The 124,397-nt window shown below is 40.4% G+C and overlaps 2 protein-coding genes and 3 long non-coding RNA genes across 11 annotated transcripts; 2 read left to right on the top strand and 3 right to left on the bottom strand.

Moving 5' to 3' along the window:
- Positions 1 to 4,227: 4,227 nt before the first annotated feature.
- Positions 4,228 to 14,416, bottom strand: VMO1 (vitelline membrane outer layer 1 homolog). Of its 6 annotated transcripts, none has more exons than XM_084503083.1 (5): positions 14,235 to 14,416; positions 7,202 to 7,388; positions 6,499 to 6,593; positions 5,489 to 5,766; positions 4,228 to 5,326 (listed from the first exon to the last, which is right to left on the bottom strand). In XM_084503083.1, the coding sequence occupies exons 1-5, from the start codon at positions 14,261 to 14,263 to the stop codon at positions 5,316 to 5,318; spliced, it is 600 nt and encodes a 199-aa protein (XP_084359209.1). In that variant the 5' UTR covers positions 14,264 to 14,416; the 3' UTR covers positions 4,228 to 5,315. The 6 variants fall into 6 exon arrangements, with proteins under 6 accessions (XP_084359209.1, XP_084359211.1, XP_084359212.1 ...); XM_084503085.1 differs by having other exon boundaries at positions 7,202 to 7,402; XM_084503086.1 differs by having other exon boundaries at positions 7,202 to 7,402; positions 14,230 to 14,416.
- Positions 14,417 to 37,422: 23,006 nt separating this feature from the next.
- On the bottom strand, positions 37,423 to 45,892 carry LOC311430457. Its single transcript, XR_014688803.1, has 3 exons — positions 40,981 to 45,892; positions 38,768 to 38,963; positions 37,423 to 38,140 (listed from the first exon to the last, which is right to left on the bottom strand). It is a non-coding gene; the product is annotated as an uncharacterized lncRNA (long non-coding RNA).
- Positions 45,893 to 47,469: 1,577 nt separating this feature from the next.
- Positions 47,470 to 116,949, bottom strand: CWF19L2 (CWF19 like cell cycle control factor 2). The gene is made up of 18 exons (XM_084507037.1): positions 116,799 to 116,949; positions 107,332 to 107,442; positions 106,503 to 106,622; positions 104,993 to 105,100; positions 102,944 to 103,063; positions 101,366 to 101,459; positions 100,103 to 100,218; positions 97,869 to 98,566; positions 92,083 to 92,179; positions 89,099 to 89,188; positions 71,237 to 71,362; positions 69,874 to 70,011; positions 58,152 to 58,364; positions 56,490 to 56,606; positions 52,794 to 52,949; positions 51,335 to 51,415; positions 48,921 to 49,022; positions 47,470 to 48,028 (listed from the first exon to the last, which is right to left on the bottom strand). The coding sequence occupies exons 1-18, from the start codon at positions 116,880 to 116,882 to the stop codon at positions 47,888 to 47,890; spliced, it is 2,712 nt and encodes a 903-aa protein (XP_084363163.1). The 5' UTR covers positions 116,883 to 116,949; the 3' UTR covers positions 47,470 to 47,887.
- LOC311430461 lies at positions 48,921 to 68,530 on the top strand. Of its 2 annotated transcripts, XR_014688804.1 has the most exons (3): positions 48,921 to 49,330; positions 64,442 to 64,730; positions 67,482 to 68,530. It is a non-coding gene; the product is annotated as an uncharacterized lncRNA (long non-coding RNA). The 2 variants fall into 2 exon arrangements; XR_014688805.1 differs by lacking the exon at positions 67,482 to 68,530 and having other exon boundaries at positions 48,921 to 49,491; positions 64,442 to 64,980.
- Positions 92,190 to 94,685, top strand: LOC311430462. Its single transcript, XR_014688806.1, has 2 exons — positions 92,190 to 92,647; positions 93,582 to 94,685. It is a non-coding gene; the product is annotated as an uncharacterized lncRNA (long non-coding RNA).
- Positions 116,950 to 124,397: the final 7,448 nt, after the last annotated feature.

A 124,397-nucleotide genomic window follows, 5' to 3' on the forward strand; every position in this document is an offset into this window, starting at 1 on the left:
AGTTAATTAGGGTTGTCTTTAAGGGCTAGCAAAGGTAACCAGGACAAACAGCATGAGCTGCATGGTGCACATCTCTGTCAAGCAGAGCACATAAATTGTATGCAGCTAATGCATCTTCAGCTGTTTCCTCTGCATCTTGCAAAATCTAATAACTTAAGCTTCAGAACACCTCTGTGATGGTGTCGTGGTTCCGCTCGAGTGGGCAGCCGAGCTCCACCACAGCCGCTCTCTCACTCCCCCTCCTCAAAAAGGAATGGGGAGAAAATATGTGAAAAGGGCTCAAGGATTGAGATAAGGACGAGAAAATCACGCAATAATTATTGTAACGGGCAAAACAGACTCGGCATAAGGAGATAGTAAGATTTATTGCCTACAACTAACAAGCGAGAGAAGTGAGAAAACAAAGGAAAAAAAAAAACAAAAGCACCTTCCCCCCCCATCCACCCTCTTCCACCTCCTCCCCCCGAGCGGCGCAGGGGAATGGGGAATGGGGGTTATGGTCAGTCTACAGCACTTCTTCTCTGCCGCTCCTTCTCGATCACTCTCGTCCCCTGTGCTGTGGGGTCCCACCCACGGGATGCAGTCCTTGATGAACTGATCCGGCGTGGGCTTCCCACAGGCAGCAGCTCTTCCAGAACTGCTCCAGATATGGGTCCGTACCACGGGGTCCATCCCTCAGGAGAAAACTGCTCCAACCTGGCTCCCCTACGGGCAGCAGCTCCTGCCAGATCACCTGGTCCTGCGTGGGCTCCTCTCCACGGGCTACAGGTCCGGCCCGGAATCTGCTCCGGCAGGGGTCTTCCACAGGCGGCAGCCTCCATCGGTGCAGGGCCACCTGCTCCACCGTGGTCTCCTCCACGGGCTGCAGCGTGGAACCCTGCTCCACCGTGGTACTCCATGGGCTGCAGGGGGACATCCTGCTTCACCATGGTCCTCACCACAGGCCGCAGGGGACTTCTGCTCCGGCGCCTGGAGCACCTCTCCCCCTCCTTCTACACTGACCTTGGTGCAAGGCTGTTCTCTCACTCCCTTGACTCTCCCGGCTGCTGTGTGGCGCAGCGTTTTTTCCCTGTCTTAAATATGCTCTCACAGAGGCGCAAACAACATCGCTTATTGGCTCAGATCTGGAAAACAATGGGGCCCTTCCCAAACATGGGGCAGCTTCTAGATCTTTCTCACAGAAACCACCCCTATAGCCCCCTGCTACCAAAACCTTGCCACGTAAACCCACTACAGATGGAAGGAATATTTATTTTCCTCATGCAGAGGGAACAATGCTGCCATACGGGCTAAGATTTCAACACTAAATTTCTAAGAGCAGTTTCAAAGCTTGGTTCAAATGAACACTACTGACAGCAGGTTTGTTCTGCACGTAACTACTCAGTCTTGTTCAATAGAAATAGCTTTTAGAAATCACTTCTGGAAAGCTCCAGACCTGCTGCTTCTTCTGGTCTCCCTGAGAGCTGTGCCACATGTGCATGGCTAGGAGATTCCTCCCACACCTACTCAGACTCCAGTCCCTAAATTAGAAGTGGAGATAATCCCTACTTAGTCCTTGGTCTGGCCACTGGCCCCATTGTCATCCCACAGGAGCTGGCTGGCAGTTCTTTGGCAACATGCTCCTCGCTCCTAGATGTGCCAGGGACACAGAATGAGTTTTGAAAGTCATGCAGCTGTAGCTACTCAGTTTTCAGCTATGCATGGTTTCAGCCACATCAGTTCCAGTGCACTTTGCATCAGCATCAGCAAAGTGCACTCTTAGTCCCTCATTTCAGTTGAAAGAATGTAATTCCTGATTCCTGTAAACCAAATGCCTCTCAAACTAGTGCAGTAAATAGCTGAGACCTGCTCAGCTCGAGCTTCTAAATTGCATTCCCACCCCATCTTTTGTGTAGATGATCTATGTTATGCAAGTGGACCATCAGAGGAGGTCTAACTGAAAGCATTCCACCAGTTTTCAGATGACAAAAGCCTCCCCACTTGATTTTTGAAGTTGCTGATAAATATACGAGAAAGTACATGAAGAGGAGGTAGCACTCTGTTTTCCAAACATTTCTTGGAACAGCTCTCATTTGGAGTGTCTATTCACACACTAATATGAGTCCATATTACATCAGGCATAATAGGGAAACATAAAAGGTCAGTTTAGCTGATGGTGTGAATAATTCTTCCCCAGTACAACCTCAAAATTTAACTGAATCATTCTTTTGCATAGAAGAAGCAGATGTTCAGAGCCTTCCAGCTTGGCCTACCCTCCTTAGAATAAATGTGAAATTTGAAGTTCAAATTGTTTCAATTATCTACATATGCACATGCATACACATAAGAAAACAGGCATCAGTTCTTGAACAAATTATTTAAAATAAAAGTAATTATTTCTTTCAGGCACTTCAGCTCAGCTCTAATGGCCATTCCAAGAATCAACTCTTTCAGAAACCAACTCTACCAGGGGAACAGAGAAGCTACCAAACCTCTCTCCCCACACGTATGCTTATTTGGGAAACTGGCTGCACACACAACTTGGATTCACAAATCATAACTTTCCAAGACACACAACTTACTGACATGCTGAGAAAAAAAACACTTGAAATGTCATGTTGCTGCATTCACTGGTGACGCTGAGCACATACCATAACATAAAATACATGGCAATTTTTACTTGTCCTACTTGCTCTGGTAGAAGGACACCAGTAGCTGGCCCTCTAAGACTTCTGTGAAGTCCATGGAGCTGCCACTGCTTGAGCAAAGGGACTCCTCAGATTCAGGAAGAAAACATAGACCATAGAACAGAATAGTTCATTTGGAAGGGACCTTCAAAGATAATCCAGTCTGTCTGCCTGACCACTTCAGGCAATTAAAGCATGTTAATGATGGCATTGTCCAAAAGTCTCTCGAACACTGACAGGCACGGGCATCAACTGCCTTTCTAGGAAGCTTGTTCCATTGTCTGACCACCCTCAGAGTAAATAAATTTTTCCTTATGTCCAGTCTGAACCTCCCCTGGTGCAGCTTTGTGCTGTTCCTGCGCATTCTGTCATTGGCTAAGTCAATATCAGTGTCACCACAATTCCTTCACTGAATTAAGCCTGTCTAGTTTAGATGAGTACAACTATTTTTATTCTTATGTCATCAAATCTCACCTCATTAATTATACAGATGGTCAGTTTGCAAGTTGAAATGTTCCTTATCTCATAAGAGATGAAAGAGAAACATCTAGAAACAAACTAATGTAATTTTGGAAGATATGTGTTTGTATGTCTTCAAATAAAGGGACAAGTCAACCCAGAACTCCCACTAAGTAATAGCATCAGAATCTAGTTTCAGTTTAATTTAGTTCAGCTTGCTAGAAAAAGGTTGTTACTTTGTTGGTTTTTTTTTTTTTTTTTTTTTTTTTTTTTTTTTTTTTGCTGCTAAGTACTAAAGATGAGGGATTTGAATGTTTATACAGAGCTAAATATATGACAAATAAGGGTTTTTTCAGCAAATCCCAAATGGAGATGGAAGTTACAAAATGTTGCCTTGAAGCTATGAATCCCTAGTATTTCAGATGTATTTCAAATGCTGACTGGGCTGGTTTTGCAAAATAAGCATTTAGCTAAAAAAAGAATTGTGTGCTTAATATGTCTTCAGTCAAGTGGAGGACAGAAAGCAGTTAAGGGATCACCTAGAAAATATCAAGTCATAAAAACATCTTAAGAGGTTAAGAAATAAATTGGATCCTCAGATTAAATAAATCAGAGCTATGCAAATTTAAACGAGAGAGTCAGACTGGAAAGGTGTTGACTTTTTTTTTTTTTTTAATGAAATTAAAATCCAGAAAAACATTAAAGATTTACTGCTGTATCACGGAGGCTTTGGGAAGTGCTTCAGCTGAAGTAACTTCGAATGATGGTGGTAGAGATCCACTCATTTACTCCAGCAGTCCCTCAGGAAGCAGATGATGGGAACCAACACCCTGTACAGTACAGACAGAGCCAAGAGAAATGTGTCTTGTTGCTGCAGATTTGATCAAGCCTGAATTCTGTATATCTGGCTTGCCCATTTGTCATCCACCACTTGGAAAAATCCCGTGTTGCCAAAAATGGGAACTGGGAAGCGAAACGACGCTAACACCATGAAAAATTACTATGAGCTCCAAAGGCCAGAACTAGAAAACACAACCAAACAACAAACCTCCAGTGTGCTGTGATTGCTGTTGTTTTCACCAATAAGATTCATAGTCATCACTTCCATGAGACAGAAACTTTTTATTGCAACAGGCATTAGATACGGAGCACTGCAACCAGAGACAGTACAGAGAGTTAGACAGATCTGCTCCAGAGTAGCCCCTTGATTTTGTTATCAAAACTCTTTCAACCAAAGAAAACATGAGGCTTTTTCTGTTCTTTAATCTGCTATATTCCACTGTTTTTAAAAGAAAATAGAGCTATTATCTGAGTGTATTTTGACGTAAGTGACAGGAAGAAAATTTAGCCTGGGTGAAGAGCTAGTGACAAAGGCTGTTGTGTATGTGCTGAGCACAGGATGTGAACTGGCAGAAGAAACAGCTAGATGAGCCAGTGGAGCACACTCCAAAGCATCAACAAGAGAGGTTTAGGGAGCTACAAACCACTCAGCTGGCACTAAAACCACACTAACGTGAATGCTCAGTGTAAGTACACCTAACCACATTCCCTAAGGCAGGATCTCAGGTATGAGCTAAAATAATACTTGTAAAAAGTGTCCACAGCTCCTGGGGCAATTAAAGACAAATATTTGATGCTGCTCATGAGCCCACCCATATTTCCATTTCCCCAGGTTAGCTCACATTGGTCATTTTGTGTTTGGTGAGAAACCTCAAGCTGACCCGTTATTACCCGTTCTTCTCTGTCTGTCACGTCAAGAGGTCAAATATTGTTTCAAACAAAGAGACAAACAGGCAGAGCAAACCTGAAAGAAACTCACTAGTCAGAGCAAAAGAAAGTGAGAAATCTGTTCCTCGCCTCTAAGCAATTGTCAGAGATTGGGTGTTTTAACAGTGATACACTAGTGGTTACATGATGTGATGACTGTATTAAATACAATGCGCTTGGGTAACTGCGAAGTTATTCTTAGCAGTGGTAGCTACAAAAGACATCACTATCTAAGGCATCATCTAAGCTTCATTTAAGGTGGTATGGCAAGACATAAGCAAAAACTAAGCCACAAGAGACAAAAGGTGCAAGAAGCTTATCCACAAGAAGCTAAGTCACTGAGTCTCTCCTCTCCATCTCATTCTCTTCTTGGAGTGGACCTTCCTTTGTCCTTCCTTGCTGCTTCAGTCATGGCTCTGTCTTTCACCCATTCCCTGCAGATATGGAGGCGATACATGATCATAAATTGCATTTTAGTCAAAAAGTCACAGGCATTTCCCAGGATAAAGTTAAAGCCAAGCTTTGATGATGTCTCATTTGATGTGGGATGTGAGATGAGTGGAACAGTGATGAAGATGGGGCAAGTGCTCACTTACAGCAGAAGAACTTCACATTGTTGAGTGCTGTATCATCCTGAAGCCCCTGTGGAGGTTCTACCTTTGTCTGGAGACCACATATTTTGCAGCTTTTACTCCATGGACCAAATCTTCCCCATGACAGCCCATCACCTAGTAGCACAGCTGCATCTGAGCATCTGAAGCGGATGTTGTTGGCTGCTGTGTCATCACCTCCTCCTTGAGACATCTCTGTTCTCAGTGAAAAGGAAACCAAGTAGCCTCTTGGACAAACTTGGAATTTGGTCCAGGTACCCCACCTGCCAAAAAAAAGCAGACGAAGGAATGTCTAGGCTCTGAAATCCCCTGGGAAGTGCCCCTTCTCCTTACAATTCTGTCCTCAAGCTTAAAGGCTCCCTTGCTCCCAGCAGTGACCAGCACAATGTCCTGCTGCAGTCTGTGATCCCTCACTTTGTCATTCTTTGTTTCCCTCTCTTCCAAGGATGTGCTTCTCTCCTTATTGGTATCTCATCAGAATAATACCAGAAAATCCCAGATTGGATAGTTACAGTTCTGGTGGAAACCTTAAAGACAGTGTGTTTTGTGATAAATCCCTGGCCTGTCTCATAAGTACACATTAGACAGCAATGAGAGCATGCTCTCTGACATCCCAATGTACAGTGGTTCACTTCTGCAGGGCCAGGACTTCATCCAAATGGTTTCTAAATATATGGTTAAAAATCCCTTTCCTCACATTTGCCCCACAATCTGCAGATTTCCAAGAGGGACTCGAGCCCAGGCACTGTAATTCAGTTGTTCGTAGCTTGCAGAGGAAATTTCAAGAGCAAACAGAAGGCAGTAATGTGAAGTACCCAAATTTAACCACCCTAAAAATGGATGAACAAAAAGCCCAGCCACCTGTTTCAGTTTACTTTATGTGCCAACTCTGTGTAGACAAAGCATGTCAGAGAAGAGACCCCTGCAAATGGTGATGCCTGTGGATGCTTTGTAAACTAGTGCTGACAAATGAGGGAGAAACCTGTGCTACTTACTTCCCCACCAAGGACTCGATGACTGAGTCATCCTGGCAACGCAGCCGAATGCCATTCAGGGCTGTGTCATCATTTCCAAACTGTGAGGGCTCAACCTGCAGTAGAAGACACACAAGGACTGAGGCAAGGTGGAGAAGGCCCAGGAAACACCCTTCAAGTCCTAAAGAGGGCAGTCCTTAAATCCTAAACAATGAAGTCCCAACTAATTTCTGTGCTGAAAAAGAGAAAACATCTTGGGAAGCATGAAGGAAAATAAAATATCTTGGGAAACATATAGGAAGCATGTCACACTGGGAATCAGCTATGTACCTACATAACACTTGCAACATGCTTTTCTTTGTGTTTTTTAACTCTTTCTGACCCAACAAGTAAGGCAGAGAGACTTCATCCCAGGAGACATGCTTGGAAAGGCTGCCACTCTCCCTGAGTCCTGATTTTTGGCACAGACGTGGCTTCCTCCAGCAACATCAGCCACATGCAGACCATGAATCTGCTAGCACTCCTCTATCCAGTTTGACAGCAAAACAATCCTGGCAGTAGATTTGTTTTTGCTCTAATCTAAAACTTCTTTGCCTAAAAAATAAAATAATAGTAATAAAAAAATTCTTTGCTGGACTAATTATGATGGCTAAATTTTCTAGGCTAAATTTTCCTAAAAACTCCAATTTGGGAGCGAGACAGTGGAAAATAAGGAGAGTTTTACCTTCAGTGCAAATCCCTTGGCATAGCCGTAGCGGCAGAACTGCCGGCTGCCCCAGTTGCCCCAGTGGCCTCCATTGGGCACAGTGATGACAGAGGTGTGTTCACGTGCCACTGTGCCCAGGGTGCAAAAGGAGAAGATCAGGATGAGGGTTGCTGGCATGAGGAGCTTCATCTCTTCCACTCCGCACCTGTTGAAGGAGGACTGATAGACAGACAGGGGAATTTATACCCTGCCAAGTCAGCCTGGGCTTCCCCATCAGTCTATTGACAAACACTGTAGGAACAATAGCTCCTGCCCTGGCAGTGACACAGCACTGCTGGCCTGCTTCTAGGAGGTGAGGAGCTCTCCCGGGAGCATGGAGAGTCTGACAACCAGCAGATGCTGTGGCTGCAGAGGCACTCTCCATCACTGATGGGTTATAGCAAGACCTACATTGTCCTTTCTGTGCCCATGGAGCTTGGCAGAGGCTGAGTGTTGATTCCCACTGCTGACTAGACAGAGAGTCTGTTTGCCTTTTTGAGTGGAACCAAGTCATAACCATTTTGACTGAAACCTCTTGAATGAAACCACCATAACTATTTTGTTTATTTCTGGATGTCTGGCAAGAAACTCTACGAAGTAACACAGGGGATCTGGTCTGGAACAAAGTGTAAGTAAACTCACATCCTGTGTCCCCCAGCACCCTCTGTTGAACAGGATTCCTGATAAGCTAGATATATATGTAGGTTATTTATGGTTTCAATGCATTTTTTTTCAACTAGTACTTTTATCTTGATAATAATAATAAAAAAATATGTGCTTTGTGACAAACTTAAGTCAGACATGCTGAAATGCCCACAGCACTTCTCAGGGAGACTGCAAAATAAGTGCCACCAGGAGTGGAGGTGTAAGGCAGTTTTTCCAGAAAGGTGATACCGAACTTGAGAGCACAGTCTCTGAGGATGGCACAATGCAGGGAGAGGTGAATTTGAAGCCCTGGTTTTGAGAGACTCTCTGAACACATCAATAACCGGTGCTCTCTGGGGCCCTCAGCCAGGCTTGGCAGGAGCTGCTTCTCTGTTCAAGAGGCAAAGAGGAGAACAGATTTCAGGAATTTATCCTAAGGCTTAGGATTTTACAGAAGAATAGGGTGCCAAACCTTGAATTACTGGTAAACAAAGATTTTCACTCTTCTAAACTTCTTCAATCTCTGCCCTGCTCCCTCTGTTCCTGTCCTATTTAGAGGTGATGTTGGCTTTCCCACCCTTCAGGCCTTAACCCCGTTCTGCTTGTCCATGCTTCTGTGTAGGTGACAATATCTACATGGACGTGGTGGGAATCTGGACAAGCCTTCTGGTGCAAGGCACCAAAAAAACACCACAAGTGGCGAAGGCACAGCCTGTTTTCCTTCTTAAACCAGTGCTTTCATCTTGCTTCTCCAAGGGGGGCATCAAAGCCCAGAGGGCAGGTGCTTTTCCTCCCAGGGACCATGCAACCATGGCTGGCAAGCCAGGTGTGTTTGCTCAGGCAGGGTCACACAGTGGCAGCCAGGGACACCCAGACCTGCTCTTGGCTGCACATGAACAGAAAGGAGCAGGAGGACTCAGAAAGAAACAGCTGAGACCTGGTGGTAACACTGCAAAGAAAAAGCAAGACCCCCATATCCATTTATTTTTTGCTTGCCCCAAAGCATCTCCCATGGCTGGTTTACCTCCACAGCCTGTCAGGGCCCAGAGCACCCCCTCACAGACTCTGCTCCCATTAGGAGATGCCAGTCTCTTGCCAGCAACAGAAGAAAAGGTCCCAGGGCACCAGGAGCCCATGGTGTGCATGGGGAGACATGAGAAATGACTCCTACACACACCTCAGGGGCCCCTAAGAAAGATCAAGCCCTGGACTAGCACTGTCACTGTGGGGTTTGGGAAGTATCACTTTCCCCGTTCATGGCCAATGAAACCACCCTGTAACCTGGGGTGCCAAGTGTGAGATGATTGATTCCTTTCTGATTTATAATTTTCTAAAATTATACATTTTTAAAACCTACCCATTAATCTTACTTCTCTGTCAGGCAGGGAAATTCTGCTCCTATCACATCCTCTACCATGCCCTTGGTAGAATTCCGTGTAAAAGATTAAATATACTCATCTAGAAAAAGTTTGAGGATTCTTTTAGCAGTGTGACTTAGAAGTGAGCATTGCATCATAACTCCCAGCCATGCATGTTACCCCCTATCTTGGGCACTTTTGCTGCTTTTTTCACAAGATACAGCTCACACCAGAAGTTTCCGGGAGCAGGGTGGGGCCTGCCATGGTGGTTTGCTAAGAGAGAGAGAAACAAAGGATGAGCAATGCATACTGATGTCCATAACTCAAATCAGCCAGTCAGATGCAAGCAAGAAATCCATTCCTGTCTGTGGAACTGTGGAATTAAAAAAAGAAAAAATAAATAAATAAAAAAGGTCTAAAAAAGGTCTTACAACCTCAGTCCATTTTTAGGCTTTAGTAGGCTAAAAACAGTGTTGCTGAATTACAATTATTTTTCAGCGGTATAGGCAAATGTTTAAGAGAACACTAATGAAAAAAAGGATGTTCTAGCTGGTCTTCTATTTCTCATTCATTAAATTGAATCATTAATAGCAAAAAAAATAGCAGGAAAAATGCAAGTGAGACTTCAAAAGTGAGACAAGAGACAGGATTTTGTAGACATATCAGCACAGAAAGCTTTACAGTGAACAACAGGCTAAATATAGCTGTTTCTCAGATGTAGGAGGAGATAGTTTTGCATCAGCAATGGAATATAACGAAGAGCTTCACTCTAAGGTGGTGCTCCTCTTGTGAACTTGTTCCAGGCAGTTTCCCATCTGTCCATGGCCTTCAGCTTTCATAAATAAATTTTCCTCAGAAACTTAGACAATTCAATTATCTGGTTTACTAGGCTGAGCACTCATTAGTATTTTTTAACAGAGAAATTAGAATTTTTACAATTTCTCACATTTCTTATTTCTGTATTATCAGTAAAACTAACTTTCCTTCATATATGAGTTACATTTGTCTTGTTCATATAGCCTTATCCTTTATTTCCTCACTGTAATATTGATTTATAATAACTAATATCATTTTAATACTTTCAAAAGAATACATAATTTCTACGTAGTGGGTGCCCTCAATTTCTTTTGCTTCTCAATTCCTGTTCAGGAACCAGCACATCATTACTGCTTCTTATTTTTGCCAGAAAGTGCCACAGAGCAATCAACTGTGAATGAACCTGTAAGACAGAGAACCTGAAAGAATGTAACAAGACACTTATTCCATGCCTGCAGCCTCAGGGCAGGACCAGTCCACACCTAAGTGTTCCTGAAGAATGAAGGATGTTCAACCTGTGCTTAAAAACTTCCAATGATAAACACATCAAAACCCTTAAACAAGACACTATAGTGCTCAGCTGTCCTTACTGTTGGAACAGTTCTCATGTCAGCTGAAATTTAGGACTACTGTTGTGGTTTTCTTTTTTCCTGTTCAGAGGCTCCCTGCCCTTTTCCTTCATACTAGATTAATTTCAGTTTTACTTGCTGTCTGTCATGCCCACACAAGGAATGAAAACACATACAGGGTCCACTTGTCATTGAGACCTCACTGTAATTTCTAGCTAGAAAATCAAACATCCTAAAGAAACCCTTTCAGCAGATAGAAAGCAGAGACCATGGCCAGTAACCAAGAAATTGTTTTGCTCATATCTCACAGTTGCTTACACTCTTTGCACTGAGACATCCACTTCTTTTCCTCAAGGCTGTGTTAGAGGTGAGAATCAGCAGGAAATGAAATATCCCTCCCATCTTCCCCTCATAATCCTTCTCATTCTTACAACTCATTTGAGTTGAGGTGCTATCTGGTTTTGATTTCTTCCTAACCCTTCAGCCGGCTCTCAGTGAGTGCACATATTTCTAGCAGTCATTAACAAGACAGTGAGTAGACAGCCTGGATAATATGAAGGGTTGCAAGATTCATCAGCAAATGAATGAAGAACTCTAGCAAAACTAGACTTTTGGGCCTGGATTTGTTCCTGGCAAGGCATCTGTGTCACAGCAGAAAGACACTGGAAAAGGAATGTGGGAAGAAACTACAGATGAAGGTACAATGGAGAAGCAAAGGACTTCAAGTGGATGAGTTAATCATTTCCAGTGGTGACTTGTTTATACAGCTGCAAGTGCATGAGATTATCCTGGTGTTGCTGTTTGAGATGTACTCTGTGTTTCCCACTGTCATCTCTTCCCTCAACTAAGAAGGCCCAATTTCTTTGGTTATCCTGCATATGTTTTCTCTCATCATTTTTCAGTCTCATCATTTTATCTGATCTCTTCTGGACTCTACCCAGATGGTTATACCAATTTTGAACACCCTTTTCTTAGACCTTGCCATTGCTGAATGGTAGTGGAAAGGTGGAAACTTTCCACTTGGCTACTTAGTTAAAATGCCTGGTTAGACAGCAAAAGCATTTTGTTCCATGTAGAACTTCTGCCTCACCAGTCATTCTCTTTGAAGGTGACTGCTCTCACATCAGTGTAATACTTTGTACTTGTGCTTGTTTTGAATTCTATCCCCATCTTCTAGTGGTGTCAGCATCTCCCAGGTTGGTGCCATCTATAAATTAATAAGCAAACTCTCTATTCTACCATGCAAGTCATTAATAAAAATATTGAATGATTCCAGACTCAGAACAATCTCCTGTGGAACATGGCTCAATATATGTTTCTACGATTGGATTAGTCTTTTGACGTTTTTTACCATTGATTCAAATTGCTAATTAACAAAAATAAAAGAGCCAGACCCTCCTGTAGTGCAGCTTTACTGACAGCCAGAGACCAAACGTCAATTTACACCCACTGCAGATCTATCACTACCTCTTCAGCTAAAGATCATTTTGCATAAGAAAACTCCAGCAACTTATTCTGAAAACATATTGGGACTTCTTCTCAGGGTTGGCCATAACCTCAGACACAAGGCTGCTCAGTCCCCTGAAGAGCAGTGCTGTGTCCTACCTCATGTGGCCAAAGTGCATCCTTTCAGGGGATGCTCCATGTCAGGGTCCTGCTCCCCTGACTGCATGCACTGTCTGCACCCTGTGCATACCTGAGCTTTCTTCTCCAGTAAGATCAGTGGTTCCCTTGGTGGGGACAGGCTGCCACTAGCTACAGGACATTCTGCATTGAGGCACAGGTTGATCAGCACTGCTTGGCCATGGAAAGCTGTGTGGTGCTAACAGCAGTGCCAGCAAGGAAATGATCCCCAAGCACTTCAATCCCATGGTCCCTGCAGCCACAGTGAAGCAGAGAGCTGGGACCAGGCAACTGCATGTCACTGACTTCACCTTCCCCACGTTACAACTGTTGGACATCAACCATCATCCCAGTTCCCTTCCTAGACCTTTACCTGCCCTGTGGAAAAAGCAGCACTGCTGTGGCTGGGTGCCAGCCATGCATGTGGTGGGGGGATGGATGTGTGCTAGCTCAGTTACACCAGGCCAAACAGAGCAGGCTGAGAGTCAGGGAGGGAGGGAGGAAAGGAAAGGGAAGAAAGGAACTGTGCACCAAGCTCTGAAAAGAAAATTAAATATTTTTAGATTATTTTGATAAATACCAGATCATTCAAAGTATATCGTCATTTTTTAAAAGGGACTTTATTAGCAGATCCTGAAGAGGAGAATGAAAAAAAGGAAGAGGGCATGTCCTCAGCATCTAGATGTCTAAAAGTGTTTAATATTTGTGAAGACTTGTTTACTTATAGCAAAAACTTGTTGGTAGTTCAGGTGTTGATTGGAAATACTTTAGCCACTACTCTGAGCCACATGCTCAAAAAAACGGAGATTGCACTCTGCCCAGAGGCAGGCAATGGGACAGTCTCCACTGTACCGCAGGTGTTGACAAAGTGTTTTGAACCCATCACTCTAAGATTCATGGGAGAAAGACCATCTTTTTGCAGGAAACCTACATGTGGAATTACAGTTCCTTTCTACTCTGAACCATAGCAGAAATACTTAATGGTCACCATGTACCATGGGGAATTACCACTGGCTGCTGTAGCCTGAGCATGTGCACAGATGGGACAGCTCAAGCCAAAGTCTTCTCGCTCCCAAGAGCTCTTCACAGGCCGTCATGCTGATCCAGAGAATTTACTGTGAAACAGAACCTGTCATCTGTAGTTAGCCACACACCTTTGGAATTGACACTGCAAGGTATATCGATCCAGCAAAGCTTTTAAGCACAAGATTAATCTTCTGGATTTCATTTACATCTTTAAAGTTCACCAAGTGCTAAAGGGCTTTGCTGTACTACAGACAGCTTGCAACACCTTAAAAGCGCAGCCCTTCAATTAGCAGTCTCCAAACCATGGCCCAAAAGCCCTCACCAATGACCAGCAAACCGCTGAGTTGTGAGGATCCTCACTGCTTCAGTTCTTGCTTGTCACCAAATGATGGGAACCACAGGGTCATGGATCTTACAGCTTTTCTTGGGGGTTTTCTTGTCTCACACAATGTGGAAGGCTCTGAACTAACAGGTCCTGCTTTGTCCCTTGCCCAAAGCCTCAGAAAGGACAGGAAGAGAGATGCTGCAGGCAGTAGGAAAGTCCCAAAGGGAGCAGAGTGAGTATGGGAGGTACCTTGCACCTAGGTGCTGACCATTAACATGGACAGAAGCAAGGAGAGGCCTGCACAGCTACAGGGAGAAGACGTGGGGGCCATTTCACCTGGCTGCAGAGCTCTGTCAGCCACAGGACCCTCTCCCACCTCCTTTCTAAGCCATGTGGAAACCCACCCGGAGAAGGTGACACCAGCTAGCACAGCAGGAACAAAGTGCTTGGTCACAGGAGGAAGCTTCTCTCCCAAACGTTTCCTAATCAGGTTTGCTCCTTTGGAGCCAACCACTGTGAGGATGACTGGGGAGGGAAGCAGAAGTGCTGTGGAGAAGATATTAGGCACCAAGAAAACTTGGATCTTAGGAAAAGCAATGGCATTTCCTCACCCCTCACCTCACCAGCAACTCATCACGTCCTCACCTTACCTCATCAGCGGCTTCCAGTGCCACAACATTTCTGCCGATTTTTTTCTTCTTTCTCCATATCTGGTTTCTGGTTCTGCTGTATCTGATTTGGGAACTTCTGGCCCTGTGCTGCCTGTGTACAACCCAGGCAGTGCCTTGGGAAAAGGGAGGGCTGCCCCTCTGCTTCCTGCCCTGCACCAAGGCAGGGTGTGCAAGGGGCCACAGCTGCTGCTGCTGCAGCAATAATCCTTCTCTGCTTGGGGGTGAAATATACCTGCTGAGATGGAATAAAGAGTCCATTTAGTGCAATTGCTGCCGAGACACCTGAATGGATGCAAAATGCACTTTTTTTGCTTACATTTAATGTTCACACTAATTAGGGAAGGTGAGATGTGGAGAGGGAATACAGATGATGGATAGTCTGTCAAACTTTGCACTGAGCCAGCACTACGTGTTGTTGAAATGTTGACTTTTTAAAACAAACCAAAAATATATATTTTCCCTAGCCTCCTTTTCAGAAACATCTGAACCTGAAATTCTGCAGAAAAGAATAAAACACAAGAAGTTTCACCACAAGCCTTTGTGATTTGGCAAAACAATCAAAATCATTAGGCAACCTGGTCAGGACACCTGTTCTTCCCCTCCTCCACAGCCTCCTGACTACTGCCTCTGTAAGTCTCAGGTGATTTTTTCAATTTATGTTTATTTTTTAAGAAGCCACATACTCACATCCCTACCTAATATGAGCTGCACTGACCCAGTGCTGGTTTATATCACTCTCCTCCTGGATGAAGCCTACAGGCACAAGCTTCAAATCCCCTCTGCTCTGGAGTCACTGTGAGCAGTGGGGTGTCCCACACTGATGGGGACTGCCAGTCTCTGAAAACAGCTAAAATATCCATGTAGGTATGACAGAAAATCACCTGCCCTGAGATTCTCTCACAGAGGGGCTAGGTGCATGTGCCTGACATCTTGTCTTTTTACGTGTTTCTAAAGTTAAATGTATGTACTGAAAATGATTAAATACTCTAACAAATGCAAGATTGCTTAGTTCCCCCTCCAAAATCTAATCCTCTAGCTGTCAAGGAATCATTAATGGTGAGCTGTTGATTTAAACAGGGACTTGCCCACAGCAGGTCTCCTTCAGCAGCACTACAGGAAGACCACTTAACACTTCCCATTTGCTGCCACATGCAGATTTTCAGTCATCCACTAGAGTTTCTTCACATGAAAGACTCCTTGTTGTGGTGCAAATCTCTGCCTATTTATCTCACTGCTCTAATCTGAAAGAGTCTGCATGTATGCACTTGCCAATCATCTTGCTCTTCATATATCCTTGAAACTTTGACACTGCTGCTCCATTTCTTTCCCCATGGCTCACCCCTCGTTAGACATGGGGAAGACATTCCTGTTCATGGTAAGGACTAGGACAGTGCCTGCATGTTGGTCTGTGGCTCCCTGCCACCATGCAGGAGCGACCATATAGATGATGGTGAAAAGTTCTGGGGAACAGCAAGGAGAGAGAAGAAAGCAGACACCTTTTTTCTTTCTGTGACATCACCTCTACGTCCCAGCCCTTTCTCATAGTCTCTCTTCATCCCTTTAGGTTCATGCAGGCTGCAGCCAAGATTAGGTCTGGGTGTCCCTGGCTGCCACTGTGTGACCCTGCCTGAGCAAACACACCTGGCCCAACTGCTACTGTTGCATTTTTTTTTTTTTTTTTTTTTTTTTTTGGCACTCAGCTAAAACTCCAATGTACCAGACCCTTCTGGACTGGGTCATTGTGTCCCAGCCTTACCACCCTTGGTCCCTTCAAAAACATCTTTCTGCATCACTCTGCCAAGACTTCTTTGTCTTCAATATTAAATTAATCACATAAAAATACTGAATTAAATGAGTAATTGATTACTCACAATACACTACTTCTTGAGTTTCCTATTTACCTCTTAGAGTGTAATTTTCTAAGTAATTTTAAGAAGCAGCTAAACCCCTCAAGCAATACAAGCAGTGGCATCAGTAGAATTGAAATTTGTAAATGCACTGTACTGACCTTCATCATCCGAGCAGGGATTGCTGTTGTAGGAGAAACGAGTTGCCGTTTTTAGTATGAGCTTTCCTCTGTTCATCTCCCTCACGCTTCATTATCACCCTTCCAGAAAACTTTCCAGAGCAACTTTTGCATTGAATCAGGCACTGAAAATTTCAGTACAAATGGTTAGAGTCTGGAGGCTACTAATGGAAAACAATCCTCTTCACCTTTCTTCTTGCCCTTAATTAAACTCAGTGTCCCAACTGGTCCCATAGTCCTCCTTCCTGCTTATCCTGTTGCTCAACACAAAGTCCCAGGTTTGCCCTGTGGCAGAGAAGGGATCTCTCCTTTTAGCCCCTGCTGCTCCAGAGGACTCTTTTGTGCTCCCTGGTACCTAATGGGGAGGTTCTTGGAGCAGCTAGGGGAATCCCCACTATCACTTTAATTGATATATCAATGGATTTACAAAAAAGGTAAAAGTCTTCTTCCCCTCCAACACTGTCTTCTTCCAGCTACCCACGTCATTAACCCCATCTGAAAATCGAAGCCAAGATTTTCCACAGGTATCACCATCTGGTGTGACAGCAGCAAGTCACAGTTCCCCAGATCTTATGCCAAAAATTATTTCATACCAGGATTTCCCCCTGCATGTCCAGATTTTCAGTAGTTTCATGCAGCTGGAATGTGGATTTTATCCATTTCTTAGAATCTTATGGATATTTCTCCAGAAAATCCTTTACAAAAAATAGGGAAACCCTATCAATGAAGGCATGAACCCTCTTAACTTCCCACACAAATGCCCCAGCCATCATCCCTCAAGTGCTCTATTTTCTCCATCTTTACAACATACCTTGCTTCTCAGAGTTGGATTACACCTGGTCTTTGAGGTGCTTCTAACATTACAAATGGTATCTGTACACTTCGGTTGAGTAGCACGTACTTTGGGGAATTTCTTCAGTGCTTTTCTCTTTTTGTCCTTTCCTCACCCATGGCAAGACAGAGAAGGACAAAGCCCTCAAGTTTCTTGACATACAGGTCCAAATGGCTTGGCCATAATAGCTTCACCAGTGAGACTGAGGTCTTCATCTTAACCTTATGCCTACATGAGGTGCAGATAAGCAAACCAAAAGAAGGAAGACAGTTTGTTTTTCTCCCCAAACTGGGACAAGCCACTGTGGAAAAATACTCTATTATCAGTGAGAGTCTTTTCTATGGCCACATCTGCACAATTTTATCATGTAATTAGACCTTGGCTCCTGCCAATGAGGGATCTATTAGTGAAAAGCTCCTCAGACAAAGGGAAGCCGTAATGCATAAATTAATGCAAATTGAGTGTGGGCTTTCCCCTCCCATGCTGCTTGGAGCTGTTGTGATTTCTGTGTTGCTGCAAGCAATTAATGTACTGCTGGAGCCCGGGGACAATGAGCTGCTGGTAGGGGGCAAGGCCACCCTCTCATTTTTTTTCTGAGAGAGGTCCAGGACCTCAGGTTTATAGCCTGGGTGAGAAGGAAATATGCAGGAAGCAGTCTGTTTACAGATTTTTATTGAAACCATGTGGTGAGTCATCTTCAGTCTGAAGTCCTTCAGACAAGGAAAGCACTTGCAGAGGGTGCTATAGGAGTGTCAGAGAGAGAAAAATGGGAAAATGTACCTGGTGCAGTTAACTCTGGCGTAAGTGCTGCCTCTCCTCTCTGTTTATACCTCTAGCCTGAGACAATTTGTGTGCAGCACCAGGATTTATCCATGGAGAAGAATGTTTTCACAGCAGGCAGAGCATGGCCTGGAGCCAGACAGACCTCAGGGAAGGCAGTGGCTGAAGAGGCTCCACAGAGCCTCAGAGCACCTCACTCAGAAGGTGAGTAACACCTGGCTGAGACCATCTCAGGATGGCCACAGTGCAGCTCCCCATGGGTTGGCAGAGGGAAGTCTGAGCCTTCAGGGATAAGCACAGCATACCCTGTGTGGCATATATAAAAATACACTTGTTTCACATATATAAAAATACACTCAGTTTCACTTGGAGATAACACAGAATTCTAATGCCTGCCCCTCAAAAATGCCATCTTCAGACAAGTGAGGAATAGGGAAAAAAAAAAGGGAAAAAAAAAAAACATTATTGTTATTGATAATAATTCTTAGTTCTTGTACTTTTTGAAGAAATTAATGTGTTGTCCCAGGGTGGGACAAGGCTGAGGCAGAGCACTTCTCCAGTTGCTGCCAGAGGAGATGGGGTAGGTAGAGGCCATGAAGGCAGGAAGACCTTACCCCAGGAACAGACACCATCAAGCCATCACATTCTTTGCAGTAACCATAGTGTTCCCTGTGATCTGTAGGTCCAGGCAGGTAGGCTGGGTACACAGCCTTTCCACTCCTCATGGCTCTAGATAATGGCTTATTTCACTCCTGCCTTTTTAACGTCCTACAACCAGTTTCGGTGCAGGTAGCTGTGGGTGGCCAACTATCCTGCAATGGCTAAAGGTCTATCAGACCCCTTGTTCTGCCCTACAAGATCTGAAGCAGCTTTTCCCCATTAGCTCTCTGGGTCTGGAACAAGCCTCCCAAAATGTACAAGTAATCTCTTGCAGATGGCAGCAGCAGGATTTTCCAGGAGGCTCGTTATTAGTTGGCACTTACCTCACACCGTCCTAACAAGAAAATACCTCCACAGAGGACAGCAGTGGTGATGAGCCGGCCAGATGCTGCCGGCTGCTGCCAATGCATCAGAAACTTGCTGCCCCTGCTCCTGCATCCGGTTTTCACTGCTGCACCACCTGGGACCCAAAGTGAGGAAACTTTGCACTAAAATTGCACAAAAGTGAACATTTTCTATCATGCACGAGCAAGTGTGAGTCCTGCTCCTTCTCTTAAATAACTACTGCAGCTCTTGGCAGAGAAACTCAACCCAAGGAAAACACTGTTCCTACTGTCTCTTTCCCCTGTTTGACCCAAAAGTGTCCTTTCACCTCCCACCCCTACTTTAGAAAAGAGCTGGCTGCCAGTCTGAGGGCGTGATTCCCAATCCCAACCCAACCCCGGTCTGTGCCAGCCCTCAGGCAGGCCCACACGGGCTCGCTCAGCTCAGCAAACAATGCTATAGCTGGAGGGAAGTGCCAAGTATCCCTGCAAAATTGCCTCTGTGCTATTTCTTGCATGGCACTGCTAGGCAGGATTTATGTCCGTGTTTGTTTTCTCCACTGCTGCTTGGGGGATATTTACCCTTTGCTAGGCTCACATTGCTGGTCAGGAAAAGGACTCCCTGGGCAGAAGGAATTTGATATTCAATGGTTTCCTATCTGCAATGCTAGTCCAGCTTGTATTAACAAAGTTTTGACATTAATTAGTACTTCCACTCTTCTGGCCAGTGGTACAGGAGCTGGGAAATTCAATCAGGCTTAGGATCAGAGTAAAACATACTCCATGCAATAATAGGTGATATAATAGGTATTTTTTAATATACTTAATCCAATAAATACAGCACTTGCTGTAATGATACACAACTTCGGTTACCTACATTCTCCATCAATGGTTTGGGTAAACAGACCCCAGCTGTCCAACAGCTTTTGCTAATATTCTCTCCTTTTTTTTTTTTTTTCCCTAATTTTACCATGAAAATAACAAAGGCGATAATCACATTGTAATGATGCTTTTGGCAGCAGCCTTCAACCATATGCTGGTTGGTGAAAAGCTCCCACAAATGCCCATCACCTCCGATTTCATCTCTCCTCCTTGTGGCACCCAACTGAGGCTTCGGTGTCTCCAAGTGCAGCAGTGATGGGGCCACAGCAGGAAGGCAGGTGAGACCCCAGGAAAGCTGTCCTCACAGTGAGCTTATGAGGAACCTGACACCATGGTGGGTGGCTAAGGGGGAGAAGTGGCACCTCCCTCCCGCTTCAGTCCATCCATTGATCACCAGCCAGCAACACTTCAGCAAAACTCCTCCTGCTACAGAGCCACTCCGTGTCCCAGAGTCCTGGGTGGTGAGGACTGGCAGCAGATAGGGTCCCAATGAGGCTCTTTTCTCATGTTGTTCCCACCAGGGCCTCCATCCATCCCAAGTACAGCCAAAAATCCTCCAGAGATGGAGGTCTCCCACCCTTCCTAGGCTTAACTACTCTTTTCACCACAGCACCAGCTGCAGACCCCCAGCTGAACTGCTCTTCCCATGGCTCCCTTTGCCCAGACCTCCCACCTCTCAGTTATGTGGTCCCAGCTCTCACGCTCATTCCTCGCAGGTCATGTTTTCCAGACCTCTGACAATTTGTGTTGCTTTACATTGAACTCCGTCCAACTGGGCCACGTCCTTCTGGAAGTTCAGAGCTGAACAGGACATCCCTGCCGAGGACTTGTAGGCCTTGAAAACAAAAGTCACTCCATTTGTCTTGCAGGCTGTAATTTGGTTCATATATCTCGCCATGGAGACGACCTCCCACCAGTGATTCATGCTTAGCCTTTGACTCGTTGTGACCCTCAGACCCTCCTCTGCAGAGCAGTGCTAAGGCAGGCATTTTTCCACATGCAGATGCTTGTTTTTGTGTAGGGTGGGAGCTTGCACTTGTCCCTGTAGAGCTGCCGTCCCCAGACTATTTCTCCAGTTTGACAAGATCAGTTGTCAAGCTCAAGCTGTGTCCTCCAAAGCATTGAGTCCTTTTCCAGCCTGTTGTGGTCTGCAAAGCTTATGACTTATTTTACAGACAACCATTAATAACAACATCGCCTGATGCTTCCCCGTTAATGACTCTATCTCCAGAAGCCAACTTGTTCATTCTTCACAAAGTTTTTATGTGGAAATTGGATTTGGTCACGGCAAGAGTATTTGTGACAAGAACAGAATATAAAAGCCTATTAAGAAACAAGACAAAGCAAGTGATAAGAGGTAACAAAGCTAAACTCAAGTTATTACCTGTCTCCCATCCGAGTACAAAAAATAACACATAATGCATGTCATCTGCATCACCTTGGAGCTCCTAGCCAGTGGCAAGTCAGAAACATGTCCATATTCCACTAGGATGCAACACAGCCGGGGCCAAGCTTCCAGCCCCAAAAGCCAGTGTGTCCCAGCGAGGACCTGAAAGATGGAAGGGGTTGGTGCCTGGGGCACAGCTTGTCAGGGAGCCCCAGGGAGCTTCAGCAGGAGCTATTGGTGATGTTGAGGGTCAATAGGAAGCAGCCATCACTCCTGTGAGAAGAGAAAAGCTCTCTGGCTGCACCTTACTTGGCCAGCAAAGGACCAGTTTTACACTGTCTAATGTCCCCGTCTAGCAATGAACTTTGAGCAGTTGCCCACCTGTCCAAGCTCATTCTCAACAAATGTGGCCAGTTTCCCAACACCTTGCTGTCGTACTCCTCTCACCCTGAAAGCCACTCTCAGAGGACACAGGAGGCAGCAGCAGTGGTTACAAAGGTTGGATCACCCCAAGCTGCTGGAATAGCAGTTCCTACATTTCCAAATCTGGGGGCTACCCAGCAACTGCTCTTCCAGGATACTCAAGACGAATGCTCATCCTGCAACTCTACTGCAGCTGCCCTCTGCCTGCCTGCTCTTTCCCTGCCATGCTCAGGTCCAAGGAGCATCACAGCTCTGTCCCACTGTGCCCATGAAGGCTTCTGCAGTAATGAAGGGATTACACATTTTTCCTCCTGTGGCTATACTAAGGGATTAGCACTGACAGTTAAAACCTTTTCTTTTCCGTGATCTCCTTCCTGCCTTTGTATTTTCAATATCCAGTCTCACAAGGAAAATTCATTTGTGCTTAAGGTATTTTCATTGGGTTTTTTAATTTCTTCCCTTTTTCCCCTTGGTTTGCAATCAGCAAACAGGCCCTTGGTGTGTATTAGATTAAAGAACACCTGAAACTCAGATTTGAGCCAGGAGGCTTGTTATTAAAGAATTTAGGACTTTGCAGACAGCATTTAGGAGGGTTTAACTCTTCAAATGTCCCAAGTTCCCGGACAACACAGAAAATATCAGAAGCAGGTGCAAAGAAAGAGCTCAAAAGACTAAACCTCCACGGCTTAGAAAACAGAAGGGATGAGATCGCATCTGGAAACTGATGAAAGTAGAAAAGAGACTCGGCATGCATAAACTGGAAGGGGGAGAATAAATCGGGAAGGAATTTAGAACTAACTCAAGGGACAAGTCTAGAGAAGAGTTTTGCCTTCACACTTCTGTCAGCAAACTACAATATACCCAGTCTTATACCAGTTCAGTCCTAGACAACATTTCAGCAGATATGGCTGTTTCATAGCACCTGAGCCTCCTGCTCAAAGAGCCAACATCAAAGTAAAATTGAGTTTCTCTTAGTGATGTCCAGTCAAGTTCTGAAGGTTTTTTACCCAGGAAATATTCTTTTGTCAAAGTTGCTTATCTTCTCTCTTCAAGGAAGAGCCTTCTCTGCACCACCTGCAGAGAATTCCTTACACATTTTTAAGAGTAGTTGCAAAGTGGTTTTATATATGTGATACCAAAGCTGAGTTCAACATAGGGAACAATATTTAAATTATTCTCAGACAGCTTCTCTGAGACAGGTGAAGGTGTGGGGACAAGTAAGGGATGTATGAAAGACAGAGCGGGGATATTCCAGACCCCTTCTCACCAAGAAGTTCAACCTCTGTCTTTCCAATCTAACATAATGAGAAATCCTCCCTTCGTGGGCTCACAGTCTGGTGCTGTCCCTGAGTGGAGGACTGAGTGTTGAAGAAAGAGAAAAGGAGGTAGAGGTTGAAGTGAAGGAGCTTGCCCAGCTGAGGAAATGTTTATTAGCAGGGATGTGGGAGTCATCGCCGATGCCCTGGATGCCTGGGAAAGTTCAGTGTATGAGCAGACACTTACCCAAATAATTCAGTGGCATTGTCCTCCAGCACCCCAGCATAACAAATGCAACTGCTGATTTTCCTACCCTTCCAGTCCACGCCTTACTCTTACAGCAGGGAGGGTTTTGACCTTGACTCTAGAAGGAGGCTCTTCACCTTGGAAGGGTTAAAAAGTAATGAGAGATGAGAGGGAAACATGAAACTAAGTTTAGTTCCTTGTTTGTTTTCTAGCTCCTCACTCAGCTTTCTTCCACAGGCAGAGCTAATTACTGGTGTGAATTGTTTTCACTGCTTCCTGCTGGAATATCCCAGAATCACTGACCCATGCCACTGCCTCTGGCTGCCTTCTCCCCAGGCAGCCAAAAGAGAGCAAAAAAATACAGCAGACATTGAGCAGAGACTTTTCTCAGTGAGGATCCCACTTCTGGGTGGTCCTGTGTGGACAAAGGAGTTGAACTCAGTGATCCCTGTGGGTCCATTCCAACTGAGACATTCTGTGACTCTAACTCCTATGGGGAGTGACAGGGGGACAGGGCTGCCAGGGTGGAAGCTCAGATTCACCAACAGAGAGGAAATGGGAAAAGTTATATGAAAGTGGAAGACAAAGAAAATAGACTCTACCAATAGAAATAATAGAAATAGAAATAAATAGAAAAAGAAAATAGACTCTACCAATGAGTGTGACTCAAAAAGAGCACAATTCAGCTCTGTGGATACAATGAGAAGCTGTAAAACATCTCTCCCTTTTTGGCCTCAGCCAGTTTAGGGCCTCTTCCCTCACCTCACTCCTCTTCAGTGCTTCTCCTTACCATCCTGGGTTCTTCTGCCACTGCTCCACCCTAAAGCTGCAACTCTCCTTGTATTCTGAAAGACTCACTTGTACCTGTCATTGTTTCATGAAAACACTTCACCCTTCCTCCATTATAACGCTTAGAAGAAGGGATGACTATCATGTGTCCATGAATATGTCCAAATCAACCATGCAGCTCCTGGCCTCAGCTCTGTTCCTTTCATTCCAGTCTTCTCAGCAGAGCATCTCAATATCTCCAATTACTTTGTGCAAAGGTGTCACCCTGAGTATTTTTGTTTTCCAGACTCCTGTAATCCATTTGCAATGAAGTCAGAAATGTGCCACCTTGTAGGTACCTTTCCTGACCCTTCATCACCTCCATCACACCTTTCCATCACCTCCTTCAGCATCAAGAGCTCCCACTCAGCTGTTCTCAGGAGTTCTTATTTTGTCCTGCTTGCTCAAGGTGCTGTAGACAAAATGACACACACAAGGACGCTGACTGCAATAATAAATATGGGGTAGGGAGCAGACACAATCTCACAGGGTACTAAGCAGGAACAAGTTGTTTGAAGAGTTTTATTTCCCACAAGCACAGGAAGGACTCAGGGTGGAAAGGAAGAAACAGGAGCAACTAGTTCCAAGGTGAATTGCAAAGATTTCAACAACAATAAATAAATAAATACATAAAACAAAACAAACAAGTAAATAATTTAAAAACCCTTTCCTTTGTACCAAGAGTACAAAGAGGAGGCAGAAATCTCAGAAGACAAAGGAGGGAGGAAGAACATCCTTAACACTTTCAAGTTCACAGCCTTTTTCTACACTCACACATTTGAAATTTGTTCATGTTCATATCCTCTCTGATAAGTAATTCTTTCTTAAGAAGTCTGTGAATGGTCCTCAGTAGCACCCATAGGCTGAAAGTTTCCACACACACATTGAATATCTGAACGCATGGACACAGCTGGTTCAGCCACACATTTGTTTAGTCCCAGCTGGGAGCTCAGGCATTCAAGCAGTGTCCAAAGAAATCACAGAGCCCTTATGCAGCAAAACGGACTGCCTGCCACTTGGCATGCACTCAGAAGCCTCACAACAGGGATATTTAACCCTTTCCACCTAGGCCTTGGAAACAGTTTTGATGTTTCAAGTGATTATGTTTTTATTGCCCTGTCAGTCCATCACCAGGTACTTCTCTTGCTCTATATCTATGCTGTTAAACTCCACAGATCCATCTATTAACGCAGGAGAGCACCAGACCTAAAATCAGAAGATAACCACTGCGTACATGAAAGGGCAGCAAGGTCACATATCTTCATGGGTGGGTATCCAATATTCAGAGATAAAGGCCCCTGAGGTAGTTCAGTTTTCTGGTATAGCAATTCCTGTTTACAATTAGATATACTAGGAAAATTCATAACTCATCTGTTCTCAAAGGAAGGAAGGACGTTAGGAGGGACAGAAGGACGGAAGGACGGAAGGAAGAGAGAAAGAAAGAGAGAAAGAGAGAAAGAGAAAGAAAGAGAGAAAGAGAGAAAGAGAGAAAGAGAGAAAGAGAGAAAGAGAGGAAGAGAGGAAGAGAGGAAGAGAGGAAGAGAGGAAGGAAGGAGGGAAGGAGGGAAGGAAGGAAGGAAGGAAGGAAGAAAGGAAGGAAGGAAGGAAGGAAGGAAGGAAGGAAGGAAGGAAGGAAGGAAGGAAGGAAGGAAGGAAGGAAGGAAGGAAGGAAGGAAGGAAGGAAGGAAGGAAGGAAGGAAGGAAGGAAGGAAGAGGGCACTCTGGAATACACTTAGACAAAATGGTGTCATTCTTGTCATGACTGCCCCCAAAGGATTTGCATTAGCTTTGCATTATTATATCACTTTCATATTCCTCGTTCAATTAAGTATGTTGCTGTACACATCACTGATCCTTTACATGGCATTAAATATAAAACAGATGCTATGTCTGCATGGCAGGTACCTAAAAAAGCACTAGTCTTAGAAGTTATTTCTTGGCCATTCTGACTAGCTTTTGGCCCTCCCCATTAATAAAGAAAACTCTTCAATTGGCTGAATCCAAATGCAACAGAATGTCTTCTTGAATAATAAATAACCCTGCTTCTGGGCTGTGAAGATCTAGCAGTGAAATCCTGGGAGAGAAATCCATGCCCATTACTCCTTCAAATTTATTATTTGACTAATGTAGGATTTTGTACTGTGTATGCCCCTATTCGACAACTCTGAACCTTAGGGCTTGTTGGGGTCCACCATATAGTGACAAGGCTCACATCAGCTTCTCACTTTCTATCCATTCACACACACCATCCCTTCAAAAAGCAGCTGTAATTCACAGCTGCATGTGGTTCTCTCTTCTTAGAAAAACATGAATTAGATACCAGATGGAAACCCAAGACTTTACAGTAATGGTTCTGTTTCTTGTGCAATCCTTTACCCTGTTGCACAACAAGAGCTTTTCAAAATGTTTAATCTTACATTCCTGAATTCATGCCTATTTTGCCTTTAAGTCACCTTTGAAGTCAAATAGTCAGCCCCATCCACTCTTTCCCCATACCATTGCCTCTGTGGCACCATGTGGAGGACAGGAGCATTGATGTGACAGCCACTTAGAGAAACATTCACACTATATGATTTACATCTGAGAGTCCTTGTATTGATGGAGGAGCTCTGTCTCATATTAACTGTCTATTCTGGTGACAGACCTAATAAGTAAAAACCCCTTTAGCAGACCAGGGTCCCCATGGTGCTTGGCTCTGTGCAGCCAAGGAGCAAATGGATATTCCATGTTCTAGTCTTTTTTGCAATCTGAACACATTCATATCCACATGTTTGCATGCATAGAATCACAGAATGGTTATCACCTAGTTCCAACCCCTTCAACACCCTGAGTTTTTGACACCTTCCACAAGATCAGGTTGCCCAAAGCAGGTTTTGTTTCATCAGTGCATTAAGCAGCCTTTGGACATCACTCCCAACTGAAAAAAAAAAGCAATACTAGCCATTTGCAAATTCTGAAAGGAGTGAATTTAAATCTGCCTATGGATCAAAGAAGCTTAAATAATTAATATTAAAGCTGAAAAATAGGTGCCTTCAACACCTTGCAAAATGCTCGTGTCATGCAGCATGACCTCACCTCTGGGCATTTCTAACAAACTACCTCCATGACAGCAGTTACCTCCAAAAATGCCCTAGAAAGTTTCTTGTTTCCTCCTTCAAATCAACAAGTGTTGGACTCTAATCTGAACTGGAAAATAAACTGCATCAGAAGACACTGCAGTCTAGCAGCTCCTCTATGATTAATGGCATTCTTCTTGCAACCCACCACATTCCCTTTAGAAACAATACAATGCATCTCCAGCACTGCAAAGTTTGAACTTGGATCCTCATTAAGCAAATGTCACCAAAGTTCAGAGCTCTTACAAGCCAGCTTATTTCCTCTGAGAACATTTTAATGAAGTACTTATTTATATTTTCCCTGTAGTAGAAATATTGTATCTGATATTATCTGTTATTTTTTATTTTAGTAGAAGTTTTGTTTTTGCTTCCACAAGTGTTTCTTTGACCTGTAATAAAATCCTTACTGAAGTAATGTCTAATTCTGAACAACCAAGTAATTATTCCAGTAAATCCAAAGGAGGGTACAAACAGCTACATCCCTCTGACCTCTTTGTGCCTTGTTTCAGAAACGAACATGTACTTAGCACGGTAGAACAAAATTTCTTGTGTTGTGTGGTTCTGCAGGGTCATAGCAGAGTGCTGCCTATATTCATGCAATTAAAAAGGAGGTTAATGAATTGCTAAAATGCATGTTTCTAGTGGGTAAAACAGATAGAAAACATATTTAAATGGGCTGAACGCTTTATTAAATGAAATTATAATAGATACTTGTCCATTGTCATTTCAAGATGAATTGCTGTAATTCCTCACCTCTGCAAAGTCCATTAGTTAAAAAAGGGCCATAGTCTCTGTGATGCAAATCAGTATCATCTCTCGTTTCTTTTGACCTAAACTATTTCTCTCTCTCTCTTTTTAATCCTTGTCCTTTGATGTTTCACATCCCCTTTCTGATTTTTCTAGCAGAAAAAACAATCGGCCTCAACCGTGATTTCATATATGTGCTTTCCAGTGCCCATTACTGCATCTGAGATTTCGTTGTTTTGCCCAGCTTCACTGCAGTGTTTGCACAGACATTTCCATGGAGTGCAGCTGCCTTCCCTAAGCAGGCTTCAGAAGCTGATTTAGGAAAAAGACAGTCTTTGGGGTAGCTTTCAAATGCTGCTATCCTGTTGGACAGAAGATTGGAGGGACATCATAACACCCCTGCCAATTTGCCATATCTGGAACAGGTTCTTTTGTACATCTGTGAAGGAGGCCTATCCTATGCCAAGGTCTGGAGCCCTTGCTGAACAGGACCAAGCAAACAGCATTTACTCCAGCACTGCTGCTCCTTACATCCGTGTGAAGCTTTCATAACATTTTCAACAATGCATTTTACCCAGGGCATTCTAGCAGTGGTGATTAGAGTTTTTCTCCTTAAGTTATGATGTCTGTATAACCGGATTTGTTGAGGGAGAATGAGGTTTCCTCTTCCCATTTCAGAGGATGAGGATATGTTTTGAAAGAACCAAGCTGCAGTGGTAATTCAGCTTGGGGAGAATCTAAACACAAGGAAAAAACAGCACCTAATCTTCTTTCTTCTCTAAAGCATGATTATGAAGGATATTTTAAAAAGAAAAAAAAAAAAAAAAAAGAAAAAGAAAAAGAAAATGGGTTGTATCCAGAAAGCAGATAGCACCATTCACTGTTCTCACAATACTTTCAAGCCTCAAGTATGTAGAAGTAACATCTGGTTTTACAAGAACAAGTCTCCAAAAAAGTGCTACAATTTTAACACTTTGGTAAAATCTGTGTCTTGATTGTAGTTGTAGTACATATACCAAAGCCTCATTATGCATCTATTTTTTTTCTTGGTTCATCACAAAGGCCTGTCAAAAAACAACTACTGCCTAAACACCCAGTTCCCCTTCTTCTCTAAATGTTGCTTGTCTGCTGTTTCAGTTGTCTAAATGCACCTCTGTCATCTGTAATAAGGTAATAGACCTAAAAATTACTTAGTGTCATCTTGTGTCTTCCACTTAGGTACAGAAGATGTTTTAAACCTAAATTGATGCCTTTATTACATCTTTTTCTTTCTGTTGCTTGTAGCACTTTTAGATATCAGCTCCCAAGGACTACAAGAGAGAGAAAGAACATAAAACCACTCTAACATTAGTGTTTATTTCTTGTGCTGAAAAATCGCAATACAGAGTTCAGGTTCAGCTTGTACTATTTCAGTTCTATTTCAGCCTAACTTGTCATTTGTGTTTGCTGTATTAATTAAACAACACACAGATATTCCACACGATGAGGTCCGGTAGGAGCTGGTGTCCAGACTACATTGCCCGGAGCCCAGATAATGAAGCAGCCTTGCTGGCATTACACGTTCATTAATAGCTTGTGTGCTGAAGTTAAGTGGAGGGGGGGGAGGCGTTGGGGGGGAGAGAAAAATAATATCATGGCCTGACAGGAAAGAAGAGCAGGACAAATTACCAGTATCCGTGTTATTAATTGCCCTCAGCAATAAAGACAAGGTACCCTGTGCTGCCCTGGCAGGAGTTACTGGCCAGCCAGGATCCTTTCTCGGCTGTCCAGTGCTGGCAGGCCTCTCTCCTCCAGCACTTCTCTGCTCATATGCATATGATGTTGTGGTGGTTTCACATCAAGGGCTGTCTAATCTCCCCCATACTGCTCTCTCATTCCCCCTCCACCAAAGGCCAGGGGGAGAAAATATAATGAAAAAAGTTTCAAAGGTTGAGATAAGGACAAGATCACTCACTAATTACTGTTACAGGCAAAACAGATTCAGGACAGGGAGACTGACAGAATTTATTGCCTGCTGCTAACAGACTGGAGCAGTGAGAACTAAAAGCAAACTAAAAACACCTTCTCCCTTGCACCTCCTTCTACTTCCTCACACCATGATACACAATGGAACAAGGAACAGGGGAATGGGAATGGATCAATCCATGGCATTTCATCTCCGCCGCTCTCTCATGGTCCCTCTCTGCCCCTTCTCCCCGTGGGGTACCTCCCATGGGATGCCATCCTTCCCGAACTGAGCCTGCGGGGGCTGTCCACAGGCTGCAGCTCTTCAGGAACTGCTCCCACACGGCTCCGTCCCACGGGGTCCATCCATCAGGATTAAGGGCCACAGGGGAACTTGTGCTGCCTTGTGCCTGGAGCGCCTCCTGCCCTCCTGCTGCACTCACCATGGGGTTGCAGGGCTGCTGCTCTCTCAGCTCTCACCCCTCTCTCCCAGCTGCTGTAGCACAGCAGATTTCCCCTTCCTTCAATCCACTCTCCCAGAGGCCCACCCAGTGTCACTCATGGCTCGGCTCTGACCAGCAGCAGGTCCCTTTTGGAGCCGTCTGGAGCTGGCTCTGATCTGACCTGAGGCAGCTGCTGGGCTCTGCTCACAGAGGCCACCCACGCAGCCCTCCTACTACCAAACCCTTGCCTCATAAACCCATTACCTATGTCCCCCAAATTATTTCCTTTTCATTGTCTAGAACAACTCCCTAGAAAATAGTAAAGTTTTAATTCCAATGCACTTATCTTCTATCCCCCTTACACCGTACTGCCAGTGTAAATGGACTTTTTTGTTTGTGTAAATGGACTTTCACTTAAGCCAGTTTTATATATATCCTAAGAGATGCAGGCTTATTTTGCTGTCCAGTAAACATAAAACACCAAGTCAGTTTACTGAGCACATTTTCTATGGATAAACTCAGTTAAAAAAAAAACACCTGTTTGCTATTCACCCCACTCAAACTATGCTTGTGTTGCTTAAACCTCTTAGGATCACTTACACAAGGCCTTTCTTGAAATAGGCACTACAGACCATTAGTTCACTATTTGTATACCAGCAGAATGATGGCAAAAAGATACAAGTACCTGAAATTTCTCCAGGTTGTCAAGAATGATTCTGCAGCTGGACTGGGAGGACTTGGTCTGGTACACACAAAGCTCATTTTTCCCCTGCCTTTTTCTTCATCCCTCTTTATGTCTGTAAGCTGTTTGGGCTAGGCTCCATATTATTACATATGTAGGGTGTCTTCTGTAAGAACTAGAGCTTCAAACTACCTCAAAGAGCTGTTGGGTTTCTGCTCTTGCTTCCCTCCCAGGACTTTTCACATGAACTTCAATAGCTCTGAAAAGAAGAGCTCTTTTGGGAGAGCTTATCTTTGAGTGAGATAACTGCACTAATACAAGGGTTTTTTTAGTTTGTTTGTTTGTTTGTTTTTAAATACTACTGAAAAAAAATTCTAACCAACATCCTGAATACTGAATGTTAGTTTGATGATGCTATTTTCAATGAGCGAGTTGAAAGTACCTTGAAAAGACAATACGAATAATGGGAGTGAGCCAAAGACTACAAAATGGCTATAGAGCAGTCATGTGCTTCCAGCAATATTTTTTCACATAAAGCGATTAATAAATTTTGTCAACCACAGCTACCAAAACCTGAGTCATAATTATATTAGAAATCAAAGTGTGCTGAGGCTCTTAATGTAGAAATGTAATTGATGATAGATTAACACAACTCCTCGTTAGATGATGCTGTCCTGAGCAGCACAGAAAGTTGAGAGCTAGTGTTGTCCATGGACTAACCAGAAAATCTTTATTGTTGAGTGGTAGCGTATGTGTAAAGTAACCCATACTGTTGGAAAACATGACATCTCCAGCTCCTAGGGCTGAATGTGCAGGAAGTTAGCTATTTCTTACTGCATTTTTCACTTAGGTGTCTAATGAAACTCCTCCCAGTAGTTTCACAAAGAACAATTTAAAGATCTTAGGAAAAGAAAATGGAATTTGATTTTCTTTAGGAAAATCACCTTAAAAGTAGCTAGAATATATCCTGTGCCAGGGAAACACAGCCTTTGTTGTTCCTAACCACAGTGTTTAAAGTACTAATTAACTGAGAAAAAGTTTCCAGAGACACTATGATCTGTAGGTTCAGATTAATTAGGATAACACTCTAATTATTCAGTGGTATGACGTGTCACCTTTGGAACCAAAATCAACAAAAGTGGGTGTTTGCAAGTTCAGCAACTACCCCAAACCCATTTCCTTCTGGCAGCACTTAATGCAATCACAATTTTCTCTGCAAAGCCTAAAACCACCTCAGTTAGGCAGACTAATTCCCAGACCCTGAAGCATACCCTCAAGAGGAGAGAAGACTTTGCAGAAAAATAATTCACCCCCACATTAGAAGAAATGACTCAGACTTGTTCAAAACTCTTTTCAGTCTCTCCTAATCTTCACACTGCGCAGGATTGAAAATAAGAGAGGAAAGCACTCAGTCTCAGCCTTTTCTCTCAATTGCTCTTCCATTTTTTCCCTTTCTTTCGTATTCCCAAACACCATTTGTGTACTTTCTCTAAGCAGCCTCAGCAGGTTGCCCAGTGTATTTTCAGGGCTGCCAGAGTCACTTTGTCATCCTCTCTGATCAGCTTTCTCAGCACTCCTAGACCAGCTTAGCCTTTTGTGCCGTGACTCTCTTTTGGGGTTAGCTTCTCCTCTGGCTGGCAGATCTCCTATCACACCATGACCAAAACCTATTAATTATGGCTCTGCCACAGGTAGGAGTGCACATTAGTCTAACTAGAGGCAGTCAGAAAAACAAGGTTATTTTATTAGCAAGATTCAGCTGAAGTTTGGACATCGCTCAACTGGATAATTACAACAATTCCTTCCGGCTTCCAAGATGCACAGAGTAAAACAACATTATTTTCAAGAGGCCATATCCCTGCAGCAAGTGAAGCAGAGGGGCAGGCGCTGAGCTCTGCTCTCTGGGGACAGTGACAGGACCCAAGGGAACGGCATGGAGCTGGGACAGGGGAGGGTCAGGCTGGAGGTTAGGGAAAGGTTCTGCACCAAGAGGGTGGCCAGGCACTTGGACAGGCTCCCCAGGGATGTGGTCACAGCACCAAGTTGACAAAGTTCAGAGAGTGTCTGGACACTGCTCTTAGAAATATGGTTTAATTTTTAGGTAGTTGTGCGTGGAGCCAGGAGCTGAACTTGATGATCCTTATGGGTCCTTTCCAGTTCAGGATATGCTAGGTTTCTATGAAACATGCCATGGAGCAAAGTCATTATGGAAGCGATGCCAGATAGATCTAGTGCCATAAAATCGAGAGAGTCACATACAAACTTTGTAATTAGGAAATAAAGAGAGGCAATGAGTCATTACATTCAAGGCTGTGAGAGTTTGAGGGAAGGTTGTTTTCTGTAACTCGTGGAAATAACACATGACCTTTGACCTAGCTAGGGTTTTTTTATTATTATTTTATTGTTAGCAGATGTCATTGCAGTCAAGGGAAGCAGGATACCATATGGACACAATTTTGTAAGAGTAATTCATTTAAGTCCATGTCCTTGATAACATATAATTAGAGTTTTCAGGAATGCCAGTCAACTACAAAGCAGACTTCAAATATCTCAGATGCAAAGATTCCCAAATTAGCTCAGATTTACTAAATGTATTTAGTATTGCTTACTGTGGTCTTACACTTAAGCAGATATCATCACCAAAGAAGGATTGAGACGGCTTGACTCAATGGAAAAATTGAATGAGAAAAATCACAGGAGCAGTCAGCAGTGGGACAGGTACTTTAATCAATGCTCTTTGACTCAACATCCTTGTATATTCTGACCTAGGTTTAGCCTAGGTCAAAAGTCAGTCCTTTGGGTACTGTGCAGGTAATGAAGAGAGGCGATACTTCCTGAGGGCAGTTCCTACAGCAGCCCTTGGTGCCTTTCAGGGTGGAATGAATCATTCCTGTGTTAAAGATGTTACCGACTGCCAAATCCAGCTAGCTCTGGTCTCAGAGGACACCTCCTGCCTGGCCACTGGATCTGGGGACCTGAAGTCAACCAGTGAGAATATGCAGGCCTTCAGCCTCCAGGTTCACAAGCACACCCACATTCACGGAGCCCTCAAATAGCACAGCTCCTAGGTCCACCTAACATCCATGCCTGTCCCCAGGACCCTTACCCACCCACTGTCCCAGACCTCAAGCCTTTGCAGGGGCAGGTCTCTTCCTGCAAGTCCAGCCAAAGTTAGCTGGCAGATGTGTACATATGCACAATGGATTAACCTAACTGGGGAAACGTTAACATAGGCAGTTTATTTCCAGTCACTGCTGTTTAGGCTTCTCACATACAAGCTGCTCTCTCCACTTGCTGACATCTAGACCTCCAGGCCCTGTGACCTGCAGCCCCTCCACCAGCTGCTGGCGCTTAGACAAGCAGCATTCACACACGGCACAGAGAGATGAAGGAAAGAATAGTCAAGAAAAGCCTTAAATAGGAAGATAGGATAGATTTGTCCATCAGGCACAGGGCTCAGCCAAGCGAGCACACTGACCAGCAGCTTTTTACAATTGACCCTTTTTATCCCTCCTTCTCTCGTGTTTGTTGCATGAGACAGAGATTTCCTATATCAAGTGTAATATAAGTCCACAAAGCCCTTCTGATAGCCCATGATAAGCTTCACAGAAACACACAATCTCCCTCAAATAACCAACAATATTCACAATAATCATGTTTTCCCTCTTTGACAAAGCTGAGGCTGACACCTTCAAGGAAGTGCTATAGTTTCTATACTGGCCCATTGATCACCCACCAGAGAGTTTGCATTCACTGTTGTCTCTGCTACCACCTGCTCATTAATGCTTGTGTGCCCTTGGGTTTAATTTATCATTTTCCTTAGATTATTTTTTTTTTCCAAACTGAATAATCCTTAAACAAATAAGTTAATGAACTAGATGTTCTTTTGTTCCACCTACTTTATGTTCTGTAAGTACCTTTCACTCATTGTTGGCTGTAGAAGCCTGAAGAGCTCTTTAAGCAAGACAAAGCAAGGCAGATTGCTGGAGCTCAGATAAGGTTAAAGGAACCCAATCTGCCAGCTGTTAGTGCACCAGCCAGGTCACAGGGTATTTTGAGTGTCCACCATTTAGAGCCACTGAAGAGTCTTTAGCACATTTCACAGGAGGTTTGATGTGAGCTTTAAATTCTACCCAAATAAGTCACCAAATGTAAAGTAGTAAAAGATACCACAGTGTTAGATAACCTCCAGTCCACCCTCCTGCCAGGGCAGGGACCCACCATTTTCTGAAGATTTTAGCCTTTATTAATCCAGCTTAGCCTAATTCTAATTGGCAATCGCATTTTGTCTAAAAAGCAGTCTGCAATGCTGGTACTGGTGATGACTCCAGTGGTGACTCCAGTTGAATCACTGTCCCTGGGGGTGTTCAAGGAAAGGTTGGACGTGATGCTTAGGGACATGGCTTAGTGGGTGATATTGGTGGTAGGGGGATGGTTGGACCAGGTGATCTTGGAGGTCTTCAACCTTAATGGTTCTGTGATGTTACGATACTGCCTCAATTGAAACAGCTGTTTGTCTTACCAAAGGAGGGACCTATAAAAGTCACTTTGTGTGACCATATTAGTTGCTTTGTGTGACCCTTTATGTGGGACCATAAATCCTTAAGTTTAGGAGTTGAACAAACCCAACAATCATGTTAAACACAACAAACATCTCTAATCACAGCTGCAATGTCACAGGAAATGTTATCTTTTTGTACCTCGATTTCCCATCTGCCAAAAAAAAGCTCACAGTCCTTCCTTTCCAATGGATGATGATTTTGGGGGGACAGAAACTATTCCGCTTCACTATACACATGATATTTCTGTTCTAGTATTTTTGGAGACCTAAGCAGCAATAAAATAAAAGTGTGGTTTTTTTTTCCTCAGTTCTTAAAAATGACTTTGGTTTCATCAAAAAAATTACTAGTAGATAATAAAGTCATCATACCTGTGAAAAATATGGATTAATAGGCTGAAATCTATCTATTCAGGAATGACGAAACTCAGACTGGAACATTGTCGTGGTTCCGCTCGAGTGGGTAGCCGAGCTCCACCACAGCCGCTCTCTCACTCCCCCTCCTCAAAGAGGAATGGGGAGAAAATATGTGAAAAGAGCTCAAGGATTGAGATAAGGACGAGAAAATCACGCAGTAACTATTGTAACGGGCAAAACAGACTCGGCATAAGGAGATAGTAAGATTTATTGCCTATTACTAACAAGCGAGAGAAGTGAGAAAACAAAGGAAAAAGCAAACCAAAAGCACCTTCCCCCCCATCCACCCTCTTCCACCTCCTCCCCCCGAGCGGCGCAGGGGAACGGGGGAATGGGGGTTATGGTCAGTCTACAGCACTTCTTCTCTGCCGCTCCTTCTCAGTCACTCTTGTCCCCTGTGCTGTGGGGTCCCACCCACGGGATGCAGTCCTTGATGAACTGATCCGGCGTGGGCTTCCCACAGGCAGCAGCTCTTCCAGAACTGCTCCAGATATGGGTCCGTACCACGGGGTCCATCCCTCAGGAGAAAACTGCTCCAACCTGGCTCCCCTACGGGCAGCAGCTCCTGCCAGATCACCTGCTCCTGCGTGGGCTCCTCTCCACGGGCTACAGGTCCGGCCCGGAATCTGCTCCGGCAGGGGTCTTCCACAGGCGGCAGCCTCCGTCGGTGCAGGGCCACCTGCTCCACCGTGGTCTCCTCCACGGGCTGCAGCGTGGAACCCTGCTCCACCGTGGTACTCCATGGGCTGCAGGGGGACATCCTGCTTCACCATGGTCCTCACCACAGGCCGCAGGGGACTTCTGCTCCGGCGCCTGGAGCACCTCTCCCCCTCCTTCTACACTGACCTTGGTGCAAGGCTGTTCTCTCACTCCCTTGACTCTCCCGGCTGCTGTGTGGCGCAGCGTTTTTTCCCTGTCTTAAATATGCTCTCACAGAGGCGCAAACAACATCGCTTATTGGCTCAGATCTGGAAAACAATGGGGCCCTTCCCAAACATGGGGCAGCTTTGATTCAAAGATCGAAGCCGAAATTCCTTTAAGTGGTATATTCTTTATTGCAGCGCTGGATGCACGGGGGATCTCTCCACCTATCGTGCATACCTAAAGCGGAAAGCAGTCTTGAATTTATACAATCAATCTATCAATATTCTACAAGCACCTATACATATGCATTACCTATCCCCGCCTTCCCTCGCTTCTTATGCTAATTAGCCTTTTGGCACCTTGCGCCTGCGTAGAGCCTTCCAAGAATTGTGGGCAGGGGTCTTTGGGACATGGGCAGGGGTCTTTGGGAGGAAGACCCCGAGTCTTCCTCACAGTGTACTTTTCACCTTTGGTCAGGAATTTGCTGAATTGGCAGGTTTCTTAATTGCGAGAGCTGGTTGTTGCCAATTCTTCCGTTTGTTGTATCTTTATAATGAATTCCAATGTCCAGTTTTGAGATTTATAGTCCTTACGTTTGTTTCTCTGTCCGTCTGCCGCTTCCTTATCATGAGTTTCAGTGTCTTGTTTCGAGATATACAGTCCATGTCTGGGGATTGTCCTTGCCTCCCCAATGCCTCCCCAATACCTCCTTAATCAGCTTCTAGATCTTTCTCACAGAAACCACCCCTATGGCTCCCTGCTACCAAAACCTTGCCACGTAAACCCACTACAAACATCACTGTGTATCATTTCCAAATGCCTGAACAGTTCTACCAGAATAAAGTTCTTTAAAAAAATAATACAAAAAATAAACCTAATTATACATAAACCTTCATTCTTCTGATACAGTTGTAATCACAAGTGAAGACAGAGGCCACATCCTGGGCTCCTCAGCCCAGAACCAGAGGTTCTTCTCATCTCTTTGACCAAAAGTTAAAAAGAAGAGAGTTTAGTTTTTTAAAAACGTAGGCAATTGTGATGCACAACCAAACTCCTGGTTTCTACAGCTGCATGTTATTATTTAAAATAATAATAATAATAATCTATTTCCTGCTGTATTTTTACATGGTATTAAACTGCTGAAATTGGTATACTAAAAACATCTTCTGCAAGAGTTTATTTTTGTTGTGGTTCTTGCAGTGCCTCCAGAAATACCAACCACAAGGAACACTAGATCCTTCAATGATATATTTCATATCTGAATTAAGGGGCCTGCTGTCAGCTAAAGCATCCGGAGCTCCACGCCTGCACGGCCTCTTCTTGGCTGTGTTCAGGACAGGAGTGGAGGATCGAGCTCTGCGCCTGAATGCCTGCCGGTACCTGATGACCCGATGGAAAACTCTGTCAGCATTCTCTGTGCAACCACAGTGGTATGAAGCGAGAGGATTTCACCTATCCCTGGGCAGAGACCTGTATCAGGAAGATAAAAAACGTCTAGATGATGTTGTTAAACTAAATGGTTTCTAAAAGCCTCCTCAACAGGAGGACTGAGTCAGTCAAACAAAGAGGCTATGGACATAACCTATGGAATAGCAGCACTGTTTGTGTAAGAAGGATGTGAGAAATGGAGCTCAGCAGAACACAATTATCATATAAAAAATAGGCCTAACTTAAGGGGAAAGACATAAAAATGTGAGCTGCTCTTCCCATGTTCTTTTCATTGGGGGTAGGAGAACAAGGACTGTGGGGAGGGACTGCTTTTTTTCATGAGTTAGCCCAGACGATGCATAAATATACGTGTAACCACAGCTTGTCTCATTCCCAAGGGGCATTTTCCTGTGGTGCTGAGAAAGTACTGTAGGAGTCCTGTCTGGTTACAGTAGCTCTTAAACACAAACTCTACAGACAAGATTGGTTTTCATTCCAGCAGTGGTAGAGGACTGTTGAAGGACAAAAGAAAGTTTTAATAAAAAGTTATAGTTTTTTTGAATATACCACTTCTGAAATGGATGTGTGTTCTTTGATTGTAGGGAAAGGGCACACGGGTGCCTTTTGGGATCGAAACATGTTGCTTCTAGCCGCGATGTGTTTACCTACTTCAGGGGATTTGGGACTGGAAAAGGAGCCTGATGGCCACAAGAGGGTGCAGAATAGCCCGGTAGAAAAAGATGTGCACTTCCAAACAACCTTTCTGCTGCACAAATCGTCAAGAGGAAAGTGATTTTCATACTCTCTTTCTTGGGCTGTAAAGCTCCATCTGAAAGAACTTTTTCACAGATGAACTTTAACGGGCCTGCAGAATTAAAAAAAAATAATAATTAAAAAAAATAGTAGAAATATTACAAGCTTTGCTTGGAGTGAAAGGTAAGGTCTTCCTTTGGCTTGAAGGAATGTGAAGACTCCCAGGAAAAGAACTTCAAAAATTCAATTCTTTTTGAAACCTTCCTTAATTTCTTTTTTAAAGCAGGTCTTTCACAAGAGGAACAAAGCTATGGGACATAATTGCAGGTAATTGTATGCACACTTTAACATTATACTGTAATTTATAGTCTCTTTGTAAATATTTAATAGTCTACTGTAACAGTATTTTTACATTCCCCAAAGTACTCCAAACCATCCAGATAGTTTATTGCCGATTTTTCAGAGATTGGCATGCATATAAGTTGTTTAACATTTTGTTCAACCTCTTCTTTCCTTACTCTTGACTTGACTATTATCTACTTGGTAAACTTAATTGTATTATGCATCTGGTCAAAACTAATCTTTTTTTTTTTTTTTTTTTTAAAGTTAAAAGCAAAACTTACTTCATCCATCCTTTGCACCATTGATTAATTGTTCTCCCTAACTCAGCAATGATCCCATGCTCCCATTGCCTTCTTCTTAGCGTGCACGTAGAAAACTCTTTCCTTATCTTTTACGACCTTACAAGTCATGAGGTCAGCGTTGCATCTTAAATCCTCTGATTTTGTCCCTACACATTCCTTCTATGTCCATGCATAGATCTCATGATTATTTTTCATTTCCATAAATTAGAAGTGGATTATCATCTTTCCAATTAAATGTTGCCCTGTGCTGACCTCCTCTGTGCAGGAGGGACTGCACTGTGTCAAGTGGCAATTCACACAAGCTCTCATCTTTCTGTGGGTCATTGCTCATTAGCAAAATGGGAGTGCAAAGTTTGACTTCTCTGCTCTGAGTTTTTTAGCCAGAGCTTAACCTCTTTATGACATGGCTGGCCTGGTTATGTGACTACGTAACAGCCAGCACAACAGCTGAGTTGGTCTGCAAGGATACCCGTGGCAATACAATATTAATAAATTCTAATTTATAATGTATTTGTTGTGTTTGAAAAACAGTTTCAAAATACTAATGCTAATACAATTCATTTCCTATTCTAATGACAGAAGTCATTAGCCATGACGGTATTTTTCTGTTAACAGCTCTAACTTTTCACTAGATGCTGTATATATGCAATTCTTCTAAGTACCCAGAATTTCAAATACTGTGTTGAATATTTGCTACTTCAAGAGGACCTTGTTCAATTCTAAAAGTTCATTTCCCATCTCCAAGCTCTGTCTCCACACCTTTGGAGCCCCTCTTCCAAAAACATCCATCAGGAAGACAGCCTTCAAGGGGGTCAAGCCCCTCTTTATGACTGCATTGGCCATTCATGGCTGTTACAGATCAATGCAGTCATCTTCTGGCCTTTAAGCAATGAACTGAGAGTAGATCTTCAAGCACAAGGAGACCAGGCATCTGCAGCCCAGCATGGCAGTAAGAATTATTTTGCCCAGAAGTGTGATGGCTTATTACATTTACCACAAAGGAAACCTATCCAGTTTCAATGGACTGGAGAAAGAATGAACCATGCTAGTGGCTGTCAGTGGGAGACAGACTTTAATAACTCTAAACAAAATAAAATTCTGTATTAATTAAATTCTTTAATCAAAGAATTAAAAGGAATCACATTTTTCTGTCAGGCGTGCTGTCAAACTGACAAAGTGACTCAGCAAGCAAAATAATCGGTCTGTAATGTGATTATATTTGGGGATTCAGGCTGGGGTTTAGACATGCTATTAAAGACTAAACTGAAATAACAGATTTAATGCAAAGTTGTCAGACCTGCAGTTTTAAAAGGTCCTGCTGTCTGTCATTAAACAAGTAGGAACATAGCACAAAAAAAAAATAATAATTAGCTGCTATGTCACCATGCTAGGGTTTCGTTAGTAAATATCATTAATGCTGATCCAGATGTGGAACATGCTCCCTGAGGAGTTGGGAGCGATCACATTTAGATTAGTCCCCAGTACCTGTCTTCTTGCATAATGCAAGAAGCTCTCCAGAGCTTGGTGAGAATCGGAACCGCACCCCATCTCCAATAAACAGATGCCATCTCCAAAAAAAACACCTGTCAGGAAAGGAAAAGGTAGAGGTCTTCAGGGACTCCCCAGGATCTGGATAGGCCAATCTACTTAACTAAGTGGAAGTCAGATACAGGTGATAAGCATTATACCACTCAGAAAACACTTTAACCAGATTAACCAAAGTGCTGGTGCTACTTGGACAAACCATAAGCATGTCTCTTTTTGTACCTTCGTTATTATGCAATAGTAGCAAACCCTCTTCACCACCCATGGGAGAGGTTGATTCAGGCAAAAATGCGGTGTGTTTGTGCAGACTGGGCAACCTTAGTGGCTCACTGGCAGGACTTGCCAGTGCTGGCAAATATTACTAAGCCTTACCAAGTATCACTAAATCAATATAATCAATTGAAGATTGGCTTGAATACAAAAATGAAATCCTACTTCATCTAATAGCAGCCAAGAGAGAAGAGAAAGGGAAAAAAGAAAACAGAGTCACCATTTCTGGTTGAATTTGTTCACGTTCATTCTAAACTCAGCCTATATAGTTCCAGTCAGAGATGCTATCATAGCCACTATTACTGACTGTTGCCTTCTTCCACCTCACGGGGAAGTTGTTGTGAGAACTTGGACCTGCTGCTGGGGTCACAGATTCAAAGAGCTGTTCTGCACTAAAGGGGAGAACTCTGAAAGAAATGGAGGCGTTATAATGGTCTCCAACAGCTACAAAGCATGGGCCTGGGTCTAGCTATGACAGGCACCTGGACATGAGAAATCAGTTGGCATCCCTGAATGAAATCTTGTAAACCTGTGACAACAGCAACGGAGAAGGCATACAGTGATAACTGCATTAATGCAACACTTAACATGCCAGCTTTGTTACGTGTTCATGTCTTGTCCTGCAAGTGTTGTTCTGAGCCATTTTAAAATCCAATACCAATATTGAAGAAGGTAATCTTAAAATCAACAAGGAAAGATCTGGGAGGGCCTTTGAGAAGTCATGTTGTCCTATCTCAAGACAGTACAAAGTATAACTTTATCATTCTAGATCGACTGGTGGTCAGTGGTTGAGCATCAGTGACCAAACAACACAAATCAAAAAATCTTGAATAAAAATATTGACCCCAAAGACACTGGTCTGTGGAGGATGCCTTCAACTTTAATCTAAATGGCTAATATTGTGAGTTCTTTTCTGAATTCCTATTTTACTGTGTACATGCTCTAAGATACTTTCATAAGAGTTTTAAATTGAAAAATAATGAATCGATGTATTTTCAGTTCTAAGAACGTAAAGCTGGTTCATGAGAGCCATTTCAGGCCACGAGTCTCAACCACTCATACAAAGGCACATGCAGCTTGGGCATTGCAAATGAACTTTTTACACTTACCCACACTGGAGGAGTTTGGGCTGTGCTTTCTCTCATGAAACCAACACCCTCGTTTTGTGTTACGTGATGTGCCTCTGAGCTCTCTGTGTGCAGTGCTCAGGTCACACCTAGGAGGCAGGACACCAGGGAGGGCAGAGATGCTTGTAGTTAAAGATGCCCTGCAGTTATGCAGTCCTTCCGAAATGTAACTCTACTACTTTACCGACCCGTTACTGTAAGCATCAGAACAAAGGCACAGGTGGGCAGTGGTGCAGGACTGACCATCTTAGCAAGATACAATGCTTAAAACAACAAATTAATGAATGTCTACAATCATAGATAACTATTTTCCAAAGATTTCCTAGGTCAATTCTGGGGCTGTTGTATTTCCTTTCAAGTGTGGGACCCAATGAAAGCTTAAATGTTCTCTTAGAACTAACTTGCAGTGGTTCTTAATTTGAGAGGTTAAATTTACACTGGTTTCCCTGTAAAGGTGTAGCAGCATGATTTTCTTGAACAGAAACATATTATCCTTCCTCCTCACTTTAACTACAGAACAAAATACATAAACTAGAAAAGTATTGTTTCTGCACAACTCTATCAATACGCCCATGAGAACTATGATGTTAGTTGGATTTGTAAAGTCTGCTCCTCTGTGCTGGATTAGGCTGTCTTGATTTGTAAGGGTTAACGAGTAAATAAATGAAGGGCACTTTTAGATAGGACATTAAGGGTCTTGCTTCCAACACAGCTATGCTTAAAAGCAGAGTACAGCAGCCTATGTGGTTCCAGCTGGAATTAGAGAGAGAAAACATGCTTTAACAACAAAAATACAGATGCAGAAGACAGGAAATACTGAAGAAATTTCGACCAAAGAGAATCCCTAAGGGTCACGTCAAATTGCTGCTTCTTTCAAAGATTTGTGATTTCTTGCTATGAGAGTTACCGTTTATTTTAACATTTTAATTTCCAGTCAGAACTTATATGAAATTTAAAACAAGTTGGTTGAGCTCAGTATGCAAAAACCCAGTAAATCTCATTTGATTATGACCCTGGGACTAATTCATTCTTTGGATTCATGAACAAAATGAAAAAAAAAAAAATCAGTCTAACCAGACCTGAGATTGAATGTTGCTATATTCACTTTCTTGCAAAGCAATAAAAATCCACATTGTATTCTTTCAGGTGTTCTAACAAGAGCAAAGCAGCGGTCCACCAGTGCTGCTTTAGACCAAAACTGCACAGAAGACAGCATCTCGTGGTCTTACCCTGGTGGAAAACCCAAGAAAAGAAGGGGAAAAACAAGTGGAATATGGATTCCACCTACCTGGAAGAATACCAGTACTTGGCAGAAAGCCTTGCTTTCCATTTTAGCCCAGTTTAACTACGCCTTCAGCAGATGACCTCAGGCAGTCACCTTGCTATCACCCACTGTGGTTATGGAGAAGGATGATGATACTGAGGTAGCTTTTGAGCTCCATTTTGTAGTTAATGGTGGTGTACAAATTCACAGTGCTTTCCTTCAACAACTTGAGCATAAGTAATAACCTCAAAACATGGGCTCTTAGTAAGCAGCCAACTGCCTCACGCTTCAGGCAGCCTTCTACAGCAACCACGTGGGCCCAGGGAATATTCAGGTTGAGAAAAAGAGATGGAGAGAACATCCCTCAGGAGCCTGTCAGCTCGTTTTCCCCAAGACAAGGCACTGAGGTCAGAGGCAGATGATCCCCTGGACTGTATCACCCGTGCTGGTTCTCTGTAGGAAGCTTAGCAGCAAACGTACCTGAACAAAATCTCTGGAGCCCAAGCTCCTGCTCAGATCTCACCTAGGGCACGAGCAAGCTGTAGCAACAGTGCTGTGCTGGTGCAGCACTCCTTCCCCGAATTGATGGAAAACCTGAAATGCCAGTGAGAGGATGCTATGCCTTTAGCACAGCAAGGAAATACAAATTCAGGGAAATGATCTCTTGTGCCCTCTCCCTCTCTCTCTCCCTTCACACAAGTCAAAGTGACACGGTAGCAGGGAAACGTTGCATTTTAGGCCAGGCACTGAGCAGAAAAGCAGGAGCACACAGCATATTGTAGGAGAATCTTCCTCTCTTACAGGGATAGACACAAATATGTTCCAACACCTGTTAGGATATACATATAGATTCACGTGGTGAGAGAAGTCCCTTTTTCTCCCTGGTTACACCAATAAGCACAGAGACACACTTTTATAGCAATGTTAAGAAATCCAGATTCAGATCCTTGTTCTCAAAAAACTTACATTTTCCACCTCAGCATCCCCAGACAATCCAGTTACTGGGTATTCTTCAGAACAGAGTCTACTTAAAATATTTTAATATTTTTAGGAGTAAGGACCAAAGTCTAAGTGTCCCGTTCCTTCCAAATAAACGTCTTAACAAGCTGTGCTCACTCTCACAACCTCATGAATATTTCAGAGGTATTTATGAAAAGGAACAGCCTATCCTGAAGCTGTCTGTGCCTGGTCTGTGACCAATTTCAACCAGATACTATTGGTGCGTGTGGTAAGCAATCTCCCATTCTCAGGACTTCTAACAGACTAAGACATGCATCTTCCAGCATTACTACATTAAGATAGTTACCCTTACTCACATATTTCAAAGTCCTTTCTGGTCACAAGAAGATTAGAAGCACTGCTGAAAACAGAATAATAAAATATGCACAGATGATGAGTCAGAGAGGAAGATGTTTCTATGTATGAGTTAGATATCCTTTGTGCAAACCATACAGCTTCCCTCGAGGAAGGCAGATTTTCAAGCAGAAGTGACGCTATTTAGAAAAATTGCATGTCAAACACAGCATTTGATAGACTTTTCTACAACCTTAAAATACAATCACCTCTGTTGCTTCATGGCTATCCTCCGTGGAGCAGATGAGACCAGAGGCAACATGTGCTTTCAGAGAAAACAATTTTTAGTCATGCTTCATACACCAAAGACTGTGATTTACCTAAATTTGCTTCAGCTTTACCACATTGTAAGCAACTTCTAGCAGCTACTATTTCACATCCTATTTGCTCCAGTAGCCTAAGGAAGATCAAAACTGACCGGAGAACAGTCGACATGGTTCTTTCATCCTGGCTTGCTAGTTCAAAAAAAATAATAAATCTCAGAATAAATCACTAAAATAATCAAGACAACTTATTTTTAAGCTATTTCTCTTATAGTAACACACATTTACAAAGATTTTACAGAAAATAATTTACAATGTAGTAGCTTTCTACCTCTACCAGACTTGCAGGGCAAAATGAAAAAAAAAAAAAAAAGCTTTGGGGTACGACAATAAAAAAGTATTAGTTCTTCAGAAAAGTTGCAAAAGACCACCAAAGGACTAGAAGTGAACAATCTTTCATCCCTGCAATATTTAGTGATCTGTTTCTTAATCCGAGCTCTACAGACAAGTAGTTAAACAGGAAAAGAGCAGCAGCAGGTTGGGACACCTGCACGCTGCTTTAGCCTCTGCTGTGCTAACGTCATAGAATCATAGAATCATAGAATATCCTGAGTTGGAAGGGACCCTTAAGGATCATCAAGTCCAACTCTCGACACCGCACAGGTCTACCCAAAAGTTCAGACCATGTGCCTAAGTTCACAGTCCAATCTCTTCTTAAATTCAGACAGGCTCGGTGCAGTGACCACTTCCCTGGGGAGCCTGTTCCAGTGTGCAACCACCCTCTCTGTGAAGAACCCCCTCCTGACGTCCAGCCTAAATTTCCCCTGCCTCAGCTTAACCCCGTTCCCGCGGGTCCTGTCACTAGTGTTAATGGAGAAAAGGTCTCCAGCCTCTTGACAACCCCTTACGAGGAAGTTGTAGACTGCGATGAGGTCTCCCCTCAGCCTCCTCTTCTCCAGGCTGAACAGGCCCAGTGACCTCAGCCGTTCCTCGTACGTCTTCCCCTCAAGGCCTTTCACCATCTTCGTAGCCCTCCTCTGGACACTTTCCAACAGTTTCATGTCCTTTTTATACTGTGGTGCCCAGAACTGCACACAGTACTCGAGGTGAGGCCGCACCAGCGCAGAGTAGAGCGGGACAATCACCTCCCTTGACCTACTAGCGATGCCGTTCTTGATGCACCCCAGGATACGATTGGCCCTCCTGGCTGCCAGGGCACACTGCTGGCTCATATTCAACTTGCTGTCTACCACGACCCCCAGATCCCTCTCTTCTAGGCTGCTCTCCAGCATCTCATCGCCCAGTCTGTACATGCAGCCAGGGTTTCCCCGTCCCAGGTGCAGGACCCGGCACTTGCTCTTATTGAGCAAGTGGAACGTCCTTCCACTTGCCTTTCTGGGGCTTTTCCATGCAACACTCAGTCTTTCATTTGCAAGTTGATTTCTTCTACCCATGCAGAGGATGCTGTGGCATCATCTTCATCTTTGTCCTTCTGTTTCTGTGCTGTTCCACTGGTCTGCAGCCTGAGACTGCTGCTCCAGCTTTCCCATGCACAGCGACTGATTGCTAGTGATGCGAGAATCTCCCCTTTCCCCCTTCACCTTTTCCTCACCTCCACTTTTGTAAAATTTTACCCAGGAAAAAACAAACACAAAACCTAGTGAAGAGTAGGCCTTTAAGCAACTGACAAGCAGTCCCCAATTACGTAAGCAGGAACAAGTGAAAACTATGTATTCTTTATCAGGAAAGTATAATAGCAGACCACCTGCCACCTGAGGATGCTCAGGGAGAAGAGTTATTCAGGGAGGTCCCTGTGATGATTTTCTTTCTGGCTGGCCATCAGAGGTGTGGGGTTTTTTTGTTTTGTTTTGCTTTGGTTTTTTACCCCTTATGTTTCTTTTATTGTCACCAAAATTAACTGTTACTATTAAAGCCAAAATTTGCTGCCTACTATGGACAATCTCATCATTCTCTGTGCAACAAGTCTGTTTAAAAATATTACTTCATTTTGAACGTACAGAAAATGACATTAATTCTTGTGCAGAGGGCCAACAGGAGGTTTATCACATCTTAACTGAACATTTATATTGCAATGGCTTCAAGCAATTTACAATGTAATTGCTTCAACCAACAGAATACAGACTCAAAGCAGTGCAACAATATGTTTGTTTTAATCATGTTCATAAAATTTACATCGTTTTCTATAAAAAGTTGCTGCAATAATTAACTACTGGTCCTACGCTACAAGATAAAATTTTTTGTCGTTTCCAGTATTATAAAAAGCCAAAAGTAAAAGGTATACCTTGAAGAATTCCAACAGCCACAGGGACATTATTATTTTGGCTCAGATAAAAAATGAAAAAACAGAAACACTGTGCAGATCTGGTTTGTTGGGCTTGCAGGTTCACATGATACACAAACTATCCAAACCAGAAAGAGACAATCGATAAACAATATCCCTGGGTTTAAAACATCCTAGCAAAATATAATATACTGGTGTCCTATTTAACATATGAAATATCCTTTAGTATAATTTATGGCTTATGTAGTCCTTGACCTCAAGGACGTATTCATTCTTTCTTTTTGGTGAAATCATACGGCTTCCACCACTGTGCAAACTGCAACACTTTCTTCCTCTGCTCCTCAAAGTTCTGCCTCACTCCTTTTCTCCAGAGCCGTGGTTCCAGGTCCAGCATGCCACCAATGATTTCCTTTGCAAGTAGAACAAAGATAGATAATGGTAAGTGCTAAAATACTGTATCACTTAATGCTATTTTAATACAAAATATAATAGTTTTTTTCCCCAATTATGAAATCACTTGTCAATGTTTTTTACTGAGAGCTAGTTATAAAAACTGGAAATTCTGAAAAATATACCAATTCCAAATTACAAATGTAGTTTGCTAGATGATTGCCTCAGCAAAATTCTTTTAAGTACAACAACACAGCAACACACAGCATAAATGTCCTAACATTGCAAAATTGTTGATGGAACATTTGTGACTAAAAGAGGGAAGTTGAGAAAAAAAGCTACCCATCTTAATTCAAGCAAGTTATATCATTCCCCAATCCCTCTTAATATTTTTGCACTATTGACTCTTTTAATAATTGATCACTGTGACAGAATAAGAAAAGGAAGATTTTATTGCAGCACTTCCTGCATATACCCTCTATTCCACATGGGGTAATTTAACCACACAGGTATTACCACAGGAGTTGTCTGCGAGCCTGTGTGTGTATGTGCCCTATTTTATTCAAGCAGGAGTCAGTGTACCTATATGAGGACACCACTGCCATTAAAAACCAATCTTTTTTCCTTCTTAAACAGCTGCAAGTATTTTCCATCTATCAGACTACATGTCAAATCTCCAGAGTCCCTATTGATTCAAAATAAAAATGGATCTATAAGTCTGAAGACCAACCAGTGAAGAAATCAACTATTTCTTTATTCACAAGCTGAGTTATAATGACTCACCATGAAGAGATAAGCAACGAACTGTGATAAGGTACATCAAAGTGACTGTTCTGGCAGCAACTGGTTTAATTACTTAAAATTTACACAACAGAGTGTAGTTGGTAAATCGATCTTTTACACAACAATACCTTTCCAAAGTAATGAGGGAACTTGTGTTGATCTTCAATGACATGAGCAAATCCTCCTTGAAGGCCAAAGTCCACTGAGAAGTATGGCAATCCTTTAGGAACCTATACACAAAAAAATGTATTTTTAGATGTTTAACAGACTGTAGGCATTTAATTCATCTCCCCACAACTTCCTGAATTTGAAAGTGGTTTTACAGTTGGCAGTATGACATTTTATTTAAAACTACTTCCGTAGTTTCTGTATACTACACGTATGTGTAGTATAAAACTGCTACCGAGTAACAGTAAAACCAACAGGTATGGGGAAAGAAAATACACGTTAACTTGATAAAAAGACACCAAAACCAGAAGTAACAGTTTGCCAGGTGGCAGAACAGAGGACATCTACAGAGGACACCTCTGAATATCAGGTAAGAGACTGTGAGGGACAGACACAAGAGAAGAGCCAGACAGCAGCATGCACACCAAGCAAATGTCATCCTGACTTCACAGCTCTGCATTATATGGGATGAGTAGAAATTTTAAGACCGTTACCAGCAAGCTACATTTATTAAAGATCAGGTGATTTATGGTAAGAATAAAAATTTACCCACAGGAAATATTGATACTCTGGGTGAAGGGGGAGGAAGGAAAACGCCTCTACAGAGAATAGGTTACTGGAAAATCCCACTATGTGACTATAAGTCATGATTAACCTGCCAAATTGGATAATTTCATAATTCGCTCGGTTATTTTCCACTCTTAATTGTTGGAGATGTTCCTGTATAGATAAGACTTAAAAAGCCTCAAACACAAGCACCTCCTCTGCTACAACCCAAATAACTGCAATTTCGACAAGCAACGTTCCTTATATTACTTGTGGATGGAGTTCATTTTCTTCTTCAGAGCAGCCCATCTGGAGCTGTGCTTTGGACTAGTGACTAGGAAAACACTGATAACAAACCAGCATTTTAGCTGTTGCTGAATAGTGCTTGCTGCCAGGTCAGCTGTCCCAGCTGTGTCCCTTCCCAGCCCAAGGAGGAGAGTAAGAAACAGAGCAGGGTTTGATGCTGTGCAAGGGTTGGCTGCTTAGGCTCATGTACTAGGGTTCTGCCTCTGGACACTAGTCCCAATTTCTGCACACAATTAGCCCATTAGATGTCTCAACCGTGTCTATTTTTGTGCCTGTTCTGTTTTCTGTTTTCATTCACCCTGCATCTTCCCTAAGTCTTTGCTTCAAATCAACTGAATTCTTTCTTGTCTGCACCTAATAGAGCTAGTGAAAGCGAACAGCTATGCATTATCATCCTTAAAACAAGCTCCTATATACAGGAAACCATCATATCACAGAATCATCTCGGTTGGAAGAGACCTCAAAGATCACTTAGTCCAACCTCTGACTTAACACTAACAAGTCCTCCAACTAAACCATATCCCTAAGCTCTACATCTAAACACCTTTTAAAGACCTCCAGGGATGGTGACTCAACCACTTCCCTGGGTAGCCTATTCCATCCCCTTTCAGTCTTTTATTTCTTAGGCTACCCAAACCCTAAACCACTTTATTTAGTTAAGTTCTCTAACCTACACTCTCCTCCTCTATAACTGTCTTAGAACCAGAGCCGAATTTTCCAGCCGAGTCCTCACAATATATAAAGCCTCTCATACTGTGCAGCCACCCAACCTCTTCTGCATTTAATTTCTCACTGTTGTATTAGGCTTCATGTCCCACTATTAAAACTCACCTCCTCTTCTTTCTCCTTCACAAGGATGTTTTAGCATAAAATCACTATATTTACTAAAAGATAGTTTCAGAAATTAGGTATTATTACTACACAGTAGTAAACTATACATGGTAAAAGCTATGCACCAAACAGCATTCACTTTCCTATTAAAAAGATGAACTAATCTTTGAACCTAAAATTTTCAGGATTATTCCTTTAAGATTTGTATACAAAGATGTTTCCATTTGGTATCCAGGAGACAGACGTAGTACTGTTCCTTTCTTTTAAAAATAAAGATTTATAATACTATTTATATCTTCACTTCATAAATTTAGCAACAGAAAAGGCTGTTCCAGGTCAATGCAAAAGAGACACCGTATTTTTTTCTGGACAGTAATTTGCAAGCCTTTTGATCTATCCTAATTCTTAAAGTTAATCAAGAAAATTATGCTGGTGCATGGCCTCAGCATGCCAGCTTTGTTCTCAACCAATGCTTGCAGCTCAGTCCATCTGTTGTTGAAATAAATGGGAATCTTTTTTAATGTCAATTAGGAGTTCAGTCAGACTCTTTAATTCTCATCACGACTATGCCATCTCCTGATCCACTAATTTAATTGTTTTCCCTTTCTTCTCTCTTTGAAACAGTTAATAACCAAAATAGACGAAAATAATTTGCTGAGAAATTCAGTGTTCAATACATTTCATTACTTACAGATTTCCGAATATCTTTTGAAGAAAGATCAATTAACTTCTTGTTCATGGACCACTCTTCATCAGACTCCATTATAGCTTTCTGTAAAATCATTTTTATCCAAATGTGAGAATAGTCCCTTCATACAGCAAGCAAAGTATTAACTTTTCAATGGAGTAAAGTGAATTGTAAGTACTTTGCACTGCAAGTACCAATTATTTCTTAACAAAGTAACTTCAATTTTGGCAACCTTCCTGATTTCAAGAACTTACGTACTTGATAGAAGTATCGTTTAATATCCTTAAACTCTCTTAATTCTATTCCTCTTTTTTTTTTCCTGAAATTTATCTTTTGCCTGACACAAATTATCTTTAACAAGAAACTTTCAAATTATTAGGGACTAAAAGGTCACACTTTCTTTTTACTAAGCTCATGTTAAACCCACTGTGATTTTATTACACTATATTAGCATTTTTTTCACCCTTTCCTTTAAGAGAAAAATCCAGATCAGAAGCCTGATTGCACCCAAATACTTATAAAGCTGCCTCCGTATCTTCCATAGTATAGAAGTGGGTATAGCATAGGTACCTTTTAATTTTCATTTACTGTATATTTTAATGGTATAAGCTTGTACTTACATCTTTCTCTTTGTATTCCGAGAAAACACAAGTTTTACTAGCACTTAAAGCATAACCAATGATTTCAAACGTGGTAAAAGTTACTGCATTGCTATTTGTCACACTAACTGTTCCACTTCATCAAAAAACAATCACATTACTTATTTCCAGAAAACACAAATAATTTTTCAAAGAACAAATAAAATAATTTACTTATAAATATTAATGTGTGTGTGCACCCAGCCATATTTACCCTTATAAAAGTTTTTTCAGATACTAAATCGAATAAAGGCAAATCACAATCCAGTTTCTGAAAGTCAAAAGGCCTTGTAGAAGCATCAATGACATTTTCCTTACAGGGTTAGTTGAAAGAGACCAGAAAACCTATAGGAGAAATATTTATCATGCTATCTAATGCTCAACAGAAACCTAGGACACGTGAAAATTTGGCCTACTGAAATAAAATGAAGATGATGTAATGATATTTGTTAGATCAGTAGATTATTATTTTCTTATTTTATATGTCCCAAGGTACATGCATGGTTTTTCAAATTTATACTAAAGGACTTAAGCGAAGAGTATTGCAATCCTTACAGCTCTTCAATAAACTATGAATCTCTCATCTGTTTCCAGAACTAGTCAGTGCAGTCAGACTTGAGGCAAGCGTGACATACAGCTCTTCCACTGACTACTTGAAAAACAGAATCACCTCACAGGATTTGTTTTAAGATCAAGGAATATTTCTTCATCAATAATAAATCCATCTTTTTGATATACTTGTATATCAAAAATAGTTTTTCAAAAATAGATGAATTATGATAAACACATTCAAATGACCTCTAAGAAATAAAATTTTCATATACCTTAAAGTAGATTGGAGCCGTATCTCCTACTTCTCTTGGAAGAGGAATGCATTCGTACACCATGTGATATCGTTTCTTCATACTCATATTTGTTTCTATGAAGACACAGTCCAAGTCTCTTGCTTCAAACATTTTCACCAAAGCTGTTCTGAACATCTGTTTAAAGAAAAAGAATGTATAATTTGAATTAGGTTTTCAAACTTTCAGACATATTATTTTACTTACATATATATATATATACATGTATATATATATATACATGTATATACACGTGTATATATATACACACATGTATATATATATATCCTTAGAAATCAATAATAAAATGGAACAGCAGCAATCATAGTAGGAAAATCCTGTATTCTTCAACAATTTAATAAGAACTACATTTGTTATGGCACAAACATAGGAAGTCTAGGAAAACAGCCCCCAGCTCAGGCCCTCGCTTCAGTCCTTGCCTGAGCAAAGTTTCAGGGATGCCTGTGCCTAGCTGTGCACCCAGCTGCCATCGTTCCTGACTTGCTCCTGAACCTCACTCATCACTGCAGATGTCTGGCCATCACTGGCTGTGGCTGACCCCGTCCACCATCATGGCAGTGAGGAGATGCTCCCCCAGCTTGCTGTCACCTTCCACCCCATCTCACCTGCCACCCGTCACCTTCCCTGCGGAGCAGCCTGATCTTGCTGCTCCCAGACTCTGGGCAGTTGGTATTTGCATCTAAGAGATACAAGAGCATAATGGTACAGCTTGCAGTGTAGTTGCAGAACTAAATTACTGAGTACAATAGATGATTTCAGAGACCCACTCAGACTCATTTTCAAATGCATAAAAGGTTTTGACTTTGTGACAGGGTGGATGTTTCAGAAAGAGTCTCAAGTTAACATCCTGAAAACTGCTGTTTTAAATGAAGGCCCTTGTATTACACCCACTCCTTAACCACTCCCATACTGTAAGCCAGGAATTCACAGAAACTGTGTGCTTCATAGACCACAAGTACCACAGGTCCATTACTTATGTAAGTCATAAATTAACCTTTTCGCATTGATTTTTTTTTCATTCTTGATAAGTAACAACGCTTAGAAGTACAAACACCACAATTAAAAGGCTAACCCCATCTGAGGTTTAAGATTTCCTATTTTGATGCAATTGGAAAGTTGACAAATCAAACATAAGCAAATGAAGGCATTCATAAATATATCAAGTACTACAATAAGAGATGGAAAACGAGCCACTACCACAAATCATTACCACAACAGAACTAGAAGTTGAGGTCTCTTCTCCCCACCCCTTTGTCATCTTCCACAGTATAATAAACCAAAAGTATAAGAAACTTGATCAAATCTCTGCTTCTTAACCAAGTATTTAAGCTCTCCAAATCAGACACATGTGCCCTGAATTCTTCCTTGTAACTAAGTTGTTCCACCCTGTGACAAAATAGTGCTACACCTTCCCCCCATAACAATCAATGAAACACAGCTGGAAGATACTTCCTACTAAACAGATCACTGTGCCTAGTGAACAGATCACTATGCCATGACAGATAAGGGACCTTAATGGACACAGAGACAGGTAACCAAACTATGAGTTTGCTATCTTCTCCCCCCTCCACCTCCCAGAACTGTACTGCTGAAATGCACCAAAGCAGGTAGCTGTGGTGAGATAAGAGAAACATTAAACCAAAAGTTGAGAATTATTACTACTTAAAGTTGCTACCCTGCAATAACAAGTGAAATACAGATCCACTGAAAAGCCTGGAATACCTACAGATGTTAGCTAACATTTCCCAGACTGCAGTTTCTTGTTTCTAAATGCATTGCACTTTTCCTCCAAATTCTGAGTGGGCCAAAATACCAACTGTAATCAGCATTGGAAAGGACAAAGCTGCTCGTAAGAGCAAACAAGAGGGCATGGCCTATGTTCAGATGCAGAAGATGTTGATACATGCCACTGTTCAAGCAACTGAACATGCAGATTTATATCTTTTCATACTAAAAAATTACATGTGTATTTACTTTGGCAAGTGAAGCGCATAAAAGTCTAAAACATGAATCATGTTAAATTCAAGTGCCAGAAGCCAAACAGTATAAATGAACCTTTCCTGCTTTATTTGAACACATCTTGAAAAAAATCCCAGCAAAAATAGTTAGCTAAAACATGTGCTCAATCCAGTGTAACAGAGATGTTTTTTTCCCTCAACCGCAACATCAGATATGGCTCTGGCATCATTAAGTTAGCTTAGCCAGTGACTAAGTGTATGTTTATACTCCTGTGGAAGCCTTCCAGACTCCTTCTACTGAATTACACAGGAGCTGAAAAATATCGTGTCCATCACCCCCTAAGTACTTTCCTACAAATAAACGTTTAAACTGAAAATTATTACATTCACAGCATTGGTGGGTTTACCAATGAGCTGCATTTTCTAGCAAGGAAAAGTCATGGGTTGAATACAGAAACTGCATTTGCTCATCTTTTCTTTATCCTATTTTCCTTCTCATATACACTTAGGAAAGTGGTCATCTTTTACTTATAACTGTTTCGTCTACACCCCTACTTAGTTAAAAGCCAGCAGAATAAATAAAGGATACAGGATAAATATAGTTCTCTCTTCTCTCCAGTGCTCTGTTTTAACTCCTGATCCTACTCATCACACTTATTTGCTTCTTATACAACTTTCTAAGTCATTTCTGTCCTATGAAAAAGTTCTTTTCGTTCCTGCTTGGGAGGAGCATAATTAACAAAGCAACACTGCATAAAAATTACACCAGCCATGCGAATCAATGCTGGGAGCAACCACGGAAAGTACGAGAATCCATCTGCCAGGCTTGAGGCAAGATCAAAGTTACTTAAACCATTTCAAACTCAGGGATTAACCTGTTTTTAAATCTAAGCAACTGTGCAAGCAATGACCTTTTTCCATAGTCTGAACTAGTCTCCAGTATTTTGATGTAAAACACAGGTTGTAAGTTATTTTTCCCTTGTAATAATCATAAAGGTGGGGCTGGGAGAGAGACTGATCCTTGTCAATCTTTTAGGCGTTAAGTTTGTTACATTTCTCCCTTGATTTTCATTTTCCAAGGAAAACAAAACTCAAAACCTTCAAAATGTCTTCATATGACAGTTGGAAAGCATGACCCACTGTGCATGGCACTTTATTCTAATAATTCTTTTCAAAAAAAGTAGGAAATTGGATTCTAACAGGGACCTGACTTATATGAAGAAGGATGAAAATAGTTCTGTCTTGCTATCCACCACAAAACCAGATTAGCTTAAAAAATTTCATGTAAACAACACATCTTTAGCCATTCTTTTATTATAAGTGATCTTTCCGTCCCGACAACCTTTCTTAAGACAGTTATTCCACTTTCTGTAAGGGATCAGCTGTACCTATGTTGTTCTTAATATGTTCCTCTAGCCTGCTTCCAAAGACCTCCAAGGACAGAAGCTCTGCAACTTTCTTAGGCAACATTTTTCTAGAGCTTTTAATGGGAATGTTTCTTCAGTGTTTACCCTGTGTTTCCCTTTACCAAGTTTTGACCACTAATTTCCAACCACAGTGCAAGAATGCTCTGCCCCTTAGTAGAACCAAAAAGAGCTGACAAGCTGAAATTACGCAGTTACACATGACAAGTACAATATTATTCAAAACAACATTTTATAACAAAACCGTTAAAACATGAGAAGGTATCTCAGCTAACCTGGATTTCTTCCCAGATTTCTTCATCCAAAAGTGTGGCTGCAGTATGGTGCTGTAAGGGGGCTATCAGGCAGTGTCCTTCAGTAAGGGACTCGTTGCTCGGTAGAGACAAGTATACCTACAAAGAGTAAACAAAAACTGAAGTGCCTATCCTTCTAGTGTTAAAAACCTTCCTGTCGCTATGGCTAAGAATTACATTATCTAATAGATTTCAAACCAATAGAAGCCATTAACTTCTACTTACAGCAAGGTATTTACAGCAAGGACTTTAAACCAATTCAGCTTTCTCTCTGTTATTTACCTAACTCTTCAATAGCTAATGAACTTGACTGAAAAACACAGAACCATAGAATGGTTTGCACTGGAAGGGACCTTCAAGACCACCTGGTTCCAACCCCCTGCCATGGGCAGGGACACCGCCCACCAGACCAGATTGCTCAAAGCCCCATCCAGCCTGGCCTTGAACACCTCCAGGGATGGGGCATCCACAGCTTCTCTGGGCAATCTAGCCTTTACACCTGCTGAATAAAGAAATTTCTTCCAAATATCTAATCTAAATCTCTCCTCTTTTAGTTTTAAGCCATTACTCCTTGTACTGCCACTGCACTCCCTGGTAAAGAGTCCCAACTACTGAACCACATTCAGTAAAAGCCTAAGCAAGTGGGAAAAAATGATTTTTTTTTTCTTGTGCTGAAGTTTGTTTTGGGCAAGCTGCTCTTGGTGGCCTTGCATGAGCAGGGAGGTTGGACCAGGTGACCTCCAGAGGTACCTTCCAACCTAAACCATTCTGTGATTGTGACAGTTGGCATTATCCATCAGTAGCTCCAATGAAGTAGCAGTATCCAGACAGCAGCTCCACTGAAAAGTCAGTAATATCAGGCTAAGAGACCAACCAGTTATGAACCAGTTTATTATGAAATCACACTGGTTTTGTCCATTAGAATACACATGCTTTTTTTTTTTAATATATCTTTTATATATATATATGTACATACAGATATGTATATATACATACAGATCCATACATACGTGTAGGTATATGCATGTGCATTTAATTCCTTGGTCTATAAAAAGTTTATAAAAATGAAAATCAAATGAAAAATATCGATAATAAACGACAACCTTGCATAATGATCAGAAAAAGCCTATATTAAAGCATTTCAGATGTTATAAATCCGAATATTTATACATATTTTAAAAGCATTAACAGAAACAAGAAGGTTCACTGTACCAAACTTTTCTTCATTTCAAAGGATTTTAGGCTTAAGAATGGAATTCTCCACTTAGTTGTCTTTGACATCATTGAGATACAGTTCATAACCAGTTCAAATTTCCTCCAGTGCAGTGTGATTTAGTCTTTCACAAAACCACCTACAGTCTGATCTCTGCACTCCAATCTTTCATTATTGCATCTGTCTTCCACAAATCAGAAGTTCTGATATCAAAGACTAGCTTTCTAATTCATGACAGACTTGTATCCTTCTGTCCCCAACCCTCAAGAAATTCTTGAAATCAATAGGAAGGTCTGGGAGAATAAGATGAAGAACAATAAAACATTCCAAAGCAGCAATTGTGTTCTTAAACTTAGGCACTCTACCATTAACACTGCCTTCTTTTATTTCTTTTTTGTTTTTACTTTTGTGCTAAATTACTATTTTCTTACCTTGGTACCAATTGCAATAATAAGATGTTTAGAAAGTTCACTGCTATCAAAGCAGTACGGGCACTTTTCCATGCGTGCAGCAAGCAGTTGGTGCTCACGTATTGCTTTTCTCCTTTGTATTTCTTCCTCTTCCCCACTGCGTGCTCTTTTTGCTGCTTTGGAAACAAACATATCATCCAGAGTGTAGTACTCTCTGTCAGTTTTTTCCATCAGCTGAAAAGATACACACAAAAAAATGCATTTTTATACAAATAGGCAAGGAAAAAAAAAAAAAAAAAAAAAAAAACAGCTCTTAGGAACGTCCTTTACTGAGAAAATGATAAAGTATGTAGCAGCAGTAGCACTGCTGCATTCCATTCAGCACCTGCAAAACATGCTGTTATCAGATACGTCTCCTGAGAGCAGTCAGACACAATCTCAGACAGCATAGATATTAAAGTATAGATGTGTGACAGCAGTGAGAGGAATATATTACTATATTCCATCTCAAGTTAGGGGCTAGGTATTTCAACATTACCCTGACATAACTCCAGCTTTAAATAGATGCACAATTTTTTCTTCATCACATATATCATACATCTTATTTCAGTCTTTCCTTTCCTCCTCCTCCTCTCCTATTACAACTATCACTGCCCATTAAATCATCTGTTGTAGAATAGCTACACTATAACTCTGCGCCTCCTATTCATACTCTGTGGAAACATGCCAACAATTGTTCTTCTCAAGTGAACAATACTAAGCCATTTTGTGAAGAAAAGTCTTTCTTGAAAGTACCTGTTGCTAGATAGGCATAACCAACACAACATCACCAGAAACAAGGCTGAATAATTCACATTTTTGAACGTTTGTTTACTAATTGTTACACTTTAGTTAAACACCATACGTTTAAAAGGAAGCTCTGAAAATATTTAGTATTTGTTACAAAGATGTGCTTAAGGGTCAATGGTATCTTACAGGATCTTTATTAAATGGAAACCCAGACAAAACGGCTGTGTCTCACCTAGACTTTGAAGGAATGGAGTCTGTAGCTAGGAACTGGAGGCGATGACAGGGTGACAGCAGCAAGAGACAGTGAATGGAAAGGAGAGGAGGGCAGAAAAGCATGTATGTGGGTCACAGGACAAACTTAAATGACAGAAGATTTCACTAAGCTTCACCACTCAACACACACATGTAGATGTGCTTATAACATTAGTCTTTATCAATCTTTGGTGACAAATAAATCCCATGTTGTCTTGCCTAAATGAAGACTTAACAAGTCTTGATTACCAAGACTGTAAAGGATTTAGGAAAGTATTTATCCACTTACTTTTCTGGCTACTCTGTGTACCTTTAAAATAATGTGCCAGTAATAGCCTAAACATTCAACATAACTAAAGCAAAGGTAAAAAGCTTTCAAAATAATTTTTCCAAGTTTTTCCTCACTAAACAAAGTCCTTATGCTGTGATACTTTTATGCTATACCTGACTGCAATTTTACCTTGAATAGTTTCAGTAATTTCCTTATCAAAATGACAGGGGAAAAAAAACCAACACATTATATAGATCTCTTGATGCTGGAGGTGCTGGACCTTCAGAGCACTGGCAGATTTATGTATGAGTAGCTTTCCTTCAAGAATTAGCTATAGCATTTCCTTCAAGAAACAGCGAAGGTGTCTTTGCAACAAATCCTAATACATATTAAAATACAGACTGGGGTAGCATTAGTCCTTTGCTAGAGGTAACTGAAGACATTTTATTCAATAGGTAGATCGCTTTCTGTGACTGTGTAAATGACATGTCTTTGTCAAGATAATGAAACAGAACCTCCTGAAAACTCTCTTAAAGCAGTTAGAAACATCTACCCAGAGAATAACTGAAGACCTGTACATCCATTTTCTCCTCCTTTTCAAGACCTGAAGTACTGTCCTCGCACGGAAAATAACATTGACATGAATGACGTTGTTCACTAGATATACTTAGACTAGCTGAAGCTTATTCTGCCTGCAGAGACAATAAAGTTGTATGTTTTCCCACAAAGAGCAGGTTTGAAAATTAAAGACTTTACATTTGATATTTTGAAGTAAAATATTAATATCTAGCGCGCACACAGAAAAAATTCTTTGTAGTCAACTTGCTAAATATCTCTTCCTTTGGGTATAAAGGGCTCCTGAACCTACAGATACATATTGTGAACATTCAAAAGATTCAAAAAGGTCTAGTGTCAAGGGTGTCGTTACAGTTTTCTTACTTGCTGAGGTCTGATCTAAGGGGCTTCTCTTCAAATACAGTCTCTCAGATATTTTGGTTACAGGCATTTCATCTCATTACAGAAACAGTTATTAAATCCAATCGAACAACATTAAGTTAAATGTTTGATATCTAGACTATAAAGCTAAATAACAATGATTCAGCAAACTAACCCTCTGAGTTACAGACCCTCTGGAACCGTCTCCTTTGTAACCTACAAAAATCCTGTCACGATGGACTGTTGATTTATATATGTGCGATTTATTTCACATAATTTGCCTGCTTCATTCAATTTTCTTATACAAAGAACATATGGTGCTCGGAGTGGTCTGCCTTGTTTAATGTTCAAATGTAGCCACCATTTAAGACAACAGCAATATTAAAACCAACTGCCATAAGTGAAAAGTTTTCCTAATAAAAGAAAATCCTATGTATATCCCAGGAGTAGTCTGTTTAGATAACATAAGACAAAAAGAAAAAAAAAAAAGGAGGGGGGAACACTATTTTGGAGGGTAGATAGGTAGTTTTCCACCCCAAAACACAGACAACAGCTCTTACTTTTCCTGAATACTGAATGAAGTTCCCTAAAACAGATCAACAATTTCTTTTGAAAAGGCTCAGTACTTTCAGTACCAAACAACTGAGTTAATTATATAATACTAAACAGATAAAGTTATACGGTTATATATTAAGAGCCACCTTCCAACTGATATTTTAACTGAATTGAATAATAAAAATTATAAAACTAAATCTGGAAAATGCAATTCTGGTTTAAGATGTGACATTTTGTTCAACAGAATTGGATTAAGCAAAGTCAAGGAACTCAATAGCATAGACACAAGACTACTTCAGAGTAATAAGGGAACAATACAAAGGTAGGTAGCAATGCAGCATTTTGGCAATAGAAGCCACAGGAAAGGGATATAAAGAGTATGCACAGATCAGGTTTGGATCACTTCTAGCAACAAACAAGATACTGAATCATAGAATATCCCAAGTTGTAAGGGACCCACACAAAGATCATCAAGTCCAACTCCTGGGTCCCCAAAGGACCACCCAAAAAGTCAGACCATGTGTCTGAGACACTGTCCAAACGCTTCTTGAACTCCAGCAGGCTTGGTGCCATGACCACTGCCCTGGGCAGCCTGTCCCAGTGCCCGAGCACCCTCTGGGTGCAGACCCTTTCCCTAACCCCCAGCCTGACCCTCCCCTGTCCCAGCTCCATGCCGTTCCCTTGGGTCCTGTCGCTGTCCCCAGAGAGCAGAGCTCAGCGCCTGCCCCTCCGCTCCCTTCGTGAGGGAGCTGCAGGCCGCCATGAGGCCTCCCCTCAGCCTGCTCTGCTCTGGGCTGAGCAAACCAAGGGGCCTCAGAAGCTGCTCCTACATCTTGCTCTCTAGACCCTTCGCCATCTTTGTAGCTCTCCTTTAGTAGAGTAACTCTCTTAATAGTTTTATGTCTTTCTTATATTGTGTTGCCCAGAACTGCACACAGTACTCGAGGTGAGGCCCCACCAGCACAGAGCAGAGCAGGACAATCCCTTCCCTCTCCCAGCTGGCAGTGCTGAGCACAGAGCAGAGCAGGACAATCCCTTCCCTCTCCCAGCTGGCAGTGCTGGACCTGCTGCACCCCTGGGTATGGTTGGCAGCTTCCAGGGCACACACTGAAATATCACTACAGATCCCACTGCAATAACAGAAGACACAAAAGACTGTAAGGCAGTTCAAGAAACCAACACCCCAGTTTCAGACATTAAATAAGTGCTTGAAATAAACAAGATCTAAGAAGAAAGTTATTTCAACTTGCTTGTGCAATAAAAAAGCCTAGCCACTAATAACAACCATGCAGGTGTACGCTCCTCAAGCACTATATATACTTTCCCTTGCTGAAGAACAGGCAAGGGGGAACTGGAAAAATAAGGGCCTATTACTTTTTCCCCATTTTCACACATTTAACAAGTTTACAAGACCTTTATTCAAGTAATAAATCTAGCACACCAATGTACGCTGCCATTATACCGCAGTTTTGAGACAAAGAGACCCAGTTACAGATGGTCAGCCTGTCCCTGAATCTTTGTTTCTCGTCATGTTTTTCACATCCTTTGGATGACTTTAAAATAAAGTTAAAATGGGACATACATTTGCTTTTAAAAACAACCGTCATGAAAGGAATAACATTTTCTTTGCAAATTCCCTATTATCACAATGTCCCTACAACATACCTGAAAATACTTCAGGAAGTTCAGAAACCTAAAGACAAGCACAAATATTATCCAGCAAGAACTGTGTATTCCTACTGAAATAAGATATACTACAAGTTTATGTCAGTTAATCTATTCAGCAATGTTTTTGCTGCCTTTATAAAAAAAAAAAAATAAATAGTCTGCAAGACTCTGCAATACTGGAATAGTAGCAATGAACATCATTAACACATTCTTTGTCAGTAGCAGTTAAAAGGCCTCTGAGGGCATCAATCCTTAAATATCATCTTCCCTCAAGTGCTACAGATGCCAAGCACCCATGTGTCAGCACTGAAATGCAACAAAATGCAGCTGCTGTTACACCAAACTAGATAGTACTCTTCAATTACTACTCTAAACATTAGCTTTTCTTTTCAAATAAGTTATTCAGGAAGAAAATGGAAATTCTCTTTCCAAAAATTTATACTCTTGCTTTTCCAATAAGGTGTCCAGTATGTTTTGCCAATTGCATGATTTAGTTATAATGAAATCTCTCTGAACAAGGTACTAGGGAATTGAAAGAACAACAAGAGAGTTCTCAAAATATGCTAGAATGGAAGCAAGGAATAAAAACTGATTTATTTCATAAATATCTTCTTCAGTACAAAAGAGAAAGCTAGTACAAATCCAAAGAAGAAACTGTGCTGCTGTATTAGAGTTGCTGGAAAGCCCCTGTGCTGCATCAGGTGAGGTATCACACCTGTTAGACGTGGAAGGCACTGCATTCTGGAAGTTGTGCAGTTAGTTCCCTGGCCACGCTTGTTGCTACGCACACTGTATATCAGGTGCTGCACAGCAAAATAGGCAGTCACCTATGTATCACTTCTAAGTTTGGATGTCTTACTTACATCTCTGAACAGCCCAAAGTTTACATAAGAAGTTCAGACATCTATAAAGATGATGTACCTGAAGTCATAGTTCCTACCAGACAGTGGACAATAACAAGAGCTGACTCAACACCCACATCCAAGGCAGCATCTTCTCAGTTCCTTGCCTTCTCTTTCCCATTTCACTTTTTAGTTCTGGGCTCATCTGACACATCCTTCTTTCATATGTGCCCTCTATTTTTCAACTTCGCCTTTGGCAAGCAACAATTAACCAGAGAATAAACAGGCAGCTTCAGTATGCTTAGCACCACAGCATCCTACACCTCACGGCATGCAACAGTCAAGTTTCTATCACCCATCTGATGGGGATCTGTTTTCCAAAACCAGGCTGCAGCTTTGGTTTAACCAACAGAGATGGCATCAGAATTTTGCTTGTCCTGGCCAACAAAGGTCTGCAATATACAAACATTTAGCAATAGTCAGGGAAGACATCCAAACGTCTTTCAAGAGCGCACAAAAAGCATCCTTTGGGCTCCCATTTAGACAGCTTTACTACAGTGCAAATGTGCAAATGTGGCAGACACCCAAAAAAAAAGAAAAAAAGATCTCTAACCATTCAGCAGAGGAATTCAAGAAAGGATTAGCATCTGACTGTGCATAAATGAGAATAATTTGAGATGGAAAAGTTACAATGTTGTATTTGCTGATGAAATCCATAGCATACCCTTATTATTCATGTTAATTATCACATTGTGTAAGTAATTATATAATATTCATTTCATTTTTTTTTTTGTTATTTTTATTTTTATTTTTCCAGCGTTAACATTACTGAAGCCATTAGGCACCTTGGCATAGGGCCGCTTCTGAAAGTAACTTTTGTAGATCTGTATTCAACACACTCCAGAGTCAGCCTCATTTTTCTGCCAACACTTGTTCAGATCACTGGAACTGACTCTCAGTTTAATTTTACACTGATTCTGTTTTTCTTATTGCTACAGTAAAACCCCTGGAGTCTTATACAGTGCTGGCTGCCTCCATATTCAATCTGAAGCATGCTGCATCTCTTATCTCTCCCTCCGCGGCTATCACTTGCTCTCTGGGTACATCCTATGGAAAGAAAGCCCTACTGAAGAATTTAATATCGTCATTGAAGTTAACCTCAAGAGACAAAACTCCTAATCAATGGGCATTCCACCTACATAATACACCGAGTGTACCTTTTCCTCTTCATATTTCCTCTGAAATTTGGGGATGAAACAGGAAATTCCATTAAATGCAGTTAGCATGGTAACAAAATATTCCTGCATTTTTTTCAGGTGGATTTTCAGCTTATTTTCTTGTTCTATTTTTTATTTATGTGCTGAACTTCTGCTGCTTCTGTTTTCTCTCTAACACAATCATATTTAAAGTTACTTCCATATAAGCTAATAAAAGTAAATCTGCTTGGAAAATCTGTGAAAAAACGTATATAGATTGTATAAAATGTACCATTTTGATTTTAAATTGTCATGGCAACACTGACGTCTTCAACCTTAAATGACAGAGTTAATATCTGTGGAATGTTGTACTCATCATATATTTTGGGAAGCTGCAAAAAAGAATAAACTATTTTTTGGGGGATATAAACCTGAGTGACATAAGAACACATCTCACCACATTTAAATTTAGTCAACATTTAACACTTATTGTTTAGAACAAAATCACCTCAGAAAAAAAGCCTTTCTGACCTCAAACTGCATTTGTTCAAGCCATATCAAGATAAAGTTTTATCATGTTAATTTTATTATTATAGCTCCAACCTCCCTACAACAAAAGAAACTGATTTTGTAGGTTTTATTCCACAAATAATTCAACACATAGGCATTTCCCAAACCGATCTTCCCAGTGAAATCATACACTAAACACATAGCATCAAAGGATTTTAACATATCAGTGCACAGTCTTTTTAAGTCCTATGTCACTGACAGGAGAACATTACAAATCATGCTGTGAGCAAGGTAGCTCGGGACCACCTTGGAGCAGCAGAAAGTTAAGCAAGAAGCAAACACCAGAGGATTGTTCAAGGGTTAGGGACCACACTCCTTGCTGTTTCTGTTATTTGAAATGAAAATTGCTCATTTTGCTTCAAATAGTTACCAGGACAGATAACATTTTATGTAAAAGTCAACTGAATTTAATGTAAGCCAAACAAAATACCTTCAGCCACAGACTGTTAGAATTTTAACTTTACAGTTTTAGCATTTAACTTTACAGTTATCCCTGTCTATGCCTCGAAGTCATAAAAAAGGGCTGTCCTGCATAAGTCTCCATTTTTAACACACCTGGTACTTCTAACCTAATTCTTAACGAACACGAAACACTTATGCAGTCATTTACTATGAGCTGCATCCACACAGTTCCTCTTTTTCCCAAGTTTTCTTCTGTAATCTAGCTCTCGCAGCTGTTGATTCAGTTCCACGCACAGGAACAGCTTTAATTTTGCATCCACACAATATACACAGAAAGCTGTCTACTGTATTAAACTGAAACCTAGTGGAACACAGGATAAGATGCTTGAAACTATCTGTCTCAGGTTTTTGTGTTAATGTTTCTACAGCACACCACTCACATGCTTAGATCATTAAGTAAATGTAAAAAGCAACAGTGCACAAGAGCTTTGTAAGAGTTTTATCAGGTGTATTAAATGCTGCACTAGAAGGGCTTCACCAGGTAAAGAAAGAATAAAAACGTTTATTACATAATAGTAGAAGCAGCAGCAACATCCTGCATTTTTTAGTTTAGCTTGTAAAGTGCTTGCAGACTATTATTTTGCTTTATGGTGATGGAAATGCAAATATGTACAACAGGCAGGCTTGCACAGCAAGTGAAAATGATAAGGCTGAAAGCAATTTTCCATTTTACAGACTTCAGAACCAAGGAAAGGCAATGTGTAAATGCCCTGTTTGCTAATCTATAATACCAGCATATCTCTTTACTAAATCCGTAAGTGAAGGCCAGCATTACTAATGTACTTTTGTACTTATAAATAATTGTCTTATATGTTTAAGTTCATGTTACAGATTATTGCAGAGATTTTGAAATGAAATTAGTTTATGGGCAAAATTTAAATGGTCTGATGAGCAACAATCTTTCTCACTTGCTTTTTGTAAAACAATCAAAAAGGAAAAAAATGCCTTAGTAGAATTTCTGCACACAAATAAAGGGTAATTTCTATTGAAGTAATGTTCTAGAAACCAGTCTCCATACACCCACATGCATCTACTGATGAAATGAAAGGATTACATAAGTTTTAAGCATGAATTTGGGAAAATTGAACGACTTACTCAGTACTACTCACAGACGAGGGCAGAAGAAACTACAGACATGTTACTTAAAGCTAATAGTAATAAAAACTGAATACTTCACATATATTTTGTATTATAAAACTGTCAGTAAAAAAAAAAAAAAAAAACTCAATTTTCAACTTTTTTTTGTATCCTATAGTCATGCTTCTGTAGCAATGTGGTATATGCACAGTTTAGTTTCACTCAGCTTCACGATTAGTACCATTTTGCGTTAAGAATGCAAACCTGGCATTCATCTGAATTTACTGCCTGGATACCTACGATCGGATCTCTTTCTCCTTATTTTAGAGGTCTGCAACACAATTTCCTGTGTCTGAGCTAATTCTCTTAATTCCTTTTATAGCCAAAAAAATCCTTTAGCAGCCATTCAAAATTGAACAGATGGCTCACACCACCAGAATACGTACTTGTCTCCAGTGACTCTCCAAAATGAATCTTGAGAATCAGTTTTATACAGGTTTTATAATGTTAGAAGAATCCCAGCTTTTTGTTTTGAAATTCTACCATTCTTTACAGTGAGCTCTGGTTTTGACAGTCCTGAATAGTTACGTAACAGTAACAAATCGTCAGGTTATACTTTCCTCCAGATGGTTTATGTACCTGTTAAGCAGAAGAGACTCCCGAAGAATCTATTAGTAAACTCCTTTTATAATAAAAACTAATCATTTATTCCTGTCTTCTATTTTCTTTTCAGATTGCCATTATACTTGCTGTCCTCTGTTCCCCAGCAGCATGGATAAATAACGGTTGCACTCACCAGCTCATGAGTTTCCATACTACTTAAGCACGGACCATTTGGCTTTAGTGTTTGTTATTATTCATCTCAAATTCAAGTTTGGATTTAAAATGATGGATTTTTATAAACTGAAGCTAACTTTTATTTCACTGACACTGTTGAGACAGTTCATCATTTATTCTCCATAAATAATAGCTCATGCATAGGAATCTCTCTGACCTCATTTATAGTTAATACTAGAACCACTGAATAACTTAGGTTGAAAAGACTTTCAAGATCATCAAGTCCAACCATCAACCTGACCTACCAAGTCCCATCACTAAACCATGGCCCTTAATGTCATGTCTCAAATACCCCCAGGGATGGGGACTCCACTGCTTCCCGGAGCAGCTTGTTCCGATGCGTAACAACCCTCTCCATGAAGAAATTCTTCCTAATATCCAATCTAATTTCCCTGGCATAACTTGAGACCATTTCCTCATGTCGTGTCACTTGTCACCTGAGAACAGAGATGGACATGCTCCTCACTGCAGCTTCCTTTCAGGTAGCTGTAGAGAGCAATAAGATCTCACCTCAGCCTCCTGTTCTCCAAGCTAAACAACCCCAATTCCCTTACTCACTCCTCAAATGCAAATACTTCATTAGTTCTGTCAAGCACTCATCTTTCCTAAATGCTTTATTGATATCATTATCAGTGTTTAGCAACACAACATTCCTGCAGGCTTCTTCCAGTGAGCTTAATTCCTGATTTTATTGTTTTAGAAAACAAAACATCTACTCAATATAATTCTCTCTAGATCAATTTTGAATCTTTTTTATCAAAACCTACTTTCAGGCTGCTAGGCTCGGGTTCTGTTCCATTCTCCTTACTTGGACATGTCAAGCACTTTTAAATAACTGTTAAGTTTTGGATTTGATTTTTCTTTTACCCTCCAAAAGTTCTTTATTCTTCTGTTCACTCATCCTTGGATTTATTTATATAATAAAGTTTTATCCCATTTGTGGAAGGTGTTCTCTCCCTTAGAATGTTTTTGTCAGTAGCATACATTTGCAGTCAGCACTTAGTACTAGAGATTCCCAACAGCCTGCAAGCATTTTCTCTTTATGTATTCTTTTTCCAGTACATAGATACTGCATTTTTTTTTTTGTAATTGCTTCTTTTTAGAAGATAAACACTATATTACATTTTCCTCTATAAGTATGCAGTAGTTCAGTTGCCAAGGTTCATGATCTTTTGAGTAGAATTTTTACACATACCGAAGCCAGGCCATTTCTACCTGGATTGAATTTCAACACTATCCCAGAAAACCTTATAATGCAGGTAACTTATATTTTTGAGGGACTGCCTGCAGGTAGAAGATTGCAACCAAAGATGCCATGCACACAGGGTTCATTTTTTTTTTTGTTTTCTTCAAATCAAATAATTATAGCCCATAGCTTTTAGCAGTTGGTACAGATAATAGAATGAGATTAGAAGTCACTGAAAGGAAGTAAAAGGGGATATTCAGTCCAATCCCCAATTACCTTAACAATCCATAAACCAAAAGCAGAGAGAAATACCAGCTATGGAATTATTTTTTTTTCAAATTGGTAATGGCCAGAAAAGCGCACAGAGGATGCATCATTAGAAATGTGACCTGCTTTTATACTTTCACCTAAGCAGTCACAGTCTAGAATAAATCCGAGTGAATCACTGGTAGGGGTGCTCTTACATGAAGTGTCTCAGTCATCAGAAACTTAGAAAATTTGTATTTCAAAGTTGAACAGAAAAAAAATACATTTACATGAAAAAAAAAATACAAAGAAAAATTACCAGAATTTTCCCTTTGAAGACTTAGAAAACTAAATATCATAGAAGCCTTTGATCTCCGTTCAAGTTTGCTATGCTTCCCTGCATACAATCCAGTCCTTGCATTAAAAGTTACTTAGTACAACGTCAAAAATACAAAAAATGAAAAAGGGTAACTGAACACACAATAAGAATCTTTCCAGTTTGAAGCAAAGAAACTTGGAATCAACAAATATGGAAAGTATCTTTTGTGTATTCATATAAATTTTAGAAACTTCAGGGGTAAGCTAAGAAGAATCCATTTATAGCATGAAAATCTATAGGCAGAAAAACAGCACAATCAGTTCATGAAGGAGCTGAATGCACCATATTTCCTGCATGCATGTTTCTGTCTCTTTGATGTCAGTAAAATCATCCAACAGACTTGAACATTATTCAAGACAATCAGAATTCTCACCAAAAAGCACCATACCTAGCACAGTGAGGGTCATTGCCTCTTATTCTTTTGATTTTCCTTGTAATAAAATGCAGAATCAGAAACCCATACACATCACACCTTACCTTTGATGCCATACGCATGAACAGTGCATTTTGATCCTCTGCTGTTCTTGTCTTCTCATTTTTGACTAAATCCTGCAGGTTCATACTGTCATCATCCGGAAAGTACCTTACTCTTTCTTTATCTACATGAGTAGTGACCTGGAAACAAACATATTGAATACAATAAAAACCTAGTGAGAAAGATCAAGAATGGAATTCAGACCCTGATAATTTCAGCAAGTTTAAAGAACAGAGGATCAAGCTAAGCACATCTGAAACAACAGGGCTTGCTGCTTCATTTGACCTAAGGAAAGGAGCAATGAGCATTTCCTATTCCTTCAATTGTTTCGGTAGGCCTAAATAAAAATATTGCCTTGTTTCACAATCACTATCTCTCTTATATCCTTAGGCTGTCAGAGCTCCAACACTACCAATTCAAGTCGCACAGTAATTCACTGAAATGGTTGATCAGTTCACAATGATGGAATATTCCAAAAAGTAATCTCCATTATTTACAGAAGTTTTTTTTTTAATTCTCCAACTAAGACAGTTAAGCCAGGAAAGAAGGAAAAAAAAAAAAAAAAAAAAAAGGAAAAAAAGGAAAAAAAAGAAAAAAGAAAAAGCAATCAAACACATTATTGAAAACTTAGTAAATGTGGTACCTCTGCCATCTTAAGAGTACACAACTGCAAAATCGTAGGGTATGGTAATTAACGTAACAGAGGTGGCGTTTTTCCAACATAGAAAGAACAGGAAGATGACAACCAATACCTCACCTCTCGTTCTTTTTACTCCTCCACAACGCTATTACAAACTGATCTGTTATACTAATCAAGCATGTACTAGAAATGTAAGGTATTGTTTGCTCCTCCAGCCCCAAGTTCAAAACACTAGTTTATTTATTGCTGCAAACAAACATTAGAAGAATAAAATGTTCCTCCAGCCTCCAAGCTTCTCCATGTTCCCCAAAAGACTTTGCTGTAAAAGTTGGGTCATAAGTTTTATTATCAGCAGCAGTACTTTTGATCAGAAGAAAAGTGAAATTACCCACAGATATTTTAGAAATATTCAGTTCAGATAAACTTTATGCAGTATAAACTGCTTTGCTAAGAGACTGATAATTTGAGAAAAGACTTACTTTTCCTTGACTGTATGTTTAAATAAGCCCTAAAACAGTCCAGAGGTCAACATAAGTCTGAAAATAAACTTAATATATGCTTAATATGTTCTCTAACACTTAATTACAATCATCTTCTGAAGAGCACTTTTTAACTACCTATCGACAGTCTGATAAGTCACACACATTAATTCATGCACCATAAAAGTAAATTTACAAAATCATTTCTGAATTTCACTCCTTAGCACTCACTTCTGTAAAACTTACCATCTGTCTCTTTCTCCGTCCTCCTCTAGGCTCTTGTGGTTCAGCTGATGCAGTCACAGGCCATGCCCTTCCACTTTGATCTGTTCTGACAAGGATCACTTGCTCATCGTCTTGACGGCTTGAAGCCTGTGTCAGAAGATGTATTTTAAAACAGAGGTTACAGACAAAAACAAAAGCAGCACCTAATCTCACACTGAATAAAAGTATTTATTTAAAAGATTATTTAAAACATTTAAAGCTCTAAAGATAAAAGAACAGATTCTTTACATGTTGCATGTTTGTTATAGTTCAAAGCAAGTAGCATTACATTACACAAGTTCTTTTCCACATTAAGAAGGGACAGGGGATTGAACACATATCCAACTACACAAGTCCAGAGCGAACATAAATTTCCAAAAAGAACCAAGCTTGTATTTCTTGTTCTTTGTCATAAAGGTTCATCCCCAGAAGAAATACTATGCTTCTGAATACTTCAATAGATAATACTGAATAGCTGGTGAAAACTTTGGCTTTTGAACACATTCCATTAGATCAGACTCATTTCCTACACAACTGGCACTGCAAGAAAGAGAGTTTTACAGAGTGGTCCTTACTACCAGGTTAATTCCAAAACTACTGATGATGTTGGTTTTACTGTATCAGAATCCATGAAACAAGATGCCAATTGCCTGGTTTCAGCTCATTCTGTCAGCCAGCTACAGGTGAAGTCTCTATCATTCATATGAACACACGGGAGACCCCTTTATTTTTTTGCCAGATAATATAATTCCTTATTATATTGGACATATTCAGACTTTAAGGTCAGAAGCAAACATCTGCCTCAAGGAATTACCTACAAATGAGGTCATCTTAGCTTGGACAGAAAAGTGTAATCCCCAAAATCCCAGTTTACCCTTCAGCACCTAAGAGTTTACAGGCCTGTAGATCTATCAGTAGAGTTCCAGAGTTGTATTGAGTTATTCCTCCATGCATTCTCAAAACCTCTTCCATTTTGCCAGAGATGGATGGCTTAAATCTATTCTACATCCAAACCCAATCAGAATGCCTAGACTAAGCACCTTTATCCTTAAGTTTTATCCCTGGTTGGCTTAGTTCATGTCCAGCACTCATTAACACTCTTGAATTGCTCAAAAAAGGCTGCAAGACAGATTCCATGCAGAAAAACATGTCTTTTGGTGAAAATATTCTGGAGGAAAATCATTCATTTATGTGGGAGATTTAACTTCAGGGCAGCTCAAGAAATTGCAAATCCACCTCCCATGATTTCTCTGCCCACCAAGCAGGGAGTAGAGGAAATAGAAGAGGCCTGGAAGAAGCAAGACTGAAGAAAAGACATGAAGGACTCACTTGACCAGACAGAATTTATCAGTGCACCTGAAAAGTAAGGATTATCACATAGCCCAGTGATGAAGGCCCTCTACGGATCCCAGTCCTGTTGACACAATACCAGGGAGATGAACGAACGTATTCATTTCCCAAATGGCTTCTTAAATACTTCCCTGCACTTCAGCTATTGCAAATTCCATGTCCAGGTACTCAGTCCTAGCTTACACTACCACTGCCAGCTACCTAGAAGGAAAGCACAGGAGGGCGAGGTACTGCTTCACATCACCCCTTTTATGAACTCAGCCCTCAGTCTTCTCATACCTTCATCAACTAGTGTAACTGCAAAACCTTCTTTATCAGTTTATGAATTTATCTCCAACCACCCAGGTCCTCATTTGGGATGGAAGTTACCATCTTTACAGCTGAGCTGCACAATGAATGTCCTGTCAAGAGCCAGGTCAGCCCAGCTCCCTCCAAAATTTTCCCACTACATAGGGGTGCATCAGATTCAAATAAAGATAATAGACAGAGACACATTTGCACATATAAACAAAAAGAGAAAAGGTGAGAATTGTTCACCAGAAAAATAAGTATTCAACTTTATGGAAAGTTTAAGAATTAAAAAAAAAAATTTAAAAGAAAGCCTGAGAGCTTCTTGATTACTCTAAAAAACAAAGATGTTTAGGTAAGTCAGATGATTAAATTAGAGCAAAAAGGAGGACATCACTAAATCTGGTGATATTAGGACAGCTTTTGTCAAGTCTTATAAACAACTTTATTAATCTCAATTTGAAGCTATTTTCCACCAAACAACTGACGTGCCTGCTTTACATCTGCCATCCTTGCCTAATGAAAGCCTGTCCCAGAAACCCCAATCAAGTCTAAAAGTTCTGTAGATACTGAAGTGTGCTGACTCTGATGGCCTAATCATATTTTTCAGGAAAAGTGACACAAAGCTAGAAGTTACAGAACAAAAAACTGTCTAAGTAAACCAAAACTCTCTTCTGTATCAAAGGCAAATCTCATTTTTGCAGAGCAAACCAAGACGTCCAACACTGGTCTGGCTCCAATAAGAGTATTCAGGGAGGCATGTTGCATGCACCACCACTTGTTCCCTGTATCAGCCAGATTATCTGCCTCGGTTGTTCCTTTTTCAGAACAGAAAGTATTTGCTCTCTCCTGGGAGAGGGTAGGGGGAGAAGAGGTGATTCACTGAAACAGGGAAAAAAGGCTGTGTCCTGCACTTCCCATACTGTGAAGTTCAAACCTGCCTGATAATAGGCAGGTTTGAGACAGGCAACCAAGGCAGGAGTACGCTGTGTTTTCACACCATCACTGGGCTGTTCAGACAGATGTAAGAACTAGTTATCATCCCTGCACAAAATCAGCATTACTTTGAAAACATATCAGCAACAAAACACTCAGTATCAGATGCGCAAAGACAAAGGATGAGGGTGTAAAAGAAGCAGGACGTACACACAACTTAAATGGGATATAAATGCAAGTGGAGTACTCTGGGCATAATGACAAACAGGTAACCAGTGCAAGTTGCTAGGGCATTTGTCATTTCTTTCTGTGTGTCAAGAAAACAGGGAGACATCTGTGAGTACTGTAATGCTTAAATGGCCTATGACTTAGCACAGCTCAGCCCTGTGGTAGCAGAAATAATTTTAACAGTTGAAAGAACTGAAGAATGGAAAGTCAAAGAAAAAAAATAAGTTCTAAAAAACAGGATTAGGAGGGAAATTTTGTGAGGAACACTTTGCTTGACAACAAGAAACTCACCAATCTGAAACACTTGAGTGAAATAACCACAAAATTTCATTTGAAATGGTAGAAAAAGACAAGAGAGATGCATGTGCTGGCTAAATTTTACCCCTAATGCACACGCCGACTAATTTTACCCTTACTGCAAGATAACCAGGTACAGGAAAAATCATAAAAAGAGCAGTATTAAAAAGTAGGAAGGGAATAACTGTAAAAAATTATGCACTGCAAATAGGGAAAGCAAAGACAGAGAAATAACATAACATATCATAGGAAACATACAGCAAATGCCTTAGTTCTTTAAAGACTTGGGTAACTCTACAGGTTTGGAAGCTGAAAATGTAACAGCTGACATTGCAGCGAACATTCAAAACCCAGAGATTGGTTTATTAGTCTGAAATGAAAATGACATTTCTAAAGGAAAAAAACGTACTGTCCTAAACCTGACAAACCCACCTGGCCAAGCAGGGACAAGCAGCTCTCCCATAAGGGCAAGTCAAATCCATATGCAAAAGGGGATGCAAGTAACATGAGGCAGGTGAGTAGAAAGATACACCTGACTAGGGATTTCATGTGAAGAGGACTCTTCAGAAATGGTTGCTTGTTAGATTATTACCTGAGAATTGTGATGGGTCCTGTTGCCTTCAGCAGATGTTGCTATGGAGTTTCTAAAAAGATGCTTATCTTAAGTCCCTCTCTCCCCACATCTTTACATTGTCAAGAAAAGGGACAAAAATTTTCCATAAAGAATGGCTGCATCATTTCCATTCCCAGTCTCTAAGCTTTCACCTCATTATATAAACGACTTTTCAGAAAGATTAACCATGAAAAACAACAGACATTACAACACCAATGTTGGTTTGCTGAGGAATTGCACAGAATGATAAACAGATTCTTCAACTTACAAGCATCTAATTCCTTCTGAGAACACCTACCTCAAGATTTACGTGTCTTCACTACAAATTTTAAAATGCTGCCATGTCAAAAAGGAAGCCATTTCAGCAGCGATTATTTTCCCAGAATGAAGGTTTACAAGGTATGCTACATCTCAGAAAAACAGATGTTACATGCTCCTGAAGACAAGCTCCAAAATACTAGATACTAACAACAGTTGCATTCTGTTTTTTTTTCTGATTTCTGCCTGCTGTCACAGTAACATACAGGCAGAAGAACAGGCAGAAGTGGGAACGCTTCCATTTTTCCACATGCAAGACTTCAGATGGCCTTCTGCCCCATTTGGGGCACTACACTTCCAGAAAAATGTAAATTTAACAGGAGAGACGCTGGAGACACACAAGAATGACTAAAGGCCTAGAAAAAAAATATTTTTAAAAAAGTTGAAAGAAAAAATTAGACATAATTAAGAATATGCTAGTAAGCTGCAAAAACTCAAAAGGTTTTGGCAAATGAACTGCATGATGAATAAAAGAGGAAAATAAAAGGGTTTTAAATCGCAGAAGAAATGCAAGTTAGGTAGCAGAAAGGTTCTTCTAACATTAAAGAGTGTAAAACAACAACAGTACGATTACCTAAGAAGAACGTGGAATCATCATCATGTATGGTTTGGTTTTAAAAAACAAGAAAGGCTAGAAAACTGCTAACAACCCCAGATGTGTACAATGGAGCTAGAGATGAAGGCAGCAGGGCAATAGACTTCAGCAGGCTCCTGTTCACACATGAAATGCTGCAGAGGATAAACAGACGTAACACATACTCTGAGCCAGTACCCTACAGAAATCAGGGTTTTTGTTTGTTTTGTCCACAGAGTCCTGGCACAAGACACACAAGAATAACCATATTTAGATTTAATATTCCAGAAGAATAGAAGAAGGCACAAAATAGAGTAATCTTTAACTTTAGAAGAGAAAGTACAAAAAAAAAAAGAAGTCGTCCATCAAAGGGAATTTAAAATAAGCAGATAAAAGGATAAAATAATTTTGGACAGCACAAAGGCTAATGTGTAGTCATGTGAAAGACTAAGAGTAATTGCATACTATGAACCAAGATGAATCCAACAGATCAAATATGCCAGGCATGGTTATTCAGAAGATTAAAGCAGTTAGTAGAGGTAAAAACACCCTTCAGTAGCCAAAATCCTATCTAAATATAAAGTATAACTGAACTACAAACTGCATAAATTTGGAAAGTTTATTGTAAATTTAAAAAAAAAAAAAAAAGAAAAAGTAAGGCAAAAGTTAATATTGAAGAGGATCTCCCTAAAAATAAACACTAAAACTATTTCTAAACACACCAGAATCAGAAAGCTTTCTGACAGAAAAATAAGAGATGATCAAGCAGTTACTGCAATATCAAAAATGATAAAAATAAATTATTTGCATTCTAAATTTAAGATGTTGCTATTCCACATTTTTTATTTTATTTTATTAAATCATGGAATAGAACTTAGGAATCATCTTCAAAGTAAAATGTCAGTAATAGGTTTTCAAGAAAGCTGCCATGAAAAATGATTCTCTCAGATTCCGAAAAACAATTCCAATAGATAACATCCATACTCTTCAGTACACATCCTGTCATTTAAATAGTCCACCGTACAAAAATAGTATAGCGTGACGAGTATAACATAAATATTTTAAAATGTGCCAAAGGCTGATTCTGGGAATTGCAATGTATTTAAAAATTGCAATGGACAAACTCACACAAGTATAAGTCACTTAAGCAAGTGTGGTATATTCGGGAAGAGCCTCTTCAAGGAGAGGTCATGACCGCAGCACTATTAGACTTTTCTGAAGGACTTAAAGCTATGTGGTTACCCATCTAACCAAAAGAGAGCACTCAGAACTCTCATTTATCTGCTGAACTACTGTCAGGGACCGCAATTAATTCAGAAATGCACCATAAAACCTCACATATAAGAGGAATTATCACTCCTCTCTCCTCATTTTATCGGTTGTTGTTTCTAAAACAACTCTATAGGTTTGCATTCCTATGACTATATGACACAGTACCTGGTAATATCCATTCAGCATAGTACAAGAATAGAGTAATGACTTTCTTCCTACTAATAATCTCTGAAATCACCCATAAGACCTAACAAATATTCCCTAGAACTGTACTATCTTTCAGAGAAGAGGCACCAATTATCTTCTTGTGCTTTAAACAGAGATTCCAGAGAGTCTGGATTCTGCTTCTGTTTTAACTTGCTTTTATTATCTGGAATATGGATTTATTTCTTCACACAGTGGCATGGCATTACACAGCATTGCAAAGCTTACTTTGAACCTTCTCGAGCTGCCAAATTAACTACTTCTATTAAATAAACGTTTTATGCTATAAATACAAAATTGATGATATTACTAAGTATTTTTCTGATATTACTATAATGGTGATACTGGTTATAGTAATAATGTGATTAAATTACATAATAATGTAATTAAATATGATACATATTATTATTATATGTTAAAATTGAAAGTGGCGAAGAGGTTCAGTCACTATCCTTGAACCCTGTGATGACTCTTACACAAATATTATTCAAAGTCCTAAAAAAGCAAGGATTGTCTGAATTCACTGAACTAGACTGGAGTCATTTGTTGTCATTAGTGAAGGAACATAAATTCCTGCTTCAGGCCAATTAAATATGCAAAGTACACAGTAGTTCTCACCAAACATACAAAATGCTATAGAGCGATTAACACAACTGAACAAAACAGAGCAGACACGTCTGCTTTCAAAAGATAAATGCTTAAATTAAATACATAAATAAAATTCAGTTCTGAAAAAGATTTTTGAACTCTCCAGAGATTGTGTCTGTTCCATAATCCTGCAGAAGGAAATAAAAAGGCTCTGCCACCACATGTGCAGGAACAGACATCCGAGTACCTAAGCAAACATGAAGTAATGAAGGAAAAAACAAAGCTTGGTGACAGTCTTCAGCAAGGACAAACCACAACAACTAAACACTAGCTCTGATCTCAAACAAATTAGGTGCTGGATTAAGAATATTTTTTTTTCTTTCCTTTCTGTTTCCTTTCTCTTACAGTCTATGGCAAATGGAAATGTTTTGAATCCATTGCTCTCTTATTCCTCTACTGGTCTAAGTGTCAAGGAGACACGTGGCACTAATCAGCGGGCTGGACATAGCAGAAGACCTATCTTCCATCCTCTGTCTCTTTTCCTCTCGAGGTGTTTTCTTCTCCCATTTCAATTACCTCTTACTCAGTTCTGTGGTTGCACTTACACTTGAGTTACCAGAAGGAAGAGTCAACCCCATTCAGGATGAACAGCCTGCCTCCTTCAGCGCTAACCATTTGTAAGAGCAGGTCTCACCACTGTACTCATTGCCTTGAGTGCCCATGAAAGGTAAGTTTCAAAGCATCTATGCTACCCCTTCAGGGTCTGCCACTGAATAATGCGAATAATGGGAGTGTCAACTTCAAAGGCAATACCTATAAAATCAATAGATACAGCATTCTCCGTAGTAGGACCAAGGTCTGGCTCTCCTAGCAAGGTGAAGTTAAAGTGTTACAGGTCTGTAGCAGCAGACCACAGTATAAAACTTCAGTTTGGGTTCTTGTTGAGAGGGAGAAAAAATAAAAATAAAAGTAAAAATTAAGGGAAATAGGAGCACAAGGAAGCAAGAGGTTCAGCCTAGGTTAGAAACTTAGTATTTCAGGAAAGACCCGGTAAACATAGTAATAGGCATCACTATTACAACTTTAAAAGGGATTAGGCTAATAGTGAAAGAAGATTGAAAAAAAAAAAAAAAAAAAAGAATAGTTTTTACAAGACCAGAAAGTTAATGTACCGTAATCAGCACCCTGCATTTAACAGAGAGGAGATGCATTAGAAAACCTAACGGGGGCTGTAACACAGCAACAAAGTAACAACATCAGAGTATCTTCATCAGGTAGCGCTAGGTTTATGTAGAAAGCATGAGACTCAAAAAATAAATAAAGTCATAACTTCTAATTCATAAGTGAAAACATTCATTATTACAAAAGGTATAGATATAAATACTAATTGTTTTGTCTCTTTTTTCCCCACTTAGAGTGACATTAATAGCATGTTACGTAAAAATGTAATTTTGTCTTACAGATATAAAATTGGTTGCCCTTTAAATTCAATTTTTTGTTCTTATATTATGAAAAAGAATATTTTATCTAAACTGCTCATTACTCAGAATAACTAACCTTATCTTCTTATTCATCTCCTCTTTACATTGAACACCTCCAATCAACCCTGCATTCAATAATTTTTGTTTGCTCTCAGTACTTATTTTCTTAGAGTATCTCTGAGATGGCCGTACAGCCAGCCACAGGACCAATACTGTGCAATGCACAGCAGCTTGTGGTGTGTCCAGTAACAAGGAAATATCAGCAAGCCACATATCTCAAAAATACAACTTTAGAAGAAGACTCAAATGAGACTCAAAAATAAATAAAGTCATAACTTCTAATTCATAAGTGAAAACATTCATTATTACAAAAGGTATAGATATAAATACTAATTGTTTTGTCTCTTTTTTCCCCACTTAGAGTGACATTAATAGCATGTTACGTAAAAATGTAATTTTGTCTTACAGATATAAAATTGGTTGCCCTTTAAATTCAATTTTTTGTTCTTATATTATGAAAAAGAATATTTTATCTAAACTGCTCATTACTCAGAATAACTAACCTTATCTTCTTATTCATCTCCTCTTTACATTGAACACCTCCAATCAACCCTGCATTCAATAATTTTTGTTTGCTCTCAGTACTTATTTTCTTAGAGTATCTCTGAGATGGCCGTACAGCCAGCCACAGGACCAATACTGTGCAATGCACAGCAGCTTGTGGTGTGTCCAGTAACAAGGAAATATCAGCAAGCCACATATCTCAAAAATACAACTTTAGAAGAAGGTTTAAAGATGCAATCTGGTATTTCAAATTGCTACCTACATTTTGAAATAGTCATATAACCATAGCACAAATAAGCCACTGTAAGCATGTGAAGCATCTGTAGGAAAGGAAGAAAAAGACTCAATAGCTTGTTTTTATAGCAACAGCATCACATACAAACTAAATTCTCAGACCATAAAAAAGAAAGGTATTGCAGCATATTGGTTCTTAAGGCCACAAATTCCTGTTTCATCTTATCAGACAGAAATGTCATATAAGACCGACAATGTGATAAGCAGAAGTTTGGCATGTGTAAACAAAAATAGTATTTAAGTATATGTTATTTCCTTAAGTAAATATGAAGATTTAGTAACAAGTACGTAGAATTCTAAGCCCAGTAAAAATACTTGAACAAATTTCTCTATTTAGAAAAGAGATTTTCTCTAGCTCTGATGCAAGAGGTATTTTCAGACTATATATCAGAAAAGATAGCTTTAAAAACTGAAAGCATCAGAGTATCCCAACTAGCAAACAGTCGTTCAAGCTTATGGGGGGGGGGGGCTTAATAATGCATCTTCATTAGCAGGACAGGTAGCTCAACTTGAAAAATCATCATTAAAGGGGTATATGTAAAATAAAATTTAAAACAAAAGCAAACAGGTTCCTCCTTTCCATATGAAATCAGAAGTGTGTGCTGTATCACAAAGGCTTTCCAGGAATAGTTTTGCTTTTCTTTTTTTCTTTTGAGGCAGGGGGAAGAAATTTTCTTGTGAAGAAAGAAAATTTCTGAAGAAAAATAGAATTCATTATGAAGAAATTTAGTGAAGGTGCAGACACACAGCAATAAAAATATGCAGAAATTCTGCTTAGTATTAAGAGAAAAACCGACCTAGAACTATGGCACCGCTGAGTGCAAGTGCTGCATGGCACTTGGAAAGGACTTTTATTTCTAGTGTTAGAACATACTCCAAAGCTTCACATGATCTGCTTGAAGTTTTATTCACTCTGCTCTTTTATCCCTGTTAATTGTACTGAAATCAGTAAGAAATATTTCTTTTACTTGCTAATCCAGTTTCTTGAGTACTTCTTAAATAAAAAAAAATAAAAAATTAAAAAAAAAAAAAAAAAAAAAAAAAAACAATTTCCTCTAAATTACATTTAGGAAGTTAAGAAACTTTGTCTTAATATGTTTTTGTCTTATAATTGTTTAATCTTCTCTAAATGACATGAGCAAGAGTTTTCAGGAAATACTCTCACAGAAGCTGCACATACCTATTATTTCTGAAAAGTAAGTACTAATGCTATTAAAGCTGTTCTGCAAATGGATGCCCACTTTATTATTCCTTGTTTTAGTTAGAGCGAGTCATCTCTCTGAATGGGGAAAACAGACTTTTGCTGAAAAAAAAGAATGGTACAGCCATCCTGCAGACAAGATTCAAGTGTGATGGAACAGCAATGATTAGAAATTATGATGCGCTGAAAACATTTGAGAGTAATCAGGCCAAAACCCATCTGTTGGAGTATCTCCACACCATCCGAAGCTCCAAACAAAATCACAGGTTTTCATCATGCATTTAGCAAGGACCATTAACCCTCAACAGTCCAGCTTTTACACAGTTTTTTTTTTTTTAACAGGTGTTTCAGGTGTATTCTTCCATGAAAGTTTTAAACAGTTTTTAAATAATGTTTGATTTTTCTCCTAAGTCTTGGAGACTTACTACAACCGTACTTAGGTTCTGCATTGGGTATGGCACAACGAAAGGCCACTCAACCCTGTAAAATGAAAACATATTACAGGTAAGTTTTGACAACCAAATGTTTTTATTGCAGAACAACAATCTGCTTTTATATTCTCATTTCCAAAACCTAGAATGTTGGTACACCTGCAATTTTGAATGCTACTTTTCAAGGGTGGGGTTGTTTCAGTTTTCTAAACATTTCTAAACATTGCATTTGAGGTATTGACTATATTTCTTCTTTCACTTCTTGTTCCCAAGTATTAACTACTGTCTAATCGGAGTTATTTCAGTTTTGTTCCACAGCTGATTCCTCTCACCTACTCCTATTGTCATATGGTTTAGTTGTCTCAGGATAAAAACTGTACTGCAAAAGACATCTGGGCATGGTCCTGTGCAAACTACTGTTGATGTCCCTGCTTGAGCAGGGAGGTCAGACCGGGTGACCTCCAGAGGTCCCTTCCAGCCCTTACCATTCTGAAATTCCGTGAATTTCTTCAGATAAAGACCCATTATGTTCCATCCAGTCTCTGCTCAATCGTAATTGTACGTAATGGTATGTAATGGATTTTTGCATTTGAAGTATACTAAGTTCCTGATGTTATAAAGGTTTCCACTAAAAGATGAGCCCTACTTATGCCATAAAACTGGCTAAATTAAGAAGCAGCTTTTCCCTCCACTGTAACATGCCCTCCATCTGAGAGATGTACAAGCAATGGACTGGAGAGTGTTATCATTGTCTGGAAAAAAGAAAATTCTCCCTTAAAGCATTGTCATGTTAGTAATTTGCATGCTCTAAAGTGAAATATATTGCCTCCCAAAACTGAAGCCTATTGTTCTACACATACCTTGCCCAAAGGACTTTACAGAAGCACTACACACGCTTCATTAGGAAAAAAAAAATAAAAAATTAAGAGATTTCTTCTGAGTTTTTTTGCTCTTTGTTGTGGAAAACATATATCAAATGCCGTTTTATTTGTTATGTTTTAAGAATATTTATTTAATAAGTCCTACTAGATTGAAGACACCTGCATTGTCACAGAAAATTCAGTTATTCAAATGAAGACTTGCTATGCTGTAGTCATTCATATTTTCCTTACAATTTACCTCAAATGCATAACAGAAAAGCCTTTATTGTTTTTTCTACTTTTCAGAACTGTACTCTCTTTTAAATACACCATGACAGTATATTTTCTACCATGTTATTTTGCTTAAAGTACCGCCTTTTACCTTCCATTCAATTTTGTATTAGTTTTTGCATTTTAAACACAATTCATCATTATTAAGAATTGTCTCCAGCAATCACTCAGCACAGACTACTTTTTGTTTTCTGCATACTGATTAAGTGCTGCGGAACCCAATAATAGGTTTTAGGTTGAGAAGGGTGATTTTTGTGTTTTGTTTCAGTTGGTTGGTTTGGTTTTGCTTTATATTGTTTTTCCCCCTTTAAAATGTATCTATTTTCAACTTTGAGTATAAAATTGCATTAACAATTTTTATAAGATTCATACATTTACATTTAATCCCCCACCATGAATAGAGTTCTAGATTTACCCGATTCTGTACCATGTCAATATATTTCCTGATCAGAAAACACAATTAAGCCAGTTTTTAGCAACACAAAGGCAGACTGTTTTTCATTTAACAGATTTGACTATTTCTTAGAGGACAACTGCAGGGAGCATTGAAGGAAGTGTGAGAAGAAAATGGAAAAAAAAATCTTAAAAAAATCAAAAAAAAAGAAAAAAGGTAGGGGACACAAAGCACATTGTAAACTATTTAGAATCATCACGAAGAACACCTTCTACCTCCAAATTAAAGCATAAATGCCTTCTCTAACAATGGCAAAAAGTGAGCACCTAATTAAGAGTATAAGAAGAAAGGATGCCTCCAAGCATTTGTGACTTGGTGACTTAAAGAGCCAGATACCATTTCTATACAATTCCCAAGGGGTTTATTTTTCATTAACTTTTTCAGTCTCTTCTTGAATTTATTTAAACTTCCTGTATCTACAACATTCGAGAGCAACCATTCTGCAAAGAATACTTCTGCATTTGTTTCCAATCTGGCTTTTGCTCATTTAATTTGTTTACTTCCTAGGCTTTGTACCACTAAAAACCATGGCAAACAAGCTGCATCAACAGAGTGGTAATGTTTTAGACAGATATTGTCAAACAAAAATTAAGAATAAAAGCATAAATTACATCAGTTATGACTGGTACTGACAATAGCAGAGATAACATCCTCAAAACTAACACACACTCACATCGGGAGTCATGTAGCACTTTCAGACAACAGAAATACAAACTATGCTTAGAGATAATCCAAGAACAGGTAGAAGTTATTTTTTAAATGCTGAAGCCTCCACAATTTTCTGCTTTCTTGATACCGAGCCAGAAGGACATATGGTTTCCTCCCTGATAGAGCAATGGAGCCAAATTCAAAATGTTTTACAAGCAGATAGGTCAAACATTTACTATGTTTAGTTAAATAGAAGGAAGTGTAGAAACTTTGTATCCCTGATCTTACCTTACTTAATAATTCGTCAGTTTTATCCATAAGAAAATACAGACTTGTATCTCAAAGTGAGGACAAGATGACTCCAGCTTTGAGAATGTTTAGGAAGAAGATTAGGTGGGGAACTCATGGTATGCACATGTCCTTGGATGTGTGAATGACTTAGTTTAGTATGCATGCCTAAATTGAAACTGTAAGGTAAGAAAGATCAAGATGACCTGAGCATGCACAAGAGTTGGGTTCAACCAGGAAACACACTGAGGAAGACTATCAGTGACCACCAGCAGATCCCAAAAGACCACCAGTAGAAACAAATGCACATGTGTCAGGGACATTTACATGTTTTAATGAGTTCCCGGAAATAGTACAAATACATTAACTGTTCCTTGGAAATCTAATGAATACGTATATTTTGACTGCATGTAGCCTTTGTAGTTGGGCAACTCAGCGTGCACACTAAGTGGAGTGATCCCCTGTGCGCCTGCTGCCGCAATAAAAGACTGCCCGCTCTCTAAAACTCCAAACTGAGTCTTTGAAAGTTTTTTCGACCAACTTTTACAGTAACACTCTCTCCTTCTATTCTGTAAGTACTCATTTTTGTTACCTATGCTAAAAGAGAAACACTATGGCACAGCAGCCTTCTCTTACACAGATTCACTAGGGAACAAAGTGCATCTCTGCTTTTCTCAACAGACCAATAAACATTTACACATAGGCATTTGAACATGAGCATCATTTAATTCCACCTAAAATTAAATTCAGGGTTAGTCCAAATGCTTCTTTTGCACATTCAAACTTTTTTTTTTCCATAGATTGAGAAAGTTGCCTTGTGCCCAAAGACAAAACAAGCACAATCTACATTTTGAATTCACTTTTTAAGAAGGTTCACTGCAAATGCATTCACTGTAATTGTATAAATGCAACACAAGTATTGTCTACCTGTCTCTCACTGGAGCTGACCATGCACAAGCAGTTGAAACACCTGTGCATTTTGCAATTAGTACTTGAATAACAGACTTCCCATGTCTAACAAACCCACAGTCTCTATCCCAAAAGAGCTGTTTAATCCAATGCACCAAACGTCAGGCTTGTTCAGTGTTTAGAGTGTTTAACCATGGGCTGTCCTGATCTAATTCCATGTTTCAAAGAAGAAAAATAGCATCAGAACACTTAGTAAATATTACTAATACAGAAAATAATCTGGGGAGTACTTAAGGATATCAGATGCTGACATATTTAGAGGTGCAAAGAGAAGAAATATTAATAAATTACCTTGTACTAACAGTTGTCTGCTCCTTTGCTAACTTAGAGCAGCCTGAGAGGCAGCGGTGTGACAGCACTGGGAAGTTGTATCTTCATTAATGCACTTTCAGGCATGAAGCCTGACACTAGCAGTGCTTAGCTCTCCTAACACAACTGCCATAGCACACCAGTTCATAGGCTATTGAAAATAATTCATTTTCTATTTAAGTGTCTGATATGGATATAGATAGATATTTAGATATATTATCAACAGCATAAGGTACAAGAAAGAAGTAGGAAACAGCATAACTGAGAAATGAAATATTTAAGATCAAAAACAATGTGGAAAAAATTAAGTAAGTTCAGTGAGCCAATATCCCCAAACAACATTCTCTAGTATTTTTCTTGAAGTACCAGAAAAGCAAGAGAACAGCTACCCATGCATTCGAGAGGAATACATATAAAAACCAACCTCTCTAACCCTATAAAAAGCTATTTAAAAATTCGTATCTCAGTTCAGACAAAATAATTTCTTCTATAAAGAGCCCCAAAACCCACAAGCAATTTAAGAACAATTCAACTAATAAAATTTTACCATTTCTGCACTTTGTACACATGGAAGGCTAGCAGTTGAAAACAAATTAAGTGCTAGACAGGCAAAATGAGGGCCACTAGTGCATAAAAAAAACACTTCAATAGTGCTGAAAAATAGTTTCAGACAAAGTCACTATTATTTTTTCTTTCAACATCAAGACAACCCAAACATGCTTTAGCCTGTACTGAATTTTAATCTGGGATACTTTCATACAACAGAAACTTACGATGTTATCTGCGGTTTTTCACTTTGATAGAAATGTCACATTAACTACTAAGAACAAAAAAGAAAACAACAAGCCTCTTCCTCAATATAAATTTTAGCTACACAATTACCCAAATGGGCTTATTCAAAATGCAGCTATGGACTTCTCCCTTGCTTCAGTATCACATACAATTTTCTTGCTATTCTAGGTTCAGAAAGATGGACGCATTCGTGCTTTTTGGCTTCTTTCAGCTGGAAATCTCCACTTGTAACTTCTAAAGGCATTACAAGCAGCAGGTCTTAAAACTAAGCACGACTTTGGCCAAAAGGAACAAAGTAAAAAAAACAGTCCTACCAGGACATGTAGGTTTGAAACATCAGGATTTGAAAATCGTGCTTAAAACCAACAATTTGGGGTCATTTGAGGGTAGAATTCTTGTCCAAACCAAACCAACTATAAAAACTAGGATCATCTCTATTCTCACTTAAATTAAATAAAGCAGATTTAAGCCGCCACTTGAGAGTCCCTTCCCTCCGTAGTTTCCTGATCTCTTCAAAGCCAGCACTGTTGCCAAAAGAATTGATCCTGTCCTCTCTACAAACCCCAGCCACCCGTGCATGCCCCCTTACACTAGCATGAGTCTTTATTCAGTCACACAGTGAATCAAATTGGGAAATTGATCCATGTTCAATTAATCACAAAGGAAGAAAAAATAAATAAAAGACTAACTAGGGAGATTCATTCACTGCTTCTTGAATTATCTTCCCTGTCCTTCCAACAGAAATGAAAATACAGCAAAGCCATGTTTTAGGACCTTTCAGCACAATGTTGGCCATGCTGCTTCAAGGAACCAGAGAGAAACCTGCCTGAAACCAGCCCTGCTGCATCTGGAGGGCACCATTTCCACTGGCAAACCATGAGAAGTCCATAACACTGGAATGTCAGCAGGCCTGGTTCTCACCAAGTAAAGATCATTTCCACAAGACAGCTGAGCTAACACAGAAAATAAGCATTCTGAGGTGAAGAGACCTGAAAACCAAGCTCATACATGCAGGAATTATCTAAGATGCTGATCCTAGGCTTCAAAGAAAGCCAACACGGAAAGCACAAGGGTAAATGTTTTGCATCCAAGACACTTCAGAGGGGAAAGAGCCCTGTTTCTAAATCCCTTCAATCTTCAAATAAAGTTTAGATCAATCACAATACTAAGGTGGTCGTTGGAGGCTTAGCTAAGCCCCCGTGGACTTGAAGTATTAACAGTTTTTTTCCCCAATGTTTAAACGGAATACAGAAGGAGCAGGTGCCTTTTAAGTCTGCAGACCTGACTTAAGTCTATAAGCACAGAAGAGTGCAAAACTGAAGGTGGACAGGCACACAAAAGACACAAGAAAAATCAAATAGAATCGAATAGTTCAGTTGGAAGAGACCTACAAAGATCACCGAGTCCAAATCGTAATTATCTTATAGCATATTCTTGAATAGAAATAATAATTCCTTCAAGGCTTCAGGGCAGCAATCTGGTATGTTGTAGACTTTGCTATACTAGAAATATCTGTAATTCCTCAAAAAGACTCCTTCTGGACTACTTAGACATTTTTCAGATTCCAGTACAAAGATTGACTAAGAGCCATGACAGGCCTAATCAGAAGGATGCAAACATGTTCTTCATAAGTTTAATTTCTCAGTTCCCAAACCCTTGCATTTCTGAACTCAGTGCTTCTGCACATATGGAGAAATCTCCACATTGCACAGCCCCCATCACTTAGTAAAAGCAAAAGCTAGAAGATCAACCACTGCCAGGATGACAAGGGCTAGAATGGCCTCATGCTAAGTATATTTTCACTTTTTTTTTTAATGACTCTCCCTTTAGAAAATTCAAGCAGTATTTACATCTTGTACTTTTGCAATGACCACATGTTGCTAGTTTTAAAAATAATTTAAATCAAAATTAAGATAAAAATCAGAGTACGGTTAAGGCTTAAGGCCGCTCAAAATTGTTATTCGTAACTCATTTTCCAAGGAATGTGTCTTTATAAACTTTTCTGAAGACCACCATAACCTCACCGTCTATTTCCAATTTTAAAACCTGAATATATTTTTCTGTCATTACACTACTCCAGTCTGCCTTTTTTTTTTGTATATGCACAAAAAAAACATGCCTAAGAATTGGTCTGCAGCAAAGCATACAGTTTATCTACACAGAGCCTTGGCAATACTAATTTCTTGTGAATTCAGGGACTGAGACTTAATACTTTAATATGACTGTCATGATGTAGAGGCTAGAGGTCAACCTCCATTTCAATCTGCCTTCTTAATGACAAGCAATATACTAGTCAATAGAAGAGGTCTGGGATTAACTCTTCCTGGAAAAAAATCAGTGGCTATTTGAACTCTGCTGACAACACGTGGATGAATTTTTACTGTTGAACTGGGGTCAAATTAGACAAATCTGTGATGTTCTTGTCCGAGTCTCTTCTCCATCAATGAGGACCACAGCCCATAAATGAAGGTATGGACCCTTCCTTACAAGTCATGCCTTCTAATATTCTTAAGTACATTTCATGTTCTCTATGATTCATCTTCTACTTGCATTAACATTGTATTAACACAACAAAAAATATTTTTTCCCCTTACCTCTCCACCAGACTTTGCTAGAATCTGCTGCTGAGTCTCTCTTAATTTGCGTGCATTGTCAAGTTCCTCTTGAAGTTTTGAAGCTAACTCCTTCAAAAAAAGTGGTATTACTGAATTAGTTGAACCATTTTAAACTTTTAGAAGCCTTTCTATAACAAGTAACTATTCATTTAATTTCTTTACATTTTGATATATTTTTTTAAAACCCTAGTAACAAAAAAGACTAAAGAAAACATCTCAATATAATTCACACAGTTCTTTACCAGAGATAAAACACATATAATCATCCAGAACAGAGGTATCTGAAGTATAGAAACATATATTGTAATAAGAACACCAGAAAAATTATGTTTAAACATTACGGAGTTAACGATAAACGATTTATGTGGCTAAGCACAGATGTTACTTCTATTCTTCTTTTACTATAAGGATATTAGATAAGGAAGCCTGAACACATCAAGTGTATAACACACATACACGCGCATACACACAGAGGAAATAGAGAAACATCTCTCAGAGAATTCTGATAATGCAGTTCTACATTTCTCTACATCACATGTCCAACTTGGCACTTAAAACCTGACACTTTGAGTGTTAAAATGGAGAGGAGATGGAAAATGAGAGTGATACACAGTGCTGAGAAAACTGCGTTTGACACTCCTGCTCTCTTGCCCATCTCTTCATGAAGTAAAAGGCAATTTAGATGCTCTTGGTTTGCCAAAAATTATCAGGTGACAACCTATTGATCTATAAGAAATACAATCATTTATAGTCTGACCATTTTGCCAGTTTCATTGATTGGACTCCAACAATCATGCCAACACTTAGCTCCCCCAGAATTAAGTAATTGGATCAGTGCCATGCAGCGAGTCAGTAACAAAAACAAACTTGGATTTCATTTGTCCCACATGGTCAACCTCGAGCTCCAGCCACTAGGATGTCCTGTTACATAACCATCTGTTCCGATGTGTGGGGTGAACTTGTTTAAAGTTCAAGCTGCATTTTCGATCTGAGCAAACAAAATCCATTAAAATTATTTAAAGAGCAACAAGGCAAAGATTAGTTATTTTATGATTTATATTGTTGGGGTTGTGCTAATTTTTTAATTTTCTAACCTAATTCAGAGTGTACGTGTAGAAAAAAAAATAAATACAAAATTAACAAAATTGTAATGTTGTCTTCTGCTACATGATTTTGGTCAAAACAAAACCATTTAATAATTAAAGAATTACTCTCTCCTCACACACCACCTGTATGTTTATTCAAAAGACTCCTATTCTGTTACTGTCAGGCTAAAAAGAAAGAAAATATACTTCTGCCCAAACTTTCGTCTAGACCATGCTACTGAAGCACAGCAGATGATGAAAAAGTCTCAATTTTTGCTGGTCTTCATGATAGCCTTTGGAAAACTTCACACACACAGACACCCCACACACACACACGTTATAGGAATTAGTGTATAGATAGCTTCAACCATCTTCCCCATGGGAACACAGCGCTATAAAATAACATCTTTGAGTTGCTGGTACTAGTCCATCACAATCCTATGATATAATTACATTCATTCATAAATACACTTTTTCCTCACCAGTGTATTTCTATCCCTACATATTAACTAGAAAAACTACAGATTAAAGCATGGAGGCAAATACTTAAATCATTAAAATTCGTTATGTCTTAGTAGAAAATACACAGCTGTAAGTTAGTTACTTCTAATTCACTTTTGCGATTGATAAGATTTTAAATGGACAGGATTTCAATGAAAAGTGTACTTGTTCAAATTTTATAAAGCTACATACATGAGTTTGTCTAAAGTCTGTGAAAAAGATCCACAAAATAAAATGTTTAAAAATATTTATGAAACAATTTTTCCTATCAAATTTAAATTGTGATAAGGGCTTTGTGGAAGACTAACACTATATCCTAATCCAGCAATAAACGGTATGAAAACCAGCCTAAAACTTCCTACAGAGAATCAGCAACCCTCATGCAATATTAGCCTGATACTTGAATTCATAACATGCCTTGCTTGTTACTTAGTGATGCAGATTTTGGTGCACAGGCTGTTACAAGAGGCAAACAGATGCACTGATAATTAATTAAAAAAAGAAGTCCATAGTGATAAGATTTACTTCTAAAAGTAGTATCCTTTGAGAATCTTCATAAGAAGTCATCAATACTTTAGAGCAGCTACTCAAAGCATTTGTAAAACATACCTTAAAAACTAAGAGTATGACCTTGTTATAACTGAAATTTTCAGGCAGCATTACTGAATGCAAATAACTCAGTATAGCCATCCTTAATGTAATAAAAATGTACTTCCAGAGCTCAGTGTTCAAAAAGAGTAAATTTGTGATCCGTCAGGTTGCTGTCTGAAACGAGCCTTCAAAAGCAACATTAAATGTGCAGCTGTGGATCTCGGCTCCCAGCCTCATGCAGATCAGGCAGGGTAGGCATTTTGCAGTGCTGTCCACAAAACATTACAGTTGTTCCCACTGCAGAGCTGGATGCAATAGTCTATGTGACTCTTCAGTTTCTAAATCCTAACCTAATGTGTTATGCTTATACAGCAGAGCTATGGATCACAAGCATCTTCTTATGACAAAATTAATGAAATAACAAAAAGCTCAAGACACTTTCTGTCATAAACACTGACTGGGAGCTTTGCAGTTTTCACCTGCTCCATGCTTAATAAAAAGACATTAAATCTTACAAAAAAAAAAAAAGAACATCTATTCTGAGATATGCTGCCTTGTATACAAACCTGGCAACCTGATCCCTCTACTCTAGTTTATGAAGCATGGCATTTGAAGAAGTTACATTAAAAGTACTATATTTATTATCTTCAAGTCTTATCTGATCAAAGTTCACAGAACTTCTCAATTGCTTGAATAAACACTTTTGTTGCTGTTTTTGGAGACTAAAGTACTGTTAGCTTCAAAGAAAAATTCCAGTAAAGCATGACAATTTTTCAGAAACATTACCATGTTTCCCATGAGCTCAGCTTTCACAATCCTGGCTCCCAGTCTGTTCATCTCTTCTTCACTAAGCACTCGAGGTGGCTCATCCTTTGATGTATCCCTGTAAAAAAAAACAAAAAACAGCAGCTCTAAACTCATACAAAAACAATGCAGTATTCATCTGTATAATTATTATATACCTACTGTATTGGCATATAAGCTCCAACTGTCAAAATAACCAGTAACAACGTACCATGGAAATGTATCTGCAGTCAGTAGTAGTTACTGCTTACAACACTTCTCTTTTATGAAGAACACTACCAAGGTGTCTGAAACCAAAAAAGCTTAAACAAAGCTTTCACGAGGTATGTTTCATTTTACTTTTGAGGTCATTAAAATGAAAAGCACTGTCTAATGAACACTTTATAAGCATGAAACAATGGTCAAGAGCCACCTGCAGTTATAAGCAAACAAAAAGAAAGGAAAAGATGAGTAGAAAGAGTAACGTAAACCCATCCTGCATCCATCCTTTCTGGCTTTGGGCATGCTCTTTTACTCGTCAGCTCCAGCAAAATCACCCGTTCTGGATGTAGGAATAGAGGGTATTTTGAGCAAGTTTGCTGATGACACCAAACTTGGAGGAGTTGTGGACTCAAATGAGGGCGTAAAGGCCTTGCAGAGGGATCTGGACAGGTTGGAGAGCTGGGCGATCACCAACCGCATGAAGTTCAATAAGAGCAAGTGCCGGGTCCTGCACCTGGGACGGGGAAACCCTGGCTGCATGTACAGACTGGGCGATGAGACACTGGAGAGCAGCCTAGAAGAGAGGGATCTGGGGGTCGTGGTAGACAGCAAGTTGAATATGAGCCAGCAGTGTGCCCTGGCAGCCAGGAGGGCCAATCGTATCCTGGGGTGCATCAAGAACGGCATTGCTAGTAGGTCAAGGGAGGTGATTGTCCCGCTCTACTCTGCGCTGGTGCGGCCTCACCTCGAGTACTGTGTGCAGTTCTGGGCACCACAGTATAAAAAGGACATGAAACTGTTGGAAAGTGTCCAGAGGAGGGCTACGAAGATGGTGAAAGGCCTTGAGGGGAAGACGTACGAGGAACGGCTGAGGTCACTGGGCCTGTTCAGCCTGGAGAAGAGGAGGCTGAGGGGGGACCTCATCACAGTCTACAACTTCCTCGTAAGGGGTTGTCAAGAGGCTGGAGACCTTTTCTCCATTAACACCAGTGACAGGACCCGCGGGAACGGGGTTAAGCTGAGGCAGGGGAAATTTAGGCTGGACATCAGGAAGGGGTTCTTCACAGAGAGGGTGGTTGCACACTGGAACAGGCTCCCCAGGGAAGTGGTCACTGCACCGAGCCTGTCTGAATTTAAGAAGAGATTGGACTGTGAACTTAGGCACATGGTCTGAACTTTTGGGTAGACCTGTGCGGTGTCAAAGAGTTGGACTTGATGATCCTTAAGGGTCCCTTCCAACTCAGGATATTCTATGATTCTATGATTCTATGGTTTCCTAGTTCCTCTATATGCCAAGTAGTCTGCCATCTCAAAGACTATTTCTATGCCCAAATTTATCTACTTACAGCACAATCTTTGTTTATAACAATGTTTTGGCTGATATGGTAGAATTTCCATGGAAAATTAACTGATACCATTTTTAAAACACGAAATCTCCCAGGGAGACTATTGCTAATAGCTTCTTATAATAAATTACACCTCTAAGAATTACTGTAAAAAGGTAAACAAGTTTTGCTCATTTTCTCTAACCTTAGAATAGACTAAAAACAACCAACCCTGAAAATAAAATAGTTAGCAAAAGAGACATAAGAATATAGTTATGATATTGGTCCCTGCTAATAAAATGAAGAGAAACAATTCACTCACTACTCAATATGATTAAATCCTATAAGATTTGAAGAATGGAAGAACTTTGAAGTGATGTTTAACTGCCAGATCTCTCATGGAGAAAGATTACCAAAGTTACTTTTATCTGTTTTGAAGATGTTCAATCCCAGAAGTCAACGAGAATCTTTACATAACTACCAGAAGGAGAATCTAGATGACGTTCTTAATTCTCCTTAACCTGTATTTTCAAAACAAGCCAGAGCACCTCAGTAAAAGGATCAAGAGATAGTTATTACTTTATGTATGTTTTTAAAGCAGCATGAGTGCTTGAATCATCCATCACCTAAAATTTTGAGACTAATGACGTGTTTTTCATCCTGTCTCAGATTTAACTCTGAGGCAGTCACGTTATTAAGTGTGATTTTCAGCAAACGCTAGCTGGATGGACTTCTCCCATAGGGAGATCCCTTGGGCATCCAATCAGCACCTTTAATTAACCTGTGTCATAACTGTCCAAAACACTTTGATTTATAGGTTGAAGAAACTCCCCGTGTTTTAGAAGCAATAAAACCTAAAAGGTACATCGTCAGTGTGAGAGATGAGGAATTGAACCAGCAACACCTATTAATTCAAGTCTTCGAGTCAGTGAAGTTTACTTTTGGAGACTGACTGAACAACCCTGGAAGCGTACATGTACTACAACCCTTACAACTTTAGGAGGAGGAAGAAGAAAGTGGCAGCTGATAAATTGTTCCCCAAACTAACTGCCCCCAATAGCCAACCCTGAAAAATTGCAAGAGACAGAACAAAACACAGCTCTTCACTGAAGGGAGCAGGAACACAGGTCAGATGCTGTCTCAAACACAGCAAGATGAGGCACACAGGGAGCTGAGAGTCAGCTGAAAGGAGCTTGAAAATAAGTCAATAAGCAAAACTCCACTGTTTTCCAGACCTAAGAAATTTTCACTTTACTAATAAATCAGCTTGGTAATCAAATTGGTTAAGAAATAGAATTACGATATAAAAGCAGATGCACAATTGGGTTTAACAGTACTAAAACAGAAAACATGCAAAAGAAAGTATCAGCTAAATAGCTTCTATGCTTAATTCTCTTCTGTGAAAGAAAGAAGAAAATTACCTCAAGTTACCTTTTCTATCATAACAATTTAATTCAATGTACTTGAACAAGCAAACCACTTCCGTACACAGTCTAGTTTCCCAAATTTTCCATTCTGCCCAGCTACAATTAGCATTGCACTTACTACACGTGGTAACCAAAAGGTAGAAGGTGCAGCTTTTGTACTTGTCATACAAAGAAGAGAGTCACCATTACTTAACAAAATACAAAAAATATGATTGTAAAACAGTAGTTGCTTGTTTTGAGACAAAAATCAAGTGACTGGGGTGCCCAGAGCCAGGATGAGAGGCAATGGGCACAAACTGGAACACAGGAGGTTTGGGGATTCTGTGACAGTATCACTAACTACTACTTGTTCTTTACATACTGTACTGGGTCTGGCAAGGATGGAGTTTATGCTCCTCATAGCAGCCCGTATGGTGCTGTGTTTTACACCAGTAACTAAAACAGGGTTGGTAGCACACCAATGTCTTGGCAATTGCTGCACGTACAAAGACAACAGTCCCCCGGCCCCACAGGAACTGAAAATCCATGGAGCAAATCAGAACAGATGCAGGGTCTTCACAAGGTCTCTCTCACTATCTGTGCTCTGGATGATCACCAGAACTCTCTTGTTGTTAATTGCTCATCATTGTCAAAAGGTGCACTGGATGTCAGAACTTGTATTTGACACCAGCTGTATGGCAGAGGTGTTAGATCTTGCTTTCTCCCTTTCCTTTCTTCCATGACAAAAAGAGATAAGGAGGGTAGACTTTCTAAAGGACTGTATGACATTTACACAGAGTATTTGCTGCTAATCAGTGAAACATTAACAAGGTACAAGTTTCATATCTGTATAAAAAAGGGTACGAATTAAGACAAAAGGTAAAAACCTAACCACAAATAATTGTGCTTTTTTTTGTTTTTTTTTTTTTTTTTTAAATCTGTGCACAAAAGCACCTATGGATCACTGCTCCTTAACACGTTTTTATTTTCCCCAGGCATACAGCTCTGAGTATATTTTCATTTTCATGCAGTCTGTGCCTGAACTGCAGTGCAGATGCACTTTGTGCTCTTCCAGCTCCTGATAGCACCATCCCTCCCTTACACAAACACCAAGGCTCCTTTATGGAAGGCAAAACAGACGGAAGACAAGTGTGGACCATGCAGATCTGGCACTTGAATGAAGTCATGAACAAAGCACGACTCAGGAACTAAGCAAGTCTCACAGGTTCCAGCTGAGATAGGCCATAAATCATTCTAACCAGAAGTTTACAAACTGCACGTTAGTGGTAAGCCCCAGGCACTTCAGGGCAATAAATACTTCGGCAGTATCTGGAAAAACAAAAAGGATCGCTGGATTCGACCATCTAAACGTCTCGTACACTGCAGATGTAATGCTACCAGGTACTATTCTCAGAGTAACTAAAATGAAGATATATTTCTCATTTTCCATCGAAGGGAAATACTAAAACAAAACAAAAACAAACAAAAAAAGCATGACAAATACGAATGGGATTTCCCATAGTGTATGCAAACTGCTCGTAGCAGTATTGGGAACAACTCCTGCCACAATGCATACTCAAACTCATGTTTAGAAAATAACAATATACTATACATCATGCAATCTCTCTTCCTGCTGTGAAAGAAAATGTAAATTTCATTAGCTCCCTTCAAGGTAGAAAACGTGGTAAGTAAAATCTAGAAAAACTACCCAACCTGTGCAATACAAAGAACCGTGTAGACACAGCCACCTGTTTCTGGTTGGCCACGTGGTATGATTTAATGCACATTTTTCCTTTGCAAAGATATAACGGGGTATCTGAAAGTACTATGTGTAGGAACAGTTGTAAGTAAAATAAATAATTTTAAGGTATTGCCTTGTTATTAGACTCCAACAATTACACATTAAATATAAATTCATGATGTCACTTAATTTTTTTACACAAATAAGTGACAGGTGGTTATGAGAAACAAGGAATTAATACCTGATTGCATTTCATCAACTGCTATTTCCAACTAAATCATATCAGCCACCTTACATACTCAGGCCAAGAATAATTAATCGTCCAGTTTTCCCAAGCAGTTAAAGTCTATGTGCCAGCATAACACCACCCTGACTCAAACGCTTTTGCACATGCTTACCTACTATCAGGAAGATCTGAAGGAAACCATTCACAGTAATTACCACACTACTCCTACCACTGGAAGAGCCAGCAAGCTGGTAATAATGGAGAACAGGTGGCTTTGAATGGAGTAACAGCTTGGTTGTCTGCAGCTGATGTTTCTGACCACCCCTCCTTACTACTCTCCATTGTCTCTCAGTAAAGCAAGTCAGGCAGACTGAAATTCCCAGCACATTAATTTTGCATTTTCCTTCCCGTTCCTGCTCATTTTTTTTCTCATTTACAGAAAATACACTTTTCTAATCAGTACCTTCTACTATTTTTCATATGCTGTTAACTTACCTTATAAGCTATCTCACAAGTGGCAAATCTATCCCTTGCTGCAATAATTATGTCAGCTGCTACTCAGCATTTCCTAATATTTAATCTTTGTCTTCCCTAAATTAAACAACAGATGAAGCATGTATTGTTTTTGTTTTGTTTGTTTGTTTGTTTGGGGCAGGGGAAGTGCTAGGAAGCCAATTTCACTGCAGTGTGCACCAACTTTATAAAGACGCTGCAGAATAATCCATCACTGGCAGTTCTCAAACATGCTGAGGAGACAGAAGTAGGGGTGTTCATTACTTCTAAACAGATCCCAAAAAGCTAACCAAAGAGATCTGACCATATAACTAATACTACACAAAGTCAACACAGTTTTAGGTGTAGTAAAATACCTGGAACATGATGTTTTAGTTTCAGATGATGTTTGTTTCTTCTCAGAGGTATCAGCTTGATACTCCTTTTGTGATTTCTCTTTTTCATCACTTGGAGTTCTTTCACCATCAATTTTTGCCACAGCATCTGATGACTTCTGATCAGATACTAATTGTTCATTGCTGTCTTGTGTGTGTGTTTTTGTCCACAATGCAGTATCCTCACTAGGTTTTTGAAAACGACTGTTCAAAGAGCTATGAGCATGCAGTTTTGAAGAGGACTGCTGTGGCTTGTAGTCCTTTGGTGCACTGTAAGACGACAAATCATCTTCAGAGGGTTTCAGAAATTTGTGTTTTATGTCACTTAGAGAGAGACTCTTTCCTTGACTTTGTTTTTCATCCCTGTGTTTTTCAGCTTTGGAGCTGTAACCTCCCAGTTCTGAGTCTCTGCTACTGTGTCCACGTTTTTGGTCTTCTCTTGATCCATCTCTTTTGTAACCTCTGTCTTCTTGCATCCATCCCTTGTCATACCTCTCTCTCTTATGTCTCCCAAACGTGTTCCTATCATCTTCATGTTGTGTAGTGCTTTTCATAGGCTGTTCTTTCTTTTCACTTTCTGAATAATCAGTTTTCTTCCATCTATCACCTCTATAATAATTTTCCTTTTTCGACGCAACTTTTTCAGCTGCTTCTAACCGTGACTGAAATGCCTCCATTGACTGCAAGAAAGAAGAAAAACGTCATACTGCTTTTAAGATCATAGGGTATTGTAAAACTCTCTAAGAAGTATTACAAGAAAGGCACCATTCTGTGAAAATGAGTCACTGTGCAGAGCTATGAGCCATGGAGTGGAAAGGAAGACTAATACAAAAAAGAGAATTTATAGTCTAGTGTCTGAGGTGCTCTGTTGGGATGGCATTTTGATCCCTTCTCGTAGACTATTTCTAACTTCCATTTGGTGACTCTATAGTAAAGTGCTGAAGCACTCCCGGAAACAGGAGCCAAAGCCCCAGAACTGTCTCCTCCTGGTAACTTGGAGATGAGGTGCTTAAGCTAGAAGAAAAGTTTCCTCTTTTTCGCTCATGAACTTCACACTTCGGCTCACCAGATGCGCACTTTCTATAGAACCAACGATGCTCCCACTAAACCACTTTATGATCCAGTTAAATTCTTAAAAACACAGGCGAGCAGGTCCAAAATATTTAGCTTGAAGCAGGCTCTAAAGCTCAGTCTCTAGCTTTCTGGACAAGAACTCTATCCATTAAGCAATTATACAAAATGTGGACTGTTCCTCTTCCCTCTTTTGAGCTGAATTAAATGCCACCAATTACAGGATTTTGCTCAAAACATTGCATGCTGAGGTACATCAGGGAAGAATCTCTTTCAATCACTACCCTGGTACTGCAGCAGCTAGAACATTCAGGTTGTTTTTACCTAGTTTCTTGAAAAAGACTCTTAAATATAATATTCTTTAGAATCACTCATACCAACAAATTTCCACCAGTGCTGACCCTGTTTGTTTTATCATTCATATCATATGAAGTCATACATACTGTCTTATCCAAGACTTCCGCAATAAAGCCTACCTAACCAAAAAATAAAAAAAATAAAAAAATAAAAAAATAAAAATAAAAACCACCACCACAGAAAATTCAAATATATCACTATGGCTAACACATACTGAACTCCCCACACCATTGACCAACGCTTTTGAGGTCCATATTTCAATATGCAGGGGGACAGGCCTTAAAGAGTTAATGATGTTATGGTAGACAGTCATCTAAATTCATTTTTAAACACTTCAGATGCAAGCACCGTTCTCAATACATCTGGACGGAGTAGATCACAAGTAGTGAGAAGATTCATATCTGGTAAAATTTGACAAAGTTCTCTGAATTATATTGGCATTGCTATTATCCACAAACTGTATGTGCATGAGAAAAACATATTTCCTAACAAACATAATTTTGAAAGTACTCCGGTACTTTGTAACTCAGATCATTTGATCTTCCCAATATAGGAGATAAGTATTTTAATATATCCTACAGAAAATCTTGATATTTAACAAAAGAGATACAAAATTAAGTTGAGTACCATTAAACTGTTCATCACTTGAGAGAAGCTCCGAAGGCTGCTTTCTCCTGCTTCTTTCCTGTGTCTGACACTGCTCATTACGTACATATGCCTTCATATGAAAGCAACCTTTTCAAAGCATCTACTAATATGAAAAAATAATAATAATTAAAGAATCTTACCCCATATCTCTCAGCTACAATTTCCTCAACATTTCGTTTCTCTCTCTCAGCCTGTTCCTTCATCCTTTGATAAGATTTTCGTAACCAACTTAATCCAGCATCTTCTACCACCGTAACTAAAATATAAAACAATGAGAGGTTTTGTATTTCAGTAGTCACTTCTACTTAACAAATGTGCGTGACTTTAAACCTTCACTGGAAGTTACTGTAAAAACTGAAAGGATGCAGAAGAAATATAGAAGGAATATAGTAATGAAATTACATGTTTTTATAAGTCCATGCTGGATGTACCTCAGTCATATTTATGATTTAATTTAAGCTTCTACATTTTGTCATAGAACACAACATACACCTTCCATGACAGGAGGAGCACAAGAGAATTTTTGGCATTTTTTGTTTTTATGTTTTGTTTTGTTGTTTTTTTTTTTTTTTTACTCAAGTTAAAAAAGCTTCTCATGGTCTTCACCTTCTGTGCCCATTCTTTGGCCCACTCTTCTGTACAAACAAGTGCATTTTCCTTCTCATAAAATTAACAAGTAACCTGCTGTTTTTCATTTGAGAAGATAGCACAGGTCTTAACACTCAGGACACATACTCACCGATGCTTTTATAGATCGCTGATCTCTGCTACTCTTAAAAGTGGGCACGAGCCTAATGGTTTGCAGGACAGACTGCCCACAGGGAAAGGTTCCCAAAGAGAAATGTCAGGGACGCTATTGTTCCCTGTCGACAGAATACAAGGACCCTTCTTATCACAGAATAAGTGTTTCATGACATTATGAAAAACATTTTTCTAGATGGTCTTACTGGAAATAGACAGGATAACCCAAGAGTAAGGAAAGAAGGTTACAGAAATAATATTTTTCACAAATTGCATCTGTAATGTACTTCATTTTAATGTGACTCAGACTTCTGTAGTTGAGTATCTTAAAACTATAATTTGTATAACGGAATGAAAGGAACCAAATGAGATGACAAAAATTTATCTTGTCTTGGTTAAATGATGCTCCTTTCTTTTAATTAGTTCAAAATTGAGAATTTCTATGAAGATGCTGAAGGTTAAACCACTCAAGATTCAAAACCAGTGAGGATAAGCTCTGCAAAACAATATGATATTAACCCAATATTCATTACTGAATTTTATTTTATATTCTACTTTATTCATAATCCTACTACATCAACATTAGCGGTAACTTAGCTAGCAACCCAGAGACCACAGAGCTTATATAGAAATTTAAGATCATTAATGAAGTTGCTATTTACCTTTTTTAACTGAAGCTGATTCACCTTCCGTCGGTGGCAGACCTGTACCACCGTCTTTCCAATAGGGGTTGAGTTCTCTCTCAGAAAGCATAGCCTAAAAAAGAAAGAATTTGAATGTGTGTATAGCATATGGTTTGTATTTTCGAGAATATCTGATAAATTTTGTGACGCTTCTGTGGGCATAGAACAGCTTAGTCATAACTTGTGCTGGCTAAAGAAAGGTAGAAATAAACATGGCTCTCCACCCTGAATAAAAGCTCTCAAAGACATGCTTACTTGGCACCTATGTTACACAGAAGTTTTTCTGTTCAGCTTCACTGCCTGTGTAGCAGTAATGTGCACTTGTGTCTGAAGGAGGGATATAAGGGCTCTTAGTTTTGCCTCAAGTTCTTGTTTTTCTTTCTCAAACTAGATTGTTTATTGTGATTCTGTCAGCTGACTGCTATGGAAACAGGCAAAAAAGTCCACGGGAGAAGAGTCTGAATAGGCAATTCCTGCACCAATAAAATATTAAGTTTGTCTGTATTGTATTTCAACTCATCACCACCACCAGCATGCTATATATACCTGTTGCACATATTGTTTTGGGGAAATACACCACATGCATTGTGGTGTAGAAAACACAAAAGTATAAACCTGCATGGAAAGCAAGTAGTTCGGTGGGAGTGGATATAAAAGTCATATTCTTCCAGGATCAGAAGAAGCACATATAAACTGTCATTAACCATATAATACATGCTGACATTCTGGTAATGGTCCTTCAAGGGGTCATAAAAAACGTTCAGCAAAATATGACCTCAAAAAAAAAAAAAAAAAAAAAAAGATTAATCCCTGTTCAAAACACGATAACTAAAGTGCCATGGCACACAAGAACAGTACTCCAGGTCAGTCTAGTTCTTAACAACACAACTGGAAAACCTAACAGTACCAAAATGCTGTGATCAGCCACTATGTTTTCAGAACAGACCACACTGCATTTATAGAGCTGAATGAACAAATGAAGCAGCTAACAACTGTATGTAAATAGAACCAATTTAATAACTGCAATGCCTTCCCCAACTGTGCATCAACACATGGGAGGTTCAGAGTGCAGCTACTGCATGAAAGGCACAGCAACTGTTCTGAATTATTTCTTAATGAAAAAACAGCCTCAACACCTTATGCTTTAACACAGAAACTTAGGTGAGCTTTTATCACACAAAACAACAGTGCACCTTTCACACACAACATGGGGAAGAACTGACCAACAGTCTGTAACTAAACAAAATATTTCAGAAGCACTTCAAACATTACAGAACTTAGTACTTCCTAAGTTCTTACAGAACTTAGTACTTACTGGCTTTCTTCTTACCCATAAGACAACTAAGGACTTTTCTCCACAAGGTAAGCCTGCTGTATGAATCCTTCCCATCCCAGACAGAAAAAAATATCTCATCAATTTAATAGAATCACTATCATACAGAATATCAGGCATTAATTTAAATAACTTAATAACATAGAAACCTATGTATTTGAACTAATTCATTATACAAAATGTAGTAAAAACGTAGAAAATATTGGTATATTAATTCCTCCTACCTGCTCAATTTCTTGAGCTTTCTGTCGTTTCAGTATTTTTTCTTTCTCTCTTTCACTTTTGCATGATGCTAGTGGCACAGTTTTCAAAGATGCGAAGTCTAAATTCATCCATTCGTCTCTCTTAACAAAAAAAAAAAAAAAGTAGTAAGTAGTAGTAAAGTAAAAGTACCTAATACACAAAAGAATCAGTGTTTGTACTTCCACAAAAAAAATAAATCCAACCAGCGCAACTAATATCAAAAGCTACAGACAGTAAACAACATAGGTTTTACTAATATATATGAAATATTTTGATGAAAAGCAAATGTGATTTTAACAACTTCAGTCTTTTAATATTCATGTATTCAAGCATGACTTCATATCTTTCTGTAATTGGAAATAACTCTTCCCAATTTATGACACTATGCAAACCATATAGACAGCTTATTTTTTGCTTAAATAAACTCTGTACATCTAGACCAGTTCCCTTTCCATCATTATAGAATTTCATTTTGCTGCTTTTGTCTTCATAAACTCCTACATCTCTTCAAGCATATACAAAGCCTACCATCAGTCACTGAGCATAGTTCATACCTGGGATATCTAGGCACCTAACAGCACCCTCAAATTAAACAGCTGTTCATCTAAATTCTGTGAACTGTACCCACAATAGCAGGTAGGTGCATTTACAAAATCTAAGCCAGATTGAGGGCATTTTAAAAATAAGGACTACTGTCTATAGAACAGCAGCATATAAACAACCTACCCAAATTTCAAGCACTTCTTTATACACACAAAACTTCAAGTCTCAAAAGAAAGCAGTGACATACACATTATTAACAACTACTATGCAAAAATAAGTGTTTGAAACACTTCTATGTACACTATAGCAATTATAACGATAAGTCTACACCTATTTTGAAACATGTCCTTGTAGATGCATCTTCATGTCTCTTCATTAAAGTTCAAGTCTGAGTTGTCAATCGGAACAGATGTTGTATGGTACTATTTCTCCATTGCTCAGAAATGGTATTACATTGCTGTGCTGGGCTCCATCACCCACCCAGCACAGCAGTGCTGCCTGGTGCTCAGAGGGAGCCTCCTGGGTGCCCGGCTGTGCCCGTGGCCTCCTGTCCTGGCACTGGGCACCACTGAGCAGAGCCTGGCTCCAAATGCTTCCATATATATGAAATGGGTTTACATGCTCCAAAAATGTTCCATGAAGTGATCCAAAACACAAAAGGTAGGAATGACATGGAAATTCACTCCTCACTCAGAAGTAGACATACCCAGAATGAACAGGGCAAGTCACTTTATATGAGAAATACCTGGCAAAAATAGTGGCTTTGCAGTATAAATTACCATGACATACTTAAGGATTTACATTTTGTTACTATATCATTTTAAAAAAATGATTCAGAGATCCTTTTTATTTCTCTTAACAACATACGCAACTGCAGAATGAGAAACAAGAATAGAATTAGACACTAAACGCAAAATCATCATTTTCACACAACTGAAAACATCATGACACCACATTTATGCAGCTAAGATTACAACAGTTCAACTCTGTTAACGAGCATAAACAGTGCTTACTGGGTACAGAATTCAGCTAGGGAAATCAAGAGGCCTTGATTCCATTATTATTGGTGGTGAAAAGTTCTGCATTTCCCTTCCTTATATCTGTATCACTGTAATTACTGTAGAAGCAAGAATTCGTTCAACTGTAGAACAGAGACCTAAATTATGTAGAAAAAGTTGCGTCTCTAGTCAATACCTTTGAGTTGACTTTTTTGAGAAGATCAGGCCACGTCCCTAGGGCTTGAAAACTGGATGAAAAGAACTGGTACTAGACAACTGCAAGTGTTGCACCTTGTTAAATACTATGTAACTATTAGGTAGAGAAGTCTTCCATTGAATGAAATGTAACATTTACCCAGATAAACACAGACATTTGTCTATCAGATAGTTTTTGTTCAATACACTGCAAAAGAACTGTAAAGAAACCTAAGCACGTTTCACATTTGGTCATGCTGAATCCACTTCTGGAATAGTTATCAGACTGCTCACCTGCAAGGAGGGTCCTTTCACAGCATCTGATTCCTTGTTGACCTTCCAAGCCTTTTCTGTGTTATCTGACTGTGACACATTTGATTCAACCCATTCAACTGAAGAATCCTAAATACAGAATTTAATATAAAGAAGAAGAGTATCTTAAGATACAATGATAAAATTTATGATACTTACCAAGTATATAACTAGCCAAATTTGATGCTGATTGCTAAGCATTACTAATGTAATACTGTTTATTATTTTAAAATATTGATAATAAAAATGTAATCTTGATAGTCCCACAAGGAAATTGTTCCCTTACAATCAAAGCATACTGCTAGACTTCATGAGTATGTATGTGTGTAACACAAGTTCAGACCAGCAGTTGACTAGCAGCATAATGCTACTAAAGTTAAAACCATCAAAAAAAATTCAATAACAAATGTTTTCACGGCATTACGAAAGCAAAATTAAAGAAGTCTATGTTCATTAATATGTTTTATTATAAAAAAGTAAACCAGTAACACAGGTAAATCTAAACCAGTAATCTAAAGCTCTTTACATGCTATCTTCTCCCATTTTCCCACCTGACCACCTACGCTTGCAAACTATGCACTGCGATTTTACACTTGAAGCAAAGAGCGCTTCATTGAATAGCATTTCTTTGCTATTCATATGAACCTGTTATCTAAATAAGAGACTCTGGATCAAAGGAACCGGGATTGTGCTGTATCCTGGGACTCACTGATGTGATCTGAGCAATTTTGATGACTCCCACTGTAAACATGGGACATTTGTGGCTTACTTCCCATACTTAAAGCATAGTTGAATTCTGATTGCCTGTCCCAGGAAAATAAATCTCCTCACACTGCACATTCATTCACTCAGTAAATTTTTCATATCTGAAAAGATAAATCTTTTTCAGATTCTCTGAAAAGAACAATTACACTGCTAATGGACTTGCACCAAACCACCGGGAGGGATGTTTTACACAACGTGGCCAGAAAGCAGCACCCTGATTTGTAATGCAGTCTCTGTGCTGTTTTGCCAGATGTAAAATCTGTACTGACTACAGACGCAAATGCACAAGCCTAAGCCTTCCTTTAGAAAAGTGTACAACTCCCAGCTGAATATCTATGGAAAAAGGCAGCAGTAATTCATGCTTAAAATCAAAGTCAAACATGCAATTTTAGACACATTGTTTTATCACATACCATCGACTGCAGAGAATTATGAATTTTTCTACTCTATCCTAGAAGTCACCAAAAATCAAGATTTTTTCCCCACATTTTCTCTGCTGAAAAACTGTAAATTTATTTCCTAATAAGTGAATTGAACATTTTAAAGTTCTGAGGCACTCACATCATCTTCTGAATTGATTCAATACTTGCTATATTAAAGAGAGAAACTTTGCCACAGTTTTTCGCAATAGTCAGTCTTAGTATTATTAACTATGTGTACCCATGAAGAATAAAATGGTGCAGGTTTTTAAAATATCATTTGAAGCACTTTAAAGTTTGTTACTTACTGAAGAGCTATCACTGAAGTCATCCTTCTTTTCAGATTTATGTTTTTTACTTTTCTTCTTTTCTTTCTTAGATTTTTTTGAATGCTTATCCTTTTTCTTTTTTTTCTGCACAGAATGTTCCTACAAGTAAATGTTTGTAAATGAGATTCAGTAAACCAAGTCACCCACACACGAGCGGAACAATCACAACTTACTTACCAAACCGTACTGAGAAAGGTAAAACACATGGCTGGTCATAGCTACATTTTACTTCTAATACCCTCCCCCCTCTTCACCTTGGGGTGGAGGGGAGCAGGAGGAATATGCTATGCCTCACACCCATAACCAGCTCCCCACCCAGCAGTACCTTTTTCACTGGAACTAAGGCACTACAATTCCACACAGAAGACCATCTACATTATGTTTGTTTCAGTCAAATCTATTTCCTCAGAAATGACTTCAATAACACGTGCCCTTTGTTGAAGCACCTGTACAAGTTTCTAAACCAATACTTAAGGTTGTGATATCTGGTGGTTCCATTACAGCTTCTCCTGTGAATTACCACACACGGACTTAATACCAAGCCTTGTGTCCTCCAGAATTCTTCTCTATTCTTGTCTGGTAGGGCTTGCTCATCTGCATGTGGTAGAAATTAAAGCTGGAACTGAATGACTAGGTTTTTTTCCTCGAAGTGAAAGATTATTTCCACTTAAAATAACCTAAATTTGAAGCATAAGGAATTCAGAAACTGGAAGGTTTTCTCTATCACCTTAAAGCCCTCAAAGCTTCCTGTTCATGTGGACATGCTGCAGAGCCAACAACACAATTCAATGACGTACAGTTGCATCACCTTTTCCAGTTGTTCCACACGTTCATTCACTTCAGGAAGCATCCACGTATCTTCACCTCGCAGATGTTTTTTCAGCTTGCGCCTCTCCTCCTTCTCATAATTAATTTTGGCCTAAGACAAACAGAGAAGAAAGATAACCAAATGGAGTTAATAGCATTAAGTACAGACACCTTTGTAAGCCACGTCGACACAATCACACACCATTTTAAGGGCTGTACTTGAGAACTTCTCCTTTCAGAGGACAGCAATAAAAATACTTTAGGATTATGTTTTAGCTGAGTTTCCCATTTGGCATATTATGCACACTCCTTCCTCAAGTTACAGCTTTGCAGCTCCTCTAGCACTGATTTCCTTCTATCACACTCAGTAAGTGATGCAACGACATTCAACTTCCATTCTTAATTCAGTGAAATCTCCTGTTCTTACAGCCCTCGTGAACTGCATACTATATGTATACAATACACTGGACTTACCTTCTGATTTTCTACTTCAAAAAATTAGCTGGGCAATTACACCACTGCCAAGCACAGCTCACTCTCTATTAATTTTAGAAGTAACCGCTAGCAAGTCTATCTTTGTGCACATTCAACCTTAGAAGTATCTCGGCCAGGTGCAAAATTTGGATTACAGAAGTGCAGGCTCTCAAGAAGCATGGAAGTACTGGCATTGTGGGCTGCCAAATGTTCTACCCCTTCTGGTTATGGAGAGAAAAATGGGAATATTTTTATTACTACTTCTGAAAAATTAATAATCACTGTAGCTTCAACTCCTGTAAAGGATTCCTGAAAACTATGTGAATAAAATAAGGACCTTTCCAGCCACTGAAGTTTCCTCTGTTGCATTCAACACAAGCCTGGTTTTCACAAACAAGTTCCTTCTAACATGATTAGTCATTATGAAAACTCTTTATCCCAAAATGCAATCATCACACTTGGTTAAGCAGGAAAAACTTTAAATTATTACAACTTGACTTCTGCACTGTCTTCAACTGCTTGAGATAAACCATGCGAGTTTTACTGAAGTCAAAGCAAAAGCTGAAAGCAGAATTTGGTTTTCTTCCTGAGTTGCTGAGTTTACCAGACAGCCTTTGCAATGGTAAACCAGGGGACTGCACACAGGAAGAGTGACAATGTTACATAGTGGGAAGCGACTGTGTCCTTTCACACATTACAAAAGTATCAAACCACAAAATCATTCTCCTGATCCTTTCCTGTTTCCTCTTCAAGTCTTCCTCCTGAGCATCATTCGCTGTTCTCCTTCCTGTATTTACTCCCCCAGCACCCTCCCAAGCCCACCTCTGCTTCACATTTCAGACATTTTCTTCTTAATTTGGAGCTGGAGAGGGGCTCCCTATCAATTAGGGCTCTCATTTATTTGTTGTTGTTTTTGTTTTTGTTTTTTGTTTTCCTGTGATTCAGGCTCATGCCCTCCTCTGTAATAAAAAGCATATTTTAAATGAAATTACTATTTTCCTCATGTTGCAAAATTTACAACTATACCTTGAGTTACGTGAAGCTAATGTTACAAATAAGGTACAAAGGAAACTTTTATCCTTCTGATTAGGTCTACAAATAAGAAAAAAAAACACAGGCAGTATTTATGCAAAGGAGATACGTGATCCTAATAAAAGTGGCTGATCACAGCTTTGGCTGAAGTGCACAAATCCATATTCAGGGCACAGAGAGACTTGAGATCGGGAGACAGCGGTCTGCAGCTTAATGCTGAATTCTGGCTGGAACAGGCTTGCGTGAGATGAGTCTGTGGCGGCAATGCCACCGGACTGCTAAAAAGCGGAAGGCGCAAAAGCAGCAGCCTGAAGTTGGTTCTCCTTACACGAAGATACTACAGAAGATTTGTAACAATATCCTAACTAAAAACAAATGAGAAAGCTGCGTAGCCATTTAGAAAGACTCCAGAAGTTACATTTTCACATGAATTATCAATTTAACACCCAGCAAGAAAGGCAGAAGCAACAACCTCTGGTCCTTCCAATCGCTAAAAACTATTTACCTCCCTCTACCATCACATTACAATATTTATTTTTATAGCTGGTGAATGTTTTTCCCTCACAGCACACCCCTAATTATTTAAAGTGTCACCAGGGAGGAGGAGGAGATTTGTCTGCATTACTTTATTAGCTCCAAACGTCCTTCCTATTCCACTTGCCTTTTATAATCAATCACACAGGGCTTACTAGCATCCATCTATTTTTTCTTCCTTTTCTACATTTTATAATTAAGTCTGCTGTCAGCCTTATTCTATGCTACGAAGGCCAACTAATAGTTTCACAGCTCCCAACCCACAGCAATTCAAGCCTTTATTTCAAATGGAAGTTCATTAATACAACTCATCCTTTCACCCTTACAGACAAGCACTTAACATTTGGTACATTTTAAGTTGCCACCAACATTTGTGAGCTTCCTTCTGGGGGCTGGAACTCAATGATCTTTAAGGCCCCTTCCAACCCAAACCATTTTATGATTCTCCATAAATAGAGGATGTCTCATTTCTGAAATAACTCTGCTGCCAAGTAATGAATTAATTCTGCAAGTGGCAGAGCACACCAAACACAGAGGACCACTAAAAGCAACTAGCAACTTCTGTGGTACCCTAATAAAGTTGCTCGGTCCCATTCGAGGCAGACACGAGGTGAAGTCTAACGCTGGCAAAGCTCTCTGTGAGGTCTGTTGGTGTCACATAAGCAATCACTTCAGAGCACTAGGTTAGTACTGCTTGCCACGGCAGCACAGCAAACTCTTTACAGCCTTTACCACACACAGGCCAAAGGATCTTGGATTTCACAGTCCCATCTGAGAGAGGAAGGAAATCAAGCTCAGGGAAATTGCTTTCCAGTCTCATTACAGAGCTGAGGCAGGTCATGAGTCCCGGCCTGCAGGGCCACTAACCACAGTAATTGCTGCGTGAAGTAAAAATCCTGTTCCCAACAGCTTGTAAAGCACAAAACACCAAAAGCTGCAAAAATGACAGCACATCACTGTAGGATCTAGCAGAAAGGATCAAACACCCTGCCAGTGGGCAGAATCCACAGGTCCCCAATAATTAGAGGTTGCTACAGGACAGTACCTCACAGATGTCCAGAAGTGGGCATGCCTCACCTAGGGCTCACTCCCTCTGCAGCACACCAAAACCTTGACCACCAACACTCTTTCCCGACTCCATTTACCATTTCAGCTCTCACCAAGGCCACTGAAAGTCCTCCACTCTCCACATCACGACAGAGACCATGCAGTTTCCCACCTTCAAGTGTGGCCACCCTCTGGCATTTCAGGGTAAGATGATCACCACCACCACCCAACAGTTAACTTCTTCATTCAAAAGGAAGAAAACAATCACTTTTCCTCCAAGTAACAATCAGAAGTTGTTCCGCAGCACATCACCAGATCAGTACAGCATGACAGAGACAAGTGACAAAGAAGCCAAGCTGCTCTCAGGGCCAGCTGCCGTGGAAGGGCAAGGCTCCACTCCCACTCCACTCCATGCTCCCATCCCATATGTTCCCAGCATTTTCCTTGCATTTCCCTGCCTGTCACTGTACTCTGGCCTCAGGGGGAAGCCACTTCAAGAACTACCCCGACAGAAAATGCATCCCACCAAGAGCAGGGTACAGCTTTGTGCACATCAAGCTTCTAAGCTGGCCCCCAGGCAAGGTCTTGAAGGCTACCCTTTTCCATGCAAGAAAGAAGAAAAAAGATGTGTACTTTGGGTCCTGGGAGGAAGGAGCGTGGAAAAACTTTTGGCAACAGCTTTCTGTTAGGCAAGTTCAAAAGAGAAAACGCTTAGCCCAGTCCTTAAGATATCAAAACGAGGAATCCAAAATCCAGACACTGAGCTTCAACTCCTGATTTCAGAACTATCTTCCTGTCCTACCATAAAATCGGTCCCACCCATTTGCCACTTCTGATATTAAGCTATCAGAAAGGTCGCTGTGGGCAGTGTTGCTCTCCCAACTTGCACCACAACAAAGCTCAGGGCTGGGAAGGCCTAGTTACATGAACGCACATCTCCAGGGAGCCCGAATAACCCCTTCCTACTGTCCTGATGCTCCTACACCAACTCTCCACTTAAGCACACTGATTTTCCTGTACGCTTACTGCTTTTCCTACCCTCAATGTTCTGATTATCCTTACACCCCTGAAGCTTTACCAAGCTTCATGCAAAAGGGCTGAGCTTCCACCCCAAGCTGCCGCAGCTGAGCTGTGCCCGGCTGCTGGTAACCTCCGTCTGCTCCAGCCGTGCCAGCTGGAACATCACTGCTCTCTGCCACCTCCACCTGCCAAAGGGTGCAGAACACAGACCACTGATAAGATTGAAACCATTTAAGCTTATTGTGATTGGTACTCATTACAGAACAGAGTTTAAAGAAGAGGCTAGAGAACTCACAGCCAGGAGCACCCAAAAGGAAGGACTCGCAGAGCCTAACAGTGAAGGCAGCAGCAGGGCTATGAACGACCTGGCTGTTCAACCAGAGGCACTGCTTGCAAAAGCGTATGTCAAAGTGGTTTAAAAGAAGTCTGAAAGCCTGTGGAAAGGCAGTATTCCTTTCTCACTGCTGTTACTCTTCTAATTTCAGTCAAAAATGTGAGTACAGTACCACAATACCACCTTCCTGTAAGACAAAAATTATTTTTCTGTTAAAAACTGAAGTGTCAGATGCTGCCGAAGCATTCCGCTACCTCTGCAAATCCTAGTCACTCCAACAACCCGATGGCTTTTCTAAGGAAACACCTACCCGGGCCTCAGGAGAACATGCTGATTTCATGGCTTACCTGGAGGTCAAAGGCTGTGCATTCTGTGATATCACTGCTTTTTATTTTAGGTTGTATTTTCAAAGAAAATAAATAAAAAATATAAAGCAAAAATAAATGTAGATTCCGGAATCAAAAGCAAACACATTCCTGATTATAACAGATTGTACATCTCAAAATTATTTCAGAAATCTAAAGGACTAAAACTAATACACACAATTTCTTGTTTGTGCCGTAAGCCTGTTCCAAAGAATCATTTTATTTATATTGTTTCCTGAACATCTTATTTGTTTAAAATACTGAGTTCTCATTTACTTACACTTTTTTTTTTTTTAAATCCCTCTGTATTGCTACCAAGAGAAACTCGCAATCTCTCAGCCATCCCTAATGATTAAAAGACAATTTCTGCATAAGCAATGGCCAAATCACATCAGCCTTTGAGACCAATGAGTGAAAGACTCGAGGTCTAATTCACAGAGCTGTAACGCTGGAAGACAAAAATACATATAGTAGCACAGATTCAGGGACTAATTCAGGATTGAATTATTGCCAGTATTTACCAAAAAAAAAATGTACTCACATCTAGGGAAAGTACACATGCCTGCACTTACCCAAACATCTATCAAATTATCTTCTCCTTCTAAACTCGCAAACTGAAACAGTAGTGTCATGAACATATCACACTCATCAAAACAAGATGCTATTTCTGGAGCTTGATAACAATTTGCATGTCAACACTTAATTATTTGATTACTGATCATTATCCATAAACATTACCAGCTGCCAGGGTTTGAGCAATGCAGTTGGGAGGACAGACTGCACAAATAAGATACATTTCCAAAATTTAAAAGAGAAATCTCAATCAATGGGTTGGTTTGATTTTCATAAGAAGTAGGATAAAATCAAAACCAGCAAAACCAGGAAAGTTTAATTAATAATAATTTAAAAAAAAGTCAGCAAGAAGCAACTTCTGGTCAGCTTGTTTTAAAAATAAAGGGTAATAAGTCAAGTCTACTTCTACAACTGTTTCAAAATTTGTAATATATTTAAATCTCTTTTTACATATGTGGATGTGCAATTTGCAAATAGAAAAGGGTGAGCTGATCCTAGCACCTTATTGTGAGTTCAGAGATTTTGGCAGAATTGCTTCTGAATATAGAGTTCCCTTGGACTCCTCACTGTCCTAGCCATCAAGAAAAGGATGGTATTGGTGACCAGGTTTAAAGGTTTCCTTTTCTTCATTGCCCTAACTACATTCTCTATAGAACAGAAGACAGACTAAAATTTTTCAATATTTTATAATCACAAGCTGAGTAATTATATTTATAATAAGTAAATTTATATTTACAAATACAGGTTATATTTTATAATTAAGGTGAGTCAGTTGAACATCTCATCTTTCAGAAATGGAACTGAAGTGTTTATGTTCATGTCCATAAACCTCTAAGATTATTAGGAGTGAATACTCAAAGACATACACAGCCTCCCAATTCCTTTCCCAAAACAAACAGCAGGAGGTTCCAAGACTGCAACCATCAAATAAATGCCCTTAGAATATTAGCCAAAAGCTAGAAGTCACCACTATTCTACTACCCTGCCACACAGTGCTCCCAACCTCCACCTGGCCTCCTGCTCCTTTTTTTAAGCCACACATACTGCAGTAAATCCATCAAACTAAGCCCATTTCTTTCTTGCCTTCACGAGCAACAGGGTCAAAGCTCACAAAGATGAAGTCTTGCAGTAGTTTCCTCCCAATTCTGTTCTGCTCATACAGCAACATGCAGTCTGACCATAATGAGATTAATCTAAGTAAAGCAGAGAAAGTCAACACATTTAAAATATTAATCAATGCTCACTTGTCAATATTACCAATTATGTATACATTAATCAACAGACTGACATCTTTAGGAGTTTGGAAAACCAGAAATACTTTGGTTTCTACAAATGAGGACTGTTTACCTTCCCAAATAAGAGAAAAAAAACCAAACCACCGATCTGTCATTTGCAGTTTTTCCTGCCTAGAACTTCGGGCAGAATACCACTGAGTTCTTTTAATTTGTCTCTCTCCTGCTTTCTTCTTTCCTGAGCAGGCAGTGAAAAGAAAAAAAAAAAAACTAAACTGCTTTTAACATCATTCAAAAGAGAGTTTATTAAGAAAGTGCTAAAAAAAAAAAAAAATTGAGTTCAAACTCCACTGAGTATTGGCTATTGCTAGATGTAATGTGTAATGATTTCCTTTGTTCTTCATTCCTAATAATCTCTACCACTTGAATAGCTTTTGAATGAGCAATGATACAGCACCTTTATAGATCAATATTTTTTCCCCAGTTATTACTTTTGAGTGATAAAAATTAATTGTGAGCACTGATGTATACAGAAAATTAGAGTTGCCTTCCTTGCACATACTGCCTTACTCTCACCTACATTGAGGAAGGGGAGAGATGAAATTCAATCGGTCAATGCTATCTTGAAATATCCTTCTGGAACACAAGTCCTGTGAGGAGCGGTTGAGGGAGCTGTGGTTGTTTAGGCTAAGGAAGAGGAGGCTCAGTGGAGACCTCATTGCTCTCTACAACTGCCTGAAAGGAAGCTGTGGGGAGCTGGGGGTTGGCCTCTTCTTGCAGATAACCAGTGATAGGACTAGAGAGAATGGCCTCAGGTTGCACCAGAGGGGGTTCAGGTTGGAAATGAGGAGACATTTCTGCTCAGAAAGAGCAGTCAGGCACTGGGACGGGTTGCCCAGGGAGGTGGTGGAGTCACCGTCCCTGGGGGTGTTCAAGGAAAGGTTGGACGTGGTGCTTGGGGACATGGGTTAGTGGATGACAGTGGTGGCAGGGGATGGTTGGACCAGATGATCTTGGAGGGCTTTTCCAAGCTTAATGAATCTACGATTCTATCACATCCTTCTGCAATTCTTTGCTGTGTATTTTTCGTTAATAAGAGGCAAGAGTATTTCCTCCACTGAAGTCGTGATTTAGAACACAAGATAAACACCTCAAGTAGCACAAAGAGAGGTGGAATTTGTGCATTTGGTTTTATTTAGCATTGCAAAAAACTGCAGATACTTTTTTTTTTTTAATATTTCCACATAGGAATAAAATGTATTCATGGCATTTTAAAAACAGGCTAAATAATGTAATGTACTGTTTCTTTGTCAACTTGAAGAAAAAAAAAAATGAAATTCGACACAGCATATCTTGTAATATAGCACAACTTACTGGTAAGAAAAGAAAAATAAATTCAGATTTTGTTCCAACCTAAAATCTCAAAATCAGATTTTCTATTATTCTTCAGCAAGGCTGATGAGCAGCATCTAGATCTAGAGGAACGTGTCAACATTTAGAGTTAGGACCCATGAAGCTACATCTACGTTACCATCAACGACCTCTTGAGACATATCCCAAGAGCAAGAATCACAGCCATTACAGCCAAAATATCGTGCTTTTTAGCACCAGCTTTGCCTCTGCCAAAGCCACCTTCACCCCTTTCCCCCCTACATCCCCATCCCTTTTCCTCCATCCTCTGTACGAGTAGGAGCCCTCATCACCAGCTTCAGCTTTTTTTCCATGGGAGCAGCTTTAGTTTCACTGCTGTTGTGTTTCACTACTGCAACCCAACCTTTCTCAGCTTTACTGTGTCTCCTGGAATTTAGAGTTAGTTTAGTGATGACAGGTTAAATACAAATTGGTTGAGTTTTCCACAGACTGCAACATATTTAATATCACCATCCAGTTACTACGAAAACATCACAGAAGTGTTTAATGCTCTCTCTCTTACTTACAGTCAATAGTATTTTAGAGATATTTAGAAGACGTAAAAGGCCATCCACGGACATTTGGAAAGACTAAGTCATGTCAAAATTTTTAAACAACACCCTCACAGAACAAGAACACTTCTATGTCACACTGCACTGCTGATGCAAGTAGAAGCAAAGAAGAGAAAAATGATTATTTGATATTGATGAACTACTCTGTCAATGCCTGACAATGTAAAATATTTGTACAAACAGAGCTGCATGTTCCCAAACAGCTTGCTGCATGAGAAGAGGTAAGGCAGGATAATGGTGCCCTACCTAAGTTTCACTTTCTTTAAGAATGTTTTGTGCACATCCAAGAGTTTCAACCGGGCAGGGGAGCACTCCTAACAGTATTATTGCATAGTGGTTTAAACAGAGCAGAAAGTGCAGAAGACACATTAATAACACAAAAAAGAAACTTCTGCAGGAAAATACCATCTGTTGCTAAGTGAAAGGCCACTCCCTCCAGCTGCTGGTAAGGGGGGAACACGCAGGGCAGAACTGTCCCAGAGCCGTGCAGTCCCAGAAGGGAAGCTGTGATGCTTAGGAACAGCTCCCTGTGGGCTCAGGGAGACACCTGCCTGTACCTAACACCCCCTCTGTGCCCCCTGCTTTGAGAAGTGGGGAGAGACAGCAGCACCAGCCCAGCCAGTACACTGCCACTGCTCCAGAAACACCTCTGTGCGGCAGGGTCTGCCTCCTCCCATGCCCTGGCGTAAAGCAGGCAGAGCCCCAGCCCCACCGCCCAGCACAACACCCCTGAAATCACTCGGCGGCCAGCCCCTGCCCTGCCCTGCCCTGCCCTGCCCTGCCCCCGCTCCCCACGGGCTCCCCCCGGCTCCTCCACCCGCCCCCAGCCCGCGGCCGAGGGGCTGGAGCCTCCCCGCGGGGGCCGGGCCGCCCACCTCCGCCAGCAGCTCCTCCCGCTGCTGCCGCCGCTGCTCCTTCAGCGCCGCCAGGCTCGCCTCGCTCTGCCAGCCCGACGCCATTGCGTGCCCCGCCGGGCCGGGAGGGAAGGAGGGAGGGAGGGAGGCGGGCACAGCGCGGCGGAACGGGAACCGGGCAGCGGCGGGGCCCCGCCCGGAGACAGAGCGGAGCGGAGCAGCGCCCCGCATGGCTCGGAGCCGGGCACGCAGAGCCTCAGCCACACAGCGGGAGGTGCAGGGGTCAGGGTCTGGATCCCGCCGGCATTCGGCCGCGGCACCTTCAGGCTCGGCGTGGTCTCACCTCCGCCGCTCCCTCAGGGTCCCTCTCTGCCCCTGCTCCCCGTGGGGTCCCTCCCATGGATGCCGTCCTTCCCGAACTGAGCCTGCGGGGGCTGCCCACAGGCTGCAGCTCTTCAGGAACTGCTCCCACACGGCTCTGTCCCACGGGGTCCATCCATCAGGATTAAGGGTTGCAGGGGAACTTGTGCTGCCTTGTGCCTGGAGCACCTCCTGCCCTCCTGCTGCACTCACCTTGTGGGCTGCAGGGCTGCTTCTCTCTCAGCTCTCACCCCTCTCTCCCAGCTGCTGTAGCACAGCAGATTTCCCCTTCCTTCAATCTGCTCTCCCAGAGGCCCAACCAGTGTCACTCATGGCTCAGCTCTGGCCAGCAGCGGGTCCCTTTTCACAGAATCACACAGAATCACAGAATTTCTAGGTTGGAAGAGACCTCAAGATCATCGAGTCCAACCTCTGACCTAACGCTAGCAGTCCCCACTAAACCATATCCCTAAGCTCTACATCTAAGCGTCTTTTGAAGACTTCCAGGGATGGTGACTCCACCACTTCCCTGGGCAGCCTGTTCCAGTGCCTCACAACCCTTTCAGTAAAGAAGTTCTTCCTAACATCTAACCTAAAACTCCCCTGGCTCAACTTAAGCCCATTCCCCCTCGTCCTGTCACCAGGCACGTGGGAGAACAGGCCAACCCCCACCTCTCTACAGCCTCCTTTAAGGTATCTGTAAAGAGCGATAAGGTCACCCCTGAGCCTCCTCTTCTCCAGGCTGAACAAGCCCAGCTCCCTCAGCCGCTCCTCGTAGGACTTGTTCTCCAGGCCCCTCACCAGCTTCGTCGCCCTTCTCTGCACCCGCTCAAGCACCTCAATGTCCTTCTTGTAGCGAGGGGCCCAAAACTGAACACAGTACTCGAGGTGCGGCCTCACCAGAGCTGAGTACAGGGGGACGATCACCTCCCTAGCCCTGCTGGTCACGCTGTTCCTGATACAAGCCAGGATGCCGTTGGCCTTCTTGGCCACCTGAGCACACTGCTGGCTCATATTCAGCCGACTATCCACCATCACTCCCAGGTCCTTCTCTGCCTGGCAGCTCTCCAACCATTCCTCTCCCAGCCTGTAGCTCTGCTTGGGGGTATTGCACCCCAGGTGCAGGACCCGGCACTTGGCCTTGTTGAACTTCATTTTGGAGCCATCTGGAGCTGGCTCTGATCTGACATGGGACAGCTGCTGGGCTCTGCTCACAGAGGCCATCCACGCAGCCCCCTGCTACCAAAACCTCGCCACGGAAACCCAACACAGCATTACACCAGAGAAAGGTCCCAGCAAACAGCATGTCATGGCACACGTAACTCAGCAAGTGCCTGTGCTGCTTGGCTCACTGGACTATGAGCATGGAGCCTGGAAATACTGAACTGCAGACTGAATGTTGGCCTGTCTGCTGGGCCAAAATAGCCTCACATCAGCCCTCATCCCCTTATCTGGACCAGGATTCATAAGAACTGAACAAGGGGAGAACATGGCCTGACCGACTCTCACATGCCCCCATGCTACCCGGTGCTTGGTGCTCCACATTGCCACCACAGCTCTGCACAAGGACCTGGCGGTTCAGAGCCTCTGGGCTCATTTGGCTTCAGTACCTGGCAGGTTGACAGCCTCTCGTGATATGTCTGCATGAGAGAGGGAAATTAAAAAAGGCGCTTACAAGTTGCAGTTGGCCAACAGTATTTGACAGGGCTGGTATACCTCAGGTGAAACAAACATGCATCCAAGACATAATTTCTTTGGGATGAGATCAGAGCATTATTAATGTGTGTCTGACACCAAACACATTCACAGTTGCCAAGTAATAACTTAATGTAGGTGAAGGTCTGAGTGAAGCATTTGGTAATTTGTTAGCTATTTGCATTGGACAATATGTTTTCAAAGTGATAACAGTAATTTAATCATCATCTTTGTGGTGGTATTAAGTGCGTAAATTGCATTTGCATCTTTATGCTGTGTTTGATTTATGCCGTGACAGCTAACAACATCTCAAGAAAAACTGTCATAGATCACCCCTAGGTAGAGAATGATAACTGATAGAGCTTCATAAGCATTGTTTGGCAAAGTGGTACAAGAACCCCCTCTGGGGAGCCACTTACAAAGGAAACAGATGGATACAAAAGACATTCCAGCAGGATTGGCAAATGCCATGCTCAGTCCATAGCTATCTGCAGCCAAGTACACTGGTTGTGAGAGGAGAAGCAAGGAAAGTGTATGTTTGGCTCAATAAGGAAAGCCTCTTCTTTGACCATGATGTGCTCTTTTTGCAGCCAAACTGATTTCTCTCCCTCCCAGCTCCAGACAACCCCAGGGCAGGTCAGGTGGGTGCTCCATAATTCACTCCACACAGTCAGGCATATTTACCAAATAGATTTATATTGAAGCTAAATTGATAGCCCATGAGTTGATCTGACTAGTTTTGACTGAATCAGTTTAGGAGGTACTTGGAAGAGCTGCAGGAGAAATGAAATCCTGGTAACTGACAGAAATGTGGTTAGGAACAGCTGTGGTCAATTTCTTCCAGCAGCAATAGTGAAAGTAGGGAATGTGTGTTCCACAGCAGAAGGTCACAAAGAGAACTGAAGGCAGTGTGTGAGCTTCTGCTGTATTTGTTGTTATTCTTGATACCCCTAATCCTCCATCCACATCGTTAATAAAGCAGCAGTGTAACTTTTCATTTAAATCCAAGTTTCTACTACTCCCAATTTTAGAAGAGAAACTGTGATACAAATGCATTCTGGAATCTCAAAATCTGAAGAACAATTGAAGATATTTTACAAATGTGATCATTCTGCTGTTGGTTTGTTTGAGAGATGACTTTAATTCTGAGGTCAGCCATTAGGAAAAGGATGACATAATTTAATCTCATTTCTTCTCTTCATCCAAGGAAAGGATTTTTTTTCAGAGGAAGCAAGCAAAAAAAAAAAAAAAAAAAAAAAAAAAAAAGAAAGAAACTTTAGTCTGATTTCTTTCAAGATATTACTGTCTGAGGACTTCTCACATATTCAGAAATTTCCAGTTCTTGGTACACCGCTTCTGATGGTCAGCAGGGCACCTCTGCTCAGTCATCTCATTCCCACTGCCAAAATTAAGCAGGCTAATAAAACAATAATGTTGTGGAGATACTGATCTTTGCTGAACTCCTACAGGGAGGCGCTGACCTTGCAGAGTGAATTATTTCCTATTTAATGGCGCATTTTATGCTTTCCCTGAAAGAAGCTGATGACTCTTCAACTGACCTGCTTAATAAACCTCCGTACTGATAACTTTCACTGCATGCCTTCAGTGCTCTGATATTTTATTTTCATATGAAAAAGGCTGAAAAAATCCTCTCTGCTCAGTGCAATCCTGTACAGTTTTCTTTACGTGAAAGGCAATGGATCAATAGTGAAAAGAGGCTCTATACTGTGAGAATATGGGAATTTTTTTCGGCAGAGGTGAAGAAGCTGCAAGCACGGTAAATCCAGCTTGCAGCTGGAGAGAATTTCTTGCCTTAATTTTAACAAAACATTTTGAAGTGTTCATATTGAAGAAGCACGGCATCCAGCAGGATGGTGGGGAGAGCACAGAGTAGGTACAACCAAGTCAAAATGGTCTGAGTTTCAGTTAATTCTCATTCTGTTCATTTTTTAAACCACCTGGTTGCCAGTGGTGCTGCTGAGCAGTCATTTAGATTTGATTCTGAAGGATCAGATAGACCAGGATGGGAATTTTCAATGGCTTGTCTAATAAAAATGGCAGTCCCTTGAGAAATGATAGGAAAAAAAAAAAATTATGGGAAAATGCATATTTCTTTTATAGAAATTTCATGATGTCTCCTCATCAGAAAATTAAAGTTACTGTGTCTAAACTCAGTGTCATAAAATGATGGACCACCTTGCCCAAAAATCAATGCAGTAGCCATGCCCGGGTTATTAGCTGCTTATGCCTGAATTGTGCAGTGAGGCCCCAAACTGAAAACCAAGACGACTTTCTACTGTCCGTCAAAAACAGTGTTCTGGGCAGCAGCAAAAGAGCTCCGTGACACTGAGGATCCTGACAGCCTGCTTCAGGAATAGGAGCTGGCTTTACGATGGAAATGAAGGAGACTGGTGAACTGAAGAATGATTCACCTTTTGTTCTATATTCAATAGCAAACCATGTGGGGTCTGCCCCGAGCAGCAGTTACTTTGTTAATTTGCTCAGCTACATTGAAAACAAGTGATCTCTTCAACTATAGTTCGTCAGACTGGGGGTGAGGTTTACAAACACATCCCCTTTCTCTCTCCCCACCCCAGCTTCGTGACTGCGATAATGAGAATTTTTCATCTGGCAGATACTCTAGTGACAACTACTACCTAGTAAATGTTTTGTGAGGAATCCATATAAGCTCAAATCGCATTGTTACACATGCGAAATGATAACATGTTCAGTTCATTTCTTGCTTTTTTTTGAAATCTTTTGAGACTTGAGGAAACAAAGGCTATTATCAGCTGGCAAGCACAGAGTGGTGATAACACCTGTCCTGTCCTTTCTTTATTGAGTCTGATAACACATCTTAAAAAAACCTTTATTTGAAGGAACGGGAAGGGCCTTTTCTATGCCTGCTCAACTTGGAGAGGTCCAGCAGTGCACATGACAAGGAGCTTCAAGTCAGCTGCTTCCAAAACCAGACATACATACTGACTCTGACCACCTGGCTGGGGCAGAAACGAAAGCCTCAGGGCTTTGGGCTATCAGACCAATGCAACAAGAACTCAAACAACCTTAAGCACAGCTTCAGTGCAGTGCAATGGGTTTGCCTGTTCTGTTTTTAAAGTGAGATTGAGGTATATCTTTGCTTTCTAAAGCCAGGCCAGTTGCATAAGGCAGTTTGTAGCCCAGTCCCACAGGCAGCTGTATCAGGCTGATAGTTACAAGAGCAGGAACACCTTAAGCCGGTATTACAGACACCTTGTACTGAGAAATCACAGCCTTTGGCTGCTCCTGCTGTTTCCCCATCAGCAGCCACCTTCCAGAGACCTTGGGGCTGCCTGCCCTTTTCTCCTGCAGTGCTTTTGCTCATTCCAGTGCACACTCACATGGCCAGCACCCAGCAAAGAAAAGAAAGCTGCTGCCACGCTCCTGGCTGGACTCAGGGTGTGGCGTATCGTAGGAGAGTCTCCTCCTTTTGTTGCAATAGAGAATCAGAACACAGGTGGGGATGGCGGCTTGTCTTTTTCTAATGAGGTGGTGAACACTCCTGAAAAAAATGCTGAGACCAGTGAGGTCTTGCTCCACAGAAAGGGCTCCGAGCACTACAGCACCGTAACAAAAATTGTAAAGAGAATTTGACTGCCACTGAGAGTGCCTGTAATTGTCTCTTTTGGCAGCAACTTGAACAATTTGCTTCTCTTCAATTTTCACCCCACAATTCCTGAAATTGCTTTTCACTTTTCTTTATTTTACAGTACTGTGTTAAGAGGGAAGGGTAATTTCATACCCAACCCTTGCCTCAGCCCTTGACCCAGAAATAGCTGTATACATCGAGTAATTCCTCTAGCTCAAAGGATATGGGTAAACTTCGTGATCAGCATTGCTTCATTAAAAGGAACTGATGTGAACGCGTTGCACTGCAGATCACTTTCTAATTTACATCCTTGCCACATACAGCCTGAGACCCAAGTGCACAATATGTAAGCGTGTCTTTTTACTATCTTCTTCCTAGCATTGCCTCAGAAAGATGGGTTAAAGATCTTTTATAGTAAAAACAAGAAGCAAAATTCAAGCCCATTTTTTTAAAACATGCCTCCTGTACACTGACACAAGAACTATTCATGCAAAGAAAGGTTTGGCTTTAATGAACAGTATGGTAAATCACTGCTTTCACTGAACATGTTTGCAATGCAGAATAAGGTGACATGGGCTAGAGATATCTTAATATGCAACTCATCTCTTTTCATTTAGTTTTCATTGAATGCAGACAATATGACGCTCTGTCTCCCTTAGAAATTTTGTTTCTCCATTATAGGCTTAGGTTGATCTGGATGAGAAGGAGACCACGTTACTTTGCAAGAAAGCAGAGGGAAAAATACTGCAATGAAAGCTTTCCACTGCTCTGCATAAGCATGAAACCAAGTAAAGTCCAGGGACAGGACTCACATTCCTCTCAGATTTTGGGTACCAACAGAAATGCTGGCTGCACTCAGCCAGAAAATAGGGACCATTTCCTTTCTGACAGGAACATCACATGGTGACCAGACTTTCTGTGACCTCCACCTTGGACGTTTGTACTAGGCACTGCCTTGAAGTCTACATGTAATGGTAAAAGTTGCAGGTGACAGCCCTCTCTTGCCAGTGCCGTAGAAGTTCTTGGGCCAAATTGCCTTCCACAACCAGATGCCTTTTAATGTGTCATCTAAGGCGCTGTCTGCAAAACCCTGTATCACAGAGGCCAGAGTATGGAGCTTTGTCACTGGAGATGTGTAATTCTTTTGATTAAAGAAGATATTAGACTAGTTGGAGGACTCAGAAATAACTCTTAGAGCCTGGATATGGATGTTAGTTTCCACTGTCTTTGCAGTAATTTAACTACAAGGCAATTTGAGAGAACACAATTTAAAGGAAGACAGGGAACCAAACAATTGGGCCAGATGAAATACACCCTCCAGTTCTGCTGCCCTGGTGAGAGGCAGTGATGAACTCTAAATAAAACATCCTCTGATTGTCCATCCTTAAAATATGAGATGCAATGTGAGGTAAGTGAGGTTTGAAGTGAGTAGAGAGCAGAAATCACTAGAGTAGCAATAAAAAATAAATAAATAAATAAAATGAAATAATAAAAAGTATTCCACAAAGAAACCATGTTTACAGAAGGGCATAAGGGGCATAAAGGGGCCTCAAGAGTTCAGCATCTCATTCAATTCCCTTACGTAGAGCCCTCTGCAGGATGGCCAGTATCCTTTCAAAAGCCACTGCTTGATTACAACAGAACCAAATAAAAGCATATGTGGAAACGATTGCATAAAGTCCTGCAGCAAGGAGCCAATAATCTGAGGAGACGTTTTGAATGGGAAGTATCAAGTATTACGAGTTTCAAGGGAGTTAGACATGGCATTACTTGCTTTGTGAGTCAGAGGATCATTTTATTTCTTGTATATTAGGAAATCTGATGCAGGGGAGAGGTTATAGGCCATGAGGCCCAAGAGAGGAAACACGTACATTAATCAAGCTGCACAGATGGACAGTGCACACAAACAAGCCCTCAGACAGGGATGTTGTGCACAG

This window comes from Aythya ferina (genome assembly GCF_964211825.1).
Source record: "Aythya ferina genome assembly, chromosome: 1".
NCBI classification, from domain to species: domain Eukaryota; kingdom Metazoa; phylum Chordata; class Aves; order Anseriformes; family Anatidae; genus Aythya; species Aythya ferina.

Excerpts from the sequence above, each read along its gene's own strand:
- VMO1 (XM_084503083.1), bottom strand. The coding sequence starts at position 14,263 with ATGTTGTGGCACTGGAAGCCGCTGATGAG. Across the intron at positions 6,594-7,201 it reads CCAAGGGATTTGCACTGAAG|GTTGAGCCCTCACAGTTTGG; the intron begins GTAAAACTCTCC and ends CTTCTACTGCAG. Across the intron at positions 5,767-6,498 it reads ATCGAGTCCTTGGTGGGGAA|GTGGGGTACCTGGACCAAAT; the intron begins GTAAGTAGCACA and ends TTTTTTTGGCAG.
- CWF19L2 (XM_084507037.1), bottom strand. The coding sequence starts at position 116,882 with ATGGCGTCGGGCTGGCAGAGCGAGGCGAGCCTGGCGGCGCTGAAGGAG. Across the intron at positions 100,219-101,365 it reads ATCAGCTTCAGTTAAAAAAG|TTACGGTGGTAGAAGATGCT; the intron begins GTAAATAGCAAC and ends TTTATATTTTAG. Across the intron at positions 98,567-100,102 it reads TTGTAGCTGAGAGATATGGG|TCAATGGAGGCATTTCAGTC; the intron begins GTAAGATTCTTT and ends TCTTTCTTGCAG.